This window comes from Arachis hypogaea, chromosome 15, assembly GCF_003086295.3.
Source record: "Arachis hypogaea cultivar Tifrunner chromosome 15, arahy.Tifrunner.gnm2.J5K5, whole genome shotgun sequence".
In the NCBI taxonomy this organism is placed as follows: Eukaryota; Viridiplantae; Streptophyta; class Magnoliopsida; order Fabales; family Fabaceae; genus Arachis; species Arachis hypogaea.
Genome location: NC_092050.1, coordinates 101,145,284 through 101,289,462, shown reverse-complemented (window position 1 = coordinate 101,289,462; position 144,179 = coordinate 101,145,284). Strand labels below are relative to the sequence as shown.

Here is a 144,179-nt window from a genome sequence, read left to right as displayed (position 1 = left end):
CAAGGTGACCATAGCTTGCTTCATACCAACAATCTCCGTGGGATTCGACCCTTACTCACGTAAGGTATTACTTGGACGACCCAGTGCACTTGCTGGTTAGTTGTATCGAAGTTGTGACAATTATGAATTAATATCAAAGCACCAAGCTTTGGAGCCATTACCAGGGATTGTTCGAGCCTGGACATCACAATTTCGTGCACCAAGTTTTTGGCGCCGTTGCCGGGGATTGTTTGAGTTTTCGGCAAGCTTTTGGTCCGGTAACATCAGTGCCAAGTTTGATCCGGCAACAACACCAAGTTTTTGGCGCCGTTGCCGGGGATTGTTTGAGTTTGGACAACTGACGGTTCATCTTGTTGCTCAGATTAGGTAATTTTCTTTTCGTTTTCTTTTCAAAAAAAATTTTCAAAAATATTCTAAAATTCTCTCACCTGTTTTCGAAAAAATAAAAAAATAAAAATGTTTTCAAAAAATTTTTTATTCAAAATTTTTAAGAATGAATTCTAGTGTTTCATGAAGCATGCTAAAGCCTGGCTGGCTGCAAAGCCATGTCTAAATTCTTTTGGACTGAGGTTTTGGATTAAAATTGAATGAATTACATTCATATGTTTGCTGAAGCTTGGCTGGCCATTGGCCATGTCTAGTGTTTTGGACCGGAGCTTTCATTGAAAGCTTGGCTGGCTAGTGAGCCATGTCTAATTCCTGGACTGAAGCTTTAGACTAAGAATGCAAGATTCCTGGAATTCATATTAAAAATTTTGGAATCCTTATTTTCCCTTTTCAATAAATCTTCGAAAAAATCCAAAAAAAAATTAGAAAATCATAAAAATCAAAAATATTTTCTGTTTCTTGTTTGAGTCTTGAGTCACATTATAAGTTTGGTGTCAATTGCATATGCATCTTGCATTTTTCGAAAATTTCATGCATTCATGGTGTTCTTCATGATCTTCAAGTTGTTCTTGGTAAGTCTTCTTGTTTGATCTTGATGATTTTTTGTTTTGTGTCTTTTCATGTTTATCATATGCATTTTTGAATTCTTAGTGCCTAAGCATTAAAGAATTCTAAGTTTGGTGTCTTGCATGTTTTCTTTGCATTAAAAATTTTTCAAAAATATGTTCTTGATGTTCATCATGACATTCATAGCATTCTTGCATGCATTCATTGTTTTGATCTAAAAATTTCATGCATTGCATAATTTTCATGTTTTTCATAAAAAAAATAAAAAAAATTTCAAAAAAATATCCTTCCCTTTTTCTCTCATCAAATTCAAAAATTGAGTTGACTTTTTCAAAAATTTTTAAAAATCAAGTTGTTTCTTATGAGTCAAATCAAATTTTCAATTTGAAAATCTTATCTTTTTCAAAATCTTTTTCAAAAATCAAATCTTTTTCAAAATTCTTAGTTATTTTCGAAAAATTCCAAAAATATTTTTCAAAAATCTTTTTCTTATTTTTATACCAAATTTTCGAAAATAACTAATCAATTAATGTTTTGATTCAAAAATTTCAAGTTTGTTACTTACTTGTTAAGAAAGATTCAAACTTTAAGTTTTAGAATCATATCTTGTGATTTCTTGTGAATCAAGTCATTAATTGAGATTTTAAAAATCAAATCTTTTTCAAAAACTAATTTCTATCATATCTTTTCAAAAATATCTTCTCATCTTATCTTTTTCAAAAATATCTTTTCAAAAATATCTTTCCTAACTTCCTAACTTCCTATCTTTTCAAAATTTGTTTCAACTAACTAACTAACTTTTTGTTTGTTTCTTAACTTTTTCAAAACTACCTAACTAACTCTCTCTCTCTAATTTTCGAAAATATCTTCCCTCTTTTTCAAAAATTTCTTTTTAATTAACTAATTATTTTTAATTTTAATTTTAAAAAAAAAAAGAAAAAAAAAATTTCGAAAATACTAACATTTTTCAAAAAAAAAAAACTATTTTCAAAAATCACTAACTCTTTTTCAAAATAATTTTCGAAAATTATCCCTCCCCCATCCTATTCTATTTATTCATTCATATCCTAACATCTCATCTCACATCTCTTCCATCCGTACAGTTGTGTTTCTTCCTTTACATCACATTCTTTGTCTCCCCCTCTTTTCTTCCACTCACAAAGGGATCCCTATACGTGGTATAAAGGATCTCTATTATTATTATTATTTTTCTGTGCCTTCTTCTTTGTCATATGAGCAGGAGCAAGGATAAGAACATTCTTGTGGAAGCAGATCCAGAACCTGAAAGGACTCTGAAGAGAAAATTAAGAGAAGCCAAAATACAACAATCCAGAGATAACCTTTCAGAAATTTTCGAACAGGAAAAGGAGATGGCAGCCGAAAATAATAATAATGAAAGGAGGATGCTTGGTGACTTTACTGCACCTAATTCCAATTTACATGGAAGAAGCATCTCCATTCCTGCCATTGGAGCAAACAACTTTGAGCTGAAACCTCAATTAGTTTCTCTGATGCAGCAGAACTGCAAGTTTCATGGACTTCCATCTGAAGATCCTTTTCAGTTCTTAACTGAATTCTTGCAGATATGTGATACTGTTAAGACTAATGGAGTAGATCCTGAAGTCTACAGGCTCATGCTTTTCCCTTTTGCTGTAAGAGACAGAGCTAGATTATGGTTGGATTCTCAACCCAAAGACAGCCTGAACTCTTGGGATAAGCTGGTCACGGCTTTCTTAGCCAAGTACTTTCCTCCTCAAAAGCTGAGCAAGCTTAGAGCTGATGTTCAAACCTTCAGGCAGAAAGAAGGTGAATCCCTCTATGAAGCTTGGGAAAGATACAAATAGTTGACCAAAAAGTGTCCCTCTGACATGCTTTCAGAATGGACCATCCTGGATATATTCTATGATGGTCTGTCTGAGTTATCTAAGATGTCATTGGATACTTCTGCAGGTGGATCCATTCACCTAAAGAAAACGCCTGCAGAAGCTCAAGAACTCATTGACATGGTTGCTAATAACCAGTTCATGTACACTTCTGAAAGGAATCCTGTGAGTAATGGGACACCTATGAAGAAGGGAGTTCTTGAGGTTGATACTCTGAATGCCATATTGGCTCAGAATAAAATATTGACTCAGCAAGTCAATATGATCTCTCAGAGTCTGCATGGAATGCAAGCTGCATCCAACAGTACTCAAGAGGCATCTTCTGAAGAAGAAGCTTATGATCCTGAGAACCCTGCAATAGCAGAAGTTAATTACTTAGGTGAACCTTATGGAAACACCTATAACGCAACATGAAGAAATCATCCAAATTTCTCATGGAAGGATCAAAAGCCCCAACAAGGCTTTAATAATGGTGGAAGAAACAGGTTTAACAATAATAAACCTTTTCCATCATCAACTCAGCAACAGACAGAGAACTCTGAGCAAAATGCTTCTAATTTAGCAAATCTAGTCTCTGATCTATCCAAGGCCACTGTAAGTTTCATGAATAAAACAAGGTCTTCCATTAGAAATTTGGAAGCACAAGTGGGCCAGCTGAGTAAAAGGATCACTGAAATCCCTCCTAGTACTCTCCCAAGCAATACAGAAGAGAACCCAAAAGGAGAGTGCAAGGCCATTGACATAAGCGCCATGGCCGAACCTGTGAGGAGAGGAGAGGACGTGAATCCCAAGGAGGAAGACCTCCTGGGACGTCCAGTGATCAATAAGGAGCTTCCCTCTAAGGAACCAAATGAATCTGAGACTCATCTAGAGACCATAGAGATTCCATTGAACCTCCTTATACCCTTCATGAGCTCTGATGAGTATTCCTCTTCAGAAGAGAATGAGGATGTTACTGAAGAGCAAACTGCCAAGTTTCTTGGTGCGATCATGAAGCTGAATGCCAAATTATTTGGCATTGATACTTGGGAAGTTGAACCTCCCTTGTTCATCAATGAACTAAGTGATCTGGATCAACTGACATTACCTCAGAAGAGACAGGATCCTGGAAAGTTCATAATACCCTGTACCATAGGCACCATGATCTTTAAGGCTCTATGTGACCTTGGTTCAGGAATAAACCTCATGCCTCTCTCTATAATAGAGAAACTGGGAATCTATGGGGTGCAAGCTGCTAAAATCTCACTAGAGATGGCAGACAGCTCAAGAAAACAGGCTTATGGACAAGTAAAAGATGTATTAGTAAAGGTTGAGGGCCTTTACATACCTACTGATTTCATAGTCCTGGATACTGGAAAGGAAGAGGATGAATCCATCATCCTAGAAAGACCTTTCCTGGCCACAGCAAGAGCTGTGATTGATGTTGACAGAGGTGAAATAGTCCTTCAATGGAATGAGAACTCCCTTGTATTCAAAACTCAAGGATCTCCCTCTGCAACCATGAAGAGGAAGCATGAAAAGCTTCTCTCAAAGCAGAGTCAACCAGAGCCCCCACAGTCAAACTCTAAGTTTGGTGTTGGGAAGCCACAACCAAACTCTAAGTTTGGTGTTGAACTCCCATATCCAAACTCTAAGTTTGGTGTTGGAGAGTCTCAACAAAGCTCTGCACATCTGTGAGGCTCCATGAGAGCCCACTGTCAAGCTATTGACATTAAAGAAGCGCTTGTTGGGAGGCAACCCAATGTTTATCTAATTCTTATTTTTATTGTTTTTCATGTTTTCTTAGGTTCATGATCATGTGGAGTCACAAAATAAATAGAAAAATTGAAAACGGAATCAAAAACAGCAGAAGAAAAATCACACCCTAGAGGAGCATCTGTCTGGCGTTCAGCGCCAGAACAGAGCATGGTTCTGGCGCTGAACGCCCAAAATGGGCAGCTTCTGGGCGCTGAACGCCAGAACAGGCATGGTTCTGGCGTTCAACGCCAGAAATGGCACACAAATGGGCGTTGAACGCCCAAAATGGCCACCAACCTGGCGCTGAACGCCCAGAGTTGAGTACAAAGGCATTTTTACATGCCTAATGGGTGCAGGGATGTAAATCCTTGAACACCTAAGAATCTGTGGACCCCACAGGATCCACTCAGGATCTGTGGACCCCACAAGATCCCCACCTACCTCCACTCACTCCTTCTCACCACTCTCTTTCACACAACCCCACAAACTCTCTTCCCCACTAAACCTTCACCACTCACATCCATCCACTCTTCCCCATAAACCTACCTCATTAACTCCACCTACCTTCAAAATTCAAAACCAATTTCCCACCCAAACCCACCCATATGGCCGAACCTTAACCCCCCCTCCCTTCCCTATATAAAGACCTCCATTCTTCATCAAATTCACACAACACACCCCTCTACACTCCTCTTGGCCGAAACCTCATCTCCCTCTCCCTCTCCATATTTCTTCTTCTTCTTCTTCTATTTCTGTTGTTTATTGCTCGAGGGCGAGCAATATTCTAAGTTTGGTGTGGTAAAAGCATAGCTTTTTTGTTTTTCCATTACCATTGATGGCACCCAAGACCGGAGAATCCTCTAGAAGAGGGAAAGGGAAGACAAAAGCTTCCACATCCGAGTCATGGGAGATGGAAAGGTTCATCTCCAAAGCCCATCAAGACCACTTCTATGATGTTGTGGCCAAGAAAAAGGTGATCCCTGAGGTCCCTTTTAAACTCAAAAGAAATGAGTATCCGGAGATCCGACATGAAATTCAAAGAAGAGGTTGGGAAGTTCTAAACAAATCCCATCCAACAAGTCGGCATCCTAATGGTTCAAGAGTTCTATGCCAATGCATGGATCACCAAGAACCATGATCAAAGTAAGAACCCGGATCCAAAGAACTATGTCACAATGGTTCGGGGGAAATACTTAGATTTTAGTCCGGAAAATGTGAGGTTGGCGTTCAACTTGCCATACATGGAAGAGAACGCACGCCCCTACACAAGGAGAGTCAACTTTGATCAAAGGTTGGACCAAGTCCTTATGGACATATGTGTAGAAGGAGCTCAATGGAAGGTTGACTCCAAAGGCAAGCCGGTTCAACTAAGAAGATTGGACCTCAAGCCTGTGGCTAGAGGATGGTTGGAGTTTATTCAATGCTCAATCATTCCCACTAGCAACCGGTCTGAAGTTACTATAGACCGGGCCATCATGATCCATAGCATCATGATTGGAGAAGAGGTGGAAGTTCATGAGATTATACCTCAAGAACTCTACAAGGTGGCTGACAAGTCCTCCACTATGGCAAGGTTAGCCTTTCCTCACCTCATTTGCCACCTATGCAATTCAGCTGGGATTGACATAGAGGGAGATATCCTCATTAAAGAGGACAAGCCCATCACTAAGAAAAAGATGGAGCAAGCAAGAGAGCCCAATCATGGAGCTCAAGAGGCGCAAGAAGCTCACTTCCATGAGATCCCGGAGATGCCTCAAATGCACTTTCCTCCACAAAATTATTGGGAGCAAATCAACACCTCCCTAGGAGAATTGAGTTCCAATATGGGACAACTAAGGGTGGAACATCAAGAACACTCCATCATGCTTCATGAAATAAGAGAAGATCAAAAAGCAATGAGGGAGGAGCAACAAAGACAAGGAAGAGACATAGAAGAGCTCAAGGACATCATTGGTTCCTCAAGAAGGAAACACCACCATCACTAAGGTGGATTCATTCCTTGTTCTTCTTTCTTCTGTTTTTCGTTTTCTATGTTATGTGCCTATCTATGTTTGTGTCTTCACTACATGATCATTAGTAGTTAGTAACTTTGTCTTAAAGATATGAATGTCCTATGAATCCATCACCTCTCTTAAATGAAAAATGTTTTAATTCAAAAGAACAAGAAGTACATGAGTTTCGAATTTATCCTTGAACTTAGTTTAATTATATTGATGTGGTGACAATGCTTCTTGTTTTCTGAATGTATGCTTGAACAGTGCATATGTCTTTTGAAGTTGTTGTTTAAGAATGTTAAATATGTTGGCTCTTGAAAGAATGATGAATAGGAGACATGTTATTTGATAATCTGAAAAATGATAAAAATGATTCTTGAAGCAAGAAAAAGTAGCAAAAAACAAAGCTTGCAGAAAAAAAAAAGAGAAAGAGAAAAAAAAATAGGCGAAAAAAAAATAGAAAGAAAAAGAAAAAGCAAGCAGAAAAAGCCAATAACCCTTAAAACCAAAAGGCAAGGGCAAATAAAAAGGATCCCAAGGCTTTGAGCATCAGTGGATAGGAGGGCCTAAAGGAATAAAATCCTGGTCTAAGCGGCTAAACCAAGCTGTCCCTAACCATGTGCTTGTGGCGTGTAGATGTCAAGTGAAAACTTGAGACTGAGCGGTTAAAGTCAAGGTCCAAAGCAAAAACAAAGAGTGTGCTTAAGAACCCTGGACACCTCTAATTGGGGACTTTAGCAAAGCTGAGTCACAATCTGAAAAGGTTCACCCAATTATGTGTCTGTGGCATTTATGTATCCGGTGGTAATACTGGAAAACAAAGTGCTTAGGGCCACGGCCAAGACTCATAAAGAAGCTGTGTTCAAGAATCATCATACTGAACTAGGAGAGTTAATAACACTATTCGAAATCTGAAGTTCCTATAGATGCCAATCATTCTGAACCTCAATGGATAAAGTGAGATGCCAAAACTATTCAAGAGGCAAAAAGCTATAAGTCCCGCTCATATGATTGCAGCTATGTTTCATTGATAGCTTGGAATTTATAGTATATTCTCTTCTTTTTATCCTATTGGATTTTCAGTTGCTTGGGGACAAGCAACAATTTAAGTTTGGTGTTGTGATGAGCGGATAATTTATACGCTTTTTGGCATTGTTTTTAGTATGCTTTTAGTAGGATCTAGTTACTTTTAGGGACGTTTTCATTAGTTTTTATGTTAAATTCACATTTCTGGACTTTACTATGAGATTGTGTGTTTTTCTGTGATTTCAGGTATTTTCTGGCTGAAATTGAGGGACTTGAGCAGAAATCAGATTCAGAGGTTGAAAAAGGACTGCTGATGCTGTTGGATTCTGACCTCCCTGCACTCAAAATGGATTTTCCGGAGCTACAGAACTTGAAATGGCGCGCTTCTAATTGCGTTGGAAAGTAGACATCCAGGGCTTTCCAGCAATATATAATAGTCCATACTTTGGCCAAGAATTAACGACGTAAACTGGCGTTCAACGCCAGCCTTCTGCCCAATTCTGGCGTCCAGCGCCAGAAAAGGATCCAAAACCAGAGTTGAATGCCCAAACTGGCACAGAAACTGGCGTTCAACTCCACAAATGGCCTCTGCACGTGCTACACTTAAGCTCAGCCCAAATACACACCAAGTGGGCCCAGGAAGTGGATTTATGCATCAATTACTTACTCATGTAAACCCTAGTGACTAGTTTATTATAAATAGGACCTTTTACTAGTCTTTTTGACCATCTTTTGATCAGCTTAGGATCTTAGGATCATCTTTGAACGCATTGTTCTTAGATCATGGGGGCTGGCCACACGGCCATGCCTGGACCTATCACTTATGTATTTTCGACGGTAGAGTTTCTACACTCCATAGATTAAGGTGTGGAGCTCTGCTGTTCCTCAAAGATTAATGCAAAGTACTACTGTTTTCTATTCAATTCATCTTATTTTGCTTCTAAGATATCCATTCGCACCCAAGAACGTGATGAAGGTGATGATTATGTGTGACGCTCATCATCCTTCTCCCTTATGAACGCGTGCCTGACAACCACTTCCGTTCTACATGAATTAAGCTAGAATGAATATCTCTTAGATCTCCTAACCAGAATCTTCGTGGCGTAAGCTAGAATGATGGCGGCATTCAAGAGAATCCGGAAGGTCTAAACCTTGTCTGTGGTATTCCGAGTAGGATTCAATGATTGAATGACTGTGACGAGCTCCTAACTCGCGATTGCAGGGCGTTAGTGACAGATGCAAAAGGATAGTAAATCCTATTCCAGCATGATCGAGAACCGACAGATGAATAGCCGTGCCGTGACAGGGTACGTGAGCATATTATTCACTGAGAGGATAAGATGAAGCCATTGACAAGGGTGATGCCTCCAGACGATTAGCCGTGCCGTGACAGGGCATTGGATCATTTTCCCGTGAGATGACCGAAAGTAGCCGTTGACAATGGTGATGTATCACATAAAGCCAGCCATGGAAAGGAGTAAGACTGATTGGATGAAGATAGCAGGAAAGCAGAGGTTCAGAAGAATGAAAAGCATCTCCATTCGCTTATCTGAAATTCCTACCAATGATTTACATAAGTATCTCTATCCCTATTTTATTATATAATATTCGAAAACACCATTATCACTTTATATCTGCCTGACTGAGATTTACAAGGTGACCATAGCTTGCTTCATACCAACAATCTCCGTGGGATTCGACCCTTACTCACGTAAGGTATTACTTGGACGACCCAGTGCACTTGCTGGTTAGTTGTATCGAAGTTGTGACAATTATGAATTAATATCAAAGCACCAAGCTTTGGAGCCATTACCAGGGATTGTTCGAGCCTGGACATCACAATTTCGTGCACCATTAGTAGCCGCGTTAGTCTAATTAACGTGGCCACTAACGTGGAATGGGAGCTAGCTTGCAACGTTAATGAGAAAAGTGATCGCCAATAACGCCTTCGAAAGCCATTATAGCCCACGTTAGTTGCCACGTTAATTACGTTAACGTGGAAGCTAACGTGGAAGAGAAGTGAAGCTCCAACGTTAGTGGTAAAAGTGAATACCACTAACGTTGGAAAAAGGGGCACACTTGGCCACGTTAAGAGTCACGTTAATCACATTAACGTGAACTCTAACGTGGAAGGCACAAAGAATTGCCAACGTTAGTGACACTCACCTTTGTCAATAACGTTGGATTAAGCCACTATTAAGCTACGATTGCCCACGTTAGTTGCCACGTTAATTACGTTAACGTGGAAGCTAACGTGGAAGAAGAATTGATGGACCAACGTTAGTGACACTCACCTTTGTCACTAACGTTGGAGATGGCAATCACCACCACATTAGTGGTCACGTTAATCTAATTAACGTGAACTCTAACGTGGGAAGGAGGGGCGTTTGGAGCGTTAGTGACAAAGGTAAGTGTCACTAACGCTCTCGAAGATTAGGCAAGCCTACGTTAAAGGTCACGTTAGCTATACTAACGTGAACTCTCACGTGGGGAAAGGGGGCAATAAGCAACGTTATTGGAAAAGGTGAATGCCAATAACGTTTGCAAAGGACCAAGAGGCAACGTTAGTGGTCACGTTAGTGCCACTAACGTTGAAGTTAACGTGGATCAATTTTGACTTGGAACGTTAGTGAAAAAGGTGATCATCACTAACGTTCTCGAACCCACACTTTTACTTAACGTTAACACCACTAACGTCCTAACTAACGTCCATTTCTAACTCACACTTTCTCTGCAAGCAAAGCTGAGCCCACTGAAGATTGTAACTGCTTCAACTAAAGATCCAAAGGCCCATATCCAAGACTTGAAGAAGCCAACTATAAAATAAGTAGTTTTGAACTAGTGAAAAAAACCTTTTGGCATTTTGGAGAACTACACTCTATATATTTTACTTTCTCTGCGACTTCTAGTTTTAGCTTTTCAGTATGTACTTTTCATTTATGCTTTCCATTCCCAGAGCTATGAACAACTAAACCCCTTTCATTGGGTTAGAGAGCTCTGTTGTAATTTGATAGATCAATAATAGTTTTCATTATTCTTCTTCTTTCTTTTCTCTTGATTTTACTAGAAAGCTTTCAATCTTCATCCAATTGGGTAGTTGTCTTAGAAAAGGAGCTATTCATACTTGGATCTCTTCGAAACCTTGGAAGAGGAATGAAGAGATCATGCTAGAAATGCTTTCTCATGTTGGACTAAATTGGGGTTTGGATGGATATAGTGACATATAATCCTACCAACACTTTGATTTGGGAATACATGTGGTATAATCAGTGACCATACTTCATCTCTTCTCATGAGCAATTAGACCAAGGAATTGGCTATTGATCAAGATTTGAGAGATTGAATTAGCAAGGAATTTGAATCCAATCACTTAAGATTGCCAAGGAGATCAATGAATGCATTGATTGAGGAAGAGATGAGAATGAACTTGATCCGGAGAATACAACATCTCTTGAGCCCAATGAATCCCCCATTTCTGATCTTACCCATTCTCTTTACATTTTGCCATTTACTTTTATGTTTATTTTCCCAAATCCCCATTTAAGATTCTGCAATTTACTTTCCGCCATTTACATTTTGCTCTTTATTTCCAGCATTTACAATTTCTATTATTTACTTTCCCGCCATTTACGTTTCTGCAAATATCAACTCAATTTCTGCTTGGCTCAACTAGAACATTCTTCTGATTAAAGTTGCTTGACCAATCAATCCCTGTGGGATTCGACCTCACTCTATTGTGAGTTTTTACTTGACGATAATTCGGTATACTTGCCGAGAAAATTTTGTTAAGAGACAAGTTTCCATGCATCAGCTACTCCCTGGGTCGAGTAGAACCTTTTTTACTGTTATTTCCCGTATTTGGATCGAGATCACCGCTGGATCGTCCAAGTTCAGACACTGTGACTTGAAGTCGGACACACCGAAAGTGATCTGGGCAGCTGGAGTAGAGGTTTGAATCTTTTGATAAGATCCTTCCACTGTCATCATGGCTCTGTAACTTCACTTCCTAGCTGTATTAGTTGCTCCTCCTCCTCGAAGCCACCTGAAATATAATTTATTATTCCTTTAGAGGTAGTAGTTTTGACTGGTCATACCAAGTTCCCCTTTCTTTATGATCGGAGCTATAACTCGGTTTGTCAGCGCCCTTGGTTTTTTCTTTCTGGCTTTTGCAAGTGACATATTTATCCAGTAAGCCTTGTCTTGCTAGCATTTCCAATAGGTCTTTGGGTACTATGCATTCATCAGTGGTATGGCCGTACTTCTGGTGAAATGCGCAATGTTTACTTCTGTCTACATGCCTCTGATCCTGATATGTGCTTTCTTTGCTCAGTGGTTTTATCAGTTTGTTGTGCAGGATTTCTTTGATAATGTCCTCTCTTTTGGTGTTGAACTTGGTATATGAATCAAATTTCAGTGTCAATTTGAAAGGCTTTTTGAAATCCTTGCTCTGAGACCTGGGAGGTTTCTCTTCTTCCTTCCGAGATGATGGTTTTTCATTTCTCCGAGCTTCACGTAATTCTTCAATTTCAATTTGTCCGGTTGCTTTGTCCCTAAATTCTTCCAATGTCTTCAGCTTTGCAACTGCTATTGCTTCCTGGAATTTTCCAGGTCGGAGGCCACTCTTTATTGCATGGAGCTGTGCCTCTGGATTGAGGTTCGGGATTTTCATGGCCGCTGTTGTGAAGCACGTCATGTAGTCTTTCAAACTTTCGTGTTGTCCTTGCCTAATCATACTGAGATAGTCTGAGTCCCGCATGTAGATTTTGGATGCTGCAAAGTGGTATATGAATAATTTGACAAATTCGTCGAAGCTGGATATCAAACCTGCAGGTAAGTTGGAAAACTATAATAAAGTAGCTCTATTTAAAAAAGTTGAGAAAGATCGGCACAAGATGGGATCGGAGTAACTATTGAGAAACATCATAGATTCGAATTTTGTGACATGAACTCTAGGATCTATAATCCCCTTGTACGGTGTCAAAGTCATTGGGAGTGTAAAATTTTTAGGCATTTTGAAATTCATTATTTCTTCAGAAAAAGGGCCAGTTCGTCGTCTTTCTGTTTTGGGAGGTGCTTCTCCTGTCTTTACATTCAACTCTGACTGTTGTTCCTCATGGAGGTTGTTGTTGAATTTTTTATTATCATTCTTTTTTGTCGTTGTTCTGCATTGCTGCTAACAGTTCGGCCATTCGTTGGTTTTCCGCCTGTAGAGCAGCATTGGCGACAAAGAGTTTCGCATTGGTTGGGTTAACTTGAGGAGTTACTGAATGATCCGTCATAGTTTGGCTTCTGCAAAGAAAAGAAGATACAAATCGAATCTAGTGATGTTAGATAAAAAAAGTGAGGTGGGGCCCACGGTGGGCGCCAAATGTTCTAGAAAGGATACTCTTTCTGAGCTATACATCGGTCTCTCACTACTCTGAGGCATCTGACAGCTCGTTCTGGAATTAGATTACCCTCGTGAACTCGGACCTAAGCGTGGTACCTGCAAAAAGGACTCCGACGCTCAAATCAATAAAGAATCACTTAAGAGAATGAGTGTATAATCAGTGAGATGAAATTGAATGCTCTGCCCCATATTATTGGCCCTCACTCTGATTTATAGTTTGATCGAAGCTGATTTATTCGTCGGTTGGTGCTATGATCTTCGTGGTCGACGTCAGGGCGAGACTTTGGGGAAGAGGTTTGTTAGGATATAGTTTGGTTACGTTAAGGGGTTTGATTTGATCTTAATTTTATTTAGTTTCACCGAGGTATAATCTGACTTTTCGACGTATAAGGGATATATATATATATTAGGTAAGAAAGAAGAAAAAGAACAAAGAAAAGGAAAAGAAACACGAGTAAATTAAATCATGTTGCAACAAGTATATTAGCAGCGGATATTGTAACCAAGTATATTAGCTAGCCATTCCTTGTGCACCATATTTTGCTAAAAGATCAGCAATCTCATTAGTCTTACGATGAATAATACCAAATTGAACAGAACTTTCTTTGCACATCTTAAATTCAAAAATCTTGGAGAGAAGTTCTGATTTGATCTTGAAGAGTGTTCAAGGTGTCAACAAATGAATATGCATCAACCGAGTCAGTCTCACACATAATATTTCGAAGACCATTCTCTAGCGCCAACATCAATCTACACCAAATAGCCCACAACTTTGTGCGGAGCACACTTGAACCAGGAACCTTTCTTACACCATCTTTGTCACGAAGAACACATCCATACTCGGCCTTCCCAAAGTCAGGAAAAAAACTTTTGTCACAGTTAATTTTCACAAATTCATTGTTTGGTCGAGTCTACTTGTATTCAATCAAAAAGGAACTTTGTTGGAAATTCTAAGACGAGGCATTTCGGAATTCTTCGGCCAAGAATCTGACTTTGAAAGCTATGGAAGCAGGGGTTTGGTTTTCATTATTGAAGATACAAGTATTCCAATCAAGCCATATGCACCACAAAGCCGCTGACAAGAGAAACAAATAAGTTCTTCTTAACAACGTTTGCAATCAAGTCGAAAAATCTTGCACCATTAAAGTCGGAGCTTGATTGATTCCAAGGTTGTTCCAGATGCATTGGGCTTTGGCACAATCCCTCAAACAATGGAGAATATGTTCTGTAGAAATGTTGTAGTGGCTATAAGTATTTGAAGATTCAAGGTGACAGTTGAATCATAATTCACGAGTGGAAAGAGCATTGTGAAGGCATAGCCATAATAAAAGTCTCACTTTCTCAAGAATATGAAGATTTCACAACCAAGTCCAATTTATTGAAGTGTCGGCAGGAGCATGCTTATCTAGGAGCCAAAGATAACCATCTTTTGAGGTATATTCAGTACCCCTAGAGCTGCACCAAATCCAACTAAGAGCATCAGAATATGAGACAAGCTCATAGCTTTGAATAATCAATTTTAAATCCTCAGAAATATTAGAGGCAAGACCTTGAAGATTCTAAGTATTATTAGAAATAAGATCCCCCACATGCAGGTTAGAGTCCAAAATGAGAATATAATCTATCATTTCACTAACAAATCCATGAAACATTCAAGGAAAGAACCAAAAAGAATTTGAGAAAGACCCTATAAATTTAGAAGACAGAGACTTAGGTTTCTGGGGGTACTGAGGATGGATTAGTTGAGTGAGATGGTGGAGTACTCTAATGATGATTAAGGTAATGAGTTGTGGAATTATAGACTGATGATGTTTGAGATGAGTTTAAGACTCGAGGTTAAATGAGGACTTTACTGAGAATTGAAAATGATTTCTGAAATCCACTGATATATTGTTTTGTACTGGTACTGTTCAAACGCTATACGTCTGGTAAGGACGATGGTCAATCCCGCTTGTCGAGGTCGCGGCAGCGGCGTAAGGATGGTGGTCAATCTCGCTTACATTGAGATGTGAGGTCTGTGGTAGAGTATCCTGCTCGCATCCTTTCAGATCACAAGAGTGTGTCCGGCACTATATCCGTGGGTAGTATGTCCAGCACTATATTGGTGCGGAATTTATAACCCACAAACTAACCAGCAAGTGTTCCGGGTCGTACCAAGTAGCACCTCAAGTGAATGAGGGTCGATCCCACGAGGATTGATGGACTAAGGAACAATGGTTAAGTGATTTACTTAGTTAGACAAACAGAAAAGAGTGTTGAGATTTCAAATGCATCAAACAGTAATTCAGATAATCAGAAAACAAGCAGTAAATTGAGGTGAAATATTTATAGAGAAAACAGTTAAGGCTTCAGAGATATCTATCTTCTGGATTGACTTTTCTTACTAACTATTTTTATCATGCAAGATTCAATTCATGGAAAACTATATGTGACTAAACCCTAATTTCTTAGACCATTTTAGTCTCCTCTAACCTTCATCAACTGCAAATTTCTTGGTCACTTAATTCCAATTAAAAGGTGAAGTTCAATTCTAGTTTATATGTCACAAAAATCCTAATTACCCAAATATAAGAGGATTATATGTCACATATCCCGTTAAGCATAGATAATTAGAAATTTAGGAGAAATTGTTTTCAAGCTGTTGTGATGATCATGGCGCCAAACTTGGGATTTCCCAAGTTTGGCGCCACCAAGGCAGTAGTTCCATATGAAAGATGTAGACTATTATATATCGTTGGAAAGCTCTGAAAGTTGGCTTTCCAATTCCATTAGAATCACATCAATTGGACCTCTGTAGCACAAGTTATTTCTGTTTGAGTGCAAGGAGGTCAGGATTGACAACATCATCTACTTTCTTCCTCTTCTTCTACAGAAATTCCATCAAATCTATCCGAATGCTACCTGAAATAAACAAAATTGTACACAAATCAAAGTAGCATTCGTAGTGGCTAAAAGATATTTAAATCTTGATTAAACATAACAATTCAAATGCAAATTCACTAGGAAAATATAGAAAAGATGCTCTTGCATCATATATCCGTGGGTAGTGTGACCGGCACTATATCCGTGGGGGGATCCCACTTATATTCATGACCGAAAGGCGACATTCCCATGGGAATGTGTCGGGTTGCCAGTTGAATCGACAATGTGATATCACAGCTAAATAGGATAAGCATTCATCATGTGCATATTCTATATGTTTGCTTGCTTTGCCGACTTGCATTGTTTTGCCTAATTGTATAACATGCTTATTTGCCTCTTGAATTACTTAATATATATGATTCTGCTTGTGTTTTACTTGTATTGCTATTACTTGTATTTTCTACTAGGATTGAGGATGTTCGAAAGGCGGTGGCAATGGGATCGCATGGCAGTTAAGCTGGCGAAGGCTTTGGGACAGTGGCATAAATGTTAGATTAGAAATTGCCTAAGTTAGATGACATGTCTAAGGAGTTATTTAAATTGTCTTATAAGTTGAATCTTATGCTTGATGTGAAGTTCTATGATTGTCTTTGGCGTCCTGAAATCTTATATCTTACATTACTAGACACTGTTACCATACTGAGAACCTCCGGTTCCTATACCATATTCTGTTGTTGTTTTTCAGATGCAGGTCGTTACCCACCTCGGTGAGTTGCGTGATGGTAACAGAGTGGAAGATCCTTTATCATCTTTTGCATTTTGACTATTTTGTTGTAGTTCTCTCTATTTTTTGTATCTTTATTTTCCTTAAAGGATAACTTTGAGAGAGATATTGTATATGCTATTTTAACTTTTAGAATTCTGTTATGTCTGTATATATCTAGTCGGCCTAAACTCTGCAGGCTGAGGCTAGTACTTTATGACTAATATACTCATATATCTACATATATATACTTTGTTATCTTGTACCGGTATATTATCCTTTATGCTTTTAGTTATCGTGTGAACGCTTCACGCTTTTCTGTTTTTATTGAGCTGTAATTTCTTCATCGGGCTTTTCGTATTATTTCTGTCGTGGCACTTAGTTATCTTTTGCTTTACGGCTAGAGGTAAGGTTTAGGGTAATTAGGGTGTTACACAACCAGTCCACCCGGTGGTACAACCGAAAAAATTGTTTTAGAATAGAATAATAAATAAATTATAAATAAACAACCTAAAATATAATTATAGGCTAATATAAATCTTAAAATATCTTCGAAATTTAAAACACTACATAAAATATCATCAACCAAATCTATATGATCTTATTAAAAAATCAAACTCAAAAGTTAAATAAAAAAAACTAAATATTAAATGCCAACATGAAGATTTATCAATTATCAAAATCTGCAAGAACTTGTTGCAAATTTGTTTCGATGGGATCATCTTCACCTTTATTTCCACCCTCTTGAGTAGAAGAATCAAGAGATGCAGCATAAAGACCACTACTACCAATGCCACTTTGATATAAATCAGCATCAATATCACCTAATAAAATACACATGTTATCATTATATTATAAACAAACAACATTCTAATAAATTATTAGAAAATAAACTATAATACTCACGCAATAAGTCATCCATATTACTAGGAAGATCAGGCTCTTTATCTACAACCTCTTTCGTCACCCAAAAGTCAACTAAATTGATGCTTTCATAATCAATTGGATCATATTGTGTCTTTTGCTTTCTTTTTTCTTTTTTCTTCCTAAAACTTTAAATACAATATGAGTGAATACCCCACCCGACCCCTGACAATTACCTCGAAAGGACAACGAGGCCCCCCCCCAAAAAAATCCAATCCGGCCCCTGATCTTTTTTTTGGGACTGATTATCCCCTATGCCAAAAAAACAACATTGACTTTTTTTGGCACAGGGGCATCCTTGTCCTTTCGAGGTAATTGTTAGGGGCCGAGTTGGTTTTTTTTTTTTTTTGTCAAGGGCCTCGTTGTCTTTCGAGGTAATTGTCAGGGGCTGTTTTGAGTTTTTCTCATACAATATATGAAGAATTAATAATTTACAAATTTGTTATGATAAAGATTACGTATGAAATAATATGATATTACATGAAACATATATTACCTGGATTTAAGACCTAAATTATAAGTAACATAAACAATATCACTTACTCTATCATGCTCCAATCTATTTCTTCTTTTTGTATGAATATGGTCAAAAAGATTCTAATTCCTCTCACACTCAGAGGAAGCAGATGCTTGGCTAAGAATGCAAACAACTATCCTTTGTAAACATGGAGCAAAACTACCGAATAACCTCCACTATTCATCTACTAATTATAAAACCATAACATATTAGTAGTTATCAATTAAGAAAATAAAAGCACAATGACAAGTTACTATTAAACATTAATTTCTTATCAGGCTTAAGTTTAGATGCAGCTCGAATAGTTTCTGGTCTATCGAAGCTTTTCTTTTGATCTCTATATAACTATATTTCTTTCATTGTCTCAACTGAATCCAAATTGTTATACTTGCAATATAAGGTGACAAGATCAAATCAAAGAATTAGTATAAAAAAAACTCAAATAATTAAGAACCAGAATTGAGAACTAGAAAATGAAAATGACGAAAATGTTCAGATTTTAAAATACCAATCACATTAACAAGAAAAATACACACCTAGAGGAAGGTTGGTGTTGTCCCTCTTCTCCATTAACAAGAAAAACAAATCAATTATTCATCAGAGCATATTCAAATTTTCTCAGTAACCATGCTTCAATTATAATATAAAGCTAGAAAATGAATCACAATCTTTTAATGATGGTTTCCAAAAAAAAAAGACAAAAATGAAATCAAAACAGAGAAGGGACAAGGTTAGGGCTAGAGACAATGAAATCAGAACAAAATCACAATGGAAGGGTTAGGGCTAGAGACGAGAAGGAGGCGGAGGCCTACCTAAACCAACAGCAGCGAGAAAAGACGATGACAAACCTTCAGTGAGGAGAGAAGAAGTAGTGACGGAAAGAGCTCGTAATACAAGAGCACGGCATAGAGAGACCTCGTGCGACGATGGAGACAAAGGGAGCAGACGCGATGAGAGCGGCGGTAAAAAAAGCTTGTGTGACCGAGCGTGACGAAGAGAGCTTGTGCGACGCAAGCGACAGCGGCAGTGGAGGACGTCACCTTTTTAATTGAGAGGGAGAATAGTGTTTGTGTAAATGCCTCTCAAATTATGTTTGTGTGTTAATAGTAATTTAAATTTTCGATATATTTATTAAATATTTATCGATGAATTTTTTGTCAGTACAAATCTTAAAATTAAAATTTTAATTATATCGACAGAATTATTGATAGATCTTATAATTTATTGGTAAATTTTTTATTTTTGTATTAACAAAAAAGCCGTCAAAAATCTTTCGGTATTTTTGACAATAAAATTTACCGAAAAATCTGCCTATAATCTACTGTTTTTTAGTAAATACTAGTTATAGAAAATATAGTTTAGCATTATAATACAAGCTACAATTTCAACTCATTCTCTTTTCCGGCTTCTGTTTTAAATTTCTTCACTCCTTTCATCTTGCATCTTTAATATTATGATTTAAAATAGAATATACAAAAATAATGGTATTCTAATTAATTATTACTTAAAGAGATATATTTATTTAACGAAGAGACATTTTTTAATAAATCATCTTGAAGCCAACGTATCCATATGATTGAGAATCACTTGCAAGAGATGTACAGGATATTGCACGATTTTTTTTTTTTTTTTGTACAGTATAAATAAATTATTATACATTTTGGTTAGAATGACATAGACAAGCATTATACACGTGTAGAGAAAGTATGGGGAAACACAATTACTTGGTGTATAGTGAGTTTGAGTATTTTCAAACATTACAAATTCCTTATATCGTAGTTATAAGTTTAAGAAAATAGGAAATTTCTTTTCAGTGTTTAATAAGATATTCATAGAGTCTATTGTATTTGGAAAGAGTGTCATTATGAATCTATTGACAACTAGGTGTGAGATATGTAAAAAAAATTTATTCATTCGTACCTTTAAATCTGTAATATCCATCTTCTTATCATCATTTATTCATTTTTTATCTCCAACAGGTTGGTGGCGGCATGATTTGATAGTAGGTCGCAACTGTTGTGGTCTCATGTGAGTTGTATATCCTTTGGGCGTTTTTATTTCTTCGTATTAGTTTCTCTTTTCAAATCTTTTATGACTTTGTAGCTTCTCTTTTTTCTAAGAGTTGAGCTTTTTCTTAACTTAAAAATAAAGAGGGTTTTAATTCAATCTCTCTTCTCAAAAACTCTAATATTGCTAGTTTATTTTAATTGATTAGTGAACAAAGTGATGTTCAGTTGTATTTTAACTTAAATTTATCTGTTGTCAGAATCTCATGAATGAGTGAAATGCCACGTTTTAACTTTTTGAAATTAATATATAAAACTTTGAGCAACTAATTTTTTTTTAAAGATAAATATTATTTTATTAATATAAAATAAAAATATTTTTATAAAAAAGTACAAAAGAATTGAGTATTTTTATTTATCATCAACTATGACTGAAAGACTAAGAGCTTAGAAAAGAGTAAAGTAAGAGTAAAGAAAATTAGTAGCATCTATCAGGTATGGCTCACGAGTTCACGCACTAAATTGCTGGCTTCTTTCACTATTTTTGGTGCCGGGCTTATTACCTTCTTAAAAATACACTGATTTTTCGCTTTTCAAGTGCTCCAATACAGCGCCACTATGAGGAGGGTCTTTTGTCTACCGTCGAATTGAGCCGCTGTCTAGAATAAGACTCGTTGCCACCAATTGAAAAATGTCTCTTCTTCTCTCATTCATAGGTCAAAAATTATTAAGTTTAGGCTCCATATTATTAAAAACAGGAAACATTAAAACAAAGTATAAAAAATTGATTCAGCTTTTAACATGCATCTTGGACAAGTGGCAACTAAATTAATGCGAAGAAGATTATTTAGGAAATAAAATGCATCTACATCAGTAATAGTCATCAAATTATCACTAGACTCTATCTAGAGTCCCACGTGCACATGCAACTTGTCTATTGTTTCTGTTGCGTCGTGCAAAAGGTTGTTAAGTTGTCGCATTGATCATCAATGTACGATTTGATGACTAATTGAATTCTTAGCATGTGTTAGTTAGGTTGGATAAGATTTTCATGTTATATGTATCAACGTGAGATTTAATATAAGTGTTAAGTGACAGCCATTTAAATTGTTCAAGGCAGTGCTTGTTTTTAAAAATTGAAATTGAAAATAGGAGATTAAAATTTAATATTATATTTGATAGTCTAAAAATAAATTTTTAGTTTTGAAATATAAAATTTTAGTTTTTTATTTTTAAAAGGTAGAGATATAAATGACTAAAATTTTTAGGATTAAATATTGAAACTTTAATAATATTTATTTTTAAAAATAAATAGAATTGCACACAACTCAAAGTAGCATTCATAGTGGTTAAAAGATAATTAATTCTTGATTAAACTCAACAAATTAAATGCAAATTCACTAGCAAAATATAAGAAAGATGCTCACGCATCACCTACCCCTAAGAAGCGTAAGACTTCACAGTCGGGAGCATATACGAGCAGGGTTTTGACGACTTTTTTCTGGAGTGAATAGCACATTCTTCCTCATAGCTACGTTAGCATGGATGACGTGGCCATAAAAAAGTCACCTTTAGATCTTAGCTCGAGGTGGAGTTCGGACTACAGGCATATGTGTAACACCCTAACTACCAAAGCTCACGCTTCCGGCTGCGCGACTCTGATAGCTCGGACATTACGACGACGCTTATATTATTTAATACTAAAATATGAGCCTGTTTGAAACTTTAAACAGCAAAACCGCTCCCAAAAATACTTTCGTTCGATACGTACATCCATAAATACCATACAACTTACAAAAGCTCATAAAGAGTACATATATATATATATATATATATATATATATATATATATATATATATATATATATATATATATATATATATATATATATAAGCATTAGACAATACAACTCCTATCCCTCTTACAGAATATCTCAAGATAAAGGCGAGGGTACAAATGATAACCTAAAGCAATACAAAGCATTCCAACAACTAAATAAAATCTTCGTAACTTCTGCGCCCATATCCTGAAAGGGGAAAAATGTAGGGGGGTGAGAACATCATCCTCGAAAGGGTTCTCAGTAGAGGGTTTTTGGGAATTACTGTAATAGGATACATGAAGATAAACCGTACCAGTAATTAATAACCGTCTTATACCTCTTTTCAAAAACAACGGTTTTCAATAAAAGTGAAGTCGAAAATCTTTTCTGAAAGAGGAACCATTCAATTCTCAAAAACATCAAAAGCCTTTCAAAAAGGTTTATCTATACTGAACCAAAATAGCCTTTTATATCTTTCCAAACCGGAAACACACAAAACCGAAACCAACCATCGGTCCATCTTATTTCAACCACGGCCCTAGGCCCAAACAAATCCAACCAACAACCAATCACCACAATCCAACAGAGTCCCAGTTGCAAACACAAATAGGAAGTTCAAACACAAACAAACAGTTACAGCAAGTAGAACAATTAGCAGTTAATCACATAGGCAAACCAAGTACAATATGCACACCCAAACAATGTCACATAGATGCATATGATGCATGCCTGTCCCTAGTGGCTGATGATATCATCTGTCGGTTATATAGCCAACCCGACACGTCCTGGTAGCTAACCATGGACAGAAACACCCATCGCGGAGCAATTAGGTTTGAGCTACAACCCCATTGCTACTACCCGCTCAACCCAGAGCCAGTGGAATAACCACTAATGCGGCTACTACCTAGGCGGGTGTTTAAAAGCTCAACCTGGAGCGAGTGGAATCACCACTACTACCGCTACTACCCAGGCGTCACAGTCTCTGACTTGGAGCAAGTGGGACGAACCACAACCCTTGCTACTACCCAGGTATCTCAAGCATATATTCATTCAGTCCCAGCCATGGATCAACATCCATCTCAGCCATCCGGCTTAAATTCATAATTCATAGTCAGCCATACGGCCCATAACTCATTCGGCAATCAGCCATGAATCAATATCATACACAACCATTCCGGCTCACGGTTCAATCCAGAACCAGCCAATATTCATAAATCATACACAGCCATTCTGGCTCACAATAAAACAACACTTCCACCATTCAACATCATTAAATTCATAAATCGGCATTCAAGCCATAAATCACTTTTCTCAATTCATTCACTTTGAAATCAAGTTTCAACTCTTTTCAGCCTTGGCTTTAGAAATCTCGTTTCTCAATTCATCTCAGGCTCATAAGCCAAATCTACTCAAAGTGAGTTCCCTTTTAAAACAAAGTCACTCTCGGCATTCTCTTTCCAAAACATCCAAAACCATGGTAAGTTAAGGATTTATTTTAGAGTATTCAAAATCACCCATACAATAATGGGATTTTATAACAAAAGTTTCTCGGCAGAGTCCCAAGTCCTTAGGGAAGGTCAACCTATATCAATTCCTTAAAATTCATTGAAACTCTTAAAATCATGGATTCTCAGTTCAAGTAAATAAAACTGAATTTATTATGAAACCGACCATCCAAAATCACAAGTTCCAACCCGGTCCAAAAATCAACTCATTTGAAACGGAACCGGTTCATTTGAATCAAATCACCTTCAGGTTTCTTTTTGGAATCCATTTTTCTAACTCTTCCAAAATGCCTCAAACTTAATTACTCAATCAAAAGTCTAGATTCCTTTGAAATCACTAAAAGACCCTTTTTATATTGAAATCAATATTGGAGCATCATTCTTTCTTTCAGTGATTCAAACGGTAAAAATAATTCATTTCTAAATAAGTCAAACTCAAGGCATAAAGTTCACTAAATAAATTAAGCTTGAAAATATAAATATTCTCTTAATAAATCAAATAATACAACTTCTCAAATCCAATCCTTTTTTTTTAAATAAATTTTCAAACAAGACTAGGATTTTTGTAGAAATTTCGGCAGCACCTCCCCAAAACCAAAAATCAATTCAAAGCAAGCTAAATCCAACAGTCGCCTCAGTGGCATATCTCAAGAAAACCATTTCAAAATCAACTCAATATCAACCGATTTAACTCATTTCCAAAGCTTTAAAGAATCGGTTCAGCAATAAATCATTTATCAAAACCAAATCAATTAAAGCAACCCAGGCTGAATTTCAAGAGGATCCTATCTTTCACATCATCAAAATAATCAACTCAATTCAAATCAATCCTCAACGGATTAAACTCAGATTTCAAATATTTAAAGAATCAGCTTCAAAACATTACATTTCACAAGGCCGCACAACAACTCAGCCAAACCAACATCCATAAACATTCGAGTCAATCAAATAATACATAAGGCCGATACAATCACCAAATACACATTTTCTCACATCAGTATCCATATATAATAATTCCAACATATAAAAATATAGTTTTTGGAAAGCGCCCCTACCTCAAAACGCAATTCCATAACCCAAACGTCTCACAGAGTCATTTCCGCCTCAACCCGAAATCAAAGGCAGCTTCAAAGCACAGCCCCACACGTTTTGCAGCAGCGTAAACAGTTCTAAATTACAAAAAGCAACCTCAGTTACTAAACTCTAAGGACATTAATACCATAAAGGCTTTAATATACGTACGGGACACTAACGTAGGGCTTTCAAAACATAATTTCTTACCAGAATGACAACACGAAGCAGCTGCGATTTCGAACCGGTCCGGCAACAGCTTCGGCAGCGGCCAGAAGCTCCGGTGAATCAACTATAAAAACCACGCAGCATTGAAACCTTCTCGAAATCCAAAATGGCAGAAACCTCAATTTAAAACCCTTACTGGCAGAGCGCTCTCCGGCGGTAGAGGCAGCCTCAGCTCCAACTACTCGTAACAGCAACAACAGCTCTAACCGCAACAGGCAGTAACTCGAACTCAGCCCTACGTTATCAAAATCTTAGGATTCCTACCCAAATATAACAAGGTGCAGATTTTCAAGGGTTCCGAAAATGTAGCTCTTACCGCAACGAGGAACAAACGGAGCAGCTCAGGACAGGCCCGTCGCATCTCTCTTCCTATCCGCAGGCTACCTCCCTTTCCGGCACGTCACAAGAGCGCCGGTGGGCTTGGCTTAACGGTGGCTGGGCAACGGCTTAGACGACACCCCGGAGCTGGCAGCAGTGGCGGCGCTAACCCAACACCAGCACCTCCCTTTCGCACATCCTCTTCCCTCCATCAACCGACGACGGCAACGAAGGGCACGGCGGTGCCTTCCCCTTCCCAGCGGACCAAAGTAACAAAAACGGAGGGGGTTTATTGCTTCTCTCTGGCAAGGACAACGACTACCATCTTCAGCGACAGCGAACCAGAGTAGCAGTGGCTTCAACTGGCGACATCCATACACCACGACGGTGGCGGTGGCAAGCTGGGCGGTGGTGAGGCGCAGCTCGCGGTGAGGCGTGGCATGGTGGCGGCGGCTATGCACAGCGCGGTGGCTACAAGCGAAACGGCAGCAACAACGCGGCTCACCTCCTCTTCCGATCACAGCTCCGCTTCTTCTCTCTTTGACCCGTTCTTTCTCTGTTCCTCTTTCCCCAGTTTTGATGCGAATGATTTGAGAAAGGGGAAGGGTTTGTGTCACTGCTGTTGGGTCTAAGAAGAGGACAATTGGAATAGGATTTCGGCGGCTGAAGGTTAGGGGGAAAAGGGGTAAGGGTGTTGTGTGAAAAATTAGGGTTAGGGGCATTTTAGTAACTTCAATTAAACTTGGGAATAATATAATAATTGAAATCCAAATCAAGTCCAACACTAATATATAGAAAATACTATTTGCTCACCAATTTTACAAATTATTTTCAATAAAATGCCCAAATCAATGAAACCTCGGGTCATTCTCCCTAGGAATGCAATCGAAGTGTCACGCTCTTGGTTGTGAGGAAAAAGGGGTTTTGCAATTAAAGAACAAAAGATTAAAAGAACTAAGAAATAAAAGAACTAAGAAATGATCAAAATTGAAATTAATGCAAGTAAAAAGGGAAGCAAGGTCAAAACTAGTGAAAATGCAAACATATGTATAAAAGAGCCTTGACTTGGGAATGAGAGTCCAAGAAATCCTATCATCGTCATAACCACAACTATGGCAACTATGATGAGTCAATCTCGCTTAGTTAATCCCTACATCGAGGAGTAGGTCAAGCAAGCATAATTGACCTTAGTCCATAAGTCCTAGCTAACTTACCAAATTAATTAATTGGTAAAAAGCTAGCATCAATGGAAACAAGAGTCAACTAACTATCCAAGAATTACCACTAAATGTCTGACATTATGACTCTAGTATTCTAGGAACTCAAATCCCAAGCCAAGGTGTGAAAATCTACTGAAAATTACCAAGTGGCATTTTCACAAATACTTGGTAGGCAAATAACCAAAACATGAGAAATTATAAAAGAAAATGAAAACTATAACCAAACTATTCACAATATCTACAATAGACAATCAACCAAGCATAAAGAAAGCATGAAACATTAATTGCATCAATCAAAACTTCAAGAAACTCAAAATTGCATATATAAACAAAGTATCTTGAACCATAAGAAAATAAAAGCAAAAGTAATGGAATTAAAGAGGAAATTTAAGAGTACTTACAAAAGATGAGCAAAATCCAAAATCAAAGCTTGCTATAAAATGCTACAATGGAGATGGAAATGAAACCCTAGGAGAGCATTTTCTACTCTACACTACTCCTACTCCTAATATTATAGAAAATTATGTCTAAGTCCTAATGAAACCTTTCTCTTTTTTTTTTTTCATATGGCTTCAATTCCCCTTGATATAGCAATTCCCATTTATCATCAAGCCTTCCAAAACTGGGCCAAAGGCCCCAAAAATCGCGGATCACATGTTTCATTAATGAAACCACGTGCAGGGACCTGTGCGTATGCACAGATGTATGCGTATGCATACTTCGCTGAATTTTCACTTGTGCGTACGCACAGAGGGTTGTGCGTATGCACACCAGCCAATTTTCTTCTTGTGCGCACGCACACTTGCTTGTGCGCATGCACACATGGTTGCGTGCTTCTCCCTTGTTTTTCTCATGTGTTCTCCCTTTGTACATTCTTCTTTCCACTTTTGCCTATCCATTCTTGTCTCTATGACCTGAATCACTCAACAAACAAGTCATGGCATTAAATGGAATAAAAGTGGAATAAAATTCACTAATTTAAGCATAAAAATACATGTTTTCACATTTAAATCCAATTTAGGGATCAAACACAAAAGTATGCTATTTAAATGAATAAGTGTGAGTTTATATGATAAAATCTATTCAAATCAAGCTGAAGTATGTAGTCAAATATGGACTCATCAGAGACTCTTCAACGATCTCTATAGGAATAATGACTTATATTCCATAAGCATGTCGGAAAGGTGATGCCCCTGTTGTTGAATGAGGAGTTGTCTGATATGCCCACAGAACTTGAAGAAACTCGTCTGCCAATGCTCCCTTCGCATCTTGTAGCCAGCCAATATTACTTTGTTTGCTGCTTCGGCATGTCCATTGGCTGGAGGGTGTTCTACCGATATAAATTGGTGCTTGATCTTAAGGCTAGCTACCAAATTCCAAAAAGGTTGAGTCGGTAAATTGATTTCTGTTGTCTGTGGTAATGGAGTGGAGAACTCCAAACCTTCTGACAATGTTCTTGTAGAGAAACTTCTGACTTCATTGGGCTGTGATGGTCGCTAATGGTTCCGCCTCAATCCATTTAGTAAAATAGTCGATTTCCACTATGAGATATTTTACTTGTCCTGGAACTTGAGGGAATGGTCCGAGGAGATCGAGACCCCATTCTGCGAATGGCCATGGTGATGTGATGCTAATGAGATCTTCGGGAGGTGCAACATGGAAGTTAGCATGCTTCTGGCAAGGCGGGCATTTTCTAACGAACATGGCCGCTTTTCTTTGCAAGGTCAGCCAAAGGATTCCAGCTCAGATTATCTTCTTGGCTAGTGTTTGGGCTCCTAAGTGGATCCCACATATGTCATTATATACTTCCTCTAGGACCTCTTTAGTGCTAGAGGTCGGGACATACTTTAATAGAGGCGTAGATATCCCTATTTTGTATAGAATGTTGTGGACCAGGGTGTAATTTGGTGCTTCCCTTATGAGTCTTTGTGCTTTCTTTTCATCTTCAGGAATGATATCAAATTTAAGATAGTTGACTATGGGAGTCATCCATCCTAAATTTTGGTTGAATATGACCATTATGTCTGAGCTGTCATCTTCTTTTGACACTGATCGTGCGTGGAAAGTTTCCTGGATGAGACTTCTATTGTTGCCCCCTGGTTTGGTACTGGCTAACTTAGAGAGGGCATCTTCTCGGGCGTTGGATTCCCGAGCTATGTGTCAGACCTCTCTTTTCGAGAACTGTGCTAGTTGTTCTCGTGCTTCTTCTAAGTACTTCTTCATGTTGGGATCTTTGGCTTGATAAGTGCCATTAATTTGGGAGGTTATTACTTGAGAATCGCTAAACACTATCAGCTTTCTTCCACAACTTCTTTAGACAGTTTTAAGCCAGCAAGTAAGGCTTCATACTCTGCTTGGTTGTTATAAGCAGGAAACTCGAATTTGAGTGATAGTTCGATCCGACTTTCTTGCTCATTTTCCAGGATGACTCCGGTTCTGCTTCCGGCCTTGTTGGATGATCCATCTACATATAGGTTCCAAGTCATCAAACTACCTGACCTTCAGTGTATTCTGCCACGAAATCGGCCAGATACTGGGACTTAATTGTTGTCCGAGCCTCATATCGCAAGTCGAACTCGGATAGCTGCACAACCCATTGTAGCATTCTCCCTGCAATGTCCCATTGTAGCATTCCCTTTTATAGTGTGAGCCTGAAAGTAAGGTCAGAGGCTTCTGGAGGTGAAGATAAGAGCGTATTGATGTAAGGGAAATCGTTGGTTAGGAATTTCACAAAATAATCTCGTCGAAGTATAGTTCCAAATTGGTAGAAAACCCTCAATCAAAGTTTAATTTGTTTGTCACTTAAGCAAACCCAATAAAAACCAAGAGTATTTAAAAATCGAGTCATCTCTCAAGGAATTGCACGGAAGTGTGCATATTATTGGTTATGGGGTGTATATTTTTGGAGTTTTGGGTTTGATAGACAAGAAAATTAAACTAACAACTAAAGAAATATAAATGCTAAAAGGCTACTCATGGCAAGGATTAAGAGTCAAGGTTTCCTATCTTGCATCATTGACCACAACATGGTAATTACAAAGAGTTAATTCCACTTAGTTTTCCTCTAACATCGGAAGGTTAAATTAAGTGGACATATTTGATCCTAAAACCAATTAACAACCCTAAATTACCAATGAAACTGGACATCAATGATATCAAGGGACCTAAGTCCTCAATCACAAGCCAAGAGTATAAAAATCTATTTTAAAATCCAACCAAGCATTTTATCAAACACTTGGAAGGCATAAAAGGAAAGCATATTAAAATTGCAACGATAATAATATCTAACAACTACCAATTGCAAGAAATCAACAATAACAACTAAAGAAAGCAATAATAACATGAAAATATAATTTGCATTAATAAAGATCAAAAGTAGCAAGAGTGCATAAACATAAAGACAACCAAATAAAGGGAATGATAAGTAAACTAAGATAGCAAAGATCTTATAATAAGAAATGGCAAGAAAACTAAATTAAAGCAAGATTAAAACCTAGATCTAGGATGAAATTATCCTAATTCTACCTATATTCTAGAGAGAAGAGAGATCTTCTCTCTCTAGAATATAACCTAAAGCATACTACACCTAATTGCTTTTCCCTTGTTTCCTCTTGAATTCGGCCTCTAACAGCTTCAGAAATGAGTTGGATTGAGGTTCTACAGCCCTAGAAATCACCCCCAGTGTGTTGCCTTTAAGTTGGTCACGTGTTGCTTGTCACCCACGTGTACACGTCATATTGCAATTTTTAGGTCACGTATACGCGTGGGTCATGCGTGCGCCTCGCATGGCAGATTTTCAAAACTTCATTTCTTCATGATTTCTTCACCTTTGCATACATTTTCTTCACTTCTTTGATCCAAACCTTGCCTCCTAAGGCTGAAATCACTCAACAAACATATCAAGACATCGAATGGGATTAAAGTGAGTTAAAATTAGCAATTTTTGGGCCTAAAAAGAATGTTTTCCCTCTCAAGCACAATTTAGTGAGAATTCACAAAATCATGCTATTTCATTAAATAAATGTAGGAAAAGTTGATAAAATCCACCAAATTCAATACAAGTTAAACCATAAAATTGTGGTTTATCAATCTCCCCACACTTAAACCAAGCATGTCCTGATGCTAAACTCAAGAATGACAAGAAAGGGGTGTTAACATTTATTCAAAGTAAACTACCTATATGCAACCTATCTACATGAATGCAACTACTTGGTCAAAATAAATCAATTTCCAAGAATACATATATGAACATAAAGGCTAAAGCAATCGCAATAAAATCAAATCCACAATTGAATTGAGTAATTGAAAATAATTTAACAACTTGCAAGAAGGAAATAATAACCGGTGGAAAAATAGAATTGAGCAATCGAACCCCTCACCGGATGTGTATACGCTCTAGTTGCTCAAGTGTTCATGGTTGATTCACTCAATTCTCCTCTAATCAAGCTTTCTAAGATTTCTTTTTTATCTAACAATCAATAATTATTCAATGTATGCATACAAGTATCATGAGGACTTTTTCAAGGTTGTAATGGGGCTAGGGTTAAGGTAAGATTGTATTTGATCAAGTAGACTAGAATTTGAATCTTTGATTAACTTAAACTTTCACCTAACCTACAACAACCTATTCAATTCTAATGCAAACTAACTACCCACAATTCTCACTTTTTCACACTCATGCATTCTTTTCAATCATAACACATATGCATTATTATTATTACTTTACTTTGGGGCATTTTGTCCCCTTTTTATTGCTTTCTTTTTCTTTTCTTTTTCTCTTTTTTATAGAATAAATATATAAAAGTGTATCAATGCATACGGTTTAAACATTTAATGCATGAGTGATGAGCGGATATTTTATACCCTTTTCAGTATCATTTTCTTAGTGTTTTCAGTTACAATTTAGCAAGTTTTAGTATGTTTTAGTGCAAAATTCACATTTTGGATGCTACTTCGAGTTTTTGTGTTTTTATTATGATTCTAGGTGATTTTTGGGTGAAATTGGTGAATTCTGGCAAAGGCTGATTCACAGGAAAAGAAAGAATAGCAAATGCTGTCAAATCGTGACCTCCATACATTCCAACGAGCATATCATGAGTTAAAGAGGTTTAATTGATGAGATCTCAACGGCGTTGGAAAGCTAACTTCCAAATATTTCCAGCAAAATATGATAGTCTATACTTTTATTTTGAAATGACTACCAAAAACGGGCATTGAACACCTAACTTACGCCCTTTCTGGCGCTCAACGCCCCAAAAGGACCAAGGCAAGCGTTGAACACCCAAAACTGACGTTCAATGCCACCAAGGGAGCAAGCAAGCAGCGTGGACACTCCCTAGTGGGCGTTCAATGCCCACTCTTCCAAGCTAAACGCCAACTCAGTCCAACCACTCACCAAGTGGGCCCAGAAGTGGATTTTCGCACCTTTTTCTTAGTTTATCTCATTTTTGTAATTTTTAATTATTAGATTAGTATATATAGGAGAAGATTACTCATGTTTAGGATCTTCAGCCTCTCAAAACTTATCACATATTATTTTCCGTAAAGTATGAGCAGCTAAACCTTCTGAGTTAAGGATAGGAGCTTTGCTCATTCCTATGGATTAATATCATTACTTTTCTACTTTAATACATGTTTGATTCCATTCTATGATGTATTTTCGTTCTTCAGCTTTATGAATCTAGGGTGGAATGAGAGTATGACCCCTTATTCTACATGAGCTCTTACGAAGCCTTAGTCGGATAGTATTGAGCTACAGTTTGAGGGTACATCACAGGCTCCAAGAGAGTATCTGGGCTAATTGGGATACATGACATGAAATCTCGTTAGTCATGGATAATTGAGGTCTCTGTGGCGTTAAGACTAGAATACAGAGAATCATTCTCCGATCTGGAAGATCTGACCTTGGCTGTGGCGTTTTGAGTAGGATCACCAGAGACTGAATTGCATAAGCTTCACCCTCGTTCAGATTGGATGACCATTAGTACCGGCATGTGATCTGGATAAGAGGAGATTAATGACCACTAGCCCCGGCTTTAATCACTTACAGCCTTGACATTGAATGAATCACTCAGTGTTAAAGTAATTAGTAAGAAGTATTAATCCAGAAGAATAAGCATCTCCAAGGCCTTAACTGATTTCCAATCATTATTTCTACACCAATTCTATATTGATTTCTTTATTGTTTTGTTTATGCGCCTACAATAACAACAATCATCTTTCTATTTGCTTGACTAAGATCTACAGGATAACCACTCTTGCTCAATTCAACAATCCTCGTGGGGTCGACCCTCACTCACCTGAGGTATTACTTGGACGACTTAGTGCACTTGCCGGTTTAGTTGTGCTAGTTCTAATTTCGTGCACCAAGTCTTTGGCGCCATTGTCGGGAATTGTTCGTGATTGACAAACTAGCGGTTATCTTGCTCCTTAGATCAGGTACTTTTTACTGTTTTTCTCTTGTATTTCTTATTTTCTTTTTCAAAATTTTTCAAAAAAAAATTATCTTTTTCTTTTGTTTGAGTCTTATGTCAGTTATCAAGTTTGGTGTCCCTTTGGTTTTCATTTCTTTTCTTGAGTTTTTTTTTTTGAAAATTGTTCTGGTCTTTCTTTCTTTGTGTTCGAAATTTTCTTTGTATTTTTCCTTGTTTGATTTGAAAATTTTTAAGTTTGGTATCTTTTAGTGTTTTTTCTTTTTAATTTTTGAATTTATTGTGGTTTAATTTCAAAATTTTTAAGTTTGGTGTCCCATTGGTATCTTTTCATTTAATTTAATTTAATTTTCTTGTTTATATTTTTATCTTTAATCTTTATCCTATCATTTTCTTTGATTTTAAAATTTTGTTATATTATCTTTCCTTTTTAAATTCAAATTTTACAAATTTAGTATTTGGTTAGTTTTTCTTTCTTTAAAATTTGAATTTCAAAATCTTTCTTTGACTTTCTTTTTTTTTTAATTTCAAAATCAAATCTTCTATCTTAAATTTTTAAAATCTTATCTTATCTTATTTGACTTTTTCTTTCAAATTTAAATTTTAAAATCTTTGATCGACTCTTTCTTTTAAAATTTCAAAAACTTTCAAAATAAAATCTTTTATTTTATTTTCAAATATTGTTAGTTAGTTATTTATTTTCATTTTATTTTAATTTTAAAAGTTTGGTGTCTCTTTATTTCTTCTTTCTCTCTCATCTTTTTCAAAAATCATCTACCTCTTTCTCTCTCCTTTTTTTTGAAAATTTCTAACTCTTTTCCTCTTTTTGAAAATTCTCAATTCTTTCTCTCCCTATTTTCGAAAATTTCTGATGAGCGGATATTTTATACGCTTTTTTGGGGTTAATTTCATATAGTTTTTAGTATATTCTAGTTAGTTTTTAGTTTATTTCCATTAGATTTTAGGAAAAATTCATATTAATGGACTTTACTATGAGTTGTGTGTTTTTCTGTAATTTCAGGTATTTTTCTGGCTGAAATTGAGGGAGCTGAGCAAAAATCTGATTCAGGCTGAAAAAGAACTGCTGATACTGTTGGATTCTGACCTCCTTGCACTCAAAGTGAATTTTCTGGAGCTACAGAACTTGAAATGGCGCGCTTCCAATTGCGTTGGAAAGTAGACATCCAGAGCTTTCCATCAATATATAATAGTCCATACTTTGCTCAAGGATAGACGACGTAAACTGGCGTTCAACGCCAGTTCTCTGCCCAATTCTGGCGTCCAGCGCCAGAAAAGGATTAAAAGTTAGAGTTCAACGCCAGAAATGGATCCAAACCTGGCGTTGAACACCCAAAACAGCCTTATGCACGTGAATTGTTTAAGTCTCAGCCCCAGCACACACCAAGTGGGCCCCAGAAGTGGATCTCTGCACCATCTATCATAGTCTACTCACTTTTTGTAAACCTAGGCTACTAGTTTAGTATTTAAACAACTTTTAGAAACTTATTTAGCATCTCATGACATTTTAGATCTGAACTTTGTACTCTTTGACGGCATGAGTCTCTAAACTCCAATGTTGGGGGTGAGGAGCTCTGCTGTGTCTCAATGAATTAATGCAAGTATTTCTGTTTTCCATTCAAACATGCGTGTTCCTACCTAAGATATCCATTCGCGCCTAACTATGGAGAAGGTGATGATCAGTGACACTCATCACCTTCCTCAATCCATGAACGTGTGTCTGACAATCACCTCCGTTCTACATCAGATTGAATGAATATCTCTTAAATTCCTTAATCAGAATCTCCGTGGTATAAGCTAGATTGATGGCGGCGTTCATGAGAATCCGGAAAGTCTAAACCTTGTCTGTGGTATTCTGAGTAGGATTCTGGGATTGGATAGCTGTGACGAACTTCAAACTCGCGAGTGCTGGGCGTAGTGACAGACGCCAAAGGATAGTAAATCCTATTCCGGTACGACTGAGAACCTGCAGATGATTAGCCGTACGGTGACAGCGCACTTGGACCCTTTTCACTGGAAGGATGGATGGTAGCCATTGACAACGGTGATCCACCTACACATAGCTTGCCATAGGAGGACGTGCGTGCGTGAATCAGAAAACAGAGGAAAGCAGAGATTCTGAAGACAAAGCATCTCCAAAACTCCAACATATCCTCCATTACTGCATAACAAGTAACCTTTAATCCATGCTCTCTTGTTTGTTCGCAATTCAACTGATAAATATAATTGACTTCCTGACTAAGAATTGCAAGATAACCATAGATTGCTTCAAACCAACAATCTCCGTGGGATTCGACCCTTACTCACGTAAGGTATTACTTGGACGACCCAGTGCACTTGCTGGTTAGTGGTACGAGTTGTGAAAAGTGTGATTCATAATTTCGTGCACCAAGTTTTTGGCGCCGTTGCCGGGGATTGTTCGTGTTTGAACAACTGACGGTTTATTTTGTTGCTTAGATTAGGAAAGTTTTTCTTTTTGGTTTAGAGTCTCTTATTATTGTTCTTGGTTAAAAATATCCTTCTTCAAAACAAGTGTTACATTTACTGCTCAATTGGCTAGAGCGTTGGTCTAAGTCCGTGGCAGTTTGGTACACTCTTTTTAAAATCTCATTCAAAAAAAAATTAATAATTTTTCTATTAAATTCTATGTCAAACTTTAAGTTTGGTGTTCTCTTGTTGATTTTTCTTTGTTTTTCGAAAATTTTAGTTTGGTTTTCTAAAAATTTTAAGTTTGGTGTTCTTTCTTCATGTTCTTGTGTTCTTGTGAGTCTTCAAAGTGTTCTTGAGTTTTCCTTGTGTCTTGATCTTAAAATTTTAAGTTTGGTGTTCCTTGGTGTTTTCCCTCTAAAATTTTCGAAAACAAGGAGCATTAGATCTAAAAATTTTAAGTCTTGTGCTATTTTATTGTTTTTCTCTTTCCTCACTAAATTCAAAAATATATTTTCTCTCTAATTTTAAAACAAATTTTCGAAAATTATTTTTAAAAAAAAATTTCAGATTTTTTTTAAAATTTAAAATCTTTTCCAAATCATATCTTTTTCAAAACTTCCTTACCACTTTCTCTCCCCTCATTTTTTTCGAAAATCTTCACCTATTTTTATTTATTTTATTTTAATTTATTTTATTTTCGAAATAAATAAATAAATAAATAAAAATAAAAATATTTTTATCATCTCCCTTTCTCCGTCATGGATCTAAGTGGAAATGAACAGTCCAGGAGGACTCTGGGGTCATATGCTAACCCCTCTACTGCTTCATATGGGAGTAGTATCTGCATACCCTCCATTGGAGTCAGTAGCTTTGAGTTGAATCCTCAGCTCATTATCATGGTGCAGCAAAGTTGCCAGTATTCCGGTTTTCCACAGGAAGAACCTACAGAGTTTCTGGCACAATTTTTACAAATTGCTGACACAGTACATGATAAAGAAATAGATCAGGATGTCTACAGACTATTACTGTTTCCATTTGCTGTAAAAGATCAAGCTAAGAGGTGGTTAAATAACCAACCTAAGGCCAGCATAAGGACATGGAAACAGCTCACAGAAAAATTCCTGAATCAATACTTTCCCCCAAAATGGATGACACAGCTAAGGCTGGACATCCAAGGCTTTAAACAAGGAGATAATGAATCTCTTTATGATGCCTGGGAGAGATACAGAGAGATGCTACGAAAATGCCCCTCTGAAATGTTTTCAGAGTGGGTTCAGTTAGACATCTTCTACTATGGGCTTGCAGAAGGAGCTCAGATGTCTTTAGATTACTCAGCCGGTGGATCTATCCACATGAGAAAGACAATTGAAGAGGCTCAAGAGCTCATTGATACAGTTGCCAGGAATCAGCATCTGTACCTAAACAGTGACCCTTCCATGAAAGAAGAGGTTAAGACAGTAACTGCTGAACTCAGTCCTGTAAAACAAGCTGCTGAATTCAATCAGCAATTGGACTTTCTAACAAAGCAGTTAGCCGAATTCAAAGATAGACTACAAGAGACAAGGATGGCTAATATACATATGGAAGAACAGTTTAAGCAAACAAAGCAGCAGCTGTCAAGGCAAATAATAGAAGAATGCCAAGCAGTTCAATTAAGAAGTGGGAAAACATTAAATACCCCACCTCAAGGCAGCAAAAAGCTAAGAAATGAGCAAACCATCCAAAATTCACCTGATGACAGTAAGAGCCCAGGGGAAAGTAATTCTGGAACTAAAACGCCAGAAATTTGGTGGAAGGCTGGCGCTGAACGCCCAAACCATGCTCAGGACTGGCGTTCAACGCTAGAAACAAGGCAGGACTGGCGTTCAACGCCAGAAATAGGCAAAGATCTGGCGCTGAACGCCCAAAATGGGCACAGTTCTGGCGTTCAGACACCAGGAACAGACAAGGAGCTGGCGTCCAATTTCACTTCAGCTTTTAACCCTGGCACCCAATTGCCAGTGAGGGATCAGACACACACAAATGCTGATAACAACCCCTCTAAAAATGTTTCTTCAACCACTTCTGTAGGCAATAAACCTGCAGCAACTAAGGTTGAGGAATATAAAGCCAAGGTACCTTATCCTCAAAAACTCCAGAAAGAGGAGCAAGATAAGCAATTTTCTCGCTTTGCAGATTACCTCAGGACTCTTGAAATAAAGATTCCATTCGCAGAAGCACTTGAGCAAATACCTTCTTATGCCAAGTTCATGAAAGAGATCTTGAGTCATAAAAAGGATTGGAGAGAAACAAAAAGAGTTCTCCTCACTGAAGAATGCAGTGCAGTCATTCTGAAGAGCTTTCCTGAAAAGCTTAAAGACCCTGGGAGTTTTCTGATACCATGCATATTAGAAGGTAATTGCACCAAGACAGCTTTATGCGATCCTGGGGCAAGCATCAACCTAATACCTGCATCCACTATCAGAAAGCTTGGTTTAACTGAAGAAGTTAAACCAACCCGGATATGTCTCCAACTTGCTGATGGCTCCACTAAATACCCATCAGGCGTGATTGAAGACATGATTGTCAGAGTTGGGCCATTCGCCTTTCCCACTGACTTCGTGGTGCTGGAAATGGAGGAGCACAAGAGTGCTACTCTCATTCTAGGAAGACCCTTCCTAGCAACTGGACGATCCCTCATTGACGTCCAACAGGGGGAAATAACCCTGAGAGTCAATGATGATGAGTTTAAGTTGAACGCTGTCAAAGCCATGCAGCATCCTGACACATCAAAAGACTGCATGAAAGTTGATCTTATTGACTCTTTGGTAGAAGAGATCAACATGGCTGAGAGTCTCGAATCAGAGTTGGAAAACATCTTTAAAGATGTTCAGCCTGATTTAGAGGATTCAGAGGACATGAAAGAGCCTCTGAAATTTCTTATGGAAGAAGAAAAACCTCCTAAACTCGAGCTCAAGCCATTACTACCATCCTTGAAATATGCATTTCTGGGAGAAGGTGACACTTTTCCAGTGATCATAAGCTCTGCCTTAAATTCACAGGAAGAGGAAGCACTTATTCAAGTGCTAAGGACACACAAGACAGCTCTTGGGTGGTCCATAGGTGATCTTAAGGGCATAAGCCCAGCTAGATGCATGCACAAAATCTTATTGGAGGATAATGCTAAACCAGTGGTTCAACCACAGAGACGGCTAAATCCAGCCATGAAGGAAGTGGTGCAGAAAGAGGTCACCAAATTACTAGAGGCTGGGATTATTTATCCTATTTCTGATAGCCCCTGGGTGAGCCCTGTCCAAGTCGTCCCAAAAAAGGGAGGCATGACAGTGATTCATAATGAAAAAAATGAACTGGTTCCTACAAGAACAGTTACAGGGTGGCGCATGTGTATTGACTACAGAAGGCTCAATACAGCCACCAGAAAGGATCATTTTCCTTTACCATTCATAGACCAGATGCTAGAAAGACTAGCAGGTCATGATTATTACTGCTTTTTGGACGGCTACTCAGGCTATAACCAGATTGCAGTAGATCCTCAGGATCAAGAGAAAACAGCATTCACATGTTCATCCGGAGTGTTTGCTTATAGAAGGATGCCATTTGGGCTGTGTAATGCGCCTGCAACCTTCCAGAGATGCATGCTCTCTATTTTCTCTGATATGGTGGAAAAATTTTTGGAAGTCTTCATGGATGACTTCTCAGTATATGGAGACTCATTCAGCTCCTGTCTTGATCACCTGAAACTTGTTCTGAAAAGATGCCAAGAGACCAACCTAGTTTTAAACTGGGAAAAATGTCACTTCATGGTGACTGAAGGGATTGTTCTTGGGCATAAAATCTCAAACAAGGGAATAGAGGTGGATCAAGCAAAAATAGAGGTAATTGAAAAATTACCACCACCTGCCAATGTTAAGGCAATCAGAAGCTTTCTGGGGCATGCAGGATTCTATAGGAGGTTTATAAAGGATTTTTCAAAAATCGCAAAACCTCTAAGCAATCTGCTAGCTGCTGACACGCCATTTGTGTTTAACACAGAGTGCCTGCAGGCGTTTGAAACGCTGAAAGCTAAGCTGGTCACAGCACCAGTTATTTTTGCACCAGACTGGACATTACCATTTGAGCTAATGTGTGATGCCAGTGATCACGCCATTGGTGCAATGTTGGGACAGAGGCATGACAAGCTTCTGCACGTCATTTATTACGCTAGTCGCGTTCTAAATGATGCCCAGAAAAATTACACAACCACAGAAAAAGAATTACTTGCAGTGGTTTATGCCATTGACAAGTTCAGATCATACTTAGTAGGATCAAAAGTGATTGTGTATACTGATCATGCTGCTCTTAAATATCTACTCACAAAGCAGGATTCAAAACCCAGGCTCATCAGATGGGTGTTGCTTCTGCAAGAGTTTGATATAGAAATAAGAGACAGAAAAGGGACAGAGAACCAAGTGGCTGATCACCTGTCCTGGATAGAGCCAGTAGAAGGGACGCCCCTCCCCTCTCCTGAGATCTCTGAGACTTTTTCGGATGAGCACTTATTTGCCATTCAGGAAACACCATGGTTTGCCGATATTGCAAACTATAAAGCTGCAAGGTTCATACCCAAGGAGTACAACAGGATACAAAAGAAGAAATTAATTACTAATGCAAAGTACTACTTATGGGATAAACCCTATCTCTTTAAGAGATGTGCAGACGGAATAATCCGTAGGTGTGTGCCTAGAGAGGAAGCAGAGAGGATCCTGTGGCATTGCCATAGATCTCAATATGGAGGCCATTTCGGAGGTGAGTGAACAGCCACCAAGGTCCTCCAATGTGGCTTCTATTGGCCCACACTCTATAAAGATTCCCGAGAGTTTGTACGTAACTGTGACAGTTGCCAAAGAGCTGGTAATCTGCCTCATGATTACGCCATGCCTCAAAAAGGAATCTTGGAAATTGAGTTGTTTGACGTATGGGGAATTGACTTCATGGGACTGATGAGCGGATAATTTATACGCTTTTTGGCATTGTTTTTAGTATGTTTTTAGTAGAATCTAGTTACTTTTAGGGATGTTTTCATTAGTTTTTATGTTAAATTCACATTTCTGGACTTTACTATGAGTTTGTATGTTTTTCTGTGATTTCAGGTATTTTCTAGCTGAAATTGAGGGACTTGAGCAAAAATCATATTCAGAGGTTGTAGAAGGACTGCTGATGCTGTTGGATTCTGACCTCCCTGCACTCAGAGTGGATTTTTTGGAGCTACAGAACTTGAAATGGCGCACTTCCAATTGCGTTGGAAAGTAGACATCCAGGGCTTTCCAGAAATGTATAATAGTCCATATTTTGCCCAAGTTTAGATGACGCAAACTGGCGTTCAACGCCAGTTCTCTGTCCAATTCTAGCGTCCAGCGCCAGAAACAAGTTGCAAAGTGGAGTTCAACGCCCAAACTGGCACCAAAACTGGCGTTCAACTCCAGGAATGACCTCTACACGTGTAACACTCAAGCTCAGCCCAAGCACACACCAAGTGGGCCCCAGAAGTAGATTTATGCATCAATTACTTACTTCTGTAAACCCTAGTGGCTAGTTTATTATGAATAGGACCTTTTACTATTGTATTAGACATCTTTGGATGCCTGGTTCTTAGATCAGAGGGGCTGGCCATTCGGCCATGCCTGGACCTTTCACTTATGTATTTTTAACGGTAGAGCTTCTACACTCCATAGATTAAGGTGTGGAGCTCTGCTGTTCCTCAAAGATTAATGCAAAGTACTACTATTTTCTATTCAACTCATCTTATTTCGCTTCTAAGATATTCATTCGCACTTCAACCTGAATGTGATGAACGTGACAATCATCATCATTCCCTATGAACGCGTGCCTGACAACCACTTCCGTTCTACATTAGATTGAATGAGTATCTCTTAGATCTCTTAATCAGAATCTTCGTGGTGTAAGCTAGAATGATGGCGGCATTCAAGAGAATCCGAAAAGTCTAAACCTTGTCTATGGTATTCCGAGTAGGATTCAATGATTGAATGACTGTGACGAGCTTCAAACTCGCGATTGCTGGGCGTAGTGACAGACGCAAAAGGATAGTAAATCCTATTCCAGCATGATCGAGAACCGACAGATGAATAGCCGTGCCGTGACAGGGTGCATTGACCATATTCACTGAGAGGATAGGATGTAACCATTGACAAGGGTGATGCCTCCAGACGATTAGCCGTGCCGTGACAGGGCATTTGAATCATTTTCCCGAGAGAAGATCGAAAGTAGCCATTGACAATGGTGATGCATTACAAAAATCCAGCCATGGAAAGGAGTAAGACTGATTGGATGAAGATAGCAGGAAAGCAGAGGTTCAGAGGAACGAAAGCATCTCTATTCGCTTATCTGAAATTCTCACCAATGATTTACATAAGTATTTCTATCACTATTTTATTAATTATTTTCGAAAACCTCATTACTATTTTATATCCGCCTGACTGAGATTTACAAGGTGACCATAGCTTGCTTCATACCAACAATCTCCGTGGGATTCGACCCTTACTCACGTAAGCTATTACTTGGACGACCCAGTGCACTTGCTGGTTAGTTGTGCGAAGTTGTGAACCATGGTATTGGCATCATGTTTTTGGCGCCATTACCAGGGAAAGAAAGAGCGATGAATTTTACATAATCAAAGTGTAATCATAATTTCTGCGCACCAGGGACCTTTCCCACCATCATACTCAAACACTTATATTCTGGTGGCAGTTGACTATGTATCAAAATGGGTTGAGGCCATTGCCACACCCACCAATGATACTAAAACAGTGCTGAAGTTCCCCCAGAAACATATCTTTAGCAGGTTTGGTGTCCCTAGAGTACTGATCAGTGATGGGGGCACTCACTTCTGCAATAAACAGCTTTACTCTACCATGGTTCGGTATGGAATTCGCCATAAAGTGGCTACTCCATATCATCCACAAACTAATGGGTAAGCTGAAGTCTCTAACAGAGAAATAAAGAGAATCCTAGAACGGACAGTAAGTACCCGTAGAAAGGATTGGGCACGGAGCTTGGATGATGCTCTGTGGGCTTACAGAACAACATTCAAGACCCCTATAGGGACCTCTCCATACCAACTTGTGTATGGTAAGGTGGTGCACGAAATTGTGATGTCCAGGCTCGAGCAATCCCTGGTAATGGCTCCAAAGCTTGGTGCTTTGATCTTAATTCATAATTGTCGCAACTTCGATACAACTAACCAGCAAGTGCACTGGGTCGTCCAAGTAATACCTTACGTGAGTAAGGGTCGAATCCCACGGAGATTGTTGGTATGAAGCAAGCTATGGTCACCTTGTAAATCTCAGTCAGGCAGATATAAAGTGATAATGGTGTTTTCGAATATGATATAATAAAATAGAGATAGAGATACTTATGTAAATCATTGGTAGGAATTTCAGATAAGCGAATGGAGATGCTTTTCGTTCCTCTGAACCTCTGCTTTCCTGCTATCTTCATCCAATCTGTCTTACTCCTTTCCATGGCTGGCTTTATGCAAGGGCATCACTGTTGTCAGTGGCTACATCCCCTCCTCTCAGTGAATAATATGCTCACGCACCCTGTCACGGCACGGCTATTCATCTGTCGGTTCCCGATCATGCTGGAATAGGATTCACCCTCCTTTTGCGTCTGTCACTAACGCCCAACAATCGCGAGTTTGAAGCTTGTCACAGTCATTCAATCATTGAATCCTACTCGGAATACCACAGACAAGGTTTAGACTTTCCGGATTCTCTTGAATGCCGCCATCATTCTAGCTTACGCCACGAAGATTCTGGTTAGGAGATCTAAGAGATATTCATTCTACCTTATTTCATGTAGAACGGAAGTGTTTGTCAGGCACGCGTTCATAAGGGAGAAGGATGATGAGCGTCACACATAATCATCACCTTCATCACGTTCTTGGGTGCGAATGGATATCTTAGAAGCGAAATAAGAAGAATTGAATAGAAAACAGTAGTACTTTGCATTAATCTTTGAGGGACAGCAGAGCTCCACACCTTAATCTATGGAGTGTAGAAACTCTACCGTTAAAAATACATAAGTGAAGGTCCAGGCATGGCCGAGATGGCCAGCCCCCAAAATGTGATCAAAGGATCATAAGGTAATCCAAAGATGAACAATGGATTAAAACTGAGACCAAAGATGCCTAATACAATAGTAAGAGGTCCTATTTATAATAAACTAGCTACTAGGGTTTACATGAGTAAGTATTTGATGTATAAATCCACTTCCGGGGCCCACTTGGTGTGTGTTTGGGCTGAGCTTAAGTGTTCCACGTGCAGAGGCCATTTGTGGAGTTGAACGCCAGTTTCTGTGCCAGTTTGGGCGTTCAACTCTGGTTTTGGATCCTTTTCTGGCGCTGGACGCCAGATTTGGGCAGAAGGCTAGCATTGAACGCCAGTTTACGTCGTCTATTCTTGGCCAAAGTATGGACTATTATATATTGCTGGAAAGCCCTGGATGTCTACTTTCCAACGCAATTGGAAGCGCGCCATTTCAAGTTCTGTAGCTCCAGAAAATCCACTTTGAGTGCAGGGAGGTCAGAATCCAACAGCATCAGCAGTCCTTTTTCAACCTCTGAATCTGATTTTTGCTCAAGTCCCTCAATTTCAGCCAGAAAATACCTGAAATCACAGAAAAACACACAAACTCATAGTAAAGTCCAGAAATGTGAATTTAACATAAAAACTAATGAAAACATCCCTAAAAGTAACTAGATCCTACTAAAAACATACTAAAAACAATGCCAAAAAGCGTATAAATTATCCGCTCATCACAACACCAAACTTAAATTGTTGCTTGTCCCCAAGCAACTGAAAATTAAATAGGATAAAAATAAGAGAATATACTATAAATTCCAAACTATCAATGAAACATAGCTCCAATCAAATGAGCGGGACTTATAGCTTTTTGCCTCTTGAATAGTTTTGGCATCTCACTTTATCCATTGAGGTTCAGAATGATTGGCATCTATTGGAACTTCAGATTTCGAATAGTGTTATTGACTCTCCTAGTTCAGTATGATGATTCTTGAACACAGCTTCTTTATGAGTCTTGGCCGTGGCCCTAAGCACTTTGTTTTCCAGTATTACCACCGGATACATAAATGCCACAGACACATAATTGGGTGAACCTTTTCAGATTGTGACTCAGCTTTGCTAAAGTCCCCAATTAGAGGTGTCCAGGGTTCTTAAGCACACTCTTTTTTTTTTTTTGCTTTGGACCTTGACTTTAACCGCTCAGTCTCAAGTTTTCACTTGACACCTACACGCCACAAGCACATGGTTAGGGACAGCTTGGTTTAGCCGCTTAGACCAGGATTTTATTCCTTTAGGCCCTCCTATCCACTGATGCTCAAAGCCTTGGGATCCTTTTTATTTGCCCTTGCCTTTTGGTTTTAAGGGTTATTGGCATTTTCTGCTTGCTTTTTCTTTTTCTTTCTATTTTTTTTTCACCTATTTTTTTTTCTGCAAGCTTTGTTCTTTGCTGCTTTTTCTTGCTTCAAGAATCATTTTTATGATTTTTCAGATTATCAAATAACATGTCTCCTAGTCATCATTCTTTCAAGAGCCAACATATTTAACATTCTTAAACAACAACTTCAAAAGACATATGCACTGTTCAAGCATACATTCAGAAAACAAGAAGCTTTGTCACCACATCAATATAATTAAACTAAGTTCAAGGATAAATTCGAAACTCATGTACTTCTTGTTCTTTTGAATTAAAACATTTTTTCATTTAAGAGAGGTGATGGATTCATAGGACATTCATATCTTTAAGACAAAGTTACTAACTACTAATGATCATGTAATGAAGGCACAAACATAGATAAGCACATAACATAGAAAACGAAAAATAGAGAAAGCAAAAACAAGGAATGAATCCACCTTAGTGATGGTGGCGTTTCCTTCTTGAGGAACCAATGATGTCCTTGAGCTCTTCTATGTCTCTTCCTTGTCTTTGTTGCTCCTCCCTCATTGCTTTTTGATCTTCTCTTATTTCATGAAGCATGATGGAGTGCTCTTGATGTTCCACCCTTAGTTGTCCCATATTGGAACTCAATTCTTCTAGGGAGGTGTTGATGTGCTCCCAATAGTTTTGTGGAGGAAAGTGTATTTGAGGCATTTCCGGAATCTCATGGTGATGAGCTTCATACGCCTCTTGAGCTCCATGAGTGGGCTCTCTTGCTTGCTCCATCTTTTTCTTAGTGATGGGCTTTTCCTCTTTAATGAGGATATCTCCCTCTATGTCAATTCCAGCTGAATTGCATAGGTGGCAAATGAGGTGAGGAAAGGCTAACCTTGCCATGGTGGAGGACTTGTCAGCCACCTTGTAGAGTTCTTGAGGTATAATCTCATGAACTTCCACCTCTTCTCCAATCATGATGCTATGGATCATGATGGCCCGGTCTATGGTAACTTCAGACCGGTTGCTAGTGGGAATGATTGAGCATTGAATAAACTCCAACCATCCTCTAGCTATAGGCTTGAGGTCCAATCTTCTTAGTTGAACCGGCTTGCCTTTGGAGTCAATCTTCCATTGAGCTCCTTCTACACATATGTCCATAAGGACTTGGTCCAACCTTTGATCAAAGTTGACTCTCCTTGTTTAGGGGCGTGCGTTCTCTTCCATGTATGGCAAGTTGAATGCCAACCTCACATTTTCTGGACTAAAATCTAAGTATTTCCCCCGAACCATTGTAACATAGTTCTTTGGATCCGGGTTCTTACTTTGATCATGGTTCTTGGTGATCCATGCATTGGCATAGAACTCTTGAACCATTAGGATGCCGACTTGTTGGATGGGATTTGTTAGAACTTCCCAACCTCTTCTTTGAATTTCATGTCGGATCTCCGGATACTCATTTCTTTTGAGTTTAAAAGGGACCTCAGGGATCACCTTCTTCTTGGCCACAACATCATAGAAGTGGTCTTGATGGGCTTTGGAGATGAACCTTTCCATCTCCCATGACTCGGATGTGGAAGCTCTTGTCTTCCCTTTCCCTCTTCTAGAGGATTCTCCGGTCTTGGGTGCCATCAATGGTAATGGAAAAACAAAAAAGCTATGCTTTTACCACACCAAACTTAGAATATTGCTCGCCCTCGAGCAATAAACAAAAGAATAGAAGAAGAAGAAGAAGAAATATGGAGAGGGAGAGGGAGATGTGGTTTCGGCCAAGAGGAGTGTAGAGGGGTGTGTTGTGTGAATTTGATGAAGAATGGAGGTCTTTATATAGGGAAGGGAGGGGGGGTTAAGGTTCGGCCATATGGGTGGGTTTGGGTGGGAAATTGGTTTTGAATTTTGAAGGTAGGTGGAGTTTATGAGGTAGGTTTATGGGGAAGAGTGGATGGATGTGAGTGGTGAAGAGGTGATGGGGAAGAGAGTTTGAGGTGATTGGTGAAGGGTTTTTGGGTAAGAGTGTTTATGGGGTTGTGTGAAAGAGAGTGGTGAGAAGAAGTGAGTGGAGGTAAGTAGGGATCCTGTGGGGTCCACAGATCCTGAGTGGATCCTGTGGGGTCCACAGATCCTGAGTGGATCCTATGGGGTCCACAGATCCTGAGGTGTTCAAGGATTTACATCCCTGCACCCATTAGGCATGTAAAAATGCCTTTGTACCCAACTCTGGGCGTTCAGCGCCAGGTTGGTGGCCATTTTGGGCGTTTAACGCCCATTTGTGTGCCATTTCTGGTGTTGAACGCCAGAACCATGCCTGTTCTGGCGTTCAGCGCCCAGAAGCTGCCCATTTTGGGCGTTCAGCGCCAGAACCATGCTCTGTTCTGGCGCTGAACGCCAGACAGATGCTCCTCCAGGGTGTGATTTTTCTTCTGCTGTTTTTGATTCCGTTTTCAATTTTTCTATTTATTTTGTGACTCCATATGATCATGAACCTAAGAAAACATGAAAAACAATAAAAATAAGAATTAGATAAACATTGGGTTGCCTCCCAACAAGCGCTTCTTTAATGTCAATAGCTTGACAGTGGGCTCTCATGGAGCCTCACAGATGTGCAGAGCTTTGTTGAGACTCTCCAACACCAAACTTAGAGTTTGGATATGGGAGTTCAACACCAAAGTTAGAGTTTGGTTGTGGCCTCCCAACACCAAACTTAGAGTTTGACTGTGGGGGCTCTGGTTGACTCTGCTTTGAGAGAAGCTTTTCAAGCTTCCTCTCCATGGTTGCAGAGGGAGATCCTTGATTTTTGAATACAAGGGAGTTCTCATTCCATTGAAGGACTATTTCACCTCTGTCAACATCAATCACAGCTCTTGCTGTGGCCAGGAAAGGTCTTCCTAGGATGATGGATTCATCCTCTTCCTTTCCAGTATCCAGGACTATGAAATCAGTAGGTATGTAAAGGCCCTCAACCTTTACTAATACATCTTCTACTTGTCCATAAGCCTGTCTTCTTGAGCTGTCTGCCATCTCTAATGAGATTTTAGCAGCTTGCACCCCATAGATTCCCAGTTTCTCTATTACAGAGAGGGGCATGAGTTTTATTCCTGAACCAAGGTCACACAGAGCCTTAAAGATCATGGTGCCTATGGTACAGGGTATTATGAACTTTCCAGGATCCTGTCTCTTCTGAGGTAATGTCAGTTGATCCAGATCACTTAGTTCATTGACGAACAAGGGGGGTTCAACTTCCCAAGTATCAATGCCAAACAATTTGGCATTCAGCTTCATGATTGCACCAAGAAACTTGGCAGTTTGCTCTTCAGTGACATCCTCATTCTCTTCAGAAGAGGAATACTCATCAGAGCTCATGAAGGGCATAAGGAGGGTCAATGGAATCTCTATGGTCTCTAGATGGGCCCCAGAGTCCTTTGGTTCCTCAGAGGGAAGCTCCTTATTGACCACTGGACGTCCCAGGAGGTCTTCCTCCTTGGGATTCACGTCCTCTCCTCTCCTCACAGGTTCGGCCATGGCGCTTATGTCAATGGCCTTGCACTCTCCTTTTGGATTCTCTTCTGTATTGCTTGGGAGAGTACTAGGAGGGATTTCAGTGATCCTTTTACTCAGCTGGCCCACTTGTGCTTCCAGATTTCTAATGGAAGACCTTGTTTCATTCATGAAACTTACAGTGGCCTTAGATAGATCAGAGACTAGATTTGCTAAATTAGAAGCATTTTGTTCAGAGTTCTCTGTCTGTTGCTGAGTTGATGATGGAAAAGGCTTGCTATTGCTAAACCTGTTTCTTCCACCATTATTAAAGCCTTGTTGAGGCTTTTGATCCTTCCATGAGAAATTTGGATGATTTCTCCATGTTGCAGGGTTCTCAGGATCATAAGCTTCTTCTTCAGAAGAAGCCTCTTGAGTACTGTTGGATGCAGCTTGCATTCCATGCAGACTCTGAGAGATCATATTGACTTGCTGAGTCAATATTTTATTCTGAGCCAATATGGCATTCAGAGTATCAACCTCAAGAACTCCCTTCTTCATAGGTGTCCCATTGCTCACAGGATTCCTTTCAGAAGTGTACATGAACTGGTTATTAGCAACCATGTCAATGAGTTCTTGAGCTTCTGCAGGCGTTTTCTTTAGGTGAATGGATCCACCTGCAGAAGTGTCCAGTGACATCTTTGATAGCTCAGATAACCCATCATAGAATATATCCAGGATGGTCCATTCTGAAAGCATGTCAGAAGGACACTTTTTGGTCAACTGTTTGTATCTTTCCCAAGCTTCATAGAGAGATTCACCTTCTTTCTGTCTGAAGGTTTGAACATCAGCTCTAAGCTTGCTCAGCTTTTGAGGAGGAAAGTACTTGGCTAAGAAAGCCGTGACCAGCTTATCCCAAGAGTTCAGGCTGTCTTTGGGTTGAGAATCCAACCATAATCTAGCTCTGTCTCTTACAGCAAAAGGGAAAAGCATGAGCCTGTAGACTTCAGGATCTACTCCATTAGTCTTAACAGTATCACATATCTGCAAGAATTCAGTTAAAAACTGAAAAGGATCTTCAGCTGGAAGTCCATGAAACTTGCAGTTCTGCTGCATTAGAGAAACTAATTGAGGTTTCAGCTCAAAGTTGTTTGCTCCAATGGCAGGAATGGAGATGCTTCTTCCATGTAAATTGGAATTAGGTGCAGTAAAGTCACCAAGCATCTTCCTTACATTATTATTATTTTCGGCTGCCATCTCCTCTGCCTGTTCGAAAATTTCTGAAAGGTTATCTCTGGATTGTTGTATTTTAGCTTCTCTTAATTTTCTCTTCAGAGTCCTTTCAGGTTCTGGATCTGCTTCCACAAGAATGTTCTTATCCTTGCTCCTGCTCATATGACAAAGAAGAAGGCACAGAAAAATAATAATAATAATAGAGATCCTTTATACCACAGTATAGGGATCCCTTTGTGAGTGGAAGAAAAGAGGGGGAGACAAAGAATGTGATGTAAAGGAAGAAACACAACTGTACGGATGGAAGAGATGTGAGATGAGATGTTAGGATATGAATGAATAAATAGAATGAGATGGGGAAGGGATAATTTTCGAAAATTATTTTGAAAAAGAGTTAGTGATTTTTGAAAAATGGTTTTTGAAAAAATGTTAGTAATTTTCGAAAATTAAGTTTTAAAAATTAAAAATAAAAATAATTAGTTAATAAAAAAGAAATTTTTGAAAAAGAGGGAAGATATTTTCGAAAATTAGAGAGAGAGAGTTAGTTAGGTAGTTTTGAAAAAGTTAAGAAACAAACAAAAAGTTAGTTAGTTAGTTGAAACAAATTTTGAAAAGATAGGAAGTTAGGAGGTTAGGAAAGATATTTTGAAAATATATTTTTGAAAAAGATAAGATGAGAAGATATTTTTGAAAAGATATGATAGAAATTAGTTTTTGAAAAAGATTTGATTTTTAAAATCACAATTAATGACTTGATTCATAAGAAATCACAAGATATGATTCTAGAACTTAAAGTTTGAATCTTTCTTAACAAGCAAGTAGCAAACTTCAAATTTTTGAATCAAAACATTAATTGATTATGTTATTTTCGAAAATTTGGTATAAAAATAAGAAAAAGATTTTGAAAAATATTTTTGGAATTTTCGAAAATAACTAAGAATTTTGAAAAAGATTTGATTTTTGAAAAAGATTTTGAAAAAGATAAGATTTTCAAATTGAAAATTTGATTTGACTCATGAAAAACAATTTGATTTTAAAAATTTTTGAAAAAGTCAATCCAAATTTTCGAATTTGATGAGAGAAAAAGGGAAAGATATTTTTTTTATTTTTGAAATTTTTATGAAAAACATGAAAAATATGCAATGCATGAAATTTTTAGATCAAAACAATGAATGCATGCAAGAATGCTATGAATGTCAAGATGAACACCAAGAACACTTTGAATGTCATGGTGAACATCAAGAACATATTTTTGAAAAATTTTTAATGCAAAGAAAACATGCAAGACACCAAACTTAGAATTCTTTAATGCTTACGCACTAAGAATTCAAGAATGCATATGATAAACATGAAAAGACACAAAACAAAAAATCATCAAGATCAAACAAGAAGACTTACCAAGAACAACTTGAAGATCATGAAGAACACCATGAATGCATAAAATTTTCGAAAAAATGTAAGATGCATATGCAATTGACACCAAACTTATAACATGACTCAAGACTCAAACAAGAAACACAAAAATATTTTTGATTTTTTTGATTTTCTAATTTTTTTGGATTTTTATTTTCGAAAAATATTTAGAAAGAAAGAAAAATAAGGATTCCAAAATTTTTAATATGAATTCCAGGAATCTTGCCATGTTAGTCTAAAGCTTCAGTCCAGGAATTAGACATGGCTCACTAGCCAGCCAAGCTTTCAATGAAAGCTCCAGTCCAAAACACTAGACATGGCCAATGGCCAGCCAAGCTTCAGCAGATATGGATACTTTTCATGTATAGAGCAACTAAGTGTGTGAGAATCTCTTCATTTGTGATGGTAAGTTGAAACCCCAGTCCAAAAATTAGACATGGCTTACAGCCAGCCAGGATTCAACAAATCATCATGAAACACTAGAATTCATTCTTAAAAATTCTGAAGAAAAATATATTTTTGAAAACATTTTTATATTATTTTCGAAAATAGATGAGAAAATTTTAGAAATATTTTTGAAAAATTTTTTTGAAAATAAAATAAAAATAAAATTACCTAATCTGAGCAACAAGATGAACCGTCAGTTGTCCAAACACAAACAATCCCCGGCAACGGCGCCAAAAACTTGGTGCACGAAATTGTGATGTCCAGGCTCGAACAATCCCTGGTAATGGCTCCAAAGCTTGGTGCTTTGATCTTAATTCATAATTGTCACAACTTCGATACAACTAACCAGCAAGTGCACTGGGTCGTCCAAGTAATACCTTACGTGAGTAAGGGTCGAATCCCACGGAGATTGTTGGTATGAAGCAAGCTATGGTCACCTTGTAAATCTCAGTCAGGCAGATATAAAGTGATAATGGTGTTTTCGAATATGATATAATAAAATAGAGATAGAGATACTTATGTAAATCATTGGTAGGAATTTCAGATAAGCGAATGGAGATGCTTTTCGTTCCTCTGAACCTCTGCTTTCCTGCTATCTTCATCCAATCTGTCTTACTCCTTTCCATGGCTGGCTTTATGCAAGGGCATCATCGTTGTCAGTGGCTACATCCCCTCCTCTCAGTGAATAATATGCTCACGCACCCTGTCACGGCACGGCTATTCATCTGTCAGTTCCCGATCATGCTGGAATAGGATTCACCCTCCTTTTGCGTCTGTCACTAACGCCCAACAATCGCGAGTTTGAAGCTCGTCACAGTCATTCAATCATTGAATCCTACTCGGAATACCACAGACAAGGTTTAGACTTTCCGGATTCTCTTGAATGCCGCCATCATTCTAGCTTACGCCACGAAGATTCTGGTTAGGAGATCTAAGAGATATTCATTCTAGCTTATTTCATGTAGAACGGAAGTGTTTGTCAGGCACACGTTCATAAGGGAGAAGGATGATGAGCGTCACACATAATCATCACCTTCATCACGTTCTTGGGTGCGAATGGATAACTTAGAAGCGAAATAAGAAGAATTGAATAGAAAATAGTAGTACTTTGCATTAATCTTTGAGGGAGAGCAGAGCTCCACACCTTAATCTATGGAGTGTAGAAACTCTACCGTTAAAAATACATAAGTGAAGGTCCAGGCATGGCCGAGATGGCCAGCCCCCAAAACGTGATCAAAGGATCATAAGGTAATCCAAAGATGAACAATGGATTAAAACTGAGACCAAAGATGCCTAATACAATAGTAAGAGGTCCTATTTATAATAAACTAGCTACTAGGGTTTACATGAGTAAGTATTTGATGTATAAATCCACTTCCGGGGCCCACTTGGTGTGTGTTTGGGCTGAGCTTAAGTGTTCCACGTGCAGAGGCCATTTGGGGAGTTGAACGCCAGTTTCTGTGCCAATTTGGGCGTTCAACTCTGGTTTTGGATCTTTTTCTGGCGCTGGACGCCAGATTTGGGCAGAAGGCTGGCGTTGAACGCCAGTTTACGTCGTCTATTCTTGGCCAAAGTATGGACTATTATATATTGCTGGAAAGCCCTGGATGTCTACTTTCCAACTCAATTGGAAGCGTGCCATTTCGAGTTTTGTAGCTCCAGAAAATCTACTTTGAGTGCAGGGAGGTCAGAATCCAACTGCATCAGCAGTCCTTTTTCAACCTCTGAATCTGATTTTTGCTCAAGTCCCTCAATTTCAGCCAGAAAATACCTAAAATCATAGAAAAACACACAAACTCATAGTAAAGTCCAGAAATGTGAATTTAACATAAAAACTAATGAAAACATCCCTAAAAGTAACTAGATCCTACTAAAAACATACTAAAAACAATGCCGAAAAGCGTATAAATTATCTGCTCATCATAAGGCATGTCACCTGCCCGTGGAACTGGAACATAAAGCCTACTGGGCAACCAGATTCCTAAACTTTGATGCCAAGTTAGCAGGAGAAAAAAGATTGCTCCAATTAAATGAGCTAGAGGAATTCAGATTCACAGCTTTCGAAAATGCCAAGCTTTATAAAGAGAAATAAAAAAAGTGGCATGATAGAAAGCTGTCATCTAGAATCTTTGAACCAGGACAGAAGGTTCTGCTGTTTAACTCTAGACTCAGGCTATTCCCCAGGAAATTAAAATCCCGGTGGAGGGGACCATATGTGATTACAAGTGTATCACCATATGGTTATGTAGAGCTTCAAGATATTGATTCTGATAAGAGACTCATTGTCAATGGACAGAGAATCAAGCACTATCTTGAAGGCAACGTTGAGCAAGAATGCTCAAGGCTGAAGCTAGACTAAAAGCTCAGCAAGGTCCAGCTAAAGACAATAAAGAAGCGCTTGCTGGGAGGCAACCCAGCCATGGGGCATCAATCCTCTGAGCATTTTGCCCTATTTCTATTTTTATTTTTATTTGTTTATATAGAGTTCATTGATAACAAGGTAAAGAATCAATTGCATAAGTTCACAGGGTTACGGAAGGAATCTGCAAATAAAACAGAGAAAAAGAGCTCACTGGCAAGAAAACGCCAGTAAGAGCCTATTTTGGCGCAATTTCTGCGTACCAAGTTTTTGGCGCCGTTGCCGGGGATTGTTCGAGTTTGGACAACTGACGGTTCATCTTGTTGCTCAGATTAGGTAATTTTCTTTTTGTTTTGTTTTAAAAAAATTTTCAAAAATTTCTCCTTTGTTTTTGAAAAAATCTTAAAAAAAAAAAGTTTTCAAAAATATAATAAAAATGTTTTCAAAAATATATTTTTCTTCAGAATTTTTAAGAATGAATTCTAGTGTTTCATGAAGCATGTAAAGCCATGTCTAAATTCATTTGGACTGAGGCTTCCAATTTGTTATCAAGAGCAAGCTAGTTGTTGCTAATCCACCTGCTACTGTTCCTGATTTACATACTAAAGCTTGGCTGGCTATTAAGCCATGCCTGACCCTTTGATTGGAGCTTTAGACTAAAGAGCATAAAGATTCCTGGAATTCATATTAAAGATTTTGGAATCCTTATTTTTCTTTTTCAAAATGATTTTTGAAAAAAATTAAAAGAAAATACAAAAAAATCATAAGATCATAAAAATCAAAAAAATATTTTTGTGTTTGAGTCTTGAGTCATGTTATAAGTTTGGTGTCAATTGCATGTTCATCTTGCATTTTTCGAAAATTTTCATGCATTCATAGTGTTCTTCATGATCTTCAAGTTGTTCTTAGTAAGTCTTCTTGTTTGATCTTTGCATTTGCATGTTTTGTGTCTTTTCTTGTTTTTCATACGCATTCTTGAATTCTTAGTGTTTAAGCATTAAAGAATTCTAAGTTTGGTGTCTTGCATGTTTTCTTTGCATTAAAAATTTTTCAAAAATATGTTCTTGATGTTCATCTTGATCTTCATAGTGTTCTTGGTGTTCATCTTGACATTCATAGCATTCTTGCATGCATCACATGTTTTGATCTAAAATTCTCATGCATTGCATCATTTTCTTGTTTTTCTCTCTCATCATAAAAATTCAAAAATCAAAAAAATATCTTTCTCTCTTTTCTCTCATAATTTCGAAAATTAGATTTGACTTTTTCAAAAAAATTTTAAAATTTAGTTGTTTTTATGAGTCAAATCAAATTTTCAATTTAAAAATCTTATCTTTTTCAAAATCTTTTTCAAAAATCAAATCTTTTTCATTTTTCTTAGTTATTTTCGAAAATTATAAAAATGTTTCTCAAAAATCTTTTTCTTAATTTTATCTCATAATTTTCGAAAATAACATCATCAATTAATGTTTTGATTCAAAAATTTTAAGTTTGTTACTTGCTTGTTAGGAAAGATTCAAACTTTAAGTTCTAGAATCATATCTCATGATTTCTTGTGAATCAAGTCATTAATTGTGATTTTAAAAAAAAAATCAAACCTTTTTCAAAACCAATTTCAATCATATCTTTTCAAAAATATCTTCTTATCTTATCTTTTTCAAAAATATGATTTCAAAATATCTTTTCTAACTTCCTAACTTCGTATCTTTTCAAAATTTGTTTCAACTAACTAACTAACTTTTTGTTTGTTTCTTATCTTTTTCAAAACCACCTAACTAACTCTCTCTCTCTAATTTTCGAAAACATCTTCCCTCTTTTTCAAAATTTTTTTTAATTAACCAATTATTTTAATTTTTTATTTGAATTTTCAAAAAAAAAACTACTAACCTTTTTCAAAAATTATTTTTCGAAAATTACTAACTCATTTTCAAAAATTATTTTCGAAAATCCTCTCCCTCTCTCATCTTATTCTTTTTATTTATTCATCTACTAACATCTCTTCCTCACATCACTCACCAAATTCGAACCCCCTCTTCTATCTGTGTTCGAATTTTTCTTCTTTTCTTCTTCTACTAACAATAAGGAACCTCTTTACTGTGACATAGAGGATTCCTCTTCTTTTCTTTTTCTCTTCTCTTTCTTATGAGCAGGGACAAAGAAAAAGGCATTCTTGTTGAAGCTGATCCAGAACCTGAAAGGACTCTGAAGAGAAAACTAAGAGAAGCTAAATTACAACAATCCAGAGACAACCTTATTGAAAATTTTGAACAAGTAAAGGAGATGGCAGCCGAACCCAACAACAATAATGCAAGGAGAATGCTTGGTGACTTTACTGCACCTAATTCCAATTTACATGGAAGGAGCATCTCCATTCCTGCCATTGGAGCAAACAATTTTGAGCTGAAACCTCAATTAATTTCTCTGATGCAGCAGAACTGCAAGTTTCATGGACTTCCATCTGAAGATCCTTTTCAGGTCTTAACTGAATTCTTGCAGATATGTGATACTGTAAAGACTAATGGAGTAGATCCTAAAGTCTACAGGCTCATGATTTTCCCTTTTGCTGTAAGAGACAGAGCTAGACTGTGGTTGGACTCTCAACCCAAAGATAGCCTAAACTCTTGGGATAAGCTGGTCACGGCTTTCTTAGCCAAGTTCTTTCCTCCTCAAAAGATGAGCAAGCTTAGAGTGGATGTTCAAACCTTCAAACAAAAAGATGGTGAATCCTTCTATGAAGCTTGGGAAAGATACAAACAGTTGACCAAAAAGTGTCCCTCTGACATGCTTTCAGAATGGACCATCCTCGATATATTCTATGATGGTTTGTCTGAGTTATCAAAGATGTCATTGGATACTTCTGCAGGTGGATCCATTCACCTAAAGAAAACGCCTGCAGAAGCTCAAGAACTCATTGACATGGTTGCAAATAACCAGTTTATGTACACTTCTGAGAGGAATCCTGTGAGTAATGGGACGCCTATGAAGAAGGGAGTTCTTGAAGTTGATACTCTGAATGCCATATTGGCTCAGAACAAAATATTGGCTCAGCAAGTCAATATGATTTCTCAGAGTCTGAATGGAATGCAAGCTGCATCCAACAGTACTCAAGAGGCATCTTCTGAGGAAGAAGCTTATGATCCTGAAAACCCTGCAATAGCAGAGGTGAATTACTTAGGTGAACCTTATGGAAACACCTATAATCCATCATGGAGAAATCATCCAAATCTCTCATGGAAGGATCAAAGGCCTCAACAAGGCTTTAATAATGGTGGAAGAAACATGTTTAACAATAATAAACCTTTTCCATCATCCACTCAGCAACAGACAGAGAACTCTGAACAAAATACTTCTAATTTAGCAAATTTAGTCTCTGATCTATCTAAGGCCACTGTGAGTTTCATGAATGAAACAAGGTCTTCCATTAGAAATTTGGAAGCACAAGTGGGCCAGCTGAGTAAAAGGATCACTGAAATCCCTCCTAGTACTCTCCCAAGCAATACAGAAGAGAATCCAAAAGGAGAGTGCAAGGCCATTGACATAAGCACCATGGCCGAACCTGTAAGGGAAGGAGAGGACGTGAATCCTAAGGAGGAAGACCTCCTGGGACGTCCAGTGATCAATAAGGAGCTTCCCTCTGAGGAACCAAAGGACTCTGAGGCTCATCCAGAGACCATAGAGATTCCATTGAACCTCCTTATGCCATTCATGAGCTCTGATGAGTATTCCTCTTCTGAAGAGAATGAGGATGTTACTGAAGAGCAAACTGCCAAGTTCCTTGGTGCAATCATGAAGCTGAATGTCAAATTATTTGGTATTGAGACTTGGGAAGATAAACCTTCCTTGTTCACCAATGAACTAAGTGATCTGGATCAACTGACATTGCCTCAGAAGAGACAGGATCCTGGAAAGTTCATAATACCTTGTACCATAGGCACCATGATCTTTAAGGCTCTGTGTGACCTTGGTTCAGGAATAAACCTCATGCCCCTCTCTGTAATAGAGAAACTGGGAATCTATGGGGTGCAAGCTGCTAAAATCTCATTAGAAATGGCAGACAATTCAAGAAAACAGGCTTATGGACAAGTAGAGGACGTGTTAGTAAAGGTTGAAGGCCTTTACATCCCTGCTGATTTTATAGTCCTGGATACTGGAAAGGAAGAGGATGAATCCATCATCCTAGGAAGACCTTTCCTAGCCACAGCAAGAGCTGTGATTGATGTGGACAGAGGAGAATTAATCCTTCAATTTAATGAGGACAACCTTGTGTTTACAACTCAAGGATATCTCTCTGCATCCATGGAGAGGAAGCATAAAAAGCTTCTCTCAAAGCAGAGTCAAACAAAGCCCCCACAGTCAAACTCTAAGTTTGGTGTTGGGAGGCCACAACCAAACTCTAAGTTTGGTGTTGAACTCCCATATCCAAACTCTAAGTTTGGTGTTGGAGAGTCTCAACAATGCTCTGAACATCTGTGAGGCTCCATGAGAGCCCACTGTCAAGCTATTGACATTAAAGAAGCGCTTGTTGGGAGGCAACCCAATTTTTATTTATCTAACTATATTTTTCTTAGTTATATGTCTTTATAGGTTCATGATCATGAGGAGTCACAAAATAAACAGAAAAATTGAAAACGGAATCAAAAATAGCAGAAGAAAAATCACACGCTGGAGGAAGCATCTGCCTGGCGTTCAACGCCAGAACAGAGCATGGTTCTGGCGCTGAATGCCCAAAATGGCAGTATCCTGGCGCTGAACGCCCAGAACAAGCATGGTTCTGGCGTTCAACGCCAGAAATGGGCAACAAATGGGCGTTGAACGCCCAAAATGGGCACCAACCTGGCGCTGAACGCCCAGAGTTGTGTGCAAGGGCATTTTACATGCCTAATTTGGTGCAAGGTTGTAATTCCTTGAACACCTCAGGATCTGTGGACCCCACAGGATCATCTCAGGATCTGTGAATCTCACAGGATCCCCACCCACCTCACCCTTTCTCTCCATTCATGGTCATCCCTTCTGTTTTCCATTCACCACTCACATCTATACACACATCCCTCTATCTCCTCCATCTCTTCTTCTTCATCATCTATTCTTTCTTCTCTTGCTCGAGGGCGAGCAATATTCTAAGTTTGGTGTGGTAAAAGCATAAGCTTTTTGTTTTTCCATTACCATTAATGGTACCTAAGGCCAGAGAAATCTCAAGAAAGAGGAAAGGGAAGACAAATGCTTCCACCGCTGAGCCATGGGAGATGGAAAGATTCATCTCACAAGCCCATCACTAAGAAAAGGATGGAGCAAAGAAGAGAGCATATTCATGAATCTCATCAGGCACATGAAGAAGCTCATCATCAAGAAATCCCTGAGATACATCAAGGGATGCACTTGCCTCCACAGAATTTTTGGGAGCAAATCAACACCTCCCTAGGAGAATTAAGTTCCAACATGGGACAATTAAGGGTGGAACATCAAGAACACTCCATCATCCTTCATGAAATTAGAGAAGATCAAAAAGCAATGAGGGAGGAGCAACAAAGACAAGGAAGAGACATAGAAGAGCTCAAGGACATCATTGGTTCCTCAAGAAAGAAACGCACCCATCACTAAGGTGGACTCATTCCTTGTTCTTACTTTCTCTATTTTTTGTTTTCTATGTTAAGTGCTTATCCATGTTTGTGTCTTCATTACATGATCATTAGTAGTTAGTAAATATGTCTTAAAGTTATGAATGTCCTATGAATCCATCACCTCTCTTAAATGAAAAATGTTTTAATTCAAAAGAACAAGAAGTACATGAGTTTCGAATTTATCCTTGAACTTAGCTTAATTATATTGATGTGGTGACAATGCTTCTTGTTCTCTGAATGTATGCTTGAACAGTGCATATGTCTTTTGAAGTTGTTGTTTAAGAATGTTAAATATGTTGGCTCTTGAAAGAATGATGACAAGGAGACATGTTATTTGATAATCTGAAAAATCATAAAAATGATTCTTGAAGCAAGAAAAAGCATCAAAGAACAAAGCTTGCAGAAAAAAAAATATAGGCGAAAAAAAATAGAAAGAAAAAGAAATAGGCAAGAGCAAAAAGCCAATAACCCTTAAAACCAAAAGGCAAGGGCAAATAAAAAGGATCCCAAGGCTTTGAGCATCAGTGGATAGGAGGGCCTAAAGGAATAAAATCCTGGTCTAAGCGGCTAAACCAAGTTGTCCCTAACCATGTGCTTGTGGCGTGTAGGTGTCAAGTGAAAACTTGAGACTGAGCGGTTAAAGTCAAGGTCCAAAGCAAAAAAAAGAGTGTGCTTAAGAACCCTGGACACCTCTAATTGGGGACTTTAGCAAAGCTGAGTCACAATCTGAAAAGGTTCACCCAATTATGTGTCTGTGGCATTTATGTATCCAGTGGTAATACTAGAAAACAAAGTGCTTAGGGCCACGGCCAAGACTCATGAAATAGCTGTGTTCAAGAATCATCATACTGAACTAGGAGAATCAATAACACTATCTGAACTCTGAGTTCCTATAGGTGCCAATCATTCTGAACCTCAATGGATAAAGTGAGATGCCAAAACTATTCAAGAGGCAAAAAGCTACAAGTCCCGCTCATCTGATTGAAGCTATGTTTCATTGATAGTTTGGAATTTATAATATATTCTCTTCTTTTTATCCTATTTGATTTTCAGTTGCTTGGGGACAAGCAACAATTTAAGTTTGGTGTTGTGATGAGCGGATAATTTATACGCTTTTTGGCATTGTTTTTAGTATGTTTTTAGTAGAATCTAGTTACTTTTAGGGATGTTTTCATTAGTTTTTATGTTAAATTCACATTTCTGGACTTTACTATGAGTTTGTCTGTTTTTCTGTGATTTCAGGTATTTTATGGCTAAAATTGAGGGACTTGAGCAAAAATCAGATTCAGAGGTTGAAGAAGGACTGCTGATGATGTTGGATTCTGACCTCCCTGCACTCAGAGTGGATTTTCTGGAGCTACAGAACTTGAAATGGCGCGCTTCCAATTGCGTTGGAAAGTAGACATCCAGGGCTTTCCAGAAATGTATAATAGTCCATACTTTGCCCAAGTTTAGATGACGCAAACTGGTGTTCAACGCCAGTTCTCTGCCCAATTCTGGCGTCCAGCGCCAGAAACAAGTTGCAAAGTGGAGTTCAACGCCCAAACTGGCACCAAAACTGGCGTTCAACTCCAAGAATGACCTCTACACGTGTAACACTCAAGCTCAGCCCAAGCACACACCAATTGGGCCCCAGAAGTGGATTTATGCATCAATTACTTACTTCTGTAAACCCTAGTGGCTAGTTTATTATAAATAGGACCTTTTACTATTGTATTAGACATCTTTGGATGCCTGGTTCTTAGATCAGAGGGGCTGGCCATTCGGCCATGCCTGAACCTTTCACTTATGTATTTTTAACGGTAGAGCTTCTACACTCCATAGATTAAGGTGTGGAGCTCTGCTGTTCCTCAAAGATTAATGCAAAGTACTACTATTTTCTATTCAAATCATCTTATTTCGCTTCTAAGATATTCATTCGCACTTCAACCTGAATGTGATGAACGTGACAATCATCATCATTCCCTATGAACGCGTGCCTGACAACCACTTCCGTTCTACATTAGATTGAATGAGTATCTCTTAGATCTCTTAATCAGAATCTTCGTGGTGTAAGCTAGAATAATGGCAGCATTCAAGAGAATCCGGAAAGTCTAAACCTTGTCTGTGGTATTCCGAGTAGGATTCAATGATTGAATGACTGTGACGAGCTTCAAACTCGCGATTGCTGGGCGTAGTGACAGACGCAAAAGGATAGTAAATCCTATTCCAGCATGATCGAGAACCGACAGATGAATAGCCGTGCCGTGACAGGGTGCGTTGACCATATTCACTGAGAGGATAGGATGTAACCATTGACAAGGGTGATGCCTCCAGACGATTAGCACTGCCGTGACAGGGCATTTGGATCATTTTCCCGAAAGAAGACCTAAAGTATCCATTGACAATGGTGATGCATTACATAAAGCCAGCCATGGAAAGGAGTAAGACTGATTGGATGAAGATAGCAGGAAAGCAGAGGTTCAGAGGAACGAAAGCATCTCTATTCGCTTATCTGAAATTCTCACCAATGATTTACATAAGTATTTCTATCACTATTTTATTAATTATTTTCGAAAACCCCATTACTATTTTATATCCGCCTGACTGAGATTTACAAGGTGACCAAAGCTTGCTTCATACCAACAATCTCCGTGGGATTCGACTCTTACTCACGTAAGGTATTACTTGGATGACTCAGTGCACTTGCTGGTTCGTTGTGCGAAGTTGTGAACCATGGTATTGGCATCATGTTTTTGGCACCATTACCAGGAAAAGAAAGAGCGATGAATTTTACATAATCAAAGTGTAATCACAATTTCTGCGCACCAGGGACCTTTCCCACCATCATACTCAAACACTTATATTCTGGTGGCAGTTGACTATGTATCAAAATGGGTTGAGGCCATTGCCACACCCACCAATGATACTAAAACAGTGCTGAAGTTCCTCCAGAAACATATCTTTAGCAGGTTTGGTGTCCCTAGAGTACTGATCAGTGATGGGGGCACTCACTTCTGCAATAAACAGCTTTACTCTGCCATGGTTCGGTATGGAATTCGCCATAAAGTGGCTACTCCATATCATCCACAAATTAATGGGCAAGCTGAAGTCTCTAACAGAGAAATAAAGAGAATCTTAGAACGGACAGTAAGTACCCGTAGAAAGGATTGGGCACGGAGCTTGGATGATGCTCTGTGGGCTTACAGAACAGCATTCAAGACCCCTATAGGGACCTCTCCATACCAACTTGTGTATGGTAAGGCATGTCACCTGCCCGTGGAACTGGAACATAAAGCCTACTGGGCAACCAGATTCCTAAACTTTGATGCCAAGTTAGCAGGAGAAAAAAGATTTCTCCAGTTAAATGAGCTAGAGGAATTCAGATTCACAGCTTTCGAAAATGCCAAGCTTTATAAAGAGAAATAAAAAAAGTGGCATGACAGAAAGCTGTCATCTAGAATCTTTGAACTAGGACAGAAGGTTCTGCTGTTTAACTCTAGACTCAGGCTATTCCCCGGGAAATTGAAATCCCAGTGGAGGGGACCATACGTGATTACAAGTGTATCACCATATGGTTATGTAGAGCTTCAAGATATTGATTCTGATAAGAGATTCATTGTCAATGGACAGAGAATCAAGCACTATCTTGAAGGCAACGTTGAGAAAGAATGCTCAAGGCTGAAGCTAGACTAAAAGCTCAGCAAGGTCCAGCTAAAGACAATAAAGAAGCGCTTGCTGGGAGGCAACCCAGCCATGGGGCATCAATCCTCTGAGCATTTTTCCCTATTTCTATTTTTATTTTTATTTGTTTATATAGAGTTCATTGATAACAAGGTAAAGAATCAATTGCATAAGTTCACAGGGTTACGGAAAGAATCTGCACATAAAACAGAGAAAAAGAGCTCACTGGCAAGAAAAAGCCAGTAAGAGCCTATTTTGGGCGTTCAGCGCCCAAAAGGGGCAGCCAGTGGGCGCTGAACGCCAGTAAGGATAGCAATCTGGCGTTCAACGCCAAAAAAGGGCAACAACTGGGCATTGAACGCCCAGGAGAGCAGCATTTGGGCGTTGAACGCCCAAAACAGGCAGTGTTTGGGCGTTCAAACGCCAGGATAGTGGGGAGGAGGTAAAAATCATTCTTCTTCATATTTTTTCATTCTAATTTTAAAATTCCAGGTTTTTTTTTCATGATTTCTTGCATAAACATGTTAAGAACCTTGATTTCGAAAATCCTTCTTTAAAAATATCAAATGTATCTTAATCCATAAGCACCAAGCCTCTTTGCAAATTCAATCCAACTCTTTTCAAATCCTTTTTTTAAAAAAAAAACAAATCTATCTTTTTAACTCATCAATATCTTTTTCAAAGTCTCCACTTTATCTTTTTCAAAATCTAGATCTATCTTTTTCAAAAATCTTTTATATCTTTTCAATTTTAAACTATATCCTCTCTTATCATATCTTCTATCTTATCTTTTCCAAATCAATCTTTTTATCATATCTTTATCTTTTTTTTCGAAAACCCACCCCCTCCCTTTAAATTTGGGTTCGGCCTCCCTCCCCTTCCATCAACAATTGCACCTAGCTCTCCTTCTATCCCTCTCCTTTCTTTTCTTTTGCTTGAGGACAAGCAAACCTCTAAGTTTGGTGTGTTTATCCGTGATCACTAAGATCATGGCTCCTAAAGGAAAACAACCCACTCCAAGAGGCAAGAAAGAGAGCATTCCAAAACCACTTTGGAATCAAGGGAAGTTCTTATCTAAAGAACATTCAGACCATTATAACAAAATAATGGGTCTGAGATCAGTAATCCCGGAAGTTAGATTCGATCTGAAAGAAGATGAATATCCGGAGATCCAGGAGCAAATTCGAATCAGGAACTGGGAAGTCCTAGCTAATCCTGAAACGAAAGTAGGGAGGAACATGGTTCAGGAGTTCTATGCTAATATGTGGCAAACTGACAAGCAGAAACTATCTGGGAATGCTTTCTATGACTATCGAACCGTGGTCAGAGGAAAGATTGTTCATACCCACCCTGACAGGATCAGGGAGATCTTAAAGCTACCTCAGCTGAAAGATGATCTAGACTCCTTCAACAGGAGAATGATGAGAACAGACAAGGGCCTGGATAAGATTCTAGAGGACATATGTATCCCTGGAGCCAGGTGGACCACCAACACAAAGGGTGTCCCAAATCAACTCAAGAGAGAAGATCTCAAACCAGTCGCCAGAGGATGGCTGGACTTCATTGGGCATTCTCTGTTGCCCACTAGCAACCGTTCTGAAGTCACCATTAAAAGAGTAGTGATGATCCATTGCATCATGATGGGAAAAGAAGTGGAAATTCATCAGCTAATCTCAGCTGAACTCTACAAAATTGCTAACAAAAATTCTAAAGAGGCCAGGTTGGCTTATCCAAGCGTGATTTCTCTGCTCTGCAAGGACGCCGGAGTAAGGATGGGAATAACTGAGTATATCTCAGTTGAGAAACCAATCACCAAAGCATTAATGGAAAAACAACAAGCACAGGATGACCCCACCAAGAAGAAAACACAGGAATTTCTCCCAGAAATCCCTCAATCTGAATACTGGGAGTATCTTGAGATGTCTGTTACCAAGATACGGGAAGCTATGGAACAAATAATAAAAGAACAGAAGGAACACAGTCAAATTCTTACCTATATGTTTAAAGAACAAGAGGAGCAAGGGCATGACTTAAGGGAATTGAAGCGCCAGAAATTATCTCTTGAAGGACCAAGCACCCCAAGCACCCCACGGATCAGAGGAACATCCACTTCCTAGAACAAAGGTTGTTAAATTCCAATTTCTGCTTTAACTCTGTGATAGTGTCATTATAGAAGTTCACCTTAGGAGTCATATAGTAGTAATTAGTATCTATTTTGATTTTATCTCCAATTAAGCCATAGTTTATTTTTCTCATCATCAGCAAACATGAATAAAATAGTAGATCTTTTAAATAAGAGGCAATAAAATTTTGAGTTTTTAAAGAGAAATCCTAATTAGTTACATGTGGTGGCAATACTTTCTGTCTTCTGAATGAATGCTTGAACAGTGCATATGTCTTTTGAATTTGTTGTTCAAGACTGTTAAATATCTTGGCTCTTGAAAGAATGATGAACATGAGACATGTTATTGATAATCTGAAAAATCATAAAAATGATTCTTGAAGCAAGAAAAAGCAGCAAAAAAAAAAAGAAAAAAAGCCAATAACCCTTAAAACCAAAAGGCAAGGGTAATAAAAAGGATCCCAAGGCTTTGAGCATCAGTGGATAGGAGGGGCCTAAGGGAATAGAATCCTGGCCTAAGCGGCTAAACCAAGCTATCCCTAACCATGTGCTTGTGGCGTGAAGGTGTCAAGTGAAAACTTGAGACTGAGCGGTTAAAGTCAAGGTCCAAAGCAGAAAGAAGAGTGTGCTTAAGAACTCTGGACACCTCTAATTGGGGACTTTAGCAAAGCTGAGTCACAATCTAAAAGGTTCACCCATTATGTGTCTGTGGCATTTATGTATCCGGTGGTAATACTGGAAAACAAAGTGCTTAGGGCCACGGCCAAGACTCATGAAATAGCTGTGTTCAAGAATCATCATACTGAAATAGGAGAATCAATAACACTATCTGAATTCTAAGTTCCTATAGATACCAATCACTCTGAGCTTCAATGGAAAAAGTGAGATGCCAAAACTGTTCGGAAGCAAAAAGATACTAGTCCCGCTCATCTAATTAGAATCTGAGCTTCACTCAAAACTCTGAGATATTATTGCCTCTCAACCTATTAGTCTTCTATTTTATTTGTCTAGTTACTTGAGGACAAGCAACAGTTTAAGTTTGGTGTTGTGATGAGCGGATATTTTATACGCTTTTTTGGGGTTAATTTCATATAGTTTTTAGTATATTCTAGTTAGTTTTTAGTTTATTTCCATTAGATTTTAGGAAAAATTCATATTTCTGGACTTTACTATGAGTTGTGTGTTTTTCTATAATTTCAGGTATTTTTCTGGCTGAAATTGAGGAAGCTGAGCAAAAATCTGATTCAGGCTGAAAAAGGACTGCTGATGCTGTTGGATTCTGACCTCCTTGCACTCAAACTGAATTTTCTGGAGCTACAGAACTCGAAATGGTACGCTTCTAATTGCGTTGGAAAGTAGACATCCAGGGCTTTCCAGCAATATATAATAGTTCATACTTTGCTCAAGAATAGACGACGTAAACTGGCGTTCAACGCCAGTTCTCTGCCCAATTCTGGCGTCCAGCGCCAGAAAAGGATTAAAAGTTGGAGTTCAACGCCAGAAATGGATCCAAACCTGGCGTTGAACACCCAAAACAGCCTTATGCACGTGAATTGTTTAAGTCTCAGCCCCAGCACACACCAAGTGGGCCCCAAAAGTGGATCTCTGCACCATCTGTCATAGTCTACTCACTTTTTGTAAACCTAGGCTACTAGTTTAGTATTTAAACAACTTTTAGAAACTTATTTAGCATCTCATGACATTTTAGATCTGAACTTTGTACTCTTTGACGGCATGAGTCTCTAAACTCCAATGTTGAGGGTGAGGAGCTCTGCTGTGTCTCGATGAATTAATGCATTCGCGCCTAACTATGGAGAAGGTGATGATCAGTGACACTCATCACCTTCCTCAATCCATGAATGTGTGTCTGACAATCACCTCCGTTCTACATCAGATTGAATGAATATCTCTTAGATTCCTTAATCAGAATCTCCGTGGTATAAGCTAGATTGATGGCGGCGTTCATGAGAATCCGGAAAGTCTAAACCTTGTCTGTGGTATTCCGAGTAGGATTCTGGGATTGGATAGCTGTGACGAACTTCAAACTCGCGAGTGCTGGGTGTAGTGACAGACGCAAAAGGATAGTAAATCCTATTCCGGTACGACTGAGAACCTGCAGATGATTAGCCGTGCGGTGACAGCGCACTTGGACCCTTTTCACTGGAAGGATGGATGGTAGCCATTGACAACGGTGATCCACCTACACACAGCTTGCCATAGGAGGACGTGCATGCGTGAATCAGAAGACAGAGGAAAGCAGAGATTCTGAAGACAAAGCATCTCCAAAACTCCAACATATCCTCCATTACTGCATAACAAGTAACCTTTAATCTATGCTCTCTTGTTTGTTCGCAATTCAACTGATAAATATAATTGACTTCCTGACTAAGAATTGCAAGTTAACCATAGATTGCTTCAAACCAACAATCTCCGTGGGATTCGACCCTTACTCACGTAAGGTATTACTTGGACGACCCAGTGCACTTGCTGGTTAGTGGTACGAGTTGTGAAAAGTGTGATTTACAATTTCGTGCACCAATTCCCTTTAAACAAAAGACACCTGTATTTTCTTTTTCTCTTTATCTAAGTCTCTCATAAGGCGCTCTCTATACTCTGACATGGAGACTCCTTTCTTTTTCTCTTCTTGGATTCTTTTTTTTGTTTATGAGCAGGAATAGGGATAGAGAAGCCTTTTTTGATCCTGATCCTGAACCTGAGAGGACTTTAAGGAGGCATCTGCAGCAAACTCAAAGAGCAGGAAGGAGCCTCACAGAAGCTCTTGGGCAAGAAGCTGAAGATACAATAATGGCAGTTAATCCAGAAGCTAGAGGAGACGTAAGAAATGTCCTTGGATCTTATACTACACCCAATTCTGACTTTTATAGGTGCAGCATCTCCATACCTACCATTAGTGCAAACAACTTTAAGCTGAAGCCTCAACTGGTCACTCTAGTACAACAGAATTGCCAATTTCATGGACTCCCACAGGAAGATCCCAACAAATTTATCTCTGACTTCCTGTAGATCTTTGACAATGTCAATACTAATAGAGTAGCTCCAGAGGTCTACAAGCTCATGCTCTTTCCCTTTGCTGTAAGAGACAGAGCAAGGTTATGGCTAGATTCCCAGCCCAAAAAAAGCCTAGCCACCTGGAAGAAGGTGGTCAATGGATTTTTGACCAAGTTCTTTCCACCTTAGAAGCTGAGCAAGCTTAGGGTGGAAGTTCAAACCATCAGACAGAAAGAGGGTGAATCCCTCTATGAAACTTGGGAAAGATACAAGCAACTGATCAGGAGATGTCCTCCTGACATGATCTCAGAGTGGACCATGTTAGAAATCTTCTATGATGGCCTCTCTGAGATGTCCAAGATGTCATTGGACCACTCTGCTGGTGGCTCCCTTCACATGAAGAAGACGCCTGAAGAGGCACAGGAGCTCATAGACATGGTTGCCAACAACCAATACATGTATACTTCTGAGAGAAACCCTATGAACAATAGGGTAGTTCAGAAGAGAGGAGTCTTGGAAGTAGACACTCTGGATGCCATCCTGGCTCAGAACAAGCTCATGTCCCAACAGATCAATATTATCTCTCAACACTTAAGTGGGGCGCAGAGCTCAGCTGCTTACTATCCATAGACATCTTATGAGGTGGACACTGGTGACAACACCTGGACCACCATGGAGGAGGTGAACTACATGGAAAACCCCTCACTAAACTCCAACAACAATCCTTATTCAAATACTTTAAATCAGGGATGGAGGAACTACCATAACTTTGGGAGGAGAAATCAGCAAAAGCCTCAACAAGGCTTCAATAATAATCAGGGTGGAATGAACCAGAACCGGTTCAACAACAGACCATTCCAACCCTCTCAATAGCAGACGGAGACTGCCACACAGAGCTTCTCTGGCCTGGCTACTATAGTCTCTAACCTCTCCAAGACCATTCACAGTTTTATGGTAGAAACTAGGTCATCCATCAGGAACTTGGAGATACAGGTTGGTCAGCTAAGCAAGAGGATCCCAGAGATCCCCTCCAACACTCTTCCCAGTAACACGAAAGTAAATCCGAAGGAAGAGTGCAAGGCCCTCACTGTGGAAGCCGAGGTCGAACCTAAAGATGAGCTTGCTACTGAGGAACTGAAGGAGATCTGGGCTCATGAGGAGCCTAGAAATGTTACCTTGCACGCCCCTTTGCAGAGAGAAGAGCCTAAAGAGGAGTAAATTGCTCGGTTCTTGGCAATCCTCAGGAAGCTAAAGGCCAATTCCTCTTATGCGTTGGTGTTGGAGAAGAAACCTCCTTCCATGGCGCTTTTGAAGAGCATGATCTCTGAAAAAAAGCTCTGAGGGGAGATGGGACTGTGGTGCTGACCAAGGAGTACAGTGCCTTAGTCCAAAAGAAGCTCCCCCAAAAGCTGCCTGATCCCGGAAGCTTCCTGATTCCCTGCACTATAGGGACCATCACCTTTGAGAAGGCATTATGCGACCTTGGCTCAAGCATCAATCTTATGCCTCTCCTTGTGATGAAGAGGCTGGGAATTCAAGACGTACAACCTGCCAAGATCTCATTGGAGATGGCAGAAAAGTCCTTGAAAAGGGCATATGGCATGGTGGAAGATGTCCTTGGGAAGGTTGAAGACCTTTACCTCCCTGCGGATTTTGTGATCCTAGAGACTGGGGAGGATAGAGATGACTCCATCATCCTTGGAAGGCCTTTCCTAGCCACTGATAAGGCCTTGATAGATGTGGAAAGAGGAAATCTAGTTCTGAGGTTGTGGGAGGATCACATCTTGTTCAAGATCCCCAACCCTCAGTCTCCCTCTGACAAAGGAGGTACCATTGTACAATACTTAGAGTTCCAACCTTCTCTCTCAGTACAAAGTTATACAGAACCCCAGACATTAATTCTAAGTTTGGTGTTGGGCATCCATCATTAACTACTGAGGAAGGAGGTACTAAGAAGAAGGTACCCAGAAGTTGGAGGAACAAGAAGATCCCAACTGTAGACCTCTCACTTAGCATGAAATTTGTCTTCACTAAGAGTTCAATCATTCCACACACAGTGAACATGATCCTGTCTCTAAAGCATGTGAAGCTCATTCATGAGAGCACATGAAGAAAGTTCACCATGAGGCATGAGGATCTGAGCCGTTATCTACCTCCGTAAAGGAGCTGTCCGTCAAGCTAATAACGGTAAAGAAGCACTTGTTGGGAGGCAACCCAACTGATGAATCCATATTTTACGATATATTTTGGTTTGATTTAAGTGGATTCCATCACATAAACCCACATTTATTCACCTAAATAGCTTTTGGGATTTCTTCCTAAATTGTGCTTGAAAGTGAAAACATGTTCTTTTGTACTTAATTTAGTCAATTTTATTCACTTTAATCTCATTTGGTGCCTTGATGTATTTGTTAAGTGATTTCCAAGTTTCCAAGGCAAGTATGGGTTTAAGAAGTGAGGAAAAGAGCATGCAAAAGGGAAGAATTCAAGAAATGAAGGATTTGGAAAGTTGCCAGTCCTAACCTCTCTGTACTAAATTGGTCATAACTTGAGCTACAGAGGTCCAAAAGAGGCGGTTTCAGTGTCATTGAAAAGCTAACGTCCGGGGATTCAAAATGATATGCAATTTGCTATAGTGGACATAAGTCTAAGTGGGCATACGCACAGGTACTTGTGCGTACGCACAGGTACTTGTGCGTACGCACAGGTACTTGTGCGTACGCACAAGTCAGGATTCAGCGTGTGGGCGGATGCACACATCTGTGCGTCCGCACAGGTCCCTGCATGTGACCTCATTAATTGTAACTTGCTGGCAGTGATTTTTGGGCCCTGATGAGCGGATAATTTATACGCTTTTTGGCATTATTTTTACATAGTTTTTAGTATGGTTTAGTTAGTTTTTAGTATATTTTTATTAGTTTTTAAATAAAAATCACATTTCTAGACTTTACTATAAGTTTGTGTATTTTTCTGTGATTTCAGGTAATTTCTGGCTGAAATTGAGGGACTTGAGCAAAAATCAAATTCAGAGGTTGAAGAATGACTGCAGATGCTGTTGGATTCTGACCTCCCTGCACTCAAAGTAGATTTTCTGGAGCTACAGGATTCTAAATGGCGTGCTCTCAATTGCGTTGAAAAGTAGACATCCAGGGCTTTCCAGAAATATATAATAGTCCATACTTTGCCTGAGTTTAGATGACGCAAACTGGCATTCAATGCCAGCTCTCTGCCCTATTCTGGAGTTAAACGCCAGAAACAGGTTGCAAAGCAGAGTTAAACCGCAGAAACAAGTTACAAACTGGCGTTCAACTCCAAGGAAGACCTCTACACGTGAAATCATCAATGCTCAGCCCAAGCACACACCAAGTGGGCCCGGAAGTGGATTTCTGCATCATTTACTCATTTCTGTAAACCCTAGTAACTAGTTTAGCATAAATAGAACTTTTTACTATTGTATTTACATCTTTGGGGAGTCTTTTTCCCAATTTTCGAATTCACATGCCATTTGGGGGAGGCTGGCCATTCGGCCATACCTAGACCTTCATCACTTATGTATTTTCAACGGTAGAGTTTCTACACACCATAGATTAAGGTGTGGAGCTCTGCTGTTCCTCATGAATTAATGCAAAGTACTATTGTTTTTCTATTCAATTCAAGCCTATTTCTTCTCTAAGATATTCATTCGCACCCAAGAACATGATGAATGTGATGATTATGTGACGCTCATCATCATTCTCACTTATGAACACGTGCCTGACAAATACTTCCGTTCTACATGCAAACAAGCTTGAATGTGTATCTCTTAGCCTCCTGATCGTGAGATCAGAGTCTTCGTGGTATAGACTAGAATTATTGGCGGCCATTCTTGAGATCCGGAAAGTCTAAAACTTGTCTGTGGTATTCCGAGTAGGATCTGGTAAGGGATGGCTGTGACGAGCTTCAAACTCGCGAATGCTAGGCATAGTGATAGACGCAAAAGGATTACTGAATCCTATTCCAGTATGATCGAGAACCGACAGATGAATAGCCGTGCGGTGACAGCGCATCTTGGACCATTTTCACTAAGAGGATGGGAAGTAGCCATTGACAACGGTGATGCCCTACATACAGTTTGCCATGGAAAGGAGTATGAAGGATTGGATGAAAGCAGTAGGAAAGCAGAGATTCAGAAGGAACTAAGTATCTCCATATGCTTATCTGAAATTCTCACCAATGAATTACCTAAGTATCTCTATCCTATTTATATTTTAACTATATTTTAATTATCAATTCACCATAACCATTTGAATCTGCCTGACTGAGATTTACAAGGTGGCCATAGCTTGCTTCAAGCCGACAATCTCCGTGGGATCGACCCTTACTCACGTAAGGTTTATTACTTGGATGACCCAGTGCACTTGCTAGTTAGTTGTGCGAAGTTGTGACAAAGAATTGAGATTACGATTGTGCATACCAAGTTGTTGGCGCCATTGAGATCACAATTTCATGCACCAAGTTTTTGGCGCTGTTGCCGGGGATTGTTCATGTTTGGACAACTAACGGTTCATCTTGTTGCTCAGATTAGGTAATTTTATTTTAATTTTAAGCTTTTTATGTCTTATTTTTGAAAAATACAAAAAAAAATTCTTCTTTTTCGTTTTTCCCAAAATAATTTTCAAAAAATACCAAAAAAAATTAATAAAATCATAAAAACCAAAAATATTGTGTTTCTTGTTTGAGACTTGTGTCAAATTTTAAGTTTGGTGTCAATTGCATCTTTTTAAGTTTTCTTAAAATTTTCGAAAACTCGTGCATTTGTTCTTTATGATCTTCAAGTTGTTCTTGATGAATTTCTTTGTTTGATCTTTAATTTTTTTCTTGTTTGGTGTCTTTTCTTGTTTTTCATATGCATTTTCAATTTGTTAGTGTCTAAAGTTTGAAAATTTCTATGTTTGGTGTCTTGCATGTTTTTCTTTTCTTAAAAATTTTCAAAAATAAGTTCTTGGTGTTCATCTTGACATTCAAAGTGTTCTTGGTGTTCATCTTGACATTCAAAGTATTCTTGCATGCATCATGTGTTTTGATTCATAATTTTCATGTTTTGAGTCTTTTGGTTGTTTTTCTCTTTCTTCATTAAAAATTTAAAAATAAAAAAAAATATCTTTTCCTTATTCTCTCATAAATTTTCGAAAATTTGGTTTGATTTAGTCAAAAAGTTTTTAAATTTAATTGTTTCTTATGAGTCAAATCAAATTTTCAATTTAAAAATTCTATCTTTTTCAAATCTTTTTCAAAAATCAAATCTTTTTCATTTTTTTCTTTCATAATTTCAAAATTTTCAAAATTTATTTTCAAAATCTTTTTCTTATTTCTATTTCATATTTTCGAAATTAATGCTAACAATTAATGTGATTGATTCAAAAATTTTTAAGTTTGTTACTTGCCTATTAAGAAAGGTTCAATCTTTAAATTTTAAATCATATCTTTTTGTTTCTTGTTAGTCAAGTAATCAACTTTAATTTTCAAAATCAAATCTTTTTAAATTTCTTTTTCAAATCTTTTTCAAAATAAGCTTCAATCACATCTTTTTCAAAATCAATTTCAAAATCTTTTCTAACTTCTTTTCTAACTTCTCATCTTTTCAAAAATTGATTTTCAAATCTTTTTCAATTAACTAGTTAACTTTTTGTTTGATTTTAAAAGTTTACTATTTCAATCATATCTTTTCCAAAACTATCTAACTAATTCTCTCTCTAATTTTCGAAAATCACCTTCCTCTTTTTCAAAATTCCTTTTTAATTAACTAATTGATTTAAGTTTTAATTTAATTTCATTTTTCTTTTTAAAATTTTCAAATTTTAATTTTAATTTTAAAATAAAAACAAAAAATATTTTTCTTTTCTTTTCAATTATTTTCGAATTCTTCCCTCTCTCATCTACTTCTAATTATTTATTTATCTACTAACACTTCTCTTCTTCTTAAAAATTCGAACCATCTCCCTCCTTCTGTGTTCGAATTTCTTTTCTTCTTCTACTCACATAAAAGAACCTCTTTACTGTGGCAAAGAGGATCCCTATTATTTTCTGTTCTATTCTTTTTCATATGAGCAGGAACAGGAATAAAGACATTCTTATTGAAGTTGATCCTGAACCTGAAAGGACTCTGAAGATGAAGCTAAGGGAAGCTAAAGCACAACTCTCTGGAGAAAATCTGACAGAAATTTTCGAAAAAGAAGGAGACATGGCCGAAAATAATAACAATGCAAGGAAGATGCTTGGTGACTTTACTGCACCAAATTCCAATTTACATGGAAGAAGCATCTCAATCCCTGCCATTAGAGCAAACAATTTTGAGCTAAAGCCTCAATTAGTTTCTCTGATGCAACAGAACTGCAAGTTTTATGGACTTCCATCAGAAGATCCTTTTCAGTTCTTAACTGAATTCTTGCAGATCTGTGATACTGTTAAGACCAATGGGGTTGATCCCGAGGTCTACATCCTTATGCTTTTCCCGTTTGCTGTAAGAGACAGAGCTAGAATATAGTTGGACTCTCAACCTAAAGATAGCCTGAACTCTTGGGATAAGCTGGTCACGGCTTTCTTAGCCAAGTTCTTTCCTCCTCAAAAGCTTAGCAAGCTTAGAGTGGATGTTCAAACCTTCAAACAGAAAGAAGGTGAATCCCTCTATAAAGCTTGGGAGAGATACAAGCAACTGACCAAAAAGTGTCTTTCTGACATGCTTTTAGAATGGACCATCCTAGATATATTCTATGATGGTCTGTCTGAATTATCTAAGATGTCATTGGACCATTCTGCAGGTGGATCCATTCACGTAAAGAAAACGCCTACAGAAGCTCAGGAACTCATTGACATGGTTGCAAATAACCAGTTCATGTACACTTCTGAAAGGAATCCTATGAGTAATGGGACGCCTCAGAGGAAGGGAGTTCTTGAAATTGATGCTCTGAATGCCATATTGGCTCAGAACAAAATATTGACTCAGCAAGTCAATATGATTTCTCAGAGTCTGAATGGATTGCAAGCTGCATCCAACAGTACTCAAGAGGCATCTTCTGAAGAAGAAGCTTATGATCCTAAGAACCCTGCAATAGCAGAGGTGAATTACATGGGTGAACCCTATGGAAACACCTATAATCCCTCATAGAGAAATCATCCAAATTTCTCATGGAAGGATCAACAAAAGCCTCAACAAGGCTTTAATAATGGTGGAAGAAGCAGGATTAGCAATAGCAAGTTTTTTCCATCATCCACTCCGCAACAGACAGAGAATTCTGAGCAGAATCCATCTAGCTTAGCAAATATAGTCTCTGATCTATCTAAGGCCACTTTAAGTTTCATGAATGAAACAAGGTCCTCCATTAGAAATTTGGAGGCACAAGTGGGCCAGCTGAGTAAAAGAGTCACTGAAACCCCTCCTAGTACTCTCCCAAGCAATACATAAGAGAATCCAAAAAGAGAGTGCAAGGCCATTACCTTACTTGGTGTGGCCGAACCCAAAGAGGAGGAGGAGGACGTGAATCCTAGTGAGGAAGACCTCCTGGGACGTTCAGTGACCAATAAGGAGTTTCCCTTTGAGGAACCAAAGGAATCTGAGGCTTATCTAGAGACCATGGAGATTCCATTAAACCTCCTTTTACCATTCATGAGCTCTGATGACTATTCATCTTCTGAAGAAGATGAAGACATTGCTGAAGAGCAAGTTACTCAATATTTAGGAGCAATCATGAAGCTGAATGCCAAATTATTTGGTAATGAGACTTGGGAGGATGAACCTCCATTGCTCATCAAGGAACTAAATGCCTTGGTTCAGCAAACTCTACCTCAAAAGAAATAAGATCCTGGTAAATTCCTAATTCCCTGTAACATAGGCACCACGACCTTTGAGAAGGCTTTGTGTGACCTGGGGTCAGGCATAAACTTAATGCCACTCTCTGTAATGGAGAAACTAGGAATCTTTGAGGTACAGGCTGCCAATTTCTCATTAGAGATGGCAGACAAATCCATGAAAATGGCTTATGGAAAAGTAGAGGACGTGTTAGTAAAGGTTGAAGGCCTTTACATCCCTATAGATTTCATAATCCTAGACACTGGGAAGGATGAGGATGAATCCATCATCCTTGGAAGACCCTTCCTAGCCACAGCAAAAGCTGTGATTGATGTGGACAGAGAAGAGTTGGTCCTATAACTAAATGAGGACTACCTTGTATTTAAAACTCAAGGATCTCCTTCTGTAACCATGGAGAGTAAGCATGAAAAGCTTCTCTCACTGTAGAGTCAACCAAAGCCCCCACAGTCAAACTTTAAGTTTGGTGTTGGGAGCTCCCAACAATGCTCTGAACATCTGTGAGGCTCCATGAGAGATCACTGTCAAGCTATTGACTTTAAAGAAGTGCTTGTTGGGAGGCAACCCAATATTATTTAACTATATCTATTTATTTTCTATTGTTATTTTATGTTTTTTTTAGGTTGATGATCATGTGGAGTCACAAAAACTACTGAAAAATAAAAAACAGAATGAAAAACAGCATTAAAAATAGCTCACCCTGGAGGAAGACCTTATTGGCGTTTAAACGCTAGTAAGAAGCATCAAACTGGCGTTTAACGCCAGAAAGAAGCATCAAGTTAACGTTAAACACCAGAAACAAGCACCAGACTGGCGTTTAACGCCAGAACAGAGCATAGAAGTGGCGTTAAACGCCAGAAACAGGCTACATTTGGGCGTTTAATGCCAAAAATAGGCAGCAGTCTGGCGTTAAACGCCAAGATTGCACTGCAAGGGTGTTTACACGCCTAATAGGAGCAGGGATGATACATCCTTGACCCCTCTGGATCTGTGGACCCTACAGGATCCCCATCTACCCCCCTCTTTCTTCTTTTGCTCGAGGACAAGCAAACCTTTTAAGTTTGGTGTGGTAAAAGCATTGCTTTTTGTTTTTTCATAACCATTAATGGCACCTAAGGCCAGAGAAACCTCAAGAAAGAGGAAAGGGAAGGCAATTGCTTCCACCTCTGAGTCATGGAAGATGGAGAGATTCATTTCAAAGATCCATAGCTCAGTAGTAGAGCATTTGACTGCACATCAAGAGAGCCCACTCATGGACCTCAACAAGAGCATGAGGAATTCTCTCATCAAGAAATCCCTGAGATGCCTCAAGGGATACATTTTCCTCTCCACAACTATTGGAGCAACTAAGGATAGGAGCACCAAAAGCACTAAGGATGGAGCAACAAAGGCAAGGAAGAGACATTGAGGAGGTCAAGCACTCCATAGGATCTTCAAGAGGAAGGCGCCACCCTCACTAAGGTGGACCCGTTCCTTAATCTCCTTGTTCTTATTTTCCTATTTTTCGTTTACTATGCTTTATGTTTTATTTATGTTTGTGTCTTTATTACATGATCATTTGTGTTTAAGTGTCCATGTCTTAAAGCTATGAATGTCCTATGAATCCATCACCTCTCTTAATTAAAAACTATTCTAAAAACAAAAGAACAAGAAGTACATGGTTTCGAATTCATCATTGAAACTAATTTAATTATTTTGATGTGGTGACAATACTTTTTTTTTCTGAATGAATGCTTGAACAGTGCATATGTCTTTTGATATTGTGGTTTATGAATGTTAAATATGTTGGCTCTTGAAAGAATGATGAAAAAGGAGAAATGTTATTGATAATCTAAAAAATCATAAAATTGATTCTTGAAGCAAGAAAAAGCAGTGAATACAAAAGCTTGCGGAAAAAAAAGAATGAAAATAAAAATGGCGAAGAAAAAAAAAGAGAAAGAAAAAGAAAAAGCAAGCAGAAAAAGCCAAAAGCTCTTTAAACCAAAAGGCAAGAGCAAAAAGCCAATAGCCCTTAAAACCAAAAGGCAAGGATAATAAAAAGGATCCAAGGCTTTGAGCATCAGTGGATAGGAGGGCCTAAAGGAATAAAATCCTGGCCTAAGCGGCTAAACCAAGCTGTCCCTAATCATGTGCTTGTGGCGTGAAGGTGTCAAGTGAAAACTTGAGATTGAGCAGTTAAAGTCGAGGTCCAAAGCAAAAACAGAGTGTGCTTAAGAACCCTGGACACCTCTAATTGGGGACTCTAGCAAAGCTGAGTCACAATCTAAAAAGGTTCACCCAGTTATGTGTCTGTGGCATGTATGTATCCGGTGGTAATACTGGAAAACAGAGTGCTTAGGGCCACGGCCAAGACTCATAAAGTAGCTGTGTTCAAGAATCAACATACTGAAATAGGAGAATCAATAACACTATCTAAATTCTAAGTTCCTATAGATACCAATCATTCTGAACTTCAATGGATAAAGTGAGATGCCAAAACTATTCAAGAGGCAAAAAGCTACTAGTCCCGCTCATCTGATTGGAGCTAAGTTTCATTGATATTTTAGAATTTATAGTATATTCTTTTCTTTTTATCCTATTTGATTTTCATTTGCTTGGGGACAAGCAACAATTTAAGTTTGGTGTTGTGATGAGCGGATAATTTATACACTTTTTGGCATTGTTTTTACATAGTTTTTAGTATGGTTTAGTTAGTTTTTAGTATATTTTTATTAGTTTTTAAATAAAAATCATATTTTTGAAATTTACTATGAGTTTGTGTGTTTTTCTGTGATTTCAGGTAATTTCAGGCTGAAATTGAGGGACTTGAGCAAAAATCAGATTCAGAGGTTGAAGAAGGACTGCAGATGCTGTTGGATTCTGACCTCCCTGCACTCAAAGTGGATTTTCTGGAGCTACAAGAGTCCAAATGGCACACTCTTAATTGCGTTAGAAAGTAGACATGCAGGGCTTTCTATCAATATATAATAGTATATACTTTGTCCGAGTTTAGACGACGCAAACTGGCGTTCAACGCCAGCTCTCTGCCCTATTCTGGAGTTAAACGCCAGAAACAGGTTGCAAAGCAGAGTTAAACGCCAGAAACAAGTTACAAACTGGCGTTCAACTCCAAGGAAGACCTCTACACATGAAAGCTTCAATGCTCAGCATAAGCACACACCAAGTGGGCCCGGAAGTGAATTTCTGTATCATTTACTCATTTCTGTAAATCCTAGTAACTAGTTTAGCATAAATAGAACTTTTTACTATTGTATTTACATCTTTGGGGAGTCTTTTTCCCAATTTTCGAATTCACATGCCATTTGGGGGAGGCTGGCCATTCGGCCATGCCTGGACCTTCATCACTTATGTATTTTCAACGGTAGAGTTTCTACACACCATAGATTAAGGTGTGGAGCTCTGCTGTTCCTCATGAATTAATGTAAAGTACTATTATTTTTCTATTCAATTCAAGCCTATTTCTTCTCTAAGATATTCATTCGCACACAAGAACATGATGAATGTGATGATTATGTGATGCTCATCATCATTCTCACTTATGAACGCGTGCCTGACAAACACTTCCGTTCTACATTCAAACAAGCTTGAATGTGTATCTCTTAGCCTCCTGATCGTGAGATCAGAGTCTTCGTGGTATAGGCTAGAATTATTGGCGGCCATTCTTGAGATCCAGAAAGTCTAAACCTTGTCTGTGGTATTCCGAGTAGGATCTAGGAAGGGATGGCTGTGACGAGCTTCAAACTCGCGAATGCTGGGCATAGTGACAAACGCAAAAGGATTACTGAATCCTATTCCAGTATGATCGAGAACCGACAGATGAATAGCCGTGTGGTGACAGTGCATCTTGGACCATTTTCACTGAGATGATGGGAAGTAGCTATTGACAACGGTGATGCCCTACATACAGCTTGCCATGGAAAGGAGTATGAAGGATTGGATGAAAGCAGTAGGAAAGCAGAGATTCAGAAGGAACTAAGCATCTCCATACGCTTATCTGAAATTTTCCCCAATAAATTACATAAGTATCTCTATCCTATTTATATTTGAATCTGCCTGACTGAGATTTACAAGGTGGCCATAGCTTGCTTCAAGCCGACAATCTCCGTGGGATCGACCCTTACTCACGTAAGGTTTATTACTTGGACGACCCAGTGCACTTGCTGGTTAGTTGTGCGAAGTTGTGACAAAGAATTGAGATTATGATTGTGGGTACTAAGTTGTTGGCGCCATTGAGATCACAATTTCGTGCACCAGGCCCCAAAATCCAATCCAACTCATTTTTTGAAGCTATTTAAGGCCAAATTGAAGAAGGATGAAGGGGGGACAATTAGGGTTAGCTTTTATCATGTTTTAGTGTAGTTCTCTAGAGAGAGAATCTCTCCCCTCTCTCTAGAATTAGGGTTCTTTAGTTTAATTTCTTATAATTTCTACTTTTAATTCTTGTTTCTATTTACTTTTCCTTGTCATTTATTGTTATTGCTTTTTGTTCTTCTTCATTTCTCTTGTTATTTACTTTATTTTGTCAATTTATGTTTTATGACACTCTTGTTACATTTTACTTTCAATTAATGCAAATTTATGTTTTCATGTCATTTATTGCTTTCTTTAGTTTTTATTGTTATTTTCTTGCTTTGGTAACTTTAGATTTTATTTTAATGCATTTTAATATTATTTTATTCTCATACACACCAAGTGTTTGATGAAATGCATGGCTTAGTTTTTACTTAGTTTTTCTCCACTCTTGGCTTGAATTTGATGACTTTGGTGATCCTTGAGTCCTTGATGTCCATTCTTGTTTGATATATTAGAGTAGTTAGTTGATTTGGTTTTCCTTGACTCTATTTGACCCTTTAGTGTTGACATAGGACTTAGGGATTGAAATTAACTATGCCTATTTGACTTATCTTTGATGTAAGGTTGACTAAGTAGGATTAACTCTTCATAATCATCATATGTTTGTGGTCAATGACTAGGATAGGTAGCTTAGCCTTCAATTACTTGCCAAGAGGTTTCTTGCATTTGAAGTTTCCTTTACTTGCATTTAATTGCTTTGACTTTTATTACATTGACTTTTATTTGCTTTGATGTTTATTTCTTGCATGTTTAATTTTCACACTCTTGGTTGAGAAATTGGATGTTTGGGTGGAATTGAGTTGTGGATGTCCATTTCGCATTGTGTGAGAATGATTAATTGATTTGGTTTCCAGTGACGCTAGTCTTTCACTAAGTAATTAATGAGTTGACTAGGACTTATGGATTGAGATCAATTATGTCTTTTGACTAATTCTCAAGGAGGATTGACTAGTTTGGATTACTTCCACATAATTGTCATGTTTGTGGTCTACAACTAGGATAGGAAACCTAGATTACCCACTTCTTGCCAAGAGTCCTTTACTTGCTTTCCTTTACTTCCTTACATGCTCACTTACTTTCTTGCTATTTACATCTCTTGCTCTCTTGCTTTCATTCCCGAATCCCCCATGCTCTCCTTCATAGCCAATAATTGTACATTTAATTGCAACTCCTAGGGAAGATGACCTGGGAGCTAAATACTCTCGGTTTATATTTTGTATTTAATTTAATATTTGATAGTGAGAATTCATTATTGGTTTGGACTATGCTACGAACAAATTGATTCTTGTTTTGATTAAATTCCGAGCTGACATAAATTCTCATCTTATCACCAACCATGAGAAGAGTACTATTGTTTTTCTTTTGTTTATTCTCATTTGATTTCATTTTTAGTTGTTTTCAATTAGATTTCTGTAGTTTTCCCTTGCTTTTAATGTTTGTGATCATGTGCAGCACTTAGAATAGAGACAGAAACACCTGAAATGGAAAACAGAACACCCTGGGGAGAGCCTCTAACTGGTGTTGAACGCCAGAAAGGGAAGGGAGCTAGACGTTCAATGCCCATTGAGGAGTACTAGCTGGCATTGAACGCTAGAATAGGAGAAGAAGCTAGGCATTCAACGTCCATGAAGAAGCACTTGCTGGCATTGAATGCCAGACAGGGAGCAGTCTGGGCGTCCAATGCCCATTAAGGAATATGCACTGGCGTTAAACACCAGTAAAGGACCAATCTGGGCATCCAATGCCCCCTATGGAGCAGCCAAGGGAACCTTTTTTATCCCTACCTGGCATTCAATGCCCAGACCTGGCAATGAACACCCAGGCAAGGGCAGGTGGCTCAAGATTTGAAGCCTTCTCAGCTAATGGGTCTCACATAAATCCTACCTACTCCACCTTTCCTTCTCTCACCTACTTTCTCAACCTTGATTACCACACCCCACCTTTCCTCTTCCCAATACATATTCACCAATCACATCCCCTTTAACTATCCCTCTTCCCCAAACCCATCATAAATCCCATCAATTCCACTTCCCACTAACCCCACCCACTTCAAATTCAAACCTTTCCCCCCATTCTTCCCTCCCATCCAACCGAACCCTAACCCTCCCACCTCTATAAATAACCCTTCATTCCCCTCCCCCCATTATCCTTACACGTACACAATCCTCTTACCTTCTCCCATATTACCTTTCATACAGTTCTCTTTTACCTTCTCTATATTCTCTTCTTCCTTCTACTACTCCTCTTTTCTTTTGTTATTATTTGCTCAAGGATGAGCAAAGTTCTCAAGTTTGGTGTTGTAAAAGCTCTGCTTTTTGCCTCTACTCTTCCTCCATGGCACCAAAAGCTGGCGAATCTTCAAGGAAGAGAAAGGGAAAAGCTCCCGCTTCTACCTCTGAACCTTAAGAATCATGGAGATTTCTCACTGACGGAGGAAAACTGTCGGTAAAAAATTTCACAAAAATATCACGTTGCAAGTATAGTTCTAAACCAACAAATTATCCTCGGTCAATATTTAAATTGTTTGTCACAAATACAAACCCAATAAAATTAACTAAAGTATTCAAACCTCGGGTCGTCTCTCAAGGAATTGCAGGGAAGTGTAGTTTCTTATTTGTTATAGAAAAGTATTTTTGGGGTTTTGGAATAAGAGAAAAGAAATGTAAACAACAAAGAAGTAAACTAACAATTAAGAAAAGTCCTAGCAAGGATTGATAATTGGAATTCTTATCCCCATTATCATAGTCACTTGTGATGGTAATTGCCTTTTGCTATCACTTAGTTAACCTCTAACAATTGGAGGAAATTTAAGTGAGCTAGATCAACTTAACTTCACTAGTCCTAATCAAAGACTAGATTTAGTGAAGCTTAAGCAAACTAGCAACTTTCAATCACCAATCAACAAGAGACTTTGACAACTCAAGAGTCTCCAAATTACTCAATTCAAGATAAGAACATAAAAATCTAATTTAAAATCCAACCAAGAATTTTATCAAATACTTGGAAGGCATAAAATAAAAACATAGAAAATTAACAAGATATCACAAAATCTAAACAACCAATTGTAAGCATTAATAACTAACAATTAAATAGAGTAACAATAAACATGGAAAACATAAATTGCAAATGTAAGAAGAGTTCACAAACATAAAAATGGCAAAAAAGTGAAATTAACAAGAGAAGAAGGTGAACTAAAGTGCTTGTACAAATAAAAGTAAGACAAAAACTAAATTAAAGGAAGATTGAACCTGAATCTAAAGAGAAATTGAAAGAAGAAACCCTAAACCTAGAGAGAGGAGAGAGCCTCTCTCTCTCTCTCTAGAATTCTACATCTAAACCTAAAATTGTGTGAATGAATGTATGAATGATTGATTCCCCTCCAGCTTCACTCTGCCACCTCTAATCAGTATTTTCGAGCTTGAAACTGGGCCAAAAGCAGCCCAGAAATCGCTCCCAGCATTTTCTGTAATTGCAGCACGTGACGCTCTGTCACGCGTACGTGTCGGCTACGCGTACGCATCACTTGAACTCTTCACTAGCCACGCGTAGGCGTCAGCCACGCGTGTGTATCATCTGTCGAATGCACAAGTCACGCGTATGCGTCGCTCATGCGTGCGCGTCGCTACTAGATTCTAAAATACTTAATTTCTTGTGTTCATTCCACTTTTGCATACTTCCTTTCTATCCTCTAAGCCATTCCTGCCTTATAAACCCTGGAAACACTTAACAGACATATCACAATATTGAATGGTAATAAGAGAAGATTAAAATTAGTGAATTTAAGGCCAAAGAAGCGTGTTTTCAATCACAACACAAAATTAGGAAGGAAAATGTAAAACATGCGAATTCTATGAATAAGTGTGAGAATAATGGATAAAATCCACTCAACTTAATACAAAATAAACCGCAAAATAGTCGTTTATCACTAACCAAGGTTCATCAAGACCACTTCTATGATATGGTGAGACATAAAGAGGTGATCCCCGAGGTCACCTTCAAGCTCAAAGAAGAGGAATATCCAGAGATTCAACACGAAATCTGGAGAAGGGATTGGGAAACTCTGACCAATCCTATTTCTGGAGTTGGAATGCTCATGGTGCAAGAACTTTACGCCAATGCTTGGGTCACCAAAAAGAATGACACAAGTGTGAACCCAAAGCTTAAAAATTGGCACACCATGGTGAGAGAGCAACTCTTGGATTTTAAACCAGAAAGTGTAAGGGTGGTGCTACAATTGCCTCAGATGCTAGGAGACCCACACTCTTACACTCAAAGGGTCAACTCTGACCAACGGTTGGAGCAAGTGCTCGCATATATCGATGTGGAAGGAGCTTAGTGGATAAGGGACACACAAGACAAGTCCTACCAACTGGGTAGGCTTAACCTCAAACCTATGGCTAGATGATGGTTAGAGTTTATCCAATGCTCCATCATCCCCACAAGTAACTGATCTGAGGTTACCATATATCGAGCAATAATGATTCACTACATTATGCTCGAAAATGAGGTGGAAGTGCACGAGGTAATACCTCAAAAGCTCTACAAGGTAGTTGGCAAAGCCTCAACCCAAGCAAGGCTAACGTTTCCTCACCTCATCTATCACCTATGCCAGTCAGCTGGAATAGGCGTAGCAGGAGACACCCTGATTGAGGAGGACAAGCCCATCACCAAGAGGAGGATACAGCATGCTAGGGAGCAGGCACACAGACCACAGTATGAGACAGTTCAGCCACCTGCACCTGAGATCCCAAAGATGCCTCAGAAAATGTACTTCCCTCCCTATGACTATTGGGACCAACTGAACACATCTCTAGGGAAGCTGACTTCTTCTGTGGATCAGATGAGGATTGAGCACCAAGATCAAGCTGCCACCCTCCATCAGATAAGGGAGGATCAGAGGATCATGAGTGAGGAGCAGCAGAGACAGGGGCGAGATATTGAGGAGCTCAAACGCTCCATTGGATTCTCCAGAGGGAGCAGCAGCCGCCATCACTGATGTTGTTGAGTCCCATTATTTCTCTATTTGTTTTATTTCTGTTTTCATTGTACTTTAATTTATTATCTATTTTCTATTCTAGTGCATGATTACATCCAGTATTTCGTCCTTTTTAGTGTCATTTTCTTTAATTTGTTTTGGTTATAAGATATCCAAGGTATCTCTCACCATGCTTAAAAGAAAATTTTTCAAAAAAAAGTTGTAAAATACATAAGATCTTGAGTTATGTCATAAGTTATTCCAATTAATTAGATGTGGTGGCCTTGCCTTTACTCTCTAAATGTATGAATTAACTATGCATATTTGATATTAAAGTTAAGCGTGTTGACTCTTGAAAGAACAGTGAATTTAAAAAAGTATTATTGATTTTCTGAAAAATAAAAAATATTAATTCTTGAAGCAAGAAAAAGTAGCCAAAAGAAAAAGAAAAATAAAAATAAAAAGCTCAAAAGAAAAAGAAAAGAGGAAAGATCCAAGGATTTGAGCATCAATGGTTAGGAGGGTCAAAAATTGGCCTAAAAAGCTCAAATGAGTTGCTATCCCTAACTAAATGCTTGTGGTGTGAAGGTGTCAAGTAAAAAGCTTGAGACTGAGCAGTTAAAGTCATGATCCAAAGCAATAAAAGAGTACGCTTAAGAACTCTGGGCACCACTGTCTCGGAATTTAAGCAAAGCTAAATTTGAATCCAAAGGGTTCCCCCAGTTAAGTACTTGTGGCATTTATGTATCCGGTGGTAATACAGAAAAATAAATTGCTTAGAGTCACTGCTAGGAGGTGCAAAGCACCAAAAAGAAGCTGTGTTCAAGAATCAAGAAAAGCTAAAAGAAGAGAATCAATAATATCATCCGGATTCTAGTTCCAAGGGATGTCAATATCTCTAAGCTTCAAGGGAAAGTGAGATGCCAAAACTGTTCAGAAGTAAAAAGCTAATAGTCCCATTCAATATTTGGACTTGAGCTTCATTGACAACTCTGAGACCTATTTTATTTTTCTCTTCCCATTGTCATATCTTGTTTTTGGTCGCTTGAGGACAAGCAACAGTTTCTGAGACTTATTGTATTTTTCTCTTCCCATTATTCTATCTTTTTTTTGGTTGCTTGAGGACAATAAACAGTTTAAGTATGGTGTTATGATGAGCAGATATTTTATACCCTTTTAAGTATCATTTTCTTAGTATTTTCAGTTACAATTTAGCAAGTTTTAGTATGTTTTAGTAGGTTTTAGTGCAAAATTCACCTTTTGGATGCTACTTTGAGTTTTTGTGTTTTTATTATGATTCTAGGTAATTTTTGGGTGAAATTGGCAAATTCTCACAAAGGCAGATTCAGAAGCAAAGAAAGGATAGCAGATGCTGTCAAATCCTGACCTCCGTGTATTCCAACGAGCATATCTTGAGCTACTGAGATCCAATTGATGCGCTCTTAATGGCGTTGGAAAGCTAACTTCCAGAGCTTTCTAGTAATGAATGATAGGCTTTACCTTTCTTTGGAAATGACCGCCCCAAATGGGCGTTAAACGCCCAACTTACCCCCTTTCTGGCATTCAACGCCCCAAAAGGACCAAGGCCAGCGTTGAACGCCCAAAACTGGTGTTCAACGCCACCAAGGGAGCAAGGAAGCAGCGTGGACACTCCCTAGTGGGTGTTCAACACCCACTCTTCCATGCTAAATGCCAGCTCAGCCCAAACACTCACCAAGTGAGCCCAGAAGTAGATTTTCGCACCTTTTGCTTAATTGATCTCATTTTTGTAATTTTTAATTATTAGATTAGTATATATAGGAGAAGATCACTCATGTATAGGATTTTCAACCTTTCAGAACTTATCACACATTATTTTTTTTAAAATATGAGCAGCTAAACCTTCTGAGTTAAGGATAGGAGCTCTGCTCATTCCTATGGATTGATATCATTACTTTTCTACTTTAATACATGTTTGATTCCATTCCATAATATATTTTCGTTCTTCATCTTTATGAATATGAGGTGAAACGAGAGTAGGACCTTTTTTCTACAAGAGCTCTTGCGAAGCCTTAGCCGGATAGTATTGAGCTATAGCTTGAGAGTACATCATAGGTTCTAAGAGAGTATCTGGGCTAATTGGGATACGTGACATGAAATCTCGTTAGTCATGGGTAATTGAGGTCTTTGTGGTGTTAAGGCTAGAATACAGAGCATCATTCTCTAATCCAGAAGATCTGACCTTGTTTGTGGTATTTTGAGTAGGATCACCAGAGACTGAATTCCAGAGACTGAATTGCGTAAGCTACATCCTCGTTCAGATTGGATGACCATTAGCACTGGTGTGTGATCTGGATCAGAGGAGATTAATGACCACTAGCCCCAGCTTTAATCACTTACAGCCTTGCCATTGAATGAATCACTCAATGTTAAAGTAGTCAATAAGAAGTATTAATCCAGAAGAACAAGCATCTCCAAGGCCTTAACTGATTTCCTATCATTATTTCTACACCAATTCTATATTTATTTCTTTATTGTTTTGTTTATGCGCCTACAACAACAACAATCATCTTTCTATTTGCCTGACTAAGATCTGCAGGATAACCACAGCTTGCTCAATCCAACAATCCTCGTGGGATCGACCCTCACTCTCCTGAGGTATTACATGGACGACCCGGTGCACTTGCCAATTCAATTATGCGAGTTCTAATTTCGCACACCAATGAGTATGTACCCGATTCCCAAGATCTTCAACAAAAATACAAAAATACACTTTTACATCAACTAATTTTCCCAAATTTTCTCACACTTAAATGATACACAGTCTCACTAGCCTAAGCTAATCAAAGATCCAAATAAAGAACATTTATTATTTTTTACTTAGGGGTAGTGATGTGCTAAAATTAAGAACAAATGGGATTAAACAGGCTCAAAATTAGTTAACAAAGGCGGATAAAAGGGAAAGGCTATTTGGGTAAGTGAGCTAAATAAAATGAAGGCCTCAATCATATAATTGCATTCTTATACAGAATAGTGGACAAAAAGAATCAAACAAATCAAAGATTACAATTATAGAAAGAGAATAATACACACAAGAATGAAAATAGTGGTTAATATGATGTAACCACAGAATTAAGCTCAAAACTCACATGGAGGTGTGTTCTTAGCTCAAAAACATGTTCCACAATATCAAGCAAGTTCAATAAAAAGTTTTTACTCAAATAAATTGGAATGCCTTATAGATAAATTTCTTGAAAAATTTCATTATTTTGACTAAGTTTAATATATATATATATGAAAAGAAATGCAATAAACTAAGAAAAATGCAACTAAGAATTCTAAATGACATAGTAATAATAGAAAAAAAATGTGAAAGTGTTGGGATTAGAAGTTTTCACCTAAAAACGGCCGATTGGTCGGACGACCTCCCCACACTTAAAAATTTGCACAATCCTCGGTGCATTCAGAGATGAGCAGGGGGTACGGTGACTACACAGATTGCCACCTTCAGCTGGTGGATGAACCGGCTGCTACATGTTCTTTTTTCTGCTTCCCTTTTTGCTTCTGGAAAAACATCCTGAAAGATAGAAAATAGGATAGTAAGACAATTAAATGCAAAAGTAAGGAAGCATATATTGTTGGAAGGAGGTAAAAATCACTAAAATGAAGTGAGTTAGTAAGGGTGTGACATTAAGAAAAAATGGTGTGCGGGTTCTAAGTTGTATGTGGTTTAAAACACACACACTAGCATAGAAAGCGATGCCACCTTTGTACAAAAGAGGTGTACACTTTACTCATTCTAGTGTGCTTGAAATACTTTAAAAGAAACTTGTAGGTTAAGATAAATAAACAAGTGGCAAATAAGCATAAAAGCATTCAATCAATAATGAAACAATTGTGAAACGGATAAGGAATGGACATAGATTGATGTGCAAGGAAATTTAATGAACAAAATGAAATATGAAACTTACACATCAATCAATGACACACTTTGAATTTTGTTTGCAATACCTAGTTGACATAGAAGGTGGAACATGGGTGCTAAGCAACTTAGGAAAATAGAGAATTAGAGGTGAAAATCCATCACATAGCAAGCATGGTCTACAAAGTTTGAAAAGCTCAAAAATATGTCACTAGATAAGCTTACAATCTAATTTCACAATTCCAAAATCTCAATCCATGAACTAGGTGACATAAATAAAGATTAATCATAAACAAGCATCACCTAACAAAAAATGAATCGACTACATACAATTGCCTAACAATAGATAGTGAGTTCAAATTACATGGTGGCTAGCTACAACATACAATTTAGAAATCTAAAAAAAAATTCTTGACGACAATGTCATAAGTACTTGGTATGCATAAATAATAAGCGTGCAAAACTCAATACCAAGTAACAAATCATAACCTCAATAAAGAAATCCAACAATGATTATTAACAACAATGATGCCAAAATAGCATTCTAACAGTAATCAGCAGCAATAAACAACAAACAAGATTAATAATCCAACACTTAGCATGAAAATATAACCTAAACTAACAACCTAATCTACTAAAACAAAAAATTCAAACCAACTAACTAATGGAGATGGTGGTAAATGGTGACTGGTGGTGGTGGATGACGGTTGAAGGAAGGGAAGAAGAGAGAAGAAGAGAAAAGAAGAAAAGAAATGGAGAGAAGAGAAGAAAAGAAAAGTATGAAACATGGGAAGTCATGCGTACGCGTGGGTCACGCGTAAGCGTGACTTGCAAGAAAAGGGTGCGACGTGCACGCGTAGGCATGCGAAGTGAAAATATGGGTGACGCGTACACGTGGGTCATGCGTACGCGTGGGTAGAAATGGTGCTATAGACGCACAATTCCCACACACCACGCGCACAACTCTCTGTTTGGACTGTGCGATGGCACAGTCCACGCACGATCCCAACACGCTTAAATTCATGGGTGTCACGCGTGTGTTAAACATACGCATGACAGGCCTTATTTTTTTAAAAAAAAAAAGAAGCATAAAATAGAAACAAGGCACTCCCACCCACTATTTACATGTCTAACACCAACCAAAATCATAATTACCAAAATTCAAAATAACTAACCTACAACTTAAGGCATAAATTTAAACAAACAAACTAACACATAAGGCAATATATACAAGAGTAATATAAAGAGAGAAAAATACCTAACAATGGCAACTCAATTCGTTCATCAACTATATATACAAGAGAATGGAAAGAGGTTACCATGGTGGGTTGTCTCCCACCTAGCACTTTTATTTTAAGTCCTTAAGTTGGACCATTGATGGGGTGCTTGTCAAGGTGGCTTGTGCTTGAATTCTTCCTTGAATCCCCACCAATGCTTGCATATTCAATGTTCACCGCGATCCCAAACTAGGCGTACTAAGCTCTCAAGCAAATTTAAACAAGTGACAAGACCCCAAGATTGATGATGAATGATGTGTATTCTGGGGTCCCAAACCTTGTTTTCGCACCCGTCTTCTTGTTGATTATCATAGTTCCATCCAGGTGACAAGGTTGAAGAATTCTCCTTCAAGCACCCAAACAACTTCCTAGATCCTTCTAATTTAGCACTACACCATCCCTTGCAATTAGATTTTGAGATTTCAACCATAATGAACCTTGAATGGCAATTTCACCCACTGACCATCTCTCTTCTACTATTTTATCCACAAATATTCCTTGACTAGGATGGCAACAGGTCCCCATGGGGACGGAGACATGCCCTCCGCTCCGTGCTCCCAAAAAGCCCCCCGTTCCCACCCCATATCCGCAACGGGTAACAGATCCCCGATATCCGCTGGATATCCCCATGGATTTTTCTTAAAAAAAAATTAAAAATTCAAACAAATTGAATTCTCATTTCAGAACAATGCAGATTATCAATGCAACATTCATAACAACGGAAATTAACAATTCAGATTTCAGAACAATTTTAAAGAATTTATATCTATACTATGTAGATTTTATAACAATGCAGATTAACAATCTAGATTTCTGAACAATTAAAAAAATTCTAGATCTATACAATGCAAATTAACGATAGATTTAAAAAAAATTTTAAAACACACATATTTGTAGATGGCGAGGCAGGTGCAGTCAGCAGTGGTGAAAAGCAAACCAGGAAATGGAGTAGATGGCGACGGGAAGATGGCGATGTGCAGACGGCGACGCCCAGATCTGTGGCGCTGACGAGGAGGAGGGCTAACGCGCAAGGAGCAAGGATATCTGACGACAATGTCCGCGAGATGGGGACAATCTGACAACGGCAATGAGGCTCGATTTGGCGATGACAATGAGGTGACATCACGACAGGCAGTTCAACGAAAAAGGAGCAAAACACGATGAGAATAGGGGAAAAGGGAAGGAGGAAGGTGAGGCGACAACGACGTTCTCCTCGTCCTTTGGCTAGGTTATGGCATGCGATGGTGGTGCAGCGGTTACTTGAGGGTGAGAGGGGTCGAGCCGTCGAATGGAGGAGCTTGGCGGTGTCGCAGTGAGAGATAAGAGGGTGGTGGAAGGCGGTGAGGGGAGAGTGGGAGAAAATCTGTGAAAGGTGAAAGGGTTTAAAAATTTGAGAAGAGAAGGAGTGAGTGACGGCATTAGAATTTTAGGGTTTGGAAACTAGTATATATATATATATATATATATATATATATATATATATATATATATATATATATATATATATATATATATATATATGGGATATTTTGGTATTTTTGATATAGCAGGAATTAAACGGGTACCGACGGAGCGGAGACCTCTATTCCTACCCTCGCCCCATTTATTATACGAGTTCCTGCCTTCCTTTTTCAGGGAGAAAATGCTCCCCAAATCTGTCTCTCAGCGGGTAATTTCCTGCAAATATTCACTCCGTCGGAAAAAATTGCCATCCCTAGTTGATGACGAATGTTATAACTGGAGATCCTTTAAGAACTAATATAGGATATTATTCAAACACAAAAAAGTGACATCAAAGTCATTTCATTAAATAACCAAGATCTATGGATATAAAATAGGATATATTTCATAAGATGAAACCGAAAACCGATGGAAGACCTTCAAACAATGTTACAAAGTAGAGGAATTATGGGAATCCTTTTCAAGCAAGCCTTGTGCTAAAACTCATCCCTTAAACTAATTAGTATGTTTAGGCTGTTTATCTGATGGATTCAAAGTTTTGTTTTATCATAAAGGTAGATTCCAAGAAAGTGATGCATGGAATTGGAAATAAAGGTTAATTATTCATGTCCGTGGAAATAAACCATAGAGTTCAAAAGGAGTCAAAAAGCATATAAAGTGACATATTTTAAATCAAAACAAATTCTTGCTGCCCAAGTTTAAGTGTTTAACGTCTAGCAACAAGAAACACTATGGTGTTAATTAAACAATTATTCAGTTGAACATATAAAATAAAAAACATTATGGGTGTGTTTGTAATATTTTGGAATTAGAATTGATTTGATTTGCAAATCATTTTTCTTATTTGGAATTAGAAAGAAAATGAGAATTGATTTGATTATTTAGAAATTTTATGAATTTGTTTTATTACTTTTTTTAAAAAATTTCTCTTTTTTATAAATAAAGGGGGGTGTTTGGAGGAGCTAGTAGTGGTGTTTGACGATAGTTTGAAAGCTAAGTGATGGAGGATTACGTAATATAATTGGAAAATAATTAAAAATAAAAACTCTAAACTCAAATTAATTTAAATCTCACTAATTTACTTTTCAAATATAAAAATTAATTCTAAATCAATTTAATTATCATTTTATATGATTTACTTAAAACACAATAATTGATATACGAATTGTTCGGTTGCTCGTCAGAATAAGTGGTCAGTTGTACGGTTAAGTATGAGCAACGATGGAATGTTGAGTATTTGGAAGGACATTTCGATGCTAAAGTAAGCATTCGTACCATGAGTCGACTAATTAGAGTAAAAGAATGACGTACTTGAGGGAGGGATAGGTCCCCTCCCTTTATCTATACTCGTTGAGTGGACCCTTTCGTTTGGACCCCTATGTCTAGAAGCATTCACCAATTGTCCAGGTCGCTAGCTGTCCAAATCCTGGATGGCTTCACAAGAAGTACGTTGGCTCGGACAGATTGAGGACCCGCCAGGTTCGAAAATAGGTCAGGTAGACCTCCGGCCCTCATTTAACTGGACCACAACACGAATCAATTCAATTTAATTAAATTATAAACTCCAATTTCTTTTGAAATATATACACCCTTAGCACTCTCATTTTTATCACTCTCTCTTCATTTACATAATTGTAATTTTATGATAAAAACAAATGTGATCCTATTTTTATCATTTATAAATAATTCAATAACTTTTAGTTTTTGTAAAATAATATACTTAATCTATCTAAACGCAAAATATTTTTTACTTCTACTTCTACTACTATATATACCTCTATTTCCGTTTGTTTTTAAAAAGAACTTCTAAATAATCTTTATCAAATTAAACGAGTCCTAGTCCTATACATTATACACACACATATTATATATACGAAAATATGAAAATTGGATGACCTAATACAGTTTAATCCGCCTAATTTCGACGAAAGTACATATAATATTGCAAATAAAGTTGATTCCAGCGAAACTTGGCAAAAGCAAATAAAATATGCAAAATCAGTGATCGCATGAATCATATGAACAAATGAGTCAAAGTCAAGACTTTTACAATATTATCACTTTCTAGTTTCCATTTTGAATATAGTTTAAACTATTCAACAAACTTGGTGACCAAGTATGTATAGCCACATCAACAAATTATATAAACTTGGAGCCCTGTATGCAATAAATGATCTCAATTTAATTCTCAGACATCAATAGCCAGCAGCAATTTAATTAGAATAGCAAATAAATCCTATCCCCAGCTAGTAACAAACTCAATTATTGTGAATGAATCCTATTAGTAAGATTGAGATATATTGGGGCCATTAATAATTCATATTTGGAGAGTCAAGATGGGCAACAAAGGGAAAAAGAAGAGCTCGTTTTCTTCCAGAGTTGGATCAATTATTGCAAAGCATATTTTTATTTGCGGAGATGTGAAGACAAGTAATAATAGAACTGCAGCACCAGCTTCGGGTCCTGTGGCCACCATGGTTGCTGCCTCAAAGCATTTTTCTTCATCGCCTCATAAAGTGCGATTTAATTAGTCTCTGTATACTCTATCTAGCTATACTCTATAGTTTATCACTATCTTGATGCCTTTACTTCGTTAGAATTATGTAAATTAAATATTTTTGTAATTATGTATTTTTCAGTTTAATCCGTGATAATCACTATTGATTAATTTGTTAAACTCATTTACAATTAAAGTTATTATTTTAAAAGTGATAAATCCATCACTTTAACACTTAGAACAAGTTGATACACCAATAGAACAAGGCTTGAAGCTATGCTTTAGTCTATTCATGTTCCTATGGACAAGGGGATCGGCGGTACTAAGTACACAAGGGAAAATGTGGAAAGTGTTGCTCGAGCTTCAGGGGAGACACTCAAGAACTTGAATGAATTGGGAGAGCGCTTTCTGCCATTCTCAGTGTGAGAAAAAACACAAATGAAAATGTGATTGAACTAACTTCTTCTGTTACAAGTTGGTCTATTTATACATAGCTTCAAAGAGTAACAGCTTCAAAGAGTAACTAACTGACTAATGATAAATATGCTAACATAATTAGGGAACGTCTGTGGTGGATATGTGGGTTGGATGGCTAAGATGGCCAAGACCCACCAACAAATCTAAATGGGACACGTAATAGAGTTTGACATGAATGAATGATAGTTTGACCCCAATAATCAAGTAGCTAATGTCCTACGATAAAATCTATGAATTATTAAATAATTATTAAACAATAATTATTAACAATTTAACCAAAATAGTAAATCATTGAGACAAATTTGTCAATTCCCAACATCCTTACTCAGTAAGATTGAGTAAGTTGGAACTTGAAAGCACAACTATATGGAGAGATAAAAAATTTTGAAAATGCAAATTTTTAAAAAAAAATTAGTTTAAAATTTTAAAAATAAAAAATAAAAAATTTTTAATTTTTTTTATTAGATATTGTTAAATTTTATTTTATTTTTTAATTTTAAATAAAAAATATATTTTTTAAATATAAAAATTTAAAAATAAAAAACTTAGCTTTTTAAAATTTTAAATTTTTCAAAAATATTTTTTTTATTTTTTTATTTCTCGAACAGTGCTACACCTATTAAACTTTTTCGCAAATTTAGATTAAATTAATTTTAAAATTTAAACTCTTTAAATTTTTTGTTTATTGGATATTTTAAAATTTTTTATTTTTCTAGTTTTAGTAAAAAAATTATTTTTTTAGTTTAAAGATTTAAAAATAATAATTTTTAAAATTTTTTGTTTACTAGATATTGTTGGACTTATTTATTTTTTATTTTAAATAAAAAATTTAATTTTTAAATTTAAAATGTCAAAAATAAAAAATTTAATCTTTTAAAATTTTAAATTTTTTTTTAAAAAAAATTATTTTTTATTCACCAGATAATATTACCTCTACTGAAATTTTTTATAAATTTAAAATAAATTAATTTTAAAAGTTTAAATTTTTTATTTGTTGAATATTTTTAAAATTTTTTATTTTTTTAGTTTTAGTAAAAAAATTTATTTTTTTTAGTTTAAAAATTTAAAAATAAAAAATAAAAAATAATAAATTTTCTTAGCCAAAAAATTTAAATCAAAAGAATGACGGTATGAAGCATCAAGGATGAACTAGAGTTCTAAGTGTTGTTGGTGGTTGGGTCGCGTAAGCCAGTAGGGGATGATTTTCGGCGTGCAGTCGGCGGCAAAAGTAATGGCGGACAGGAGCAGCGGCTGTCGTCGTGCGTTAAAGGGTTGCGTCGGTGAGAGGAGCAGAGGAGGTGAAGGTCAAATTGTGGATTGGTGAGGGTTGCATTGAACTATACTCTCGACCTTGTCTTTTGCACCCACTAAGAGCATCATTAATTAGCATCTATCACTAAAGCTTCTCCTGTAATGACCAGTGCTACGTGTCGAGCAAGCACTCGCAGGTCAACGGATGGCCACCTTTAGCCACTACACAACTAGAAAATAGATTAATACAGACAGATTTACAAACGGATTTGGTCTTTATTACAGACGGATTTTTAGTTACCAACGAAATTACCGACGGATTTTGTCCCTCTGTAAAAGCCCCGTCAGAAATTATTTATCGACGGATTTTTCCTCTGTAAATTTTCTATCCATTTCCCAAAGGCGACGAACTTTCCGACAGATTTTCTGTCTGTAATTACAGACGGACGGACGGATTTTCTGACAGATTTTGTCTGTAATTTGAATTTTGGAAAATCATCCCACGTTCTGATTACAGACAGAAAATCCGTCTGTAAATCCGTCAGTAAGGTAAAATAGAATTTTTTTTAAATTTTTTCATTGCAAAATAAATGCTTTAGATTTGTTTTCTAAATTTACTCCATCAAACACACTGTAAATTGAAAAAAAGAAAGCCAAAAATCACATAAATAAACATAATATTCATTACATGATACCTATAAAATTGGATGTTATTTTTTAACACCATTAGTCAATATCTCACTGTCTCAATAAAAAGATACCCCAAAAATATAAGATGACTATCCCAATAAACAAGTTCCTCATTATAGTTACTTTCCTATGAATATAATCATATCATTAAATTAATTCCTAAAGTGCTACTTCAGGATGCTAAAATTGAACTCCAATCCACAATTAGGAGGGAGTTCTTATCAGAATTTTCAACAGATCAAGCAAATTATAAATCAAGAGTTAATTTTCCTCATTCAAGCATGATGCTGTTGTTGTGACTTGTGAGAGGAGCTACTCCTGCAGTTGCACTTTGTTTATTCAGCCAAGGACCAAAAAGATTCACATCCCTTAAAGGTTCTAATTTGGTGGTGGAGTCGTGAAGGTTCCAATTTCAATTCTTGTACTTGAGGAAACACTGTTATTAAACTGCTTGATAGTTAAAGAAGTCATGTGCAGTATAGAGTTGTATTATATTAAAATTTAAATTCTTAATATTCTTTAAACAAAATATGAACTGATTATTGAATTAAATTGGTTTAAAATAATCAGATAGTATTGAATCTATTATAAAGAATAAAGTATACGAATTATCACAATGACATCATTAGATAGCAGGGTTGCCTTGAGTTCTTTTCTTAATATCTTGCCGATTAAAGATTTTGGGATTGCGTCAATGAAAATTACTCTATGTAGCCTCTTGTAAAATACTACCTATTCACCACAATTAAATTACAAAATATCATGCATTGTCTTATTAATTAATTATCTTCTTATCAAATACAATTAAATTAATCAAATATAAATCATTTACCTGTTTAGCTATAAAGTCCTTGACAGCATCTTCAGTAATATGATCAAATAGGATCATTTGATGACCTCACCACAAAAGCAACTGGAACTTCACCAGCTACATCATCTTTTTGCCTATATATGCATGTGTGTGCAACAAACCATTTAATTACTTATTATTACTCAATAATTGTTATTAGCTAATAGCTAGCTTAATTAATTTCAAAGATACATATAATTATATATGTATACTTACGGGACAACAGCTGCATCTTCAATAGAAGGGTGGCTCATGAAAATTCCTTCAAGTTCTGCCGGAGCCAATACATCAATAAAAGATGCTAGAAAAAAAATATACATAAGCATATTACTTGTGCTACTCTCTTCAATGGTAGAATGGTTCAAGTTAGATGACTTCATGAATCTTTTCTTAAATTAACAATGGATGCAAAAATCAGTCCACAGATCAAGATAAAGAGACTCAAAATATAAGTTTTGCTTTCATGTTATCTGACTCTAGAGAAGGGTCAGTATGAATGTGTAGTAGGTAAGGTTAGCTTGAATTTGGCAAGAAGTTGATTTTACAACCAAAACTTCGAACGTTAACTACTGACCTTTGCACCATGGCTCCAAATTTAAGAGTTTTAGTAGTATTGCAAGTCTGTCTCATCTAAAAATAATCTTAGACCTTGTAAAGCAGAAAAAGCCATGAACATACTTGATTTCGTTTCCCCTTTGTGAGAATCTTCTATATAATCTTCCCTTATCTCCACAAGACCCTCCTGTGCCAAAATCAAATATCATCACAAGCAAATCAATCAGTTAAGAAAACTTCATGAACACTTTCGTACGCATGCATGATGAAAGCACAAGACGGATCAAGTCCCATTAATTTTAAAGTAAAGAGCTTATCAACGGTGACAGGGAATGTCTTCTTTGCACGCACAGTGTAGCGTATCTTCTCATGCTTATCATAGCGCAATCCAACACCAAGTGTTGCTGATAACTACATTACAGTATCATATAACAAGAATTAATTAATTTAATTTGAAAATACGATTAGGGCTTGGGAGTAAAACGGAACTGACCGAGGGGTAGAAATGTCTAATTTGGGCACTCAGAGAACTGGCTTGCCCGACTCTGGTATCAAGCTCTCCATGAACCTGCCAGAACAGTGCCACGTACACAAACCCCAACTATAAGGAGAAATATTTCTTCAATTACAGCATAGCATTTGATGGCCAAAACAACACTGTTACCTAGAAGAAAGTGTTCAAGTCGATTGGGACTTTCTCCTTCGCATGGATTCTTAGAGCTTTGAAATCTCCTCCATATCTCTGAGATGTCTCCATTTTTTTTCTCACTCGACTATCCCCTACTATCTTCAGTAGGACTTTAGATTGTTTATTCCATAAAACCCTAAAACATGCTACGTTTTTTTTTCAGTTGATGATGCTACGTTTTTTTATTTGGTGTAACTGTATAAGGCTGTCTTTTCCTAGTTCTTATCTATGGGCCCATTTGCTGTCCACTCTCTTGGGCAACATAAGCATATGATAGATGGGTTTTTCTGCACACAAAAAGCTTTTTAGGATTAGCCCCAAATAGGGCAAGGACAAGCAGGAACATATAGGCATTACTAACTTAGAATGTCAATAGAATAATACACAAATTCAAAGAATCTTTAAACAAGATAGCAACCTTCACCACTGCTTATACTACAGAACAACAGAACACACACCATCAACATGAACAATATATTTAATGCTTGGGAGAGTAAGAGAAAGAGGGGTACCCTCAAACAGTCAGAGAGAATAGAAGGAGTGATGAGCTTGAATTTGGGAGCTTTAGAGAGGAGCTTGTCATAAGTACCCTGATCAAACAGCACCTGGTTGTTCACCTTCTCCTTTTGCTTTCCCTTGCTCCACTTCTGTTATTCACATTCACAATAACAAAAAAAAATCCAAACTTTAAAATCCTCAAAATTATCCAATAGGTCAACCAATGATTCATTTAGGGCCCAAAAAAAAGGTAACATTTATTTTAAAATTAAGGTCTAAAATTGGTCAATGCATATGGCCATGGGAGTCAAGTGACATTCAAACTACAAGTCAAATACCACACATATCAAATATCTGCTTAGAATGTATGTCTACTATGATTTACACAGCTAACAATAAATTCAAGTGATGAAATCCTCCTCCTACATTAATGGCCCATCCTCTTTCTTTTGCAAGTTTTGCAGACAAAATAGTTCCACCAACCTACTGCAGTAATAAGAATAAGACCTAAATTTCAGAGAAGCTAAACAGACAAAACAAGGAAAATGAACAAGGAAAAAGAAAGTTACTTCACCTGCTTCCGGAATGGATGAAGAACTTTTTGTTGCACAAGACAGTTGGGAAATAACCCCACCGGAGGGACCTACGTTTATTATTCTATATCAGTGAATATTTAGCATGTCAACTTCATAAAGTTCCAGCAATTACCAATTTTGTACAAAATAACAAAATAATAAAAAACAAATACACAAAAGCATTCCAATAAATATGTAAGTTTATTTTCTTGATTTCTTTCTATTGTACAAAAGGAAAGATAAAGACTAACTACATACCCTTTCATGCAAGGGCACCATAGTAATGAAAATCAAGGAATGAGAAGTATCAACATTGTTAAAAGAAAACATTGTTAAAAGAAAAGTGTCAAGCTAATTTAACCAATCAAACTAAAAAGTGAGTAGTCACCAAAAAAAAAAAAAACTAAAAAGTGAGACTTATAAAAAAATGTAGAATTTAATTTCCTATGATTTCTCAGCAACCAAACAGTAACAAAAACCAAAAAATAAAAAAAAAAAAGTAGTGCGTCTGTGTCTTGAATCCTTGATCCAATAAAAGTGAAACATCTCTTCAGAAAGGGGAAAAAATGAATACAAATTAGTTCCCTGGAGATAAGTTTGCTAAACAACTCAGCAAAATGTAAAAATTGAAGAAGCACAAACATAAACACCATTAACTAGTAAGCTTTTCTTAAAACAAAGAAGTTTAGAAGGAAACTAAAAGTGGATAGTAGGTAGGAAGTCTAAAATAGAAAAACTGCAGGAAATACAGAAATCACTAGATTTCTAAGAAAATTATCTTCTTTTTCTGAAAATGGGGAAAATTTTACAAAAAAATAATAAAGCCCTACGAAGAAAGGTATAGCAATTAAATTAATGTATGTTTGCAAGCAATTCTAAGAGAAAATACAGATAACCCAAAGTGAGCAAACAGAATAAAAACATGGATGCACTTGTTAAGTTTATCAGGTATATCATATATGAACTATTCTTCAACAAGGATGAAAAATATGTGAAGAACAATGTGAAACCAGAAAGGACACATCTAATAGCTCTAATACCTGAACTTTACGGAGAAGATTGCAAGTACGATGCATCTTCTCTATGTGTTCCCTTTTGTCAAAAAGAGAAGTGTTAACGCTGTCACTCCTTGACTGCACAGACATTATCTGCAACAACTAGGAAAAACACACATTCCTATCTACAACTACCTTCTCAAGAAGTTGCTCCATATTTGAACCTTCACAAAATTCTCCAATTTAACGATTCCAAATCAGAACCGAACAAACAGAAAACAATCACAACGAAATGCGAAGAGACTTGGAGGGGATATCGTCGGGTACAAAAGCACAAAAGCAGAGTATGATAAACCTAAAACTTGCACAGAAAAATTGAGCCCTAAGATTCATCACGAAGAACAGAATCATAAAATCAGGATATATATACCTGAAATTTGAGATGGTTACAAGAAGAACCGAGAGAGCGAGTTGAGATTAGATGGAAGAGGCGCTAGAGGGAGCAGATGCGATGAGAGTAGCGACAGAGAGAGCTCTGCGACCATAGGAGTAGATGCGACGAGAGCGGCGTCGGAGGGATCTCGTGCGATGCAAGGGATGAGAGAGAGAGATTGTGCGACGCAACGGCGGCAGGGGCAGCGGCGGAAGAAGCAGAAGTAGCAGCCATGGAGAGAAGTAGCTCGTGCTAGGGAGAGGAGAAGAAGCTTTCATTTGCAAGAAGCTCGCGTTTCATTTACCTTTAATTCAATATTTTTGAAGGAAAATTTTAAATTACAGACGGAGAATTCGTCTGTAACTATTTCCCACGGAAAAAAAATTAATTTTTTCGACGAAATTATCAACGGATTCTCTTTTCTATTTGTAATTTATACTAATCCATTTTTTTGATTTTTCGACAAAAAATCCCTCTGAAATTCCCTCTGTATTTCTGTGGGATAAAATCCGTCGAAAATATCCATCTGTAATAACTAGTTTTCTAGTAGTGTACTACAAGATACGCCACCGGAGATCTTCCCACATAACTAATGCTAACAAACTAACAAACTTCTATACTATTTAACACATGTATGCAGTAAAGTGAGAAAGGTATGGGTGTCAAGTCACAGAAAATATTAACGATGTATGCGTGTATTGATCTTGTTAACAAAATAGAGCACATTAATATTATGATGCACATTTCAAGGCATGTGAAGGTGAAGAACGGAAGAGAGAGTACAGAGAGAGAACGGAGGAAGGAAGTTGAATAATATGCTTGATAATGTCAAGTGTATATTCCTAACACAAACCTTATACATCGGTTTACATATTTGACAGCTACATATAGAAAACATCTTATTAGAGTTAATTAGAGTTATATCCCTTTACATCCCGCACAAACTCAAGGAAGCTTATGGGCTAATCTGAGTTTGTCCTTGAATTTTCCAAAAGACAGTGTTGGAAGAGATTTAGTGAGGATATTCGCTACTTGTTCCATAGAAAAAATATGAGTGATCATGGCTAAGCCTTTTGTTTTCCTGTCTCGTACAAAATAAAGATTTTGAGTCATGGAAGAAACATGGAGTAAATCATACCGTTTGTAGCGTTTGTAATATGTAGATTGTGAAATAATTGAATTGCCAACATGTTTGATACGAATACAAGGACTATTACTCGTATACACTTGTTCTTGGCCTTGGTATTCGAAAGCTTGAAGAAGATTCAATGATATAGGAGTGCAATGTCGACTAGCTCCGGAGTTAGTGTACTAAGAAGAATCAACAATTAGCTCTACAATATCTTTTTTTTTTTGGTGACTAATTAGCTCTACAATATCTGAGTATGTGTTTTGGTGATTAACAATTTTAAATATAATTTAATTATTTCATTAATTCTTAGCTAAAGTTCATTCGAGAGTGTATTATACTGAATTTTTTTTCTTTAAGTAATATAAATAAATAAGATAAAATTTGAATCTAAAAAAGTGTTAATCGATCGCAGAAATTAATTCTGAGTAATCAGATCATCTTTAGAAAACACTACATTCAGTGATAATTTACTTCAAAAGTAACATTCGTGTTCTATAATAAGTGACAATGACTTGAAGATGCAAAAGTATTCACCTTAAAAATGCATCAGGTAAAAAATGTGTCTTGACCTATGTTTTAAAATGAGCGTGTCTAACCACTACACAAATCTTTTTAAATGTAGTTTTTCTCACTATTTGCAAGGTACATTACGAAGTTCCTATTAAAGGTAATGACGCAAATAATTTTTGTACTAAATTAATTTAGTAACGATCTCTAATCCTAAACTAAAAAGACTTAAGAAAAGAACATCTAAAATGATTAGATTGGTAGGAGGTATCTAATCTAAGTTTTGTTTGAAAAGGTCAGTAGAATGTCTAAAATTATTAAATTGATGCTGGGATATAATCTTAGTAACTACTTGGTTCTAAAAAAGAGAAAAAAACTATCGAAAATCTTAGGTTGGCAAGAAGTTTTCTTCTTACTAGGAGAGTCAGCAAGCTATCGGAAGCGATCTGGCTCCCCCTTTAAATTTTCAATTCCTTCTTTTCGTTCTATTTAGGTGGAGCAATTCGAACTCTCAACAGAATATAAAAGAGCATCTTCAAACCATCCAAGGAGGGAGTTTGCTTTACCCAACCCCTTTTTGACAACAAGGCAGAAACCCTCGACATTAGTTTCGAATGAAAAATAAAGAGTGCCGTGCCCCAGCAAGCACCTACTCCTATCAAAATGAAAAGCGTGACTTTACTAAACAAGCAATCTAAGTCACTTCTTAAATTTGAGAAAACTTGAGAAAATAATAACTAAGGTTTTTAGATTGAATTGTAGTTCAATTTGAGTCAACCTTTAGCCTGAAAAAACTTGAGGATAGAATATTTATTCTATACTATTCTAATAGTAAAACTCTTAAATTTTCTTGAGGACTGGATGCATGCATTTTAGCCTAAACAAGTATCTATCACTTGTACGCACATCTTCTAATACTTAGTTCTTTTTGTTTATATTTTATTGTTTTTAATGTGTTCCGTAGTTAGCTTCTCACATATCAGCTTGATCTAAGATTTTTTAGAAAGCATTTTTAAAACTATTTGACACATGTCAAGACTTCATAAAGTATTTTACTAAAAATAGGTATCTCATAATCTATTAAAAAATCCAAAAATAAAACTTTCTAGTTGAACACACAAATACATTATGTTGTTTTACACAAGTCTAAAGACTTGAAAAGTTTTAAATTTCTTTGTTTCAAATTCGAAAAGAATCAAAGCACAAATATACCCCTTCTCAATTCTCATGCACTTGTAAAGATTTCATCAACAATAATGGAAGGAGAGACAATTAAGGCATTGAGATTGTGCAAAGAGGTCGATAGTGGAAGGTCTAGTTGTAAAGTAGATAAAGGTGTTGTTGTTGTGCGCTCAAATATGTTTGATCAAAACAAAAATAGCAATAAGGGGCAATGTGACAGAGTTTACCATAAATTGGCATTGTGGCTGATTCTTTGAGATGCAATAGCTCATGCTACCACGACCTCTTCAACTAAGGGGTTATAACCTAGAAGACTAGCCACAACATGGCCAGAACCTAGAACAAATTCTTGATACTGAAAATCCGAACACAGCTTGAGAGAGATGAACTTGTGCCATAGCATTATTAGATTTTTTGAATTGATCAATGATGTCCTCTTGTGCCATGAGAAGGGCTTCAAAATCAAGAATTTCATAAGGAGGATCTTTTGCAGACAAGAGCGATGAATGATTGGTAATTTTCATATAGTCCATTAAAAATAACATTAATATATTCAGAATAGTAAGGGTATCATATATAAAGGCAAGAGAATCAACCATATTTTTTATCTAGAGAAGATAATAGAGGTAGAGCTCAATTTCTTAATCGATTTCAACTGAAGTTGAAGTTATCGAGTTTGTGTCTTTGTTTGCAAAGATAACAATATATAAAGGAATATGGCAAATTAATAGAATCAAATCATATTTCTATAACATATATAAAAATGTATATTACATACAAATAGAAAATATTAGGTGTAAGAATAAATACATAAAATAAAACTTAAAAAAATAAGAACAAATAATAATGTATTAAAGAAAAGAAATATAAATAGAAGAGAAATAAAATTATTAGATGAAAGAGAAACAATTTAATGATTTTTATGTGTATATAAAAGAAGAATAAAAAAAAATATATCTTGCCTTGTTTAATTTAACGAGCTTTATCATAATAAACATATAGAATAAGAGAATAAAAAAAATAATAATTAAAAAACTAAATATCTGAATTAATATTAAAAATAAAAATTAATCAAATAATGATAATCTATTATAATCTTAATCTTTTAATATAATTAATTAATAACAATATAATTATATATAATCTACCATAATTTTAATATAATTTTTAATATAATTAATTCTAATTAAATAATTAAATATATTGAATATAAATATGTGTAATCTAATCGTTCAAACAAATAGTAAATTTTCTACAATTATATATAACGTCATAATATATAAAAGTAGTAATTTATCAAATCAAAGCATATATATATATATATATATATATATATATATATATATATATATATATATATATATATTATTTTTTTGGGAGAAAACGTCATTTTAAAATTGGATTATTATTATCAATGATATATAAAATATTAAAATTGTATTAATACGTTAATTAAAATATATTATTAAATTAAAAAGTTACAAAAATTAAAATAACTGAAATTTATTAATTTTAATTAGTTAAAATAGCATAAAATAAAAAAAGATGATAAATCAGATTAAATAAATTAAAAAAATTATCACTTAGCAAATGCCCTAATAATTATGCTAATAATTAATAGAATCAATTCAATCAATTTAAATTTTTATTTAAAATAGGTAATTAAAAATCACCAATAAATTAAAAAAATGGGATATAATGAACAATAATATTGGTCGTATAAATAATTAAATTAAATTATTATATAATACCGTTTTTACCCTATTATAATTTAAGTTTAGAATAATAAATTTTATAAAATTAAAAGTATGTAAATTGATAACAATTTATATTATAATTATTTTATCATTATTATTTTTTTCAACTTAATAAATTATTATAACTAATGACAAAAATTCATTTATTAGTCGTAATTAATTTGGTTTGATAATATACACAAAATGAATTGAGATAGAGTTCAAAAAACATAACATGTTAGGATGACACATTAATTGTTAAAAATTAATTTTAAATAGCCTTAATTTATATTTTACAATATAATTAAAGTATAATTTATAATTTTTATTGTGTGATTAATCAATATTTTTAAACTTTTTAGTTAAGTCTTCTATATTTATAATTGACAATTTTTCTCTATAAAAAACGAATTTGTAATGAATTATTATAATCATAAACAATTAATAAAATCAAGAAAAAAAATATAAAAGGAAATCAAATAAAAGATAGTGGGCAAATGAACTAAAGAAATAAAATGAAAATCAAATTTATATGGATCCCCTAAAATAAAAAATATCACGTACAAGCTCTGATACATAAATTTATGTAAATTAAATTAGATTAAATCGATTTAGCCGTGTCAGTGGTAAATCGAATGAGACTGGATTGATTTAATATGGTATGAAGTACACTCATGATAAATCGAATTTGGGTGCTTCGAATTACATCCATGATTTTTACCCATAGTAATTCGAATTAGGTGGATTTGAATTGGGCATTAGTAAATCGAAATAGGCTGTTTCGATTTACTTGGAAAGATCGTGATAGTAAATTGAAGTAGGATGCTTTGGTTTATTGGGTGTATACTTATATAAAGAATTCGAAGTCACATGTTTTGAATTACATTTCACCTCATTTCAGAGAAAGTTTTCACCCAAAAATATTCCTGAGATTCAGACTGTGAAAACAGAAGACGATCCAAATCATATCTATCGATTAGATGGCGTCGCCCATATTGCTAGTTCTATCCATGAAAAGGTTAATTTCTGAAATTGAACATCTTTAAAAAATAAATAGTAGTTTGTGATGTTAAGTCGTTTAGAGTTTCATTATGTGCGCTCTTGAGATTTTTAAACTACAAATGGTAGTTTCGCAAGTGATTTAGTGTTTGTTAGAATTTTAAAAGTATAAATACAAGGTGAAATAGTGTTAAATGATGCCTAGTTAGAGTAGTAATTAACTAGATTAGAGATTTTTTGGGAGTTTAGGATTTATTAATGTAGGTTTTGAATATTAGATTAAATGGGCAGTAGAAGTTTGGCAAGGATTTAAATTAGTTTTTAATTTAATTCGTAAACATTAAGTTAACTAGCAATAATTTAGTTTATTTTTATTTTAGTTAAAATTAATTTAGTTTGGGTTTAAAAAAATTTTACGTGAATTTAATTTATTTTAATTTATTTAAAATTAATGTAATTTAATAGTTAAATGTTAGTGTTTAAATTAATATAATTTAGTTTAGTTTGTTTTTATAGTTTACATATCGAATATTAGATTAACTATGTACTGTTAGAATTTAATTTAATTTGGTTTACTGCAACTTAATTAAATTATTTATCGTTAGGTTATCTCACTACAAAAAATCTTGATTAAAATGGCAATAGTATTATGGCAGGTCCATATAACTGCCATTTTTTGAGTTAATTTCGGCGGTTTTAGTGTCCGACGTAATGTTCAATTTCTTTTGGCAGTTATTTTCTTTTTTCCCCCTTTTTATGTGTTTTAATTTTTAAACTGAGGAAGTGATGCATCTGATAGTGATTAGTGTTGTATTTGAGAAGGGGAGAGTGATGTGATTGATGAACCCTAATCTCTTGTCGCCGTTCATCTTCCACCTCTCTCATACATCTCTTTGCTGCCGCCCGTTGCAGCTCATCTCCTCGTCGCCGTCGCCGCTGCAAACAATGTCGTTGTTGCTACCTTCAACGAGCTCTGCGATTTGGTTGCACCTTCTCTGTCACTTCCAATAGGTAATCTTTTTCATCTTCTTCTTTTGATTTTTCCTCTCACTTCATACTTTTAGATCTAGTTTATGATCTAGTAGGAACAAATAGAGAATGCTTGCTCACTAAGTCGCGTCAGCAAATCAGATCTACCAAAATATTCGACGGCATCCTCGGTCAGAGATTCGTCGCGAAATGGTTCCGTACTTTGATTTCTCTATTTTTGTTCTTCTTTCTTCATGCCTTTCACTTATTGCGATTATGCTGATTGTGATTTTCAATTTCTTATTTTATCTCCTTTTATTTTTTTCTGCGAATCGTTGATTAAACAGACGAAGCTTAGAATCCAATCAATGTGATGATAAGGAGAAAGAGGACCGCGATGGAGAAGTTTATTAAGATCTTCTTACAATAGTCTTTTTTTTTTTGCTTTTGTTTTAGGAAATTTGTTGATTCGGTTCATAGTCTTTGTTCTATATGCAATTTTTTATTACAAGAAAGAAGTAGGTTTTGGAAACCACTTTATGTCGTAGTTTCTATGCTTTGCTGATATACCTCAATAAATTGGCTTAAGAAGCATGATGTCAGTATATAGTATCTGTAATGTAATTAATATTGACTCATCTTTTTTATACATGCAGGACATAGCTGTTGTCCCTCTTCAAGTCATTCTTCCAATACTAGAGAGCCAGGTAAAGATGGAAAATATAGATAATATATAAGATATCTAACTGGGTGGAACTCCCTTTTTTGTTTGAAGTTTGATTCATCACCTTCGTGGAATGGAAGTTTTAGGTTTTAACATTTTGGAGTGGCTCTTTGTGTTTATGTGTGTGTGTGTTCCATTTTATGGTGGTATCCTAATTATGTTATTTTTTTTTTCTACATCTAAATGTTAAAATTGTTATATTTTCAGGACCAATATTTATGATTGAAAAATTATCATCTGACTATTATAATTATTGGTGACCTGAGCTTTCCAAATTTTTTTTCTAGAATCTGGCTAAGGAAAGCATTTGGCCAATGCTTGCTCAAGAAAGTTTAAAGGCATTAGGTGGATTGGGTCTGCTATCTTTGGGGGGAAAAATATATTCTTAGAAGAGTACTTGAGGTCTGACTGCTATATTTGCAGCTATTCTATGCAAGAATTTGGGGGGAGGGGGGAGGGGGGAATATACAATCCTGTGTTAATATATTCTAGGAAGTAAATTTGTTGGTCAAATTCAGGTTGTTGCAGATGCAAGGAGCTCAGAGGCCTTCGTTGCACTTTGCTTGCTGACTATTGCTGGAACTTCACTTGCCATGCAGCATTTGGATTTTAGTGATATGGTTTGCTATTTTCCCAATGCACAATTTTAATTTTGGGTTGCGTATTGGAGAAATCATCGAAATAAATATCTGCAAAAATTGGTTGTAATTATTTTATATTGACAATGATTTTACAGTACTTCCAAAAATTCTTATTGGTTCTCTCATATATTGTTTGATTCTCTCTGCTTTTAGGATTAAGCCTGATGAGAAGTCACTTTACTTGAACCCTTATATGCTTGGAACAAATGTATGAAAAAAATTGAAAAATTTTGTATCACGAACTGTGTTATTTTTTCTTGTTTTCTTGTTCTTTACATGCTTTTGATTGCTTGCTGGTGTTGGTGTTGTAGTGGCAAACATATTATTCTGTGATTCTCTTGCTGGTGTCGGGTTTTTGTACTCGAATAAGACGACGGATCTGTACACATTTGGTGACCAGAGAACAGGTAATGAAGTTGTCACATTTGTTCATCATGTCGATTTTGCTTTGTTCATTACGATCTTGAGTTGGTTGTGTGCTTGTATTTGGGATCTTGAGGTTCCTGAATTTACAGCTGAAGATGCCTATGCATTTCTTGTTAAGTGGTTTGAAAGATTTCTTCAGTATAAGCATAGAGAGTTCTACATTGCTGGAGAAAGCTATGCAGGTGATTGATTGATATACTAGTTTTTTCTTAAAGATTTAGGTTCCTGAATTACATGAATTGATGAATAATTCAGTTCCCTACAATTACTTTTCAGGGCACTATGTTCCTCAGTTGTCTCAAATTATTTATGAGAGAAACAAGGGAATCAAGAATCCAGTGCTAAATTTCAAGGGATTTATGGTGAGAGATTGTAAGATCTATTTTGATTGATAATTTTTGCTATAATCATGGTTTTATTTTCTTATGTTATCATTTTTCTTTTGGCTTTTTGTAGTTGATTGGTGTGGAACCAACTGAAAGTTCAGTGCTGTCAGGTGGAAAACCTGGTGAGTTACAACCTCTTCTGTGTGACAATGACTTTCTTGTATTTTCTGTTGTGTATAAGTTCTCCAATGTATGTATATTAGTATTTTATTGTGACACTTGTAATTTCTGGTAACATATTCAGTTAGTGATCAAAGAATATTTGATATTGTCAATGACCTTTTGTTTTGTTTTTTGTTTTTGTTTTGTTTGGTAATCAATCTTATTTGAGGTTTATTCTCATCAGTAACTTATTTCTTCTCAAGAAACAGATCTCACATGTTGGATTACTAGCTTGCTCTGCAGCGATGTGTTAGAAAAGATGCTGGTAAGTAATTGCACTCCAAGCAATCAATAATAAGTTGCAGAACTCCAAATCACAATGCTTTTATCCTCATGTAAGTGACTGGTAAATGGTTTGGGAATCTATTTGGTTTATAAATAAATTTTTCGAGGTATATAATTTAAAATAAAATATAGAATCCTAATTGAGAAATTGGAAACATATGGAATTTGAAAAAGATTTGTTTATTATAAAAATAAATGATTAAATTGATTATAATCTCGAGGATCTTTTAGCATGTTATGACTAATGTAACCTTTTATTTTGATTGGGCAAACAATTAAGTATTAGATTGACCAATTGTCCTATAAAAAGTTTCAATAGTGTGTATATTTTTGTCGTTTCTTTAGAAACATTAATGCTGAATTGGTAAAATGCATTGTTATGACTTATGATCACCATTCATTGGTTTATGTCAGTAAGAGCTTTTGGGAACTGGACACATACTATTAGCTTGTGGTGCTTGAATCCAGCTGTTGTGTTTAGAGATGTTGCTGATCTTTCTTTATCCTTTTAGTTTTCAATAATGAAGGCATCAATTTTACTTTCTCATCACATGTAGATACTTTCTCATCACCAGCAACGCTTTTTTATTTAAACTTAAATTGATCATGTTGTTGTTTACTTATGATATGATTAAGGTTAGTTCAAGAAATGGATATTAGTATAAGCTTACAGACTATAAATTTATAGTTGATAGTCCTAATCAGTTACCTCATTTGAAATTTTGTTTTTATTTGAGATAATGGCATGTCCTGTTTAAGATGTATCAATTCCTTTTACCTTTCGCATATTTTTTTCTGCTAATCCCATTATATGATTATGTTTGTTTACTGATAATTCCAATCTCTAAAGGTTAGTCTATTTGGTGTTTAAGCTTAACCGATAGTTTCTATGGCTATAGATAATAGTCTTTTAACAGAATTTACAATTATAATAATTCAGTTTAAGTAAAGAGTTGAGTTTTTAGTTTTCTTGCTGCTAACCATATCTATGAGATTTTCGCATGCAATTCAAAATGGCATTCAACCTATATAAGGAGAGTGCAATCTTGCTTGAAAGGGTGGGAATATTAAAACGAGAGCTTGAAGACCAAAAGATCAAGTGCAATTCAAAATACATGAAGTAATCAAGAAAGCATTGATGATGTGAAGTGGACTTTGTTATTATCATCATGTCATTCTCCTCTGGATTATTCCTTATAGTTTTACATCATTTTATTTAATTTAGAAAAGAAATAGCAACATTTTGTATGCCTCATGTATTACGAAACGAGCGAAAGCATAATAAAAAAAAGTATATTTTTAAGACTTTGTTTATGAGTTATATAATATTTTATTTATGGATATTTATTTTTTGTTATTGTAAAATTTTAATAAAAAATTTATTTGTTTAACACTAAAAATGACGGTAAAAAATTACTTTTTTAACTGAGAGAAAATGTCAATTTTACATGGTAAAAACGGCGGTTTATAAATGCCGTTTAAACCAACTAAAAACGCAATTTTAATCCGGTAAAAATGGTGGTTTTAAATGCCATTTTAACTAATAAAAACGGTACTGTCAGGGTAAAAACGGCGGTTTATAAACGCCATTTTAACCATCCAAAACTGCCATTTTAACCCGGTAAAAACGGCGATTTTCAAACGCCGTTTTAACCAACCAAAACCGCCATTTTAACCTGGTAAAAACGGCGGTTTCAAACGCTGTTTTAACCAACCGAAAACTGCCGTTTTATTTGGAAATAATGGCGGTTTGAACCGCCGTTTTAACCTATCAGAAAACCGTCGTTTTAACTCTGGAAATTACGGCGGTTTTCTGAAAACCGCCGTAATAACCAGAATGGCGCTCAGAATTACGTCATTTTTCAAAACCGTCGTACTTGGTAATAATGGCGATTCAAACCGCCGTAAATACCAAAAAAAACCGCCGTAATTACCATAATTTTTTGTAGTGTCTATGTCCAAGAATGCAACACAATTTACATTAAAATTTATTTTTAGTAGAGTTGTCCGCTTTAGGGTATTAGGAATTAAAGTTGAATAACATTTTGTTGAGAAGGGCCTGGATTTCGTGATGGTTTTTTGGTGAATTGGTTTGTTAATTTTGACTATTCTAAAAGATTTTTTTCGTCATTGTGCAGCCACATCGATGTATCACTAGCATGAGGAGTGATGAACGGATTTTTGACGGTTTAGAATTCCTCAATGAATTCTCGTTGCAAATATAGTTTTTAAACCAATAAATAATCCTTTCATGCAAAAAAATCTTTTGTCACTAAAGCAAACCTAATAAAAATAAACCGAAGTATTTAAACCTCGGGTCGTCTCTCAAGGAATTGCAGGGAAGTATGCTACTATTGGTTTTGAGATAGTATATTTTTGGGTTTTTGAAAGGTTGAACAAGGAATGTAAATGACAAGAAAATAAACTAATAATTAAGAAAAGTCTTAACAAGTATTGAGAATTGGAATTCATATCCTCATTATCATCATCAATTATGATAGTAATTATCCATTGCTCCCACTTAGTCAACCTCTAACTATGAAGGAAAGTCAAGTGGATAAATCAATTTGATTTCCCAAGTCCTAGTCAACTCTCAAAGAAAGACTAAAGTTAGTGGAATTCAAATCAACTAGCAAGTCTCAAATACCAATCAATAAAAGACCTTTGATAATTCAAGAGTCTCCAATTAATCAATCCAAGTTAAGAATAGGAAAATCTAACTTAAAATTCTCCCAAGCATTTTATCAAACACTTGGAAGGTGCAACATAAAAGCATAGAAGAGCAATAAGAGATAATAAAATCCAAACAACCAATTGAAAGCATCAATAACATAAATTGAAGAAAGCAATCATAAATATGAAATACCTCAAATTGCATTAATTAGAAAATCAAATCTAACATGAGAATTGATAAACTAAAGTGGATAAATAAATAAATCACCAAGAGAAGAGAAACTAAAGTTTTAGAATAAATAAGAGTAAAAGAGAAACTAAATCAAGGTAAAGTAGAAATCTAAAATTGAAAATAGCTAAACTTAAGAATCCCAAAACCTAGAGAGAGGAGAGAGCCTCCCTCTCTAGAAAAACTACATCTAAAACCTAAAATTATGTGAATGAATTATTTTATCATTGATTTTTCCACTCTTCAGCCTCTAATATGTGTTTTCGGGCTTGGAACTGGGCCACAAAGAGCCCAAAAATTGCCCCCAGTGTCTTCTGCAATTTCTGCACGTGGCGCACGTCACGCGTATGGGTAATGCACGCGTGCACGTCGCTTAACTGCATGGAAACTATGGAAAATTGCATAGTATTTTGAAGCCACAGATGTTAGCTTTCCAACGCAACTAAAACCGCCTCATTTGGATCTCTGTAGCTCAAGTTATGGTCGATTTAGTACGAAGAGGTCAGGGTTGACAGCTTAACAATTCCTTCAATTTCTGGTATTCCTTCCACTTTTGCATACTTCCTTTCCATCCTCTAAGCTATTCCTGCCCTATAAACACTGAAAACACTCAGCAAACATATTATGGCATCGAATGGTAATAAGAGGAAAATAAAATTAGTGAGTATAAGGCCGAAGAAGCATGTTTTCAATCATAACATAAAATTAGGAAGGAAAATGTAAAACATGGGAATTATATGAATAAGTGTGAGTTTAGTGGATAAAATCTACTAAATTAAGCACAAGATAAACCCTAAAAATGGGATTTATCAATCTCCCCACACTTAAACATTAGCATGTCCTCATGCTAAGCTCAAGAGAACCAAAAGAGTGAAGAGGAATGGTAGAAAGTATGAAATGCAACCTATCTATATGAATGCAACTAAATGTAAAATACTTCTACCTATTTGGTTAAAAGTAAACAAATTCTCCAAGACAAATATAAATCAGATTCCACTAATTCAAATTACACAATAAGAGACAAGTAAACTTGTAAGAAGATAGCTCATGAAAGCTAGGAACATAGAATCAAGCATTGAACCCTCATTGGAAGTATATATGCACTCTAATCACTCAAGTGTCTAGGGTTAATCCACTCTACTCTTCTCTAGTCATGCTTTCTAAAACTTGTTCTTCATCTAACCAATCAACAAATATTTAGTGTACGAATGCAAACATCATGAGGGCTTTCTAAGGTTGTAATGGGGCTAAGGTAAGGGTGAGGATACATGTATGGCCAAGTGAGTTATACTTTGAATCTTTGACTAACCTAAATTCTCACCTAACACACACACATACTCTATATAGTTCTAAAATCATGCCTAGCTACCCAAATTCCCACTTTTGTATATTTCACATACTCATGCATTAATTTTTTTTAATTCCACCATATATGCATTGATCTTTTTATTGGACTTAATATTGGGATAATTTTGTCCCCTATTCATAACTATTTTTGGTTACATATATATATATATATATATATATATATATATATATATATATATATATATATAAATGAAAGCATAATATATCAATGCATATGATTTTTTAATTTTCACATGAGTAAGCACCCAAATTTCCAATATTTTTGCCAATAAGTTCCCACAATTCCCCACACTTAGTTGACACACAATCTCTATCTTAAGCTAACCAAAGATTCAAATGGGATAATTAATTATTTTTCCGCTTAAGGCTAGTGATGTAGTAAAATACAGAACAAATGGGGGTTAAGAAGGCTCAAAGTGGCAAACAAAGGTAAATGAAATGGTGGGCTATTTGGGATAAGTGAGCTAATAACAAATGATGGCCTCAATCATATGTATGCATGAATATACAGTAAACAATGGACATATAGAGTGGAACAAACCATAGATTGCAATCATAGAGAAGAAAACACACAAGAATAAAAAATCATGGTTAAATAATGTAACCCTATAATTAAGCTCAAAATCTCACAGGTTGTGTGTTCTTAGCTATAAACCATGTTCCGAATTACAATCTTCAAACAAGTTTAACAAAAAAGTTTTAATTTAAATTAATGAAATGCTATAAAAAGGGTCTTGAAAAAGAATTTATCACTTCAACCAAGTAGTGGTAGAAGAACATGCACAACATCAACAAACATGTAATCAAACATGCAAATGTAACAACTAATTTAACAAGAAAAATTAAACATTGGTGTTGAAATAGGAAATAACTAACCCACGGAAGTCGGTATCGACGTCCCCACACTTAAAGATTGTACCGTCCTTGGTGCATGCGAAGATGTGCAAGTGGACGGGTGGCTCCAACTGACGCTTTTTCCAAAGAATGTGCGTAGGAACTTGTTTGTCGCCCCATATAAAAGTTTTCTGTTTCCCTTCTTGATGGCCATCCTGAAAGAAGAGGAAATGGAAGAAAAGTAACCCAAAAATAAATATACGAAAACAAATAAATTTTGGGTGGGTTAATGCCAAATAACGAGAGTCTCAAGTACATTGTAGCTACACCATGCGAGTGAGAAAACAGTAGAAGCAAATGGCATATCAATAGTGCAAAAATTGTAACAATGGGGGAGAGAGTGTGGGTAATGCAAGATAGTATAAGTGCATATCAATGCAAATGGAATACAAGTATCATAAAAGATTAGCATCGACTTATGAATAATAATACCCAATCAGAATAAAACAGGTCATGAAGCACCAGAATGATACAAGATATATTCAACAGTTGAGCAAGAAAAGTCAACACCGAAGAAAAAGTATCAAATTTAGAAAAAAAATGAAAATATGCACAAAATTAAAATGCAATGAGTGAAAGTATGCAAATGCAAAAAGCAAAATAGAATGAAAGAGAATAAGAATGAGAAGTTAAAGAAATGAAGAAGAAGAAAGTAAGAAAAGAGGAGGAAAGAAGGAGAAAGGAGAGAGGAAAGAAGTAAGAATTGAAAAACAAACCGCAACGCGTGCGCGCGCATCACGCATACGCGTGCAAACTGAAATGGCCATGCGACGCGTAAGCGTCGCCCACGCGTACGCGTGGGTGCCCGAAGAAGAAAAGTGACGCGCGAGCGACGGTCACGCGTACGCGTGACAACTCGCACGATTCCTGCACAGTGGCAGCCCAACTTTCTGTTCAATTCGCTCTTTATGCCGATTTTCATGCCCACATGTACGCGTCGCTGACGCTTACGCGTGGGTTGAAAAATTTGCAGAGGACGCGTATGTGTGAGGCACGCGTATGCGTGGGGTGGCTTGTGCGCCATGCAACCCTCCCGCGCGTCTCCATCACAACTCTCTGGTCAATTCAAAGGTGTTGCACATTCACGCATGACACGTACTCGTCATAGACGCTTGCGCGTCGAATGCTCTCTTTCTTTTTTTTTTATGCAGAATATAGGTGATTATGCAGAATTTTACGAATGAACACTGATAAAAATAAAATAAAACTAATAATAAAAAGGGACGATCATACCATGGTGGGTTGTCTCCCACCTAGCACTTTTAGTTAAAGTCCTTAAGTTGGACATTTGGTGAGCTCCTTGTCATGGTGGCTTGTGCTTGAAATCATCTTGAAACTGCCACCAACGCTTGGACTTCCAATAAGATCTAACATTTCCAAATAAATTCACCAAGCGTTGTGAAATTCTTCACAAGCTTCGAGCTCCCAAAGTTGATCCTCTTGTATGCCGGGATCCCAAATCTTGTTTCTACACCCGTCTTCAAGTTGATCATCATGATTCCATCCGGGTGGTTTAGCCTTGAAATTCTCAAGTAAGCACCCAAATATCCTCCTAGACCCATTCACTTTGGTTCTACACCAACCATTGTTATCAAACTTTGAGCGTGTAACCATCATGAACCTAGAGTGACGCTTTCAACCACCACACAATTCTCCCTTACTCTTCAATCCGCAGAGAGCTCTAAGTTGACCATCTGTTTCAAGCAACCCATACTCAAGTGGAATTAGAAAGCCTAGAGATAAGAGATTTACCCACTTGAATGGTGTAAAGGATGATGGTGACTTAGGAAGGGGGACCTCCCCACACTTTGACAATGCAAGGTCCACTCCCTTGTGCTCCTCTATAAATTCCTCCACCTCTTGACAAGTATCTTCAACTTCAATTCCTTGTTCATCAATTTCTTCTTTGGCTATTTCACATCCACTGGGAGAGGATTCAATTGTAGATAGAAACTCATCAATTATTGAATCCATCTCATGATCAACCTCTTCCAAGTCTTCAACCATGACATGTCTTGGAGGTTGTACACCCTCCTCAACATCAAATTCAAACGTCTTGGAAGGAGGCTCTATGACTTGAGATTCCCATGGAGGTTCCACATCTCCTAAGTCTTCAACCACTTCCTCTTCTTCAATAATTTCGGCTTTTTCTGCTTGCTCTAGTACAAAATCTAACTCCTCCTGGATAGCTTCCACCTCCTGATAACTTTCTTCAATTCTCCCTGATTCTTTAACTACTCCTTCATCTTCAAGGGTCTCTCCTGCCTCCAATTTTTGGGCCTCCTCTTGCTTCTCTTGAAGTATGTATACATGAACCCGATCCATTACGTCCCTAAGACGATTCCTTCTCTCTTGTTCCATGTCAATAGCGTAATTGGGATCATGTTGCTCTTGGATTGATGGATATGGGTGAAAAGTAAGTGCACTAGAGCTTGAGGGTTGAGTATTGGGGGTAACGGATGGATCCACACAGGATATAAGAGCTTGGAGAGTAGAGATGAGACCGGTGAGAGCAGAGGTAAGTGTGGTTTGAAGCTCCTGTTGCCCTTGGCGAATAACACTAAATGTATCATCTATAGGGGCTTGGGGTAGATAGGAGGGTTCATCTGTTTGGAGAAAAGGCTCATAATACGGAGGTGGTTCTTCTTGATAAGGGTATGGAGATGCTGTATATTGAGGTGGTGGTTCTGGGTATGGTTCATATGGTTCATATGGTGGTTGGTGTGGTGGATAAGGGTTAGGTCATATGGAGGTGAATGGTGGAAAGGGGCTTGTGAGTATGGTGGTTCAAAGCTCTGTTGAGGAGGGGGTTCATAGGCATATGGTGGGCTTGTTGGTAACTACAAGGGGGTCCACCATATCCATTGTCTTGGTACACACTTTGGAATGGTAAAGTAGAAATCAAGGTAAAGTAGAAATCTAAAATTGAAAATAGCTAAACCTAAGATTTCCAAAAGCTAGAGAGAGGAGAGATCCTCCCTCTCTAGAAAAACTACATCTAAAACCTAAAATTATGTGAATGAATTATTGTATCATTAATTCTTCCACTCTACAGCCTCTAATCTGTGTTTTCGAGCTTGGAACTGGGCCAAAAGGAGCCCATAAATTGCCCCCAGCGTCTTCTGCAATTTCTGCACGTGGCGCACGTCACGCGTACGCGTAATGCACGCATGTGCGTTGCTTAAATGCATGGAAACTATAGCAAATTTCATATCACTTTGAAGCCCCAAATGTTAGCTTTCCAACGCAACTGGAACCGCCTCATTTGGACCTCTGTAGCTCAAGTTGTGGTCGATTTAGTACGAAGAGGTCAGGGTTGACAGCTTAACAATTCCTTCAATTTCTTGTATTCCTTCCACTTTTGCATGCTTTCTTTCCATTCTCTAAGCCATTCCTGCCCTATAAACCCTGAAAACACTCAACAAACATATTACGGCATCGAATGGTAATAAGAGGGAATTAAAATTAGCGAGTTTAAGGTCAAAGAAGCATGTTTTTAATCATAACATAAAATTAGGAAGAAAATTGTAAAATATGCGAATTATATGAATAAGTGTGAGTTTAGTGGATAAAATCTGCTAAATTAAGCACAAGATAAACCCTAAAAATGGGGTTTATCAAGGAGGCAGCATGGTATGCCCTTAGACGACAGGATCATACTGTAACTGCCGATGGCCAGATTAGCCCATCTCGCGAGGCTCAACGACAACTGGTTTATGTTGGATGAGCCCCTGGTCGGTGCATTTGTCGAGCGGTGGCGGTCCGAGACTCATACCTTTCGCATGCCATTCGGAGAGTGCACGATTATGCCTCAAGATGTTGTGTACCGTTAGGCCTCCCCATTGACAAACAGTACATTAGTGGTTGCCTAACGGACTTTGAGCGGTTGATTGGTGGAGGGCGACCTGCATGGGATTGGTTCTAGGATTTGTTCGGTGTGTTACCTCCAATGGACTGCATCAACAAGTTCACTGTGAAGTGTACTTGGATGCAGGAGACATTTAGTCACCTTCTTCACGATGCAGATGAGGAGACAATCAGAAGGTATACGAGGGCATACATCATGATGCTATTATCAACCCAGCTCCTCGGTGACAAGTCCGGTACATGCATGCATATTCGGTGGCTACTGTACGTAGCAAGATTAGAGGACATAGGCAGATACAATTGGGGTTCTACCGCTCTGTCATGGTTATACCAGTGCTTGTGTCGCGTGACCAACAGGAATGTCGTTAAGTTAGCCGGTGCTCTACAGCTCCTCTAGTCATGGATCTTTTGGCGCTTTCCAGGTTTCAGGCTCGATGGTTTTGAGGCCTTTCATTGGCCATTTGCGACGAGGTACTCACCGTTTATGGTTGTCATGTTTAGTAATATATATTACAGATTATTTCCGTTGTTAATAACAAGTTTTAGGTGTCAGGTGGTCCGGTTATCAGCCCACATCGAGCAAGAAGGGGCCTAGAGTCGTGCATTAGAGACTCAGGATAGATTTACTTCGGCCGAGAGATGTGAGTGTTTTAACTTTCAAGCATTCATTGTTGCTATTTCTTTAATCTATTTACTGGATGTAAATTAACTTGCAATACTCTTCATTCTTTTCCAGTTCACGTGGATGCCATATAGCGCACCAGATGCAATTCAAATAGTTCATCCTGAGATCGTGGAGCCCTGACATATGGCAATATGGAGGAGTGTTACGACATTGATCTAATTTTTCATGATAGAGTGACACCAGATGGACAGGGTGCTACCACAGCTTGGTGGAATACAGCATCTCCCACGGCCCGAAATTGACATTGATTTTCTAATATCGAAGGATGGCAGAGGCGGAAACCGGTGGTTTCCGACCACCCTAGAGAGTTGGTATATACATAGGTCCAGGCGGGCCGATCATGTGTTATGATTTGATGTGGTGGTAGACCCAAGACCATCAGAGGCTTACTTGGAGTGGTCACCTGAGCATGGGAGGAGATTCCTATCTCCAGAGCTCTTTCTCGAAAATCCCAAAGCAGATCCTATCCCAGCCGAGGCGACATAGAGTGGTCCTAGCCGAGTTCCTGAGATGGATCAGGTGCCAGACATTCCTAATAGACGTCGACTGGAGAGGAGACATCATGTCGGTACACGAGCCAGTGATCATTAGTGGAAATGGCTCAATGATGCTATTGACGCCATGGAGGGGAGGGGTCGAGGTCGTTAACGAGACAAAGGGAGCGATTGAGGTAGAGGGAGACGTATTAAGAGAGTTAGATGTGATAGCGGGGATGGTGAAGATGATGGTAGAGGTGATAGCAGGAATGATCAAAATGAGGGCAGAGTTAGAGGTATTGGTAGAGAGGGTGGAGGTGGTGGTAAAGGTGGTGGCAGTAGTGGTGGAGGTGGTGGAGAGGGTGGAGGTAGAGGTGGTGGTGGTGGAGGGGGTGAAGGTGGCTTCCAGTGTAGTGGTGGGGTATTCAACGTATTTTATTAATGTCCCTAGCGGTGATATGGCACTTCATGAGGGTCAGACTTTCATGAGCCTGGGGGAGCTCCTTTCGGATTTTCTAGGTAGCGATGGCCTTGATAGCGAATTCGGAGGATATCACTTCTTGGAGGAGATTAGCATTATTATCCAAGAGGATGAGGTAACCCACCATAGAGTCCAGGCACCCAGATACCAGACCCAGATACCAGAGTCCCCTTGATGTGGACCTGAACGAGCCTCCATCAGGTCCATTGGACGAGACATTTACCTTGGGTGGCACTCCTCTGTCGGTAGTTGTAGCTGCATCCCCCAATCGTGCAGGTCTATCTGCCCCACCCAGACTGACCAAAGATGAGGATGAGGTACCTCTCGCTTAGAGAGCACAGAGGATCAAGCGCCCATGCCGCTACTTCATAGGGTCTCATTTATTCTGATTATTCGGATGATTGTTTAGTTTTTTGTTATTAAGTTTTGTATGATATTATGTTACCATGTGTTTAGGTTACGACACTATGTTGTTATGTTATCTTGCTATGTTGTTACGTTATTAGGTTACAATTCTATGTTATTATGTTATTATGCTATCGCGCTATGTTATTATGTTATTATGATATGATTCTATTCATTGCGTCTTGCTTAGATGAGATTGAAAAATAAAGCAACAGATGTTCTTCGTCGATATAAGTTGAAATTTCACAAAAAAAATAGTACACGTAACAATGTGCTGAAAAAGAAAATTCATTAACATTAGCAAACACAAGGCATCGAAAAAGACATGAATAAGGAAGCACACATACACAAAAAAAGAAACACAACACGACACAAACATTGCAACGCAACAATAAACCTAAATACAGTGGCCAACCAAACAAGCAACATAAAGAAAACACTAAATTCCACTAGGTGCTCCAAACCCCCCGTCTGTGGACAGCTTCGCCTAGTATGACCAGGTTGTCTGTATAGCCCACACCGTTTTGGTCGATTTGGATCGACCTTGTCTATACTAGCGCAAATTCTAGTGCTCCTCGGATGACCTTCAGATGCACGCCTCTTACTGGGATCCGGGATGACGGTAGGACCATCATATGGGAACAGAAGCCTTCTAGGATGGGAAGATTAAATCATATCCAAAAGACATTAAACACCGTGCTGAGGCGATATACCACGTAGGCATAAGTTGCCTAACTCAGGAGGAGATCTGCACAACAAGCAACAGCATGGCAACATGGGTAGTAAAGTGCCTGAAAGTATCCACAATCACAAGTATGATCTCTCAACGACACTCTATAAGTACCAAGTGAGAAATTACCTGTTGGAGTCGTCTCGGCCACGTTAAACTCCGAATTATCTCTATCATACAGTTGTCCTGATAACTTTAGGTTTGATTCTATTACCTTCACAAGTGATAGACTAAACTGCTGACTTGTACCTAACTGTGCCTCAGCCTCTCTTCCCTTACAAACAAAGAGCTCTGCCAATCTCCCATAAGTGGACTTCACCAAAGAACAAACTGGAAGGTTCCTGACACCCTTCAGCACCAAGTTAACACCCTCAGAAATATTTGTAGTCATATGGACGAATCTATGACCCTCATTCCGGTGCTGAGTCTACTTGTCATACTCCATCTTGTTTGCTCAGTCACACATTCCCGGGTCTTCAGTCCAAAGGATGCCAAAGCAAAAATGAAACTTAACCTCAATCTTCGCATAAGCAGCGTTGACTAAAAGCCTCCTGGCATCCTTTCCCTTGAAACTTAAGGCGAAATTCACTGCAACATGCCTAATACATAATGCACGGTAAGCAGCAAGTGGATTCCATCCACCATCAGGTGCCTCCAACGCAGCCTTGATCCCATTGTGCCTATCAAAGATCACGAGAATACCTAGCTGAGGAGTCATGTGCTATCGTAAGTGATACAAGAAAAAAGACCACGACTCTGCATTCTCACCCTCTACTAAGGCAAAGGCAATAAGAACAATATTAAAATTCCCATCCTGAGCTATCACAACTAGCAATGTTCCCTCATATTTTCCATATAAGTGGGTCCCATCAATACTGACCAATGGTTTACAATACAGGAATTCCTTGATGTACGGTGGGAATGACCAAAAAAGGCGGTGAAAAAAAGCTGACTCACCGTCAACCTAGCCTCTAACTCGCATAAGACTCATCCTCGGAACTGCAACACTGCCTGGCATCGTTATCTTCACATCGAGAACCCATCTTGGTAGCTCATTCTAGGCCTCCTTCCAATCCCTATATATCTGGCCTTTTGCTTGGTCAATCACACCCTCTGGTACGTAGGTCTAAACCCAAAATATACCTCTGTCGCATTCTGCAGTACCTTAATGGACACAGCTACATCAGCTCTGATCATAGGAAGGATGAAAGTAGATATCACATGATAATCAAGCTTCCTACGATCACTAGAAATGGAGGTGGCCAAACATGATGAGGTCTATTATACCGTCTGACCTCCCAGATACCCTTCTACCACCGGAGCGTGATCCAAATTAACCATCTGTAACTATTTCTTAGCTTCTTACACTTGTCGTAGTACTTGCCATCGGCCAACTCCATCCCTTTGTACTCAACCCTATGCCGAATGCTATAAGTCTTCACACATAAGACAACTTCCTCTTTATTCTGAAATTGCTATCCAACTTGGAACTCCCCTAGACCTGCGCTCTCCTATGCATCTCTCATGCCAAAACTGGATTGTACATCCGGTAATGCCCCCAGTCTCATCGCATCCAAGTTCAGAGTCAAAAAGTGCGGTGAGTACTGCTAAGTTTCTGAGCTCGATGTGTAACACCCTCACTATCAGAATGTTACGCTTCCGACTGCGCTACTCTGGTAGCAAGAAGTATTACGACGACTTCATATACATAGTAATAAAATAGGAGCCTTTGACTCAAAACCGTATCGTTGTTTTCTTTGAAAAACTGAAAAAATATTTCATCTTGAAAACAAGCAAGCATATTCATATATACAAAACATATTACTTAAGTAGCTTATAAATATAATATACATATAAAACATACAACTCCTATCCCTCTTACAATATTATAATAACAAAGGCGAGAGAAGAAAAAAATATCTAACTAAACCAACAACATCGTATAAACAAAATACAATAAAACTCTTCGTAAGTTCTTCCATCTGATTCCTAAAGAGGTAAAGCTGTAGGGGGATGAGAACCTAACCGTACGGTCTTACCACGGAGTTTCAGGATTATCATAGGAAGATATTTAACAAGAAAACTGATTTCAAGCTCAGTGATCATCGTGGTCTTATGGATCTTTTCAAAAACCCCGACAATTACTTATCCAAATTTCAAAGTTCTTTTCTTTAAATTATAAAAATTCCAAAATTCAATAATATGCCATAATATAATCAAATACAGCCTCCAACAACTGAATCAAGTCACGGTCTGCTTCCCAACTAACATAACATAATCAAACCTCGGCCCCTGGCCCAAAATAATCAACTTCGGCCTCTGACCCAAACATAATCAACCACATTAGCATCAAAGGCATCAATTCATTTTCCAATACTCAGTCTCAAGACAGAGCCAAACACAGGCACAAACAATACAAGACAAACATATTTAAGGAGCGATTACAACAAGTATCACAATTACTAGTTAATAACAGATAAGCAATTCGGCAAACCAAAACAAATTCATACCCAAAGAAAACATGCAAATGCACATGATGCATATCTAGTCCTATCACAGGTATTTAGCTCATGTATCGATTTCGACCCGCACCCGACCCAATCTAACTCGCGAGTCGGATAAGGCATTCCAGCGACATAACCTCTGCAATTTTAACTTCTTGTAGGCGCTGATTCTCCAGCTGAAGTATGTCGAACATGACCTCTGCAAGTACTTGCAGGCACTGATTCTCCAGCTAAAGCATGTGATCCCTTCTCTTGGAAGCCATTCTATATTTACGGGCGTCCCCGCACAATCATTCACATACCAATCCCACGACTTGTTAACATTTATCCTTCGGCACCATAACTATACTCTCGTCACCCTCTCGTGACCTTCTCCAAAATCTTTTAAACAATTTCACTTAAACCAATTCTTATTTCAAAAGGCAAAGGAAAACCATTTATTAATTAAACCCCTCGGCAAGTCCTCTAGACTTTAGGGGAGTGACAACTAGTCTCATTTCCTTAAATTCATTAAAAATCCTTAAAAATCATTGTTTTCTTAAATTGAATCAATCAAATAAAGTTTCTAAATCAAATCAAAACCAAATCATACAAATCAGAAGTTCTGAACCAATTTCAAAATCAAAACCAATTTCAGCTTCATTCTTAAAACCAATTCTTTAACTTTTTCTAAGACGTCGCAAAACGAAATCATTCAATCGAAATTCAATTACTTTTAAAGTTCACTAAAACTCCTCCAAATGAAATTTTTAAATCAAATTCAAAACGTAAGCCCTTTTTATACTTAAATCAACCTTAAAATATAATATTTTTCTTAAATAATTTAAAATAGTAAAATAATTCTTTTCTAAATAAATCGAACTCAAAACCTATACTTTTTTTAAATGAGTTAAACTCGAGACATAACTATTTTCTTAATAAATCAAAAATCAAATAATAAAATTTCTCAAATCCAGTCTTTTTCTAAATAACATTTCAAACAAAATCTTAAATTTTATAACAAAATTTCGAAAACATCTCTCCTAAAACTCGGACTTTGCCACCCTTCTCGGGTCCCATCCAAACCATTTCTCAAACTCTTTCAAATTGTTTCCAATAAATCAAACTAATTAAAAATCAAACCGTTTCCAACCTCAAACTATTTTCATATCTCAAATTATATCCAATTCTTAGAATCATTTCTGATAAATCAAACAAATCAATTCCAACAATGACCAACTCAACAAACTAAAATAACAAATCAAAATAACCGCTTCCTCAATAATTCAATAAATCAATCAGATAAATAATCACATCTATCCAAACGGTTCAATTCAGTTCATAAGACTCACGTAACCATAAAAATATATATATTTCATACTATTATCAACTTATAAAGACTCTTGAAAGTAAAATGAATTTAAGAAAACTCTCCTACCTCAACTCGTCGAAACCTTAAAACCAAATGCGTCTAAAAACCTTATTTCTCTTATCCAGCAACAGTGGCAGAGAGCTTTAGCTGCAATCCAGCCGCTTGTTATCACACGCACCAGCGCCACCGTGACCTCCATTCTTCCGATCAGCCTCAAATTGCAACGTCGGCGGTTCCTAACAGCTCCGGTGGCTGCAACGGCGGTGAAGGAAACCACCACACATTTCTCTCTTCTCCATCGCATCTCTTCTCCATCACGTCCTCTCTCTATCTCATCTGACTCTTCTCACGGCAGCTCGATGGCAGTTTCTCTCGAACAAAAGTGATGTCAATATGAAGAGTAGAAAAATACAAACACTTATATCATATTAGATTTTTATTAGAGTTACGGAACTCAAAAAATTGAACGTCAAAAGTTTATGGTGCCATGACATCTCGTTCTCTCTCACTCATGGCTCTTTGTGTCTTTTCTTCCTTTCCTTGGTTCGTTTGAATGAAATGAAGATAATAAAGAATGATGATGATGTTGTGTTAACGAAGGGAGAGCACAATTTTTTTGATTCGGTTAGACTAAAATAAAGATAAGAAAGAATGATGATGATAATGTCTTAATGAAGGGGAAGCACGTTTCAAAAGGGGCCACGTGTCATTAAGTTAACAATTCAAGTTATAAATATCTTAAATGAATACTTATAAAAATTGGATATATTAAAACACAAGTAATAATATATGAGTTACTAATATAAATGACATTAGTAACATAATGATAAAAGATATACGATAAAATATTAGCAAAATTAAATTCATCGAAAAGTACCGATATTTACTCATACCGACAAATTTTGAACTTAATAATAATAATATTAACTATATTTTATTTTAATCAAAACGGATTAAATAAATAATAATAATAATAATAATAATAATTTTATCCTTTCTCGAAATATCTTGTTATAATGAAAATTATATTAAAATTCTAATTTATTTAAACTTTAGTTATAATAAAATTAAGTATGTAAAATATTTTATTATAAAAAAATTATATAATAACCTTAGTTTATCTAAATTTAAATGATAATAATAATTATAAAAATTAATTTAATTTTGTCTAATAAAATAATTTTTAAAAAATAGTTAAAATTAATAGGATAAATCATAATTAAGTTAAACTTTAATAATCATAAAATTAATTTAATTATTCTTAGTAAATTAGTTTCTAAAAATAAGGAGCTCCAATTGATAAAATAAATTATAACTTATTTATATTTAGATTTTCTAAAAATGTGGGTCGTTATGCGATGTTCCACAAACTCTAGCGGGAATAGTCCTCCCTAAATTATCATCGCTATCATCAGTAATCGTGGCGAACTCCACATCATCCTCATCCCCTAGGACATCTTCTACCGTATCCGGTTATTCAACTCCTCCAGAAATTGGAATCATATAATAGGAGTATTCATGTTAGTACCTAATTCTGCAATCTCATCTTAGTGTAGTTCAACTGTGAAAGACGAAAATGCCATCCAATTTCCCCCAGATGCAATTACAGGCACAGATGATGACCCAACAATAGGGGTTGAAGTAGAAACTACTGTTGTTGGTAATGATGGATGATTCTAGTTCGATTCTCCTAAACTAGAGACTACATCCACAAGCTTGGTCCATTGTATAGGGATTCTCACCTCTGGAAATTGCCAATGACAGTGAAATAAAACTTGCGAATCTTCGTCATTGCCTATCACAAACGAGTTTAACTTCACTCCATCACGGACAATAGAAATTGGAATTTGATAGTATAGCTTTTCGATCCGTTTCATCCCATGCATTTCCAATTTTTGTAGTACGGTATTCTGAAAATCAAAAGGCTCATCGAAGATTTGATAAAGACGCTCAACGGATCCTTATCAGTATTTTTTTTTCTTAATCGTACTTTTGTAGTACACAAGAACTAGAAAACTCTCCTCACTAGCTGATGAGCGGATAATTTATACGCTTTTTGGCATTATTTTTAGTATGTTTTTAGTATATTTTAATTAGTTTTTATTATATTTTTAAATAAAAATCACTCTTCTGGACTTTACTATGAGTTTGTGTATTTTTCTGTGATTTTAGGTATTTTCTGGCTGAAATTGAGGGACCTGAGCAAAAATCCGATTCAGAGGCTGAAAAAGGACTGCAGATGCTGTTGGATTCTGACCTCCCTGCACTTAAAGTGGATTTTCTGGAGCTACAGAAGCCCAATTGATGCGCTCTTAATTGCGTTGGAAATTAGACATCCTGGGCTTTCCAGCAATATATAATAGTTCATACTTTGCCCAAGATTTGATGGCCCAAACAGGCGTTCCAATCAGCTCAAGAATTCTGGCGTTTAACTCCAAAACTGGCACAAAAGCTGGAGTTAAACACCCAAACTGGCACAAAAGCTGGCGTTTAACTCCAAGAAAAGTCTCTACACATGAAAGCTTCAATGCTCAGCTCAAGCACACACCAAGTGGGCCCGGAAGAAGATTTCTGCATTAATTACCTATTCCTGTAACCCTAGGCTACTAGTTTTCTATAAATTGGACCTTTTGCTATTGTATTTTGATCTTTTACTCATACTTGGATAGACCTTTTCATGTTTGGGGGCTGGCCTCACGGCCATGTCTAGACCTTGTTCTTATGTATTTTCAACGGTGGAGTTTCTATACACCATAGATTAAGGTGTGGAGCTCTGCTGTTCTTCATGAATTAATACAAGTACTCTTGTTTTTCTATTCAACTCAAGTCTATTTCTTCTCTAAGATATTCATTCGTTCTTCAACTTGATGAATGTGATGATCCGTGACACTCATCATCATTCTCACCTATGAACATGTGCCTGACAACCACCTCTGTTCTACTAGCAATGGCTTGAATGCGTATCTCTTGGGTTTCTAATCTAAGATTGGAACCTTCGTGGTATAGGCTAGAATTATTGGCGGCCATTCCTGAGATCCGGAACGTCTAAACCTTTTCTGTGGTATTCTGAGTAGGATCTGGGAAGGGATGACTGTGACGAGCTTCAAACTCGCGATTGTGGGGCGTGTGACAGACGCAAAAGGATCAATGGATCCTATTCCGACATGATCAAGAACCGACAGATGATTAGCCGTGCGGTGACAGCGCATTTGGAACGTTTTCACTGAAAGAACGGAAAGTAGCAATTGACAACGGTGATGCCCAACATAAAGCTTGCCATGGAAAGGAGTATGAATGATTGGAAGAAGGCAATAGGAAAGCAGAGGTTCAGGAGGAACAAAGCATCTTCATACGCTTATCTTAAATCCACCAATGAATTACATAAGTATCTCTATCTTTATTTTATGTTTATTTTCATCACCTTAAACTCCATAACCATTTGAATCTGCCTGACTGAGATTTACAAGATGACCATAGCTTGCTTCAAGCTGACAATCTCCGTGGGATCGACCCTTACTCACGTAAGGTTTATTACTTGGACGACCCAGTGCACTTGCTGGTTAGTTGTGCGGAATTGTGACAAAGTGTGATTCACGTTAAAGAGCTCCAAGTCCTTTGGCGCCATTGTTGATGATCACAATTTTGCGCACCAAGTTTTTGGCGCCGTTGCCGGGGATTGTTCAAGTTTGGACAACTGACGGTTCATCTTGTTGCTTAGATTAGGTATCTTTTCTTCAGAATTTTAAGAATGAATTCTAGAGTTTCAAGGTGATGTTCCCACCATCACAAAAGCTAATTGATTCTCATCAATTTAGCTACTGAATGTAATGTCCTGCTGAAGCTTGGCCAAACATGTCTAATCCTTTTTATACTGAAGCTTTAGACTAACATTGCATGATTCCTGGAATTCTTATTAAAAGTTTTGATTCTCTTTATTTTCTTTTCTATATAATTTTCGAAAAAAAATACAAAAAATTTTAAAATCATAAAACCAAAATTATTTTATGTTTCTTGTTTGAGTCTATTATCTAATTTTAAGTTTGGTGTCAATTGCATGTCTTTATCCTTCTAATTTTCGAAAATTTATACATATTGTTCTTCATTGATCTTCAAGTTGTTCTTGATGATTTCATTGCTCTGATCTTCAGATTCTCTTGTTTTGTATGTTTTGTTGTTTCTTACATACATTTTTACATTGTTATAGTCCTTAGTATACAAACTTTTAAGTTTGGTGTCTTACATGCATTGTTTATTTGATCTTAGTTGCATTTTTATTGATTCCCATCATCAAAAATTCAAAAATATTTTTTAAAACTATGTCTTTTCAAATCAATAATACAGAGAATTGAAGATTCAGAACATTCAGCAGAGGAATCAAACAGAAAAAGCTGGGCGTTCAAAACGCCCAGTTAAGAAGGAAAACTGGCATTTAAATGTCAGCCAGGGTACCTGGCTGGGCGTTTAACGCCCAAAAAGGTAGAGATTTGGGCGTTAAACGCCAGAATGGGCACCATTCTGGGCGTTTAACGCCAGAAGGACACAAGAGGGAAGATTTTGTTTTTAATTCAAATTTTTTTCAAATCTTCATAATTTTTCAAAATTAAATCTTTTTCAAATCACATCTTTTCAATCATATCTCTTCAAAATCAATTTCTTTCCATTTTTTTTAATTTTCGAAAATCCTTGTTATAATTAAAGATTTACTTCAAAATTTTCAAGTTGTTACTTGCCTATTAAGAAAGGATCAAATTTTAAATTTTAAGAATCATATCTTTTAATTTCTTGTTAGTCAAGTAATCAACTTTGATTTTAAAACTTTCTCTTTTTAAATTGATCTTCAATCATATCTTCTCAATCATATCTTCTCAATCACATCTTTTTCAAAATTAACTCTCAATCATATCTTTTTGATTTCTAATTTCAAAATCTTTTTCAAAAATCACTTAATTTATTTCCCAATTTTAGTTTTCGAAAATCATCAATCAATTTTTCAAAATTTCTTTTAATTATTTCAAAAGCTTTTACTTTATTTTCGAAAATTCTTCCCCTCTTCTCACATCCTTCTATTTAAAAGACTAACACTCTTCCTCAAGGTGCAATTCAAACTCCCTCCTTCTTTATATGTTCGAATTCTCTTCTATCTACCTCCTCCTTCTATTCTTCTTTTCCTCTGACACCTCAAGGAATCTCTATACTGTGACACAGAGGATTCCCTACTTTCTTGTTCTCTTCTCTTTCATATAAGCAGGAACAAAGATAAAGGCATACTTGTTCAAGCTGATCCTGAACCTGAAAGGACCTTGAAGGGAAAGCTAAGAGAAGCTAAAGAACAATTCTCTTTAGAGGGCCTAACAGAGCTTTTCAAGGAAGAAGAAACCATGGCAGCCAAAAACAACAATGCCAACAATGCAAGGAAGGTGCTTGGTAACTTTACTGCACCTACTCCCAACTTCTATGGGAGAAGCATCTCAATCCCTGCCATTGGAGCAAACAACTTTGAGCTTAAGCCTCAATTAGGTTCTCTAATGCAATAGAATTGCAAGTTTCATGGACTTCTATTGGAAGATCCTCATCAGTTCTTAGCTGAATTCTTGCAAATCTGTGACACTGTCAAGACCAATGGGGTTGACCCTGAAGTCTACAGACTTATGCTTTTTCCTTTTGCTGTAAGAGACAGAGCTAGAACATGGTTGGATTCACAACCTAAGGAAAGCCTGAACTCTTGGGAAAAGCTAGTCAATGCCTTCTTGGCAAAGTTCTTTCCACCTCAAAAATTGAGCAAGCTTAGAGTGGAAGTCCAAACCTTCAGACAGAAGGAAGGTGAATCCCTCTATGAAGCTTGGGAAAGATACAAGCAATTAATCAGAAGATGTCCTTCTGACATGCTTTCTGAATGGAGCATCATAGGAATTTTCTATGATGGTCTGTCTGAACTATCCAAGATGTCATTGGATAGCTCTGCTGGAGGATCTCTTCATCTGAAGAAGACGCTTGTAGAAGCTCAGGAACTCATTGAAATGGTTGCAAATAACCAATTCATGTACACTTCTGAAAGAAATCCTGTGAATAATGGGACAACGTAGAAGAAAGGAGTTCTTGAGATTAATACTCTAAATTCCATATTGGCTCAGAATAAAATATTGACCCAACAAGTCAATATGATTTCTCATAGTCTGTCTGGAATGCAAGTAGCAACAGGCAGTACTAAGGAAGCTTCCTCTGAAGAAGAATCTTATGATCCTGAGAACCCAGCAATGGAAGAGGTGAATTACATGGGAGAACACTATGGAAACACCTATAATCCTTCATGGAGAAATCATCCAAATCTCTCATGGAAGGATCAACAGAGACCTCAACAAGGTTTCAACAACAATAATGGTGGAAGAAACAGGTTTAGCAATAGCAAGCCTTTTCCATCATCTTCTCAGCCACAGACAGAGAATTCTAAGCAAAGCCATTCTGACTTAGCAACCATTGTCTCTGATCTAATAAAAAATACTCAAAGTTTCATGACTGAAACAAGGTCCTCAATTAGAAATTTGGAGGCACAAGTGGGTCAACTGAGTAAGAAAATTACTGAACTCCCTCCTAGTACTCTCCCAAGCAACACAGAAGAGAATCCAAAAAGAGAGTGCAAGGCCATAACCACAACCCACACAGGCGAACCTGGAGAGGAGGAAGAGGCAGTGATCTCCACTGAGGAAGACCTCAATGGACACCCACTGGCCTCTCTGGAGTTCCCTAATGAGGAACCATGGGAATCTGAGGCTCACACTGAGACCATAGAGATTCCATTAAATTTACTTTTGCCATTCATGAGCTCTGATGAGTATTCTTCCTCTGAAGAGGATAAAGATGTCACTGAAGAGCAAGTTGCTAAGTACCTTGGAGCAATCATGAAGCTAAATGCCAAGTTGTTTGGTAATGAGACTTGGGAGGATGAACCTCCATTGCTCATCAAGAGAACTGGATGACTTGACTAGGCAGAGATTACCTCTGAAGAGACAAGATCCTGAAAAGTTTTCAATACCTGGTACCATAGGCACCATGACCTTTGAGAAGGCTCTGTGTGACTTAGGGTCAAGCATAAACCTCATGCCTCTCTCTGTAATGGAGAAGCTAGGGATCATTAAGGTACAAGCTACAAGAATCTCACTGGAGATGGCAGACAATTCAAAGAAACAGGCTTATGGACTTGTAGAGGATGTCTTGGTAAAGGTTGAAGACCATTACATCCCTGCTGATTTCATAATCCTAGAGACTGGGAAGTGTATGGATGAATCCATCATCCTTGGCAGACCCTTCCTAGCCACAACAAAAGCTGTGATTGATGTTGACAGAGGAGAATTGATCATTCAAGTGAATGAAGACTCCCTTGTGTTTAAAGCTCAAGGATATCCCTCTGTAACCATGGAGAGGAAGCATGAAGAGCTTCTCTCAATACAGAGTCAAACAGAGCCCCCACAGTCAAACTCTAAGTTTAGTGTTGGGAGGCCACAACCAAACTCTAAATTTGGTGTTGAACCCCCACATTCAAACTCTAAGTTTGGTGTTGGGAGGTTCCAACATTGCTCTGAACATCTGTGAGGCTCCATGAGAGCCCACTGTCAAGCTATTGACATTAAAGAAGCGCTTGTTGGGAGGTAACCCAATCGTTACTATTCTATGATAATTTTCTATTTTCTATTGTTATTTTATGTTTTCTGTAGGTTGATGATCATGTGAAGTCACAAAAATAATTGAAAAAGCAAAAACAAAGTGAAAAATAGAATGAAAAATAGAACACCCTGGAGGAGACAGTTACTGGCGTTTAAACGCCAGTAAAGGTAGCAGACTGGGCGTTAAACGCCCAGTTTGGCACAATTCTGGGCGTTTAACGCCAGAAAAGGGCACCAGACTGGCGTTTAATGCCAGGAATAGGCAAGAAGCTGGTGTTAAACGCCAGAAATGGGCAGCAGCCTGGCGTTTAACGCCAGGATTGGCAGAAAGGGGCATTTTGCACGCCACTTAGTACAGGGATGAGATATCCTTGACACCTCAGGATCTGTGGACCCCACAGGATCCCCACCTACCCCACCACTCTCTCCCTTCTTCACCCATTCACTAATCACCTCAATACCTCTTCCCCAAAAACCCCTCACCTATCAAATCCTACCATTCTCTTCACCACTCACATCCATCCTTCATAAAACCCCACTTAACTCACCATCCAAATTCAAACCACTTTCCCTCCCAAACCCACCCATAATGGCCGAACCATACACACCCCTCTCACTCCTATATAAACCCATCTTCACTCCTTCATTTTCACACAACCTAAACACCACTTCTCTCCCTTGGCCGAAACGCAAAGCCCAATCCATCTCCTCTATTTCTTCTTCTTCTACTCTCTTCTTTCTTCTTTTGCTCGAGGACGAGCAACTTTCTAAGTTTGGTGTGGTAAAAGCTAAAGCTTTTTGTTTTTCCATAACCATTAATGGCACCAAAGGCCGGAGAAACCTCTAGAAAGAGGAAAGGAAAGGCAAAAGCTTCCACCTCCGAGTCATGGGAGATGGAGAGATTCCTCTCAAAGGTGCATCAAGACCACTTCTATGAAGTTGTGGCCAAGAAGAAGGTGATCCCCGAGGTCCCTTTTAAGCTCAAAAAGGGCGAATATCTAGAGATCCGACATGAGATCCGAAGAAGAGGTTGGGAAGTTTTCACCAACTCCATTCAACAAGTCGGAATCTTAATGGTTCAAGAGTTCTATGCCAATGCATGGATCACCAAGAACCATGATCAAAATGTGAACCCGGACCCTAAGAATTGGCTTACAATGGTCTGAGGAAAATACTTAGACTTCCGTCTGGAAAATGTAAGGTTGGAATTCAATTTGCCTATGATGCAAGGAGATGCACACCCATACACTAGAAGGGTCAACTTTGATCAAAGGTTGGACCAAGTCCTCATGGACATATGTGAAGAGGGCGCTCAATGGAAGAGTGATTCAAGAGGAAAGCCGGTTCAACTAAGAAGGCATGACCTCAAACCCGTGGCTAGGGGATGGTTGGAGTTCATCCAACGCTCAATCATTCCTACTAGCAACCGATCTGAAGTTACTATAGACCGGGCTATCATGATTCATAGCATCATGATTAGAGAGGAAGTAGAAGTTCATGAGGTTATATCCCAAGAACTCTACAAGGTGGCGGACAAGTCCTCCACTGTGGCAAGGTTAGCCTTCCCTCATCTCATTTGTCACCTCTGCAATTCGGCTGGAATTGACATAGAGGAAGACATCCTCATTGATGAGGACAAGCCCATCACTAAGAAAAGGATAGAGCAAACAAGAGATCCCACTCATGGACAAGAGCATGAGGAATTTCCTCATCATGAAATCCCTGAGATGCATCAAGGGATGCATTTTTCTCCACAAAACTATTGGGAGCAAATCAACACCTCCCTACGAGAATTAAGTTCCAACATGGGACAACTAAGGGTGGAGCACCAAGAGCATTCCATCCTCCTCCATGAAATTAGAGAAGACCAAAGAACCATGAGAGAGGAGCAACAAAGGCAAGGAAGAGACATTGAGGAGCTCAAGCACTCCATAAGATCTTCAAGAGGAAGAACAAGCCGCCATCACTAAGGTGGACCCGTTCTTTAATTTCCTTGTTCTTTATTTTCTGTTTTTCGAATTTTTATGCTTGTGTTTATCTATGTTTGTGTCTTTATTACATGATCATTAGTGTCTAAGTATCTATGCCTTAAAGCTATGAAAATGAATCCATCACCTCTCTTAAATGAAAAATATTTTTAATTGAAAAAGAAAAAGAAGTACATGAATTTTGAATTTTAAAACAGTTTAATTATTTTGATGTGGTGGCAATACTATTATTTTTCTGAATGAATGCTTGAACAGTGTATATTTTTGAATTTGATTGTTTATGAATGTTAAAATTGTTGGCTCTTGAAAGAATGATGGGAAAAGGAGAAATGTTATCTGACGATCTGAAAAATCATAAAATTGATTCTTGAAGCAAGAAAAAGCAGTGAAAAGCTTGTAGAAAAAAAAAAGAAAGAGGCAAAAAAAAAGAGAGAAAAGAAAAAGAAAGAAAAAGAAAAGCAAGCAGAAAAAGCGAATACCCCTTCAAATCAAAAGGCAAGGGTAATAAAAAGGATCCAAGGCTTTGAGTATCAGTGGAAAGGAGGGCCCACAGGAATAAAATCCTGGCCTAAGCGGCTATTAAAAATAAATCTATCAGACTAAAAAAATATTTTATCAAAGAGTTATTATAAGAAGATTTATAATTAGAGAAAAAATAATAAAAATATTAATAATAATAAAGAATAAAAAATAAAGTTCATATTAAAAAATATTATAAAAAAATAATGAAGTTCATGTTAATAATAATAATAATAATAATAATAATAATAATAATAATAATAATAATAATAATAATAATAATAATAATAATAATAATAATAATAAAATAATAATAACGTTGTTTTAGTCTCCTAGTCTCCACCTCTAACCATTTTTTCCCTCTCTTTGCTTTTTTTTTTAATTAATTGTTAAGTAATAAAAAAATAAAAAATAATTCTAGAAATGCTAACACAGCAAGATCAACAGAAACTATACAAATCAAAAAACATGGAAGAAAAATAAACCATTATATGATAGAATTAACATGAGTATATTTCATCATTAAATAAATAAAGTTAATGTAAAATAAAATTATACGTAAAGAAAAAAAAAGAGAAAAAAGAGTTAAAATAGCAAAAGTGATAAAAAGATGAATTTTATAATTTTGTTCTACTATTTTTATATTTAGAATATTAAAAAATAATAAATTTCTAACTAAATTTATTTGTATATATTGTATTCAATTTAAATAAATAATAAATTATTTTATTTTAATTTAGCCTTTAAATTTACATATCATAAAAATCAAATCAATTAATTAATATACATTATAATTTTAAATAGTGTAATACTTAAATATATATAATCAAATTAACTAGTTGATATAATTAATTTATCATAATGAATTATATTTAATGAGTTAAAATAAATAAATTACAAAATATTCTCTAAAACATACTCCGTTAGTTTCATCATTAAATAAAAAAATTCAATTTTTTATATAATAAAATAAATTTAGAGTCTGAAGTTAAAAATTTATGATTTATGATTTAAAATTTAAAATAAATAAAATAATTTTAAAAAAATTAGATGATGTTGACTAAAAAAAAAGTTAGCTTCCTACCATTACTCATAATTTTAACAATAAGGAAATTGTTCAAAAAAATTCCATAAAATACTTTAACTTATTTCTATCTCTATTTTAGTATTATATATATAATATTACCTATGTATTATTTAAGTATTTGTATTTTGGTGGATCATCAACAAAGAGAGCCTTATCGCCAAAATTGGCGTAGCTCAATGGGTATAGCCGTATAGGTATTATGCTAGTTTTCCTCCTCCCCATAACCCCAGGCTCTAAATCCTCCAATGTAAAAAATAAATAAATAAATAAATAAAACTTATCAATTTGCATGATTGAAACTTAAAAGTAAAGGTAATTTCGATGAAAGGGGCCACATCATAAAACGCAAAAGCCGTGGACACGAGTCAGATGAATAAAGGAGTCAAATTCAAGACTTAGATAATACACTTTCGTATCACTTTCCCATATCAGTTTTAACACCTTGAATTTCTACTCGACGAAATCAAACTTGGTGACCAAGTTTATAGCCACATCAAGAAACTTGGACCCTATATATATATATAATTCAATTCAATTCCATAAACATAATCAATTAGCACCAATTACAGCACCCAACAGATTCTAGCTATTCTTAATAAGTAACAACTTCAATTACTGTTGTTTCCTACTCAGCGGAGTGTGTTTATTTCAACTTTGGAGGCAAAAAAAAAAAAAAGATACCGTTAACGTTGGTTTAATCCATATCTGGAGAATCAAGATGGGCAATAAGGGGACCAAGACAAACTCGTTTTCTTCCAGAGTTAGATCAATTGCAAAGCATGTTTTTATTAGTGGAGATGTGAAGACAACAAGTACTAAGAAAGCAGCAACACCTGCTGGTCCTGTAGCCACCATGATCGCTGCTTCAAAGCATTTTTCTACATCAACTCAAAATGTTCGGTTTAATTAGTTCATACTGCTCTACAGTTTATCTGTATATGCCTTCATTGATCAGTTAAATTATGTAAACTAGATGTTATTTTAATTTTTAATTAATTGTTCTTTCCAAGGGTGTAATTATATATATATTTTGTTATTAATATTTGAAAAAATTCTAAATTTACTCTTACAGTAACTTTTGCCTCATGGTTTTTTTTTTGTTGAGAATTAAATTCTTAAAAATATTGTTCCTAGAAATTATATACATTTCCAAAAAAAGAAAAGAATTCTTGTGAACGCTGGAGATGGCATAGTGCTGTCTACTGAGCTTCGAGAGATAAGCAGCAACATGTATCACGAGGTGCGTCCTTTACTAAGAGTGTTGTTGGGAAAATTGAAAGACAGTGAGAGTGGGTTTCAAAGACAGTAGAAGTGGGTGAGTCTGTGGTATAAGAAATTGAGATGAGGGACATGCAAATAGTGGAACGCGGGTAGAAGAAGACGGCACTTATGCATGTAGGGGAGTGGCAGGAAAGCGCTACTGTCTTGAAAAAGAAAGAGTACAAAGACGTTTTAGGGGAGGCTGATGAAGATGATAGTAATACGTGTGATAAGGAGTATGAGAGGGTAGAAAATAGATAAGCTTGGAATTTGGTAGTGGAGTCTGGTGTAGTGGCTTATAGTGATGAGGAGGATATTATGTCCATTTTATAGGAACAAAATGAAGATATAATTCTGAAAAAAAAGTAAGTAAAATAGAACGAGAAGGCAAGGAGGTGTAGACCAAAAGTGTTAAAGCAAAGGACTCAAAATGTAGTGTGATGATTTTCTGGACTTGGAATGTAAGGAGTTGGAGGGTGTGGGGAAGAGAAACATGATTAAGAGTTTTAAGAGGAGTGTTATAATTGGTTTTTTTGGGATGATAGAAACCAAGAAAAAACTTATTACGAGATTTGATGTCGTGGGTCTGTGGGGTAATGATAATGTAGGATGGGAGTTTGTTGGATTTCTACGAGTTTCGACAGGTTTGCTCTTAATGTAGGAAGATAATTTGTTTAGGATAGAGAGTTGTCATAAAGGTGTGTGATGGTTGTGTGTTGAGAGTTATTTAGTAGAAAATGATTTTCATTGTGCTATTTATTTGGTTTATGGACAGCACACAAGGGAGGATAAGTTGGCATATTGGGAGGAATTGAGCTTTGTTAGTGGGTTGTGTTAGGTTTTGATGTGTTGCATGGATGACTTCAATAAGATAGTACATGTAAAAGAAAAAAATGGAAAAACTAGTTTGTCAGTATGAGCTGAAGATTTCAAAGCCTAGGTTAATAACATGGTATTAGTGCATCTCTCGCTTAATGACTAGAAGTATTCGTGGTCTAGGATGAAGTCGTGCAGCCGGATAGATAAGGTATGTTAGCGAGTCTGGAGTGATTAAAAGAGTTCCTAGAGTCAAGATTGAGGGGAGGGCCTAAAAGGATGTTAGATCATTGTTCGAACATATGGAGGATGTAAGGTGAAAGGTAGGCGTAGAAGACCTTTTAAGAGTTTGGATGCTTGGTTTTCATATGAGGGATTCTTTAAGATGGTCAAGAAAAAATGGCATGATATGAAAAATCTGCAATTTGCGGAGAAGCTAAGGACGCTATCTATTCCATTGAAAAAATGACGTAAAGGAAATTTTGAGAGATATAGATGAAAAAAAATCAAGAAGTTTAAGGATGAAATTAGAAAGATTGATGAGTTAGTAGGAACAGAAAAATATAATGAGACTTGAGAAACAAAAAGGAAGGCATTAATGAAGTCTTGTAAAAGATAATATGCCAGAAAAGAGATGCATTAAAAACATATGTCAGAATTCATACATACAGAAAAATAGATAGAAATACAAGGTATTTCCATAACATAGCTTCTGAATGAAGAAAGAGTAATCATATTGATAACTTCGTGCTCCAGAAAAACATTGTGAGGAATAAAGTTAGAATCAAGTTAGCAATCGAGAGTTCTTACATAAACCTATACATTAGGAGGCTTTTGCAACGGTTGGATTTCATGATGGCTTGGTCAACCGAATTGATGTGAATAAGGCTGGGGCGTTAGAGATGTTTCCTACCATTAAGGAGGTGAAGGAAGCCGTATGTGATTGTGGGTCATTGAAAGCTCCAGGTTATGATGGGTATAACATGAATTTTATTAAGAAGTATTCTGAAGAGATCAGAGGGGAGTTCACTGCGGTAGTTTTGAGGTTCTTTGAATCAAGGAGATTACAAAGTAATTGCAATATTACATAAATTCTCCCAGAACCTAAGTATGTATGCCGAAAGATATTAAAGATTTGCATTTATTAGTGTGGTGGGTTGTATTTATAAGTTTTTAGGGTATGATACCGACTTTGGTGGAGGAGGCACATAATACTTTTGTGAAGGGATGAAAGATTCATGATGGAATTTTGATTCTATGTGAGACGGTTTGTTGGTTAAAGTGAAAAATAAAGTCAATGACAATACTTAAGCTATTTTTTCAGAAAACGTATGACAAAATTAAGTAGGAGTTTGTAGACTAAGTACTGGCAAATCTGGGGTTTACGTACAGATGGAAGAGATGGATCAGGGAATATGTGCACACAACATCTATATCAATTTTAGTTAATGGGTTACCGACTAAGCCATTTCGAATGGAAAGAGAAATAAAGCAGGGTGATTCTTGTAAATCCCGCACCATTTGCGGCCACGCGACCACCGCGTCGAGCTCTACAAAGCCCACTAACCAATTTGTTAAGAAAATCTCGAATTCATTCTCAACCTCTGATGCGTGGGATTTATGCCGGTTTAGAATTTCAAATTATAGAAAAGAGCTTCTTCGTTGATAGCATAGTCCAAACCAGCAATCAAATCCCCACATCAAAGTTTAAAATAAAGGTTTGCCACAATGCAAACCAATATAAAAAACCAAGAGTATTAAACCTCGGGTCGTTCTCCCTAGTAATTGTAATAGAGTGCTCAATTATTGGCTATGAGAGAATAGGGGGTTTGTGGCAAGAGACAAGTAATGTAAATAGCAAGGAATGAAAGAAACAAACAATAAATAAATATCAAAAGGAATCAAACTCAAGGCAATTAATCAAAAGAAAGAAAAATTCAAATGCTAAGAAGCCTCTTGACAAGGATTAAAAGTTAAGGTTACCTATCCAAGCCATTGACCACAATCATAGATGATTATGAAGAGTTAATCCTACTTAGTCAACCCTAACATCGAGGATAAGTCAAATAGGCATAATTATCTCAATCCATAAATCCTAACCAACTCACTAATTAGCTTAGTGAAAGATTAGCGTTGGTGTAAACCAAATCAACTAACAATCCTAATCTATCAATCAAGAATGGACATCAATGACTCAAGGTCACCAAAGTCCTTAATTCCAAACCAAGAGTGTGAAAAACTAGACTAAAACTTACCCAAGCATTTTATCAAATACTTGGTGTTCATGAAAAGAAAAGCATATTAAATTACAATAATATTAAAATCTAAAGCTACCAAATACAAGAAAATAATAATAACAACTCAATTAAACATCAATAAACATAAAAATATCAAATTGTATTAAATGGAAATTAAAAGTAACAAGAATTCATAAGCATAAAATCAACAAAATAAAGAAAATAACAAGCAAAACTAAGAGAGCAAAGATGTAACAACAAAAAATTGCAGAAAAACTAAATCAAAACGAGAATTAAAATCTAAATCTAAGAGAAAATTGACCTAATCTACCTTAATTCTAGAGAGAAGAGAGAGCTTTTCTCTCTAGAATATGACCTAAAACATGTTCTAAAATAAACCTAATTGCTCCCGCCGCCTTTGTTCCCTCTTGATTTAGGCTTGAAATACCTTCAGAAACAATTTGGATTGGGCTCTGGAAGCCCAGAAATCACTGCCCCCGTTTTGCATTTAACGAAGTAATATGCCAAGACTTGTCCGTACGCACAGGCGTGTGCATATGCATAAATGCATGAACTTCCAAACGTGCGTATACACGCGTAGCTGTGCGTACGCACAACCCTGAAAAGCTCCAAACTCTATTTCTTCATGAATTCTCCACTTTTGCTTGCTTTTTCCTCACTTCTTCAATCCTCATTTGTCTTGTAAGCCTGAAATCACTCAATAAACATATTAAGGTATTGAATGGGATTAAAGTGAATAAAATTTAGTGATTATAAGGCCTAAAAAGCATGGCTTTACTTTCAAGCATAATTTAGGAAGAAATCATGAAACTATGCTATTTTAATGAATAAATGTGAAAAAAGTCAACAAAATACACTCAATTAAAGCAAATAAATACCATGAAATGTGGATTGATCACATCCCCACACTTAAACAATAGCATATCCTCAAGCTATACATCAAGAAGGATACACGAGAGGGGTACCAATATTTATTCAATGCAAGCAAACTACCTATATGCAATCTATCTAAATGCATATAAGTACTTGGTTAAAATAAATCAATTTCCAAGAATACATATATAAACATAAGGGCTAAAGCAATCACAACCAAGTCAAATCCAACATTTGATTAGAGTTATTGAAAAGAATTTACAACTTGCAAGATAAGAAATAATAACCGATGGAAACATATAATTGAGCAATCGAACCCCTCACCGGATGTGTATACGCTCTAGTCGCTCAAATGTATAGGGTTGATTCACACAATTATCCTCTAATCATGCTTTATAAATTTATTTTTCATCTAACAATCAACAATTATTCAATGTATACATACAAATATCATGAGGACTTTTTATGGTTGTAATGGGGCTAGGGTCAAGGTAAGGTTATATATGGTCATGTGAGTTTGAAATTTGAATCTTTGATTAACTTAAGCTCTCACCTAACACACATAACAACCTATACAATTCAAATACAAACCTAACTACCCATTATTCACATTTCACACACATGCATTCTTTTTAATTTACATCCCATATGCATTATTCTTATTACTTTACTTTGGGTTTAACATTTGTCCCCTTTTTATTGCTTTCTTTTTCTTTTTCTCTTTTTCTCTTCCTTTTTTTTCAAAATAAATATTTACAAAAGTATCAATCTATATGGTTTAAACATTTAATGCAAGAGTATGTACCCAATTCCCAAGATCTTCAATAAAAATACAAAAATACACTTTTATCTCTACCAATAATTCCAAACTTCCCCACGCTTAGATGATACACACTCTCATTAGCCTAAGCTAATCAAAGATCTAAATTAAGAACATTTATTATTTTTAACTTAGGGGTGGCGATGTGCTAAAATTAAGAACAAAAGGGGATTAAAATAGGCTCAAAGTTGGCTAACAATAGTAGACAATAGGGTAAGGCCATTTGGGTACGTGAGCTATTTGAAATAAAGCCCTCAATCATATAGATGCATTCATACACCAAACAATAGAAATAAATAATGAAACAAATTAAAGATTATAATCATAGAAAGAGAATAATACACACAAGAATGAAATAGTGGTTAATATGGTGTAACAACACAATTAGGCTCAAAACTCACATGCTTGTGTGTTCTTAGCTCAAAAACATGTTTCACAATATATTTCAAGCAAGTTTCAATGAAACAAATATCAACTCAAATCAATTAGGATAGCAATGCCCTATTAAGAATGTTTTTCTTGAAAAATTTCATTATTTTAACAAAGCTTATTATATATGTATATATGAAAAGAAATGCAATAAACTAAGAAAAAATGCAATTGAAGCTCTAAAATATATACAAAGTAATCCAAAAATAAAATTTGAAAGTGTTTGGGATTAGAATTTTTTTCACCCAAGATTGCCGATCAGTCGGACGACCTCCCCACACTTAAAGGTTTGCACCGTTCTCGGTGCATTCAGAGGTGAGCAAAGAACGTATGGTAACTATATGGATTGCCACCTTCAGCTGGTGGGTCCATCGGCTGCTGCATGTTCTTTCTCCCGCTTCCCTTGTTCTTTTTGGTGAATCATCCTAAAAGATAGAAAACAGGATAGTAATATAAGTA

The 144,179-nt window shown here is 37.0% G+C and overlaps 3 protein-coding genes and 4 non-coding genes across 92 annotated transcripts; 3 read left to right on the top strand and 4 right to left on the bottom strand.

Moving 5' to 3' along the window:
- Positions 1-2,720: 2,720 nt before the first annotated feature.
- LOC112753462 (small nucleolar RNA R71) lies at positions 2,721-2,828 on the bottom strand. The gene has a single exon (XR_003177849.1). It is a non-coding gene; the product is annotated as a small nucleolar RNA R71 (small nucleolar RNA).
- Positions 2,829-48,770: 45,942 nt separating this feature from the next.
- LOC112753447 (small nucleolar RNA R71) lies at positions 48,771-48,878 on the top strand. The gene has a single exon (XR_003177835.1). It is a non-coding gene; the product is annotated as a small nucleolar RNA R71 (small nucleolar RNA).
- A 7,270-nt stretch (positions 48,879-56,148) lies between these two features.
- On the bottom strand, positions 56,149-56,256 carry LOC112752300 (small nucleolar RNA R71). The gene has a single exon (XR_003176744.1). It is a non-coding gene; the product is annotated as a small nucleolar RNA R71 (small nucleolar RNA).
- Positions 56,257-69,449: 13,193 nt separating this feature from the next.
- LOC140179266 (uncharacterized) lies at positions 69,450-81,654 on the top strand. Its single transcript, XM_072217946.1, has 2 exons — positions 69,450-69,708; positions 81,530-81,654. Exons 1-2 carry the CDS (start codon positions 69,450-69,452, stop codon positions 81,652-81,654), a joined length of 384 nt encoding a protein of 127 aa, XP_072074047.1.
- Positions 81,655-96,554: 14,900 nt separating this feature from the next.
- LOC112750442 (small ribosomal subunit protein eS25x) lies at positions 96,555-102,027 on the bottom strand. Of its 50 annotated transcripts, none has more exons than XR_011872126.1 (12): positions 100,963-101,161; positions 100,813-100,864; positions 99,772-99,840; positions 99,624-99,683; positions 99,212-99,346; positions 98,676-98,986; positions 98,505-98,579; positions 98,363-98,422; positions 98,031-98,198; positions 97,673-97,757; positions 97,439-97,551; positions 96,555-97,053 (listed from the first exon to the last, which is right to left on the bottom strand). XR_011872126.1 is itself a non-coding variant. In XM_072216540.1 (12 exons), the coding sequence occupies exons 3-7, from the start codon at positions 100,846-100,848 to the stop codon at positions 98,915-98,917; spliced, it is 369 nt and encodes a 122-aa protein (XP_072072641.1). In that variant the 5' UTR covers positions 100,849-100,864; positions 100,963-101,122; positions 101,198-101,476; the 3' UTR covers positions 96,555-97,551; positions 97,673-97,757; positions 98,031-98,198; positions 98,363-98,422; positions 98,505-98,579; positions 98,676-98,914. The 50 variants fall into 50 exon arrangements, 42 of the variants coding, with proteins under 42 accessions (XP_072072641.1, XP_072072642.1, XP_072072604.1 ...); XR_011872127.1 differs by having other exon boundaries at positions 96,555-97,042; XM_072216540.1 differs by adding an exon at positions 101,198-101,476 and having other exon boundaries at positions 96,555-97,551; positions 99,624-99,680; positions 100,963-101,122.
- A 5,421-nt stretch (positions 102,028-107,448) lies between these two features.
- LOC112750440 (serine carboxypeptidase-like 22) lies at positions 107,449-111,109 on the top strand. Of its 37 annotated transcripts, none has more exons than XM_072216500.1 (11): positions 107,574-107,767; positions 107,827-107,938; positions 108,073-108,432; positions 108,968-109,069; positions 109,244-109,298; positions 109,402-109,497; positions 109,590-109,698; positions 109,793-109,878; positions 109,973-110,024; positions 110,268-110,399; positions 110,764-111,109. In XM_072216500.1, the coding sequence occupies exons 5-10, from the start codon at positions 109,284-109,286 to the stop codon at positions 110,357-110,359; spliced, it is 450 nt and encodes a 149-aa protein (XP_072072601.1). In that variant the 5' UTR covers positions 107,574-107,767; positions 107,827-107,938; positions 108,073-108,432; positions 108,968-109,069; positions 109,244-109,283; the 3' UTR covers positions 110,360-110,399; positions 110,764-111,109. The 37 variants fall into 37 exon arrangements, 36 of the variants coding, with proteins under 36 accessions (XP_072072594.1, XP_072072587.1, XP_025654953.1 ...); XM_072216492.1 differs by lacking the exon at positions 109,244-109,298 and adding an exon at positions 108,737-108,851 and having other exon boundaries at positions 110,274-110,399; XM_072216493.1 differs by lacking the exons at positions 107,827-107,938; positions 109,244-109,298 and adding an exon at positions 108,737-108,851 and having other exon boundaries at positions 107,449-107,767; positions 108,382-108,432; positions 110,274-110,399.
- Positions 111,110-131,792: 20,683 nt separating this feature from the next.
- Positions 131,793-131,900, bottom strand: LOC112752302 (small nucleolar RNA R71). Its single transcript, XR_003176746.1, has one exon. It is a non-coding gene; the product is annotated as a small nucleolar RNA R71 (small nucleolar RNA).
- Between the last annotated feature and the right edge of the window lie 12,279 nt (positions 131,901-144,179).

What these genes read in the sequence shown, in the direction of transcription:
- LOC140179266 (XM_072217946.1), top strand. Translation starts at nt 69,450, where the DNA reads ATGGCAGAAAAGTCCTTGAAAAGGGCATATGGCATGGTGGAAGATGTC. An exon ending in GTCTCCCTCTGACAAAGGAG is followed by an intron (nt 69,709 to 81,529) that starts GTACCATTGTAC and finishes GATCATGTGCAG; the next exon opens with CACTTAGAATAGAGACAGAA.
- LOC112750442 (XM_025799174.2), bottom strand. Translation starts at nt 100,917, where the DNA reads ATGTCTGTGCAGTCAAGGAGTGACAGCGTTAACACTTCTCTTTTTGAC. An exon ending in ATCTTCTCCGTAAAGTTCAG is followed by an intron (nt 99,841 to 100,812) that starts GTATTAGAGCTA and finishes TAATAAACGTAG; the next exon opens with GTCCCTCCGGTGGGGTTATT. An exon ending in TTCTCTCTGACTGTTTGAGG is followed by an intron (nt 98,987 to 99,211) that starts GTACCCCTCTTT and finishes TTTTGTGTGCAG; the next exon opens with AAAAACCCATCTATCATATG.
- LOC112750440 (XM_072216474.1), top strand. Translation starts at nt 108,319, where the DNA reads ATGATGTCAGTATATAGTATCTGTAATGTAATTAATATTGACTCATCT. An exon ending in TTCCAATACTAGAGAGCCAG is followed by an intron (nt 108,433 to 108,967) that starts GTAAAGATGGAA and finishes GGTCAAATTCAG; the next exon opens with GTTGTTGCAGATGCAAGGAG. An exon ending in TGCTGGAGAAAGCTATGCAG is followed by an intron (nt 109,699 to 109,792) that starts GTGATTGATTGA and finishes ATTACTTTTCAG; the next exon opens with GGCACTATGTTCCTCAGTTG.